Raw genomic sequence first — 130,403 nt, forward strand, 5'->3', positions numbered from 1 at the left:
TTATACAACAAAAAGGTGGATCCCCACAGCGCTAACTCGCAGGATCACTCTCAGTATTTTTCTTTCTGTTCGTCCTCTAACGTCCTGGGTACTCGGGACACCGGAAAAAAGAGAAAAATCTCTTGATTACCGTAGGTATATACTTTTAAATAATTGCTCAAATAGCCACCACTCTGACTCACCTAGACTGGCTAGGAGAGGTTCACATCAAGGTATCTTTCAATGGGACATCAATAATATGGCACATATGGTAATGAACTCACCTAGGGTCAAGGCCCTATGTGCATCCAAAGGTTTCTTTGTGTGGATTGAAGAATACACCGGGATCAGAACTCGTTCAAAGTAAAAAAGTTCACGATTTATTGGTAAAACAGGAAACTCCAAGTACAACCATTCACAGCCACTTTCACAACCCTCACCCGGAATGGGGCTGGTCAGAGGCAAGTGGATCCTAAGTGTGTCACAAGGATAGGTGTCCTGGAGTCCTGAATAAAATCCTCTGCAAACACCAACGCGTTTCGAACCTGATTGGTCCTTCCTCAGGGTGTGGTATAATTAAAACATGATCCTGGGGGGGTTTATATACCCTAAAGCCTCCAGGACAACAATAAAACCCGGCAATTCCCTTATCCACATCCTCCATGCTAAACCTATTTCCAACATGCAATTTCCTACAGTAAGCCTAAATTACAATATAATACAGATCATAAAAACCAAAATAACAAATCACAGTATCGTTATTCACACTAAACGCCTTCTGACTAAAAACATAAGTTCTATGCATCCAGTCCAAATATTTGTTTGAACTCAGCGTCTCCGCTCATTGCGGTATCCGGCTTCCGGGAGCGTGCGTCACTTCCGCTCTATGCAACGCATCTGCGTGTCATCCAAGGTATTCGTCACTTCCGGTTGTCGTCTTCCGGAGTTAAAGTGACTGGAGCGCAGATATGGAACGCAAGCTTCCTGGTTTCCAGGGATATCGTGAGTGACTTCCGATAATGATAGAACGGAACCCTTTCGGCTAAATCCCTGTCACAGATGACAGATAGCAATGGTGGTACAGCCATCATATCCCCATAAAAAGACATGATAAAAAGGAAGAGTTAGATAAAATCCATCAAACGCGCACATATACAATATATTTATAGGAGAAAACATTTCAACTCAAAATCGGCGTTTAAGCCGCGGGGGACAAGGGTTTTTAAATTATAGATGAGACGCATTTCCATTTGGGATAATCTAACATCCCTGTCATCTTTTCTCCAATTGGAGTTTATTACCCTAATACCGCAAAATGCTCTTATCTGACTGGGGTCACTCCCATGATGTATCTTAAAATGTTGGGAAACATTATGAGTCTCCACCCCCTTTCTAATATTTCTCACATGTTCTGCGAGGCGTATTTTTAATGCCCTCGAAGTTTTTCCTATATACTGTTTGTTGCAAGAACAACACAATAAATAAATACAGTATTTTGAATCACATGTGATGAAGTCCTTAATAGTGAAGGTCTCTCCTGTTTGACTTGATTTATATTCTGTGATTTTGCTACTGTATTTACTGTATTTATTTATTGTGTTGTTCTTGCAACAAACAGTATATAGGAAAAACTTCGAGGGCTCGGTGGCTCGCTACGCTCGCCACAGGTTTATATCCAACTCCATGCCCACTTGGATAGTAGGGGTATGAAAAGGACCCTTTTTCCCATTGAATTCCATGTTAAAATGGACTCAGTCCATTTTAACATTGATTCCTATGGAAAAATCGGGTCATCGCATCGCATCGCATCCGATGGTCGCATGCGATGCGATGCGATGTCCCGATCCGACCCGATTTAAAAATCGGACGCCCGGATAACTCACAAGTACCGATTTTTCTCTTTTTTCCGGTGTCCCGAGTACCCAGGACGTTAGAGGACGAACAGAAAGAAAAATACTGAGAGTGATCCTGCGAGTTAGCGCTGTGGGGATCCACCTTTTTGTTGTATACTATATGCTTGTCTGGGTTTGGTAGCCCTATCTGGTGTGTTTCTCTAGCTGCTTGTTCCTTGTGAGCGCGGGTGGTCACCCATACCCCCTTTTTTCTGTTGTTCTTACTTGCCACATTGTACTATTCTTGATGTTCCTACGTGCATTTACTTATTTCCCACTGTTGTTCTTATCCTCATTTCACCCCCCTTGTCTTTCTATCCATCTCACTGAGTGTTGCTTAACATTTTTGGCATTTGTTTCTAGGTGCTCATGCATCGCTCCCACCTAACAGACGTCTCTAACCCAGCGCCGCTGTGTCCTAGCAACGGACGCTGTCCGGGGAACCCTGTGAGAGATCAGCTGTTTGGTCCTGATCACATGACCAACCAGGAAGCTCCGGGCTGAGAGTAGTGTGTGACGGGGAGAGCGCAGTGAGGTGGGTTCCGGTCCACGGCTATTTATGTAAGTGTTTTTTCAGTATTGTTTGTTCTTTCCTTGAAAACGGATTAAACTCCGAAACGTTGGATACTACTGCTGTAGTCTGACTGTGTTTATGCAAAGCCGAGTGCGTGCCACTGTTTCCCACATCTATATATATATATATATATATATATATATATATATATATATATATATATGTTTTCACTTGCAGGCTGGACTAAGCAAGACGAGTAAGCACAGACACACATAGCAGTGGAATTATTTCCTGATTGTGTACCTGTTAAAATTGGAAAATTGGTTCTGAAATACCATCTGATGTGGGAGTGACAGGTCATATTCAGAACATAGGGGACCAATTCAAGGCCACTTTTATGATAAAGGCTCTGTAATAGAGAAAATTTCTCCTTTTGACCAAATACAAGGTCAAAACTATATAAATCCACCAATAGAGGAATTCAAACCCACACCATTGGATAATTAAAGAACTCCCCAGCCTAAAAGAGGCACAAATACATTTAAGACAAAAAAAAACCTGATGAAGTTCCTAAACGGAACGAAACGAGTTGGTTGTTGATCAAAATAAAGGGAGAATTATTCCAGAAAATCAGAAGCTACAAAAGTTTCTCTATTGTATTCTATTTTATTATATATTAGAATGGACATTACATTTTGTACATAGGGTGCTAGAAGACACTATTGTGGGTTTTTGAAATTTCTTGGTTCCTGCTGGTAGGGAACCTTAGTGTCTGAACAGCGACCACTTGTTCATAGAAGCGCAATTCTAGAGATATTGTTGTGTATCTATCTATCTATCTATATATTGTAAGACAGTGGCAGGGAAAGTCATAGACGGCAGGTACCTTTCCCCTAGAATCCTGTCTTATGGCATATAGACTGCAGGCTGTTTCAATCTGTGTGGTAAGCTCCGGCTTACAAAGGGTGTTCTGTCCTGGGCTGGTAATCAGGAGAGCACCTGATTCTTTAAAAAGGAGTCAGCCCTCTCCATAGAGGTCTCTCTCTCTCCCTGGGTGTTGGAGGCAGTAAGCTGCTGCTAGAGAGAGACAAGGCTGTAAGTACTGCACTACTTGATCTATATCTGCTGTGTGTGTCCAGTGTCACATAGTGTGGCCCTGGTATAGAGAGGGACGTTTATTCTGTTTAGTTAGAGCTCAGACGAGCAGGTTTTATTTTCTGTTTTGCCTGAAGTGTAAAGGCTGTTTTTTAGTTTCTTGCTCTGAGTGCTGCAATAAACTCAGGCAAGCCCTGTTTTGGACCCAAGCCGTGATGTCACTGTCTAAGTCTGTGCCAAATCCTCACCTGTGCCTACCCGTTTGATGCTAAAACCCCACATATGGTGGAGAATGCGAGCAAGCATCTCACTTAAAGAGACATACATCGAACTATAGGACTTTTGCTACAGCAAGCTGGAAGTTGTTGCTAAAGGCAACCAGCCACAAGTGAGTGTCTGGAGTGTGCTGATACTTGTATGTCCTGGCTGAAGGCTGCTGTAACACTGCAACAGGAGACTGTTAAAATGGAGGACCTTTTAAAACACTTGGTGCAGGCAAATGAGCTGCAGCGGCAGGCCAACGCACATCAGCAAAAGGTGCATGAGGAGGCCATGCGTGCCCAGGCTGAAACCAATGTTTTGCTGCTTGAATCCAACAGACAAGCCTTAAAGGAACAGCAGCAAACTAATCTGCAATTATAAGAGCAAATACAGAATGTGGCTAAGAGTGTGGCGCAGAGTGTGCAAACACCCCAACCCTTGCTTCCAACCACACGGGCTGCAGTACAGAAGTCTCTGCAAAAGATGACTCTCACGGATGATGTAGAGGCCTATCTTGCAGTGTTTGAACGTGTAGCAGAGCGTGAACAGTTACCCGTGGATCAATGGGCAGGTGTGGTAGCACCTTTTCTAACTGGAGAACCACAAAAGGCGTATTTTGATCTGAGTGAGCAGGATGCTAAGGACTACGCGAAACTCAAGGGAGAGATCCTTGCTCGCTTAGGCGTAAACATGAGTGTGCGTGCCCGGAAGGTGCATAACTGGACTTTTTCTGAACAGTTACCTGCGCGGTCCCAAATGTATGACCTGGTCCACCTGGTAAGGAAGTGGCTACAGCCAGAGGAGTCTACACCAGCGCAGATCGTGGAGAGAGTCGTGCTGGACAAGTATCTTTGTTCCTTACCTCCAAAGGTTTAGCGCTGGGTCGGTCAGGGCGACCCTAATGATGCCGAGGGGCTTGTCAACTTGGTTGAGAGGTACAGAGCTACTGAAAATCTAATCCAAGAAGTGCCTCCTGGACATTCCACCCTCAAGAACAGCAAAGCGGCCGGATCATCTGGTAAGACTGTTCCGTTTACTAGAGGGGTGAATAATGTTGTAAAGGGAGGTGGCCTAGATGGGGAACAAACAGTGGAGAGGCGTTCCCAAGGGACAGTAGGGTCCAAACCTGGGTCGCAAAAAGACTGGGGCCGCATACAGTGTTGGCGTTGTCATGGACCTGGGCATATTGCTGCCAATTGCCCCCTTACTTCTGAGCCAATGGAGTGTGATACAGCCAGGCGAAGCTCTTTATATGCACGTTCTGTTTTCTCTGCTGAGACTGTGTCAGAAACTGGACAGCAAATATGTCATGTAAAGGTGGATGGTTATCCCGGGAGTGCTCTACTGGACTCTGGGAGTTTAGTTACTCTCATCCATGCCAGCTTGGTAGACCCTGGGACACTCACAGGACGTTACATAGGGGTCTTGTGCATACATGGGGACACCAAGGAGTATCCCACAGCTTTAGTCCAGCTAAAGAGTACTTGTGGAACTGTGTCCCATGAAGTGGGCGTGGTAGAGACCCTGATGCATAGTGTGATCCTGGGAAGAGACTTCCCATTGTTCTGGGACTTGTGGAAACAGAATGTACACTGCACTAGAAATGATGTTAATAATGAGAATGTGTGCCCTGTGATTAGTCCTGAGCCTTTTGATCAGGATACTGAGGTTCAAACGGTAGGGGTGACCACTATTGAATCTGACCGTTTTCCCCTAGCTGTTCTTGCAGGTGAAGCTGAGGAGCAGGAAGAAGCGTGTGACATGCCTGAGCTAGAGATGTCACGTGATAATTTTGGGACTGCTCAACTTAGAGATCCCACCTTATTAAGAGCTAGGGAAAATCCTAAAGTCATAAATGGTGAGCCCCAATACCCCAATGCTGACAAAGAGTTCCCATATATGGCCATTAACCAGGATCTACTGTATCGGGTAGATAAAATCCGTGGGGAGATAGTTGAGCAGCTGGCGGTGCCCCGGCCATACCGTAGAATGGTCTTAGACCTTGCTCACAAACACGCGATGGGAGGACACTTAGGTACTGAAAAGACCACACAACGCGTGTTGCAACGGTTTTACTGGCCCGGGGTTCACCGCGCAGTAGAAGACTACTGCAAGTCCTGCCCTGACTGTCAGCTGACGGCTCCCATGACACATTTTAGAAGTCCCCTGGTTCCGTTACCTAGTATTGAAGTGCCCTTTGACAGGATTGCAATGGACCTGGTCGGCCCTTTGGTAAAATCCTCAAGGGGATTTCAGTATATTCTCGTGGTGTTGGATTACGCCACTCGTTACCCTGAGGCTATTCCTTTGCGGAATACCTCTTCAAAGTCCATAGCAAAAGAGCTCTTCAACATGTTTACCCGTACCGGCATACCCAAAGAGATCCTTACCGATCAAGGAACCCCCTTCATGTCTAAAGTCACGAAAGAGTTGTGTAAACTATTGAAAATTAAGCATCTACGTACATCGGTGTATCACCCACAAACTGACGGTCTTGTTGAAAGGTTTAATAAAACATTAAAGGGGATGTTGAAGAGGGTAGTGAGCAAAGATGGGAAGGACTGGGACTGTCTTCTGCCTTATTTGATGTTTGCAGTCCGTGAGGTGCCCCAATCGTCCACAGGTTTTTCCCCTTTTGAGCTAGTATATGGCAGACATCCTCGTGGACTGCTTGATATAGCAAAGGAAACTTGGGAACAGGAGACTACACCCTACAAGAGTGTCATTGAGCATATTTCTCTTATGCAAGACAGAATTGCTGCGGTCATGCCTATAGTCAGGGAACACTTAGAGCAGTCCCAAGAAGCACAACGTCAAGTGTATAACAGGTCAGCCAGGGTAAGAAGCTTTAACCCAGGTGACCGCGTGTTGGTATTAGTGCCCACCGTAGAAAGCAAATTTCTTGCTAAGTGGCAAGGGCCTTATGAGATCATCGAAAAAGTGGGAAGTGTAAACTATAAAGTGTATCAACCAGGTAAACGGAAGCCAGAACAGTTGTACCATGTGAACTTAATTAAACCCTGGAAAGACAGAGAGACTCTGACAGCTGTAAGTGCCCCCTCTAGTGATAGCCCAGAGGTGCGGGTGTCAGAGACCCTGTCCAAATCCCAGAAGCAGGAAACTAAAGAGTTAGTACAAAGGAATTATGATGTGTTCTCAGAACTTCCAGGGCGCACCACAGCCATAAAACATGACATTGTCACCGAACCTGGAGGTCGGGTACGCTTAAAACCCTATAGAGTACCAGAAGCGCGTAGACAGGCCATATCTGGGGAGGTCCAGAAAATGTTAGACCTCGGGGTTATCGAGGAGTCTAAAAGTGAGTGGTCAAGCCCGATTGTGTTAATTCCAAAACCAGATGGCTCATTGCGCTTCTGTAATGACTTCCGGAAGCTGAACGAGGTATCAAAATTTGATGCCTACCCAATGCCAAGAGTTGATGAGTTAATTGAAAGACTTGGTCATGCTAGATATTTCTCTACCCTCGACTTAACTAAAGGTTACTGGCAAGTACCTCTTACCGATAGTGCCAAAGAGAAAACAGCGTTTGTCACCCCCGATGGTCTGTTTCAATATCTCTGTTTGCCTTTTGGGTTGCATGGGGCTCCAGCAACTTTTCAAAGGTTGATGGACATTGTTCTTAAACCCCATCGTCAGTATGCCTCGGCATATCTAGACGACATCATAATTTTTAGTGATGACTGGAAGAGTCATTTACCCAAAGTCCAGGCGGTGTTGAATTCCCTCAGAGAGGCGGGGTTGACAGCGAACCCAAAAAAGTGTACTTTAGGCCTCGAGGAGGCACGTTACCTGGGGTATGTTATCGGGAGAGGTATAATAAAGCCACAAATAAATAAAGTGGAGGCTATCCAAGACTGGCCTCGTCCTTCGACAAAAAAACAAGTCAGGGCTTTTTTGGGAATTCTGGGGTATTACCGTAGGTTCATTCCCCAGTTTGCAACCATGGCAGCGCCCCTAACCGATCTTACCAAAGGAGGTAAGGCAGTTATGGTCAGCTGGAACCCAGAGGCTGAAAGGGCATTCCAAGAATTAAAAGTGGCCCTTTGTAATCAACCAGTCCTGATCACTCCAGATTTTAAAAAAGAGTTTGTCGTACAGACTGATGCTTCTGATGTGGGACTAGGTGCTGTCCTCTCCCAAGAAGTTGGTGGAGAGGAACACCCGGTAACATATTTGAGCAGAAAGCTCACACCTGCGGAGAGAAACTACAGTATAGTCGAGCGGGAGTGCTTAGCAATCAAGTGGGCCCTTGAATCCCTAAAGTACTATCTCTTAGGACGCTCCTTTAGATTAATCACTGACCACTCCCCACTTACATGATGTACCAAGCCAAAGAGAGAAATGCAAGGGTCACGAGATGGTTTCTCAATTTGCAAAATTTCAAATTTACAGTGGAACACAGAGCAGGAAGGCTTCAGGGTAATGCCGATGCCCTATCCCGAACATACTGCCAGTTGGCAGACAGTGTCCGACCCCATAGGTTCGAACAGAGGGGGAGGGTATGTAAGACAGTGGCAGGGAAAGTCATAGACGGCAGGTACCTTTCCCCTAGAATCCTGTCTTATGGCATATAGACTGCAGGCTGTTTCAATCTGTGTGGTAAGCTCCGGCTTACAAAGGGTGTTCTGTCCTGGGCTGGTAATCAGGAGAGCACCTGATTCTTTAAAAAGGAGTCAGCCCTCTCCATAGAGGTCTCTCTCTCTCCCTGGGTGTTGGAGGCAGTAAGCTGCTGCTAGAGAGAGACAAGGCTGTAAGTACTGCACTACTTGATCTATATCTGCTGTGTGTGTCCAGTGTCACATAGTGTGGCCCTGGTATAGAGAGGGACGTTTATTCTGTTTAGTTAGAGCTCAGACGAGCAGGTTTTATTTTCTGTTTTGCCTGAAGTGTAAAGGCTGTTTTTTAGTTTCTTGCTCTGAGTGCTGCAATAAACTCAGGCAAGCCCTGTTTTGGACCCAAGCCGTGATGTCACTGTCTAAGTCTGTGCCAAATCCTCACCTGTGCCTACCCGTTTGATGCTAAAACCCCACAATATATATATATATATATATATATATATATATATATATATATATATATATAGGGTCAATGAATCAGGCGGCACTCACGGATTTGCAAAACGTGAACAAACTTATTTATTCATCCAACATGTTTCGGGCACTCGGCCCGTCCTCAGGGATGATTTGATCCCTGAGGACGGGCCGAGTGCCCGAAACATGTTGGATGAATAAATAAGTTTGTTCACGTTTTGCAAATCCGTGAGTGCCGCCTGATTCATTGACCCTATACAAGGACCAGCCAGTCCATGCTGGAAGGCACCGGGTCAGTATCGACTGCATCATCCACCTGGGAGTGCCGGCTTACGCAGCATATATATATATATATATATATATATATATATATATGAAAAAAGGTGGTTGTGGCCCCAAAATTGCGCTTAGATGAGCTGCACCTCTATAGTACCTTGCTGTTAATTGAGGTACAGGTTGGGTAAAGATATAAGAGAAGAATAGGGGTGCGCTAAAGATACCACTACAAGACTAAACATATGATAAGTCAATAAAATAGATAAAAACAAATAAACATTTATTAATGGTTTGTCCAGTAATGCAATTTCATTTCACTGTTTGAAGGTTTTCTTTATGTCACATATAGATCCGCGGCCCGACGCGTTTCGTCCCTTAGGACTTCATCAGGGGCGATGAACCAATCTATATAAGTGGTAGAGCATGCCGTTACATACACATAGTAAAGAAATTTTTGTAGATACATATAATAGACATACACATAGTAAAGAAATTTTTGTAGATACATATAATAGACATTACAAACAACATGTGCAAAATTATTTAAAAAATTACATTAGCAATTTCATACAAAAAACACACATATATAAATATGAAATAGGAAATATATATAAAAAATATATATGTAGAATATATATACACATATATGTCAGGAGGAGAAATATATATACACATATATGTCAGGAGGAGGACATAAACTGTCCAAAATGGAGACAAGATTTTTTGTTTACTCCCTATTCTAGGGGGAGATGGAGGAAAAAGAAGGCGAGATAGGTGGGAGGAGTAGTTTTGTTAGTAGAGTGGACATGATATAAATCCAAAAAACTTCCTACAAGTAGTGTTGGGTGGAGTTAAATCTCCTGAGGATTTAATGGCAAAGGGAGATTAACATAAGTAGAAGAAAAAGTGGTTTACATAACATACCGATATGGGTGAAAAAAGGAGAGAATAGATAATCTCTCTGGTTATGCTTCCTTATACAAATTTAATGTGTTCTTATGTCCGCTGAGATGGATTAATGCGACCTTTAAGGTAGATCAAGACTTTATGTCAAAAAATCATATAGAGCGGTTTTATATGTGAAAGCAAACATTTAGTGCATCATTTACATACCAATTCAGGTGTATGTATGGTCCTAGTGTCAGGGTTTGCTGACTAGATTTCAGGTATAACTTCAGTACGGTGTCTCTCCGTTCAGACGGAAATATAAAATGAACAGCCTCTAAAAATGAAATAGGGCTATTTAAGTCAAAAATATCCCAACTTTTACAGAGATGGATTCTTAATACATAATAATTTACATACCAGAATAAAAAGCAGAAATCTCTAAATCCAAGGGAGACGCTAGTTCAGAGACCAAGGTAGCTGTTTGTTCCCGGTCAATACATACAGTCTCTATGGTAAAGCCAGATGCCAAGATTATAGTAACAAGTAATACAAATTTGTGTCCCTAAGGTACACAGCATATATGGAGTCTACAGGGAGTGCAACCTTACCTACCTACCTGCAACCTTACCTAAATGTAACCAGTGATAGGAATCACAGGATCTCCAGGAGCCAGGAATCACAGGATCTCCAGGAGCCAGTGTGTTGGTGGCTCTGTGGATCTCCTTAATATACCCCTCTGTGGGTGACCTCACTTCCTGTGGTGTAGGAGTGGGCGTGAAAAACGTAATTAACAGAATAATCACCTTGTTAGGGCAAAAAAATAGGGAGACTATGTGCCTTTAATTTAATTTGCACATACTCTAATAACATCAGAGGTACATTAGCACATACCCTACGGAGTTATATCCAATACATTTAATTTATATATATATTAGTATTTATTTATTGATTTCTTATATTTTATTATTTATTTATTTTTTATTATTTTTTACTTTATTTTTATTTTTATTATTATTATTTATTTTTATATTTATTTTTATTTTCATTTATTTGCATTTATATTTACTCCATCATTTTTTTATTCCCACTTTTTATTTATTTATTATTTATTATCTATTATTTTTTATTCCCATTTTTTATTCTCATTTTTTATTCCCATTTTTTATTCCCACTTTCCATTACTATTTAGGGCAACCACTATATCACCTGTGCACACATTAGACCCAAAGCTCAATAGCGCTATCTCAATGCTGAATAGTGCTATTGAACATATATATAGTGCTAATAACACACACTTCCGCATATGGGGACCGGAAGTGGTCACTGAAACGCAAGGTGACACACAACGGCGTCCCAGCACTTTTCAACGTACACCTTATATAGCGCATTATTTATTCTTCATTCAATAGTGCCAGTTCACTTGTTACACTTATACACCTTTATTATATTGCGCTATTAACATACACTTCCACATACGGGGACCGGAAGTGGTCACTGAAACGCAAGGTGACTCACACCGGTATTCCGGCACTCTGTAACGCACATCAAATACAGCGCATTACTTATTCGTCATAGAATAGCGCTAGTTCACCTGTTGTACACCATTAAGACATTATTATATCTCTTCTTTTGATATACTTCCGTGTACGGTGACCGGAAGTCGTCATTGAAACATAGGTCAGCACACACCAGTTTCCCGAGGATCATGTTTTATGTTACACCTGAAACCGGATGTAGTCACTGAGACGCACGGTGGAACGCACCGGCGTCCCGGAAGTACCACGAAGGTACTATACTTTTTTCAGTATATTTTCTTTTATAGGGCACACACAAATATCTTTTATGCCCACATATGCATAGCACATTTATAGGCACATAGTCTCCCTATTTTTTTGCCGGTACTTGTTTCCTATCTGGGCGCCCAGGTTTTCTACGTACGGCACCGTAATGAAATCGGATCGCATCGCATCGTACACATACACGATATTGAACGATGCGATGCGATGCGATCCGATTCGATTTCCCATAGGAAACAATGTGAAATGGCTCAATTTAGCCAAATTATCATAGGAACAATAGTAAATGGGCCAAAAACACCCCTGAACATTGAAATGTCCCCCCAAAAGTAGTTGACGCCACCCCGCCATCAACGTGAACGTCGGTACGCGTCCTCCGACCTTTTCATGCCCTACTATCCACTAGGGCGTGGAGTGAGAATAGAATAGTGTGGCGAGCGCAGCGAGCCACCGAGCCCGAAGCGTGGCGAGCGCAGCGAGCCCCGCGAGGGGACGCGGATACCTTCACAGTTATACGCGTCCCCTCGCTGGCTTCCCAGGTGTCCATGGCGACGCGGACACCTGGGAAGCCCGCGAAGGGACGCGTTTACCTGTGAAGGTATCCGCGTCCCCTCGCGGGGCTCGCTGCGCTCGCCACGCTTCGGGCTCGGTGGCTCGCTGCGCTCGCCACACTATTCTATTCTCACTCCACGCCCTAGTGGATAGTAGGGCATGAAAAGGTCGGAGGACGCGTACCGCCGCCCCTCGCGGGCTCGCTGCGCTCGCCACGCTTCGGGTTCACGTTGATGGCGGGGTGGCGTCAACTACTTTTGGGGGGACATTCCACTGCTCTGTGGGTTTTTTTGGGGTTTCTGGCCCATTTACCATTCTTCCCTATGCTGATTTGGGTAAATTGATCCATTTAACATTGTTTCCTATGGGAAATCGAATCGGATCGCATCGCATCGTTCAATATCGTGTATGTGTACGATGCGATGCGATCAGATTTCTCTACGGAGAATAGCATGGTGCGCAATTAACTTAGCGGGCGCCCAGATAGGAAACAAGTACCTTTTTGCCCTCCAAAGGTGATTATTCTGTTAATTACGTTTTTCACGCCCACTCCTACACCACAGGAAGTGAGGTCACCCACAGAGGGGTATATTAAGGAGATCCACAGAGCCACCAACACACTGGCTCCTGGAGATCCTGTGATTCCTGGCTCCTGGAGATCCTGTGATTCCTGGCTCCTGGAGATCCTGTGATTCCTATCACTGGTTACATTTAGGTAAGGTTGCACTCCCTGTAGACTCCATATATGCTGTCACTGTGTACCTTAGGGACACAAATTTGTATTACTTGTTACTATAATCTTGGCATCTGGCTTTACCATAGAGACTGTATGTATTGACCGGGAACAAACAGCTACCTTGGTCTCTGAACTAGCGTCTCCCTTGGATTTAGAGATTTCTGCTTTTTATTCTGGTATGTAAATTATTATGTATTAAGAATCCATCTCTGTAAAAGTTGGGATATTTTTGACTTAAATAGCCCTAATTCATTTTTAGAGGCTGTTCATTTTATATTTCCGTCTGAACGGAGAGACACCGTACTGAAGTTATACCTGAAATCTAGTCAGCAAACCCTGACACTAGGACCATACATACACCTGAATTGGTATGTAAATGATGCACTAAATGTTTGCTTTCACATATAAAACCGCTCTATATGATTTTTTGACATAAAGTCTTGATCTACCTTAAAGGTCGCATTAATCCATCTCAGCGGACATAAGAACACATTAAATTTGTATAAGGAAGCATAACCAGAGAGATTATCTATTCTCTCCTTTTTTCACCCATATCGGTATGTTATGTAAACCACTTTTTCTTCTACTTATGTTAATCTCTCTTTGCCATTAAATCCTCAGGAGATTTAACTCCACCCAACACTACTTGTAGGAAGTTTTTTGGACTTATATCATGTCCACTCTACTAACAAAACTACTCCTCCCACCTATCTCGCCTTCTTTTTCCTCCATCTCCCCCTCGAATAGGGAGTAAACAAAAAAATCATGTCTCCATTTTGGACAGTTTATGTCCTCCTCCTGACATATATGTGTATATATATTCCTCCTCCTGACATATATGTGTATATATATTCTACATATATATTTTTTATATATATTTCCTATTTCATATTTATATATGTGTGTGTTTTTTTATGAAATTGCTAATGTAATTTTTTTTAATAATTTTGCACATGTTGTTTGTAATGTCTATTATATGTATCTACAAAAATTTCTTTACTATGTGTATGTCTATTATATGTATCTACAAAAATTTCTTTACTATGTGTATGTAACGGCATGCTCTACCACTTATATAGATTGGTTCATCTCCCCTGATGAAGTCCTAAGGGACGAAACGCGTCGGGCCGCGGACCGATATGTGACATAAAGAAAACCTTCAAACAGTGAAATGAAATTGCATTACTGGACAAACCATTAATAATTGTTTATTTGTTTTTATCTATTTTATTGACTTATCATATGTTTAGTCTTGTAGTGGTATCTTTAGCGCACCCCTATTCTTCTCTTTTATATATATATATATGTAGATTTAGGAGCCGCACTCTCAGGATTTACGAAGACAGAATAAACTACGTACTGTAGTGTATGCTGTCTTCATAAATCCTGAGAGTGGCTCTCCTAAATCTACATATACTTAGCCTGTGGTGAAGGCACCGGGTGCAGTTTCGACGTTGTGAGTGCCAGACTCTTGGACCTGATATATATAATATATATGCAACAGTATGGCATACCGGCACTTCGTTTTCACTGACCCGGAAGTGGTGTTTTATATTGAAAAAAGTGTGCTGCAGGAGGCGGCTGGTGTGACCAGCCTGCTGAGCTCACACAATGCTGCTCCCTGTCCTGCCATCACTATCCTTGCTCTCGCTCTCCCTATGTCCCGGCCGGTTCTCTCCACGCCAACCCTCTCCTTGCCCTCTTTTAGCTTGGTCCTGCTGTCCCTCTCTCAGTCCCTCTCTGTGTCCCTGCTGTTCCACTTTGTCCCTGCTGTCCCTGTGGTCCTCTCCCTGTGTCCCTTCCATCCCTATCCTTGCCTTTCCTCTTCATGTCACTATGTCCCTGTTCCCTGCCATCCCTATCCTTGCTCTCTCTCTCCCTGTCACTATGTCCTTGCCATTTCTCTCCCTGCCATCTCTCTTCTTGCCCTCCCTCTCCCTTTTCAATATGTCCCTGCTGTCACTCTGCAGATCAGAGCTTCCGCCCCACCGCCGCTTCAGCCAACAACAGCTTCCTGCGCACCACCACCGATGACAACCACAGCCTCCTCTTCACCACCGTTGCCACGACCACAGTCTCCTCCACAGTTTCCTTGTCTGCCAATCACAGCCTAAGGTAAGGTGATCTTACCCTGCTGCCTTTCTCTCTCCCACTTGTATGTCCCTGTCGTCACTCTCTCTGTCATCACTCTTCCTGTCGTCCCTCACTCTCCCTGTCTTTTTTGTCCCTGCCATCCCTCACACTGTCTCCCTCACTATCCCTTTCCTTGCTGTACCTCACTCTCCCTGCAGTCCCTCACTCTCCCTGTCTCTCTGTCCCTGCCGTCCCTCACTCTCCCTGTCCATGCAGTCCCTCACTCTCCCTGTGCCTGCCGTCCCTCAATCTCCCTGTCATCCCTCACTCTCTCTGTCCCTGCCTTCCCTCACTCTCCCCATTCCTGCCATCTATGTCACTCTCCCCCTCTCTCTGTCCCTGCTGTCACTCTCCCTCTGCTGTCCCTCTCTCTGTCCCTATGTCCCTGCTGTCACTCTCTGTCCCTGAATTTTGGGTCATACTGTGTGACATAATGTGAATTTTGGCACATTCCGTGGGAATTATGCATCATTCCGTGTGTATATATTGTGAGAGCGCCCCTTTAACTCACCGTGCCCACTTTTATATGGCCACGCCCCTTTTTCTGGAATGTGCGCCCAGAAAATGATTCTTCACTTTTACATACCCTCACTACAAAATTCCCACTTCAACCACTGTATAAACTTTACTTTTCTTATGTGTCTGTTTTTTTTTACTATTTCCATTGCTGTAGAACTACAAGACCCAGTGGCCCCTTTAATGCCCGCATGCTGGGACTTGTAGTTCCACAACAATGTAAAATTGTTTTGTCTATTTTAACACAACAATCAGCCCGGTGACCACAGTCCAGGGGCACCGGGGACAGACTTGGGCTTCAGCCTGGGCAGGGTTAACTCTGGAGACGGTGGACCCCTTTAATGGGGGTCAAAAACGTTGGTTAGATCGGAAACAGGTCTGACCAGCATTTTAGGTCTAATTAACACCAAGGGAATACTGTTGGAGGTCACTATTTATTGTGGTAAATTTACTTTGTTTCATTTGTTTATGGCTTGAAAACAGCCTGCTGAAATGTTGCCAAATACATTCTGACTGTGATTTATATAGACCGGAGTGCTGCCATCATCTATTTGTGTGTTTGAGTCACCAGCTTGGCAACTATGTTGGAGGACACCCGGCAAAGCATCATAGTTAACAGGGAGCGTTGCATCAATGCCTATATAATGTTTATATGTCTAGTGTCCGATTGTGTGTCTCCAAAACACTGCCATCTGTTGACAACTAATGAAACTACATCTCTTTCTCTCACACACATGCACAAACACAGAAGCAATCACAAGGTAGCAGACTAGCTTTCGAAGCATTAGCTTTGAGCAGGCTTAAGAATATACGGTACTTATGTATTATCTGGGCTCCCATGTTAAATGCACCCCATTTTTTCATACCCCTACTATCCAACTACGCATGGAGTTGATTTTATATAGTGTGGCGAGCACAGCGAGCCACCGTGCCCGAAGCATGGCGAGCGCAGCGAGCCCCTCGAGGGGACGCGGTCTCATAAGAAAAATGGGAGCCCAGATATTACATAAGTACCGAATATACTGTATATATATTACTAAAAAAGTTTAGGAAACATCGCCCTCTAGTGTAATAATTTAGCATTTCCCAGGAGGAATAAGGTAATCGGTGTTTACCGATTATTTATAATAAATAGGCTCAACAGGGTCTAAGCGGATCAGTAGTCTCAATCGTGTCAATATTCTGCATGGCGTCTATGGTCTCAGTCTCAAAGGTCACTCATTGTAATTTGTCATGTGAATATAAAGGCAAAACTGTAATAGAATAAAAAATTATGGAGTTTTATTGCACAAAAAAACACAAATTGACAGATAATAAAAAATAATATCTTACATTCAATTGAATTGGAGAAATTGCTGGTACAGTGATATATATAAAGCCTCAACACATCTTGTTGCTTACACTCACAGCTGTAGGGCCAGACTTTGTCACTGCCCACCCACTCCTGTATATAGACACTTGCCCCTGCGGAATGGCACTGCGCTGTGGACACCAGCAGGCAGATTAGGCCCATAGCACCGCACCCAGGCATTCCAGTCCCAGCACCTGCTGGCAAAGTGCACAGGTTGATATATTATAATGCTTATATTATAGCCTATGCCAAAAGTGTCAAAAGCCTTACTGAAGTCTAGATAAGCTACATCTACGCCTCCCCTTTATCTATTACTTCTGTCACCAAGTTAAAAAAAAAGTCAATAAGGTTTGTTTGACATGATCTCCCCCTGAGATTTAATATAATCCACAGCTCTTTGATTTAAGAGTGTTTTCCTCAATTTCCCTAATACTGACGTAAGGTCCACTGGTCAGTAGTTGTTTGCTTCCACTTTTGTGCAGTTGTACTACGTTCACTCTCTTTCAGTCCTCTGGAATTACTCCTGTAGCTAGTACCAGCACCACTTTAAGCTCTCTCAGTGTCCTTGGATGTATCCCATCTGGCTTCATTCATTTATCCACTTTTAAGTTTGATAGTTCTTTTCCTCGTTAATTGTACTTATATAATTTCACTGAATATCCCTGCAACTTAACTGTGTCTCCTTCTCATTTATTTATTTCAGTGGGACACTCACACATATCAGGGCAGCTGGGAGGGAGACCAGGGTGTCACGCCTGTGGTCAGATCCTGACTGGAGATAACCACAGGCATAGGGGCTGGCTGGTACTGGAACCGCGGGGTCTTGATAAGGTTACTGTGCATGCCAGAGACACCCCGAACAGTAGCTTGAGGCGTGACAACAGGAATATGAAAAAAGTCTTTATTGAGAGGATGACACAGGATGACAATATGGTATACTGAAGACTTTAAGAATGGTATTGGTAAATAGCAGGTTATCACAGGCAATGAAGCATAAGCATTATTGGCAGGGCTATTTTTGTGCAGGCTCCAGCAGGAACTGTGGCCCTTATTCTAGTTCACTCTTTCTGACAAAATATTTCTCAGATGGACAAAACCATGTGCACTGCAGGTGAGGCAGGTGTTAATTGTGCAGAGATAATTAGATTTGGGTGGGGTTTTACACCTGCCACACCTGCAGTGCACATGGTTTTGTCCATCTAAGAAATATTTTGTCAGAAAGAGTGAACTAGAATAAGGGCCACAGTTCCTGCTGGAGCCTGCACAAAAATAGCCCTGATTATTGGCAATAGCAAGATGAAATATAGCTGCAGTGTAAGAACTCTGATGGAGTCCATCAGTATTATAGCATAGATGTTGGCGAAAGGCTGGTGCAGTGTGATGACACTGTTGAAGTCCAGAGCTATAGGTATAAATAATGGGGAGTAACTGGTGCAGTGTGAACACAAGGAGGAAGTCCAGAATAGTAACAGTAATGCAAAATTGACAATGTCAATATTGGAATACTGACTACTAAAGACCAGGTAGATACCACGGAAGCTGGGTTAAGATGTGGGAGCACCGATGATGAGGAACATCAATGTTAGAATCACAGATGGTGAGAAGTCTCTCTGGTGCAGCACCGATGGTGATGAATATCGATGAAGGATGCACCAATGATGATGAATATCAATGAAGAAGGCACTGATGGCGATGAGTATCAATAAAGATGCACCAATAAAGATGTGTATCGATGAAGGAGCACCGATGGTGATGAAGCTCGATGATGGACACACCAGTGGAGCAGGAGTATCAATGACAGAACACTGATGGAGCAGGAGTATCGATGGTGGAGCACTGATGGAGCCAGGTAGCTGCCTAGACATGACACAGGACCCAGAGGGAATGGAATCCTCTGGTATAGGGAACCTGGAAGCAGCTTGGAGACAGAGAGAGCACTATACAGGTAACACAGTCAGATCAGTAGCACTGGCAACTGGCCTTAATTACCGTGCATCCTGATAGCAGCCAGTGGAAGCTGATTAGCTGGGTAATTAGCCAGACTGGGAAGCTCACAGGATTGGTTGGAAACAGACATGTGACAAGGAAAGACATGGCTGCTCCCATGTCTGGGAAAGGCGGGAAGGCTGTCTATTTGGCACATTGTCTGAGGCCTCTGGCAATGGCGGCGGTGTGGAAGCAGTAGGAGACTGGAGCTGAGCATCAGGGATGACAGGCAGGGAGCTGTGCATAGCCACGGTAGCAGCAGCGCCAGGAGACTGCTGAACTTAAACACTGCAGGCTGAGTGCACACAGCGTTGATAAAAACAATGTCTGGAGCGCAATGACAGTCTTCTCAGGCATTTGGAAGGTAAATATGCCTGCTTTAATACCCGGATCTTGACACAGGGCAGCTGGGAGGGAGATCAGCGTCCCCCCCACCCACATATCAGGGCAGCAGGACACTCGCACATATAATGGCAGCAGGACACACACATATCAGGGCAGGGGGACCCTCACACATATCAGGGCAGGGGGACAATCACACATATCAGGGCAGGGGGACCCTCACAAATATCAGGCCAGCGGGACACTCCCACATTTCAGGCCAGCAGGACACTCGCACATATCAGGGCAGGGGGACCCCCACACATATCAGGCCAGCAGGACACTCGCACATATCAGGGCAGCAGGACACTCGCACATATCAGGGCAGCAGGACACTCGCACATATCAGGGCAGGGGGACCCCCACACATATCAGGGCAGCAGGACACTCGAACATTAATATGTTCGAGTAGCGGGACAGCTGGGAGGGCAGTGAGACTTGAGCACTCACGGTCCTGGAGAATTTGGCTGTCCAGTCCAAATATTCATTCTCTACCTCTGGTCCTCCCTCATCTCCCCCCACAAGGTCACAGTCATTCAACTGTTCCCATCCTCCCGCAAAGAGGGCTGATACCAGCACACTGGATGTGCCAACAGCCCCCTGTGGCTCGTTTCATTTCCCTAAAGTCTACACCTTGGTCTAGGTGTAGATAATGTCTCCAATTAGCCAGTGGACATTTTATGGTGGTCATAGGCTGCGCCTACACATTGCCTTTTGACAGGTCCTTTTTTAAAGGGACCTGTTTGGCAGGAAGGAGCCTGCACATGTAAGTCTATGGCTGCGTCTACACATTGCCTTTTAGAAGGATGCAGTTGAACAGGAGCTATGTAGAAGGATGCTTACTCAAGACCTACAGTACATACAAAAGCCTGCTGCATCCTGCTAAACAGGATGTGTGTAGACGCAAGAATCTTCATCCCTCTAAACAGGATCCTGTTCAACTGCATCCTGTCAAAAGGCAATGTGTAGGTACAGCCATAATGGAAATATTGTCTGTATAAAATAGAATTAGAAGCTCCCCAGTGCAGGTGGACCGACCCTCTCATCGTTCGCTCAAATCTGATGCCCAGGGTCTCCCTACTGAATATCCTGAGGAATATTTATGAGACATTTACTCATCAGAGAAAAATCCAACTACACATCTGCAAAAGTAAAGCTTCCATTGCCAGTGGGAAATTCTTGAGAATTGGGCCCTACACATACTTTCCTTTTACCAGCTCACTAACAATGGGCCTAATTCAGAATTGATTGCAAAGCACCTTTTTTTCAAATGGTCAAAGCCATGTTACACCACAGGTGGGGCAGATGTAACATGTGCAGAAAGATTTGGAATTAGATGCAAAAACTTTAATCCATGCAATCATTATATCACGCATTGATTATTGCAATAGCCTCCTTACCGGTCTTCCTAAGAAACGACTTTCACCACTACAATCAATTTTGAATGCAGCTGCAAGGCTGATCTTCCTGGCTAGACCTTCATCATCTGCTGATCCGCTCTGTCAGTTCCTCCATTGGTTGTCTGTATATTACCGCATTCAATATAAAATACTTCTATTGACATACAAAGCCATTACTCTGACTACACCGACCTATATCTCTTCGCTTATCTCAAAAGATATCCCCACCCAACCTCTCCACTCTGCACAAGATCTGCGTCTCTCATCCACACTCACTTACTTGCTCCCACTTACACTTGCAGTATTTTTGTCGGGCAGCACCCACCATATAGAATGCCCTTCCGCACACATTAAGACTCTCCTCGTCTCCAAACTTTCAAGCGTTCCCTGAAAACTCACCTCTTCAGACAAGCTGATCATATTCAGGAACCCCCACACAACCTCCAGTAGCATTCATATCTAATTGCATCCCATCAGGACTGTCTGGTGGGATTGCCATGCTATGGAATTCTATCCTTATGTATCCCTCATATTATCCCTATAGATTGTAAATTTATGAGCAGTGCCCTCCTACCTCTGTCAGTTTGTTTCTACCCAGTTTGTTTATTCACTGTTGTCTCCAATTGTAAAGCGCAACGGAATACTGTATGATGTGCTATATAAGAAACGGTAAATAAATAAATTATATTTAGATTTTGGGGGAGGTATGTTCAAACTGATCTAAATTGCAGTGTAAAAAACAAAAGCAGCCAGTATTCACCCTGCACATAAACAAAATAACCTAAATCTAACTCTCTCTCTGCAAATGTTACATTTGCTCCACCTGCAGTGAAAATGGCTTTGTCCAATTGCGAAAAAAAGTGCCTTGCGATCAAGTCAAAATGAGGCACAATGTTATCTTTTAATCCCATCTTTGAAACACGTTTAAATTAAAATCTAAAGCTACTCGCCCTAAATGACCCACTTTTTTTTTACACAATTAACTTCTAAACATATTGCCATTATCCATCTACTTATAAAAGAACAGCATGTTGTAATGGACTCTGCAAACACCAACCAGAGTCATACAAAGAAATATAAGCATTAACCTAGCAGTGTTATAGGGGGTTATTTTGGTTCACTCTTTCTGAAAAATTCCTTCTTAGATGGACAAAACCATGTGCACTGCGGGTGGGGCAGATGTAACTTGTGCAGAGAGAATTAGATTTGGGTGGGGTTTTTCTTCAAAGTGAGATCTATATTGAAGTGTAAAATCATGCAGTCAGTATTTTCCCTGCACAGAAACAAAATAACTCACCCAAATCTAATTCTCTCTGCACATGTTACATCTGCCCCCCTGCAGTGCACATGGTTTTGTCCATCTAAGAAGGAATTTTTCAGAAAGAGTGAACCAAAATAACCCCCAAAGTCCATACAAATGGACACTTACAATAGAGCAAAGAATTACAAACATATGTGGCTGAAAACTGCAGTAAGAGGACTATTTTTTATCTTTTATGACATATTACACAGTGATGAGACTGTGGTACATACAAATTACAGTCAACTGAAACTGAAGGAAAAGATTACCTGCCTAAATGAATATAAAACCTTGGGCCAGAAATGGGCAGGGGTGTGGAATGCCTCTCTCTGCCACTGTTTCTATTCTAACCCCTGTTCCCTTTTTCCATTATGTTACATCACTACCATGTTATTGCAGAGATTTCTGGATAAATGCCAAGATAAAGATGTGTTTACACCAGTGGTTCCCAAACTGTGCGCCTAGGCTCCCTGGGGTGCCTCGGGACACTAGCAGGGGTTCCTTGGGTTGGTCGTCCAGGACCAATTCAAATTATTTATGATCAATTATTTCTGGACAAAACCAGAGCTGGTGGCTGCCAATCATAAAATGTGTACAATCAGAACCAAATCCTGCCCTTTACCACATAACTGAACCTAAGAAGCACATATAAACAGGGCCGTCTTAACAGCAGTGTGGGCCCCTGGGCAAAGCAATGCACTGGGGCCCTTACCCATTCTCCCCTCCTAGGTGTGGTGGATTGCTATCAGCAGCAGCTTTGATGTCCCACGGGTGGCAGGGGGTGCTCTATCTTCCATTCAACATGTAGGACCTGGAGCAGTAACTTCTGCTAATTACTCATTTACTGCACAGGTGGTGGGAGGGTGCACTGAGCTACTGTAAATGAAGGGTCCCTTGTAAATGACTTCCAGGGAGGTAGGGGGTGTTTTATATGCAGGGGATGGTTGGATAATGGAGTGGGCTTAATATTTGTCATTTTCCGGTGGAAGGGCAGCTTGTTTTGACTGCAGATATCGCCATTATCTGGAAATAGATTTCTTAGCCTTTAATAGTATAAAAAACTAGAGTCCCAACTTTCAGGAGGTGCTGGGGACTCGGGGATCAGAGATCAGGAGCCAGAGCAATCCATTGACAAAAATATAAAACTGTACACCAGACGTTTGGAGCTGGAGCAGGGACCGGCTGCTGGAAGGCTGATATCTCTGGTTCTGGTTATGATAGAGACAAGCCACTAGTGTTGACAGAAAGGGGAAAGTCCCAGCTTTTGGAATATACTCTCAGAAAAACTTCAGAGAGAACCTGAGAAATATGACTGGGATATGCATTTAACAGGTCGGATGTGGACTGCTGCTTTGAAGTTGGATATCTCCAGTTCCCCAGGGCCGATTTTCAAAATTCTGGTATCCCTGGAAAAAGGGGATCCTCAGCTATCAGCCTAGGGCCCTTATATACCTGGGGCCCCTGGGCAAGTGCCCAATAAGCCCATACGAAAAGACGGCCCTGCATATAAACACAATCTACTTAATTGGACATATATTTTTTGGGGCCTAGGGGTGCCGTGGAACAATTCTGATACCCTAGGGTGCCGTGATTAGAAAAAGATTGGGAACCCCTGGTTTACACCAATAAAAAGTTAAAATTGTCATTTTTATACATAATTCACTACCATGTTATTGCAGAGATTTCTGGATAAATGCCAAGATGAAGATGTGTTTACACCAATAAAAAGTTAAAATTGTCATTTTTATACATAATTTCAGCAAGGGAACTGAAGTTGCTCAATGGCAGTCCAGGGGGATTGGGGTAATTCCAAGGTTTCTGGGGTGTAGCTGCATACACAATTTTCTTATGCATTTGTAACCTTATAATCATCTCAGCCAAACATGGCAATACCTAGGAGACATGGACCTCCCTGGCTGGCACAACAGGCTTAACATCTTGAGACCTCTTTTCCCTAATGTTCTTAAATTATGGAGTCCCGAGTCTATACAATAGAAGTTGACATACTGTATACAATGTGGAGCAGGGGCTGTGCTTTCTCTGGCTGATCATGAGAACAGACTTTTCTGGCTGGTAACATGTTTGCAAGGTCAACTGCAATGTGGCAAATCACTGCAACATATTAAGGTGGTCCCCATGAGATTCCTGGGTAATACCAACACACCTCTCACATCTATACATAACATATTTGTCCTATGTGTGTACACTTAATGAGTGCTCCACCCACCAGACTTCCTTTTATCCACTCATTTTGTAATGCATACTACTTTACAGCACTTTGGAGCACTACAATAACATTTGGAACATAGTTATTCCCAGATATTTATTATTATCTAAAGACGGATTAGGAAAAAAAGGAAGCAAGAATGAGATGAGAAGTAATACTGGTACTTTATCACCGGCCAATCAGCTCCTGACTGTGCCTTTTTAAACCCAGCCTGTAACGTAACAGTCAGGAGCTGATTGCCAGGCACTTTATCACTTCTCCTCCCTTATCACTGCTTCATACATATGGCCCGGAGAGTGTTTGGGTTATGCTAGAAAATGGTGAAAGGTTTTATTTTGATAGGAGCAATTTACAGAGTATAATAACAAAAGGATAATATTTAGCTTATATATAAAATCTGTCACTTCACAGGGGCTTTGTTGTTTCGGATCGGGACCACTAGGGCCAGCTACACTTGTAGGAGAGTGTATGAAGCTTGAAAGCCTGATAGAGCTTTTTCTCATGAAGGTCACTGAAACAAGTTACATGAGGTGCAGAATAATGAGCAGAGCCATGTATGTGAATAATAGTAGACTGAGTAATGCCACCCAAACACTTATGCGATCAGTTTCGATGCGACATCGAAGTGCTATGTCCATCAAATCCGATCGCATCTCATGGTGCAAAACTTGCCCCCTTTCAGCACTTGATGGCACTCAAAGGCACATTGGGTCCTGGAAGACGGTGGTGGAGTAACTACTTCTAGGCTATTCCACTACCCTCTGCCCACCCTCATCCATGCTGCCAGCAGTCCCTCTCCCCAAACCCCATACCGCTGAAATCGTTCCCTCCTCCCCCCACCCATGGATTGCCTTAGAGCGATTGCATGTGGTTCAAAACCACATGTGATCGCTCCTGCAATTCGATAGATGATATGTGCAGCACATACTATCTATAAACGCGACATTCGACGGTGGGCCCACGCGCATTGAATGGTCCCTTAAAAATGCATACAATCATTTGATTTATCGGCCAGATGTGGTCAATATCGAATGATTCCATGCAATATCTCACAAGTGTATGGGCAGCATACCACTGGTGTGAGTACTAGAAGCATGACCAAGTAAACATGCAAGAGCAATGTGTATCACATCCAGCACCCAAGGCATGCAACACCTGGCCCCCTAGTCGCAGCCCTGCCCTAAACATTCCCCAACTTATCCCTAAACACCCCCACCACACACACACACACACCTCAGCCACTCACCCTAACCCACCCTGTGGTGCCTAAACATTAGCAGCAAGGACACGGATCTCGTTTAACACAAAAAAAGCAAATTACCAGGTTAAAACTTTCCACCGGATTCAATCTTTCGCTCTTGTTTTAAACTTTCCAAATACATTAACCACTCAGAAATGTTCTTCAAATTGTTACAGAGATCATACTTAACCCCCGAGAGGCAACATCAGATTTGGCTTTCTGCATCCAAAGTCTGCAGGAGGAAGTGTGGGGCGGGTAGGCGATATCTACCATATATACTGGGCTTGCCCGCTCCTCAAACCACTCTGGGGAGAGGTGTTCCAGATAATAAGTACAATCATAGGTGTGAACATCCCTGCAGACCCTGCTATTGCACTATTTCGCCTTTACTTGGACCAATTGTCTGTTGGGGATAAATATATTATGGGACACATATTGATTGCAACCATGGCTGCAATTGCTCAGCGGCTGCAATTGCTCAGCTCTGGAAATTGGAGGTGACCTCAAGCTTGGTAGTTATTCAGAATAAGATTCATAAACACTACAGACAGCTGGGGCTCGATATTCCGCCTCTCCTTCTTCTATTCTTTTTATATGGTATGACTGGAACCTCTATAGAGAACGAACAGGTCACTTGACTATATACAGTTCTCCTACTGATTTGTCTGTACTGAAATCCCCCCACTAAGTTTCGTAATAATCATTAAAATATAAGTATTTTTATCTTGTGTATTATTAACAGGGCCGGTGCAAGGCACCGGAGCGCCCCAGGCGAGTCGGGGTGGGGGCGCCCCGCTGCCGGGTGTACCTGTCCTGCGGCTGTGTATATAAAGCTTGCGGCGGCGGCAGCAGGGGGTCCCTGCAGTCAAGAAATAACGAGCGCTATCCGCCTGGCTACACGGAAGCGCTTCTGTTGTGAAAACAACTGGCCGCAAGGCGCACGCTGATTGGCTGAATCTCAGCCAATCAGCGTGCGGCCAGTGTTTCCACAACAGAAGCACTTCCGCGTAGCCAGGCGGATAGCGCTCGTTATTTCTTAACTGCAGGGACCCCCCGCTGCCGCCGCAAGATTTATATACACAGCCGCAGGACAGGTACCCCCGCGGCACGGGGGGGGGGGGGGGGGGGGGGCGCGCGAAATGCCGCCCTCCAGTGGCCGGCGCCCTAGGCAAATGCCTAGATTTGCCTAGTGGTGGCGCCGGCCCTGATTATTAATTGTACCCGCGTCCCCTAATGTTTTCCCCCTTTTCTTCTTTCTGTACCACATACATTTGTGAAAATTTTCAATAAAATGTAATGTTTAAAAAAAAAAATTCCACCAGGTAATTTGCCTTTTAACACAGGTCCTTTTCCTGCATGAATCTTAAATCTCGGGTCTTCGAACCTAGAATTTACCAGGGTTGAGGACCCATGATTTTTGACCCATGTTGACTCGTGTTAATCAGCAAATTATGGGGTTGAAACTTTTAACCAGGTAATTTGCTTCTCTGGGTGAAGGGAGGTTAGGTCGGGACCTGGAAATGATCAGGCACTGAAAATACCAGATAAAAGCCATGAATTTAAGACATTTCTGTCTGAGAGGTATGAGGAGGTATTAGGCAATTATCAAAGTGCAAACCCAGATTTAAATAAAATGCTCTGGGAACTCTTAGGTTTAGCGAATCATGTGACCACAGCTGCTGAAATCTGGTTGGTCAGCATAGTCAGCTGAGTGTAACCAAGATCGTTGTCAAGCACAGTACTCAGGGATGCCACCTACAGCCAGCAGGAACACAGATAGACATGATGAGACATTGCCAGACCTGGTAACTGGGATCCCGATGTGTGAGATCACTGAGATGTTAGCGAAACGGAGGTGATGATAAATATGGTAGAATCTTGGATTCAAAATGTCTGAGTTGGACTGGAATCATAGGAGTATTCAGATAGATATTTATTTAATTTATTTTTTACAATGTGATAGCACTAACCTTCGTATGTGAGCAAACTGTGGAAAGACATTCCACTGAAAATATCCTTTCAATATACTGAAACATCTGTCCGTCTAATGGGGTAAAAAAATCCTTGTGGTCCCCAGCTAACTCTGGAACATCCCCCGAAATGCGTATTCTCCACCCTGCAGCCACTACCAGATAATGAGTGGGCCTGACTCAGAGGTGTACACGCTACCAATGTCAGGCATAGTGGAGTGATTTATTACTACCGCACTTGCATCTAAATCACAGCACGCATGTGTCCCAAATGTGTCAATTGGAAATTTATGCAGGCCACACACCCACCGATGCGGGCGGTGCGATGCGATGCTGTACGATGGGGTGCGCGCTCCCGCGGCACCTCATCGTACAGTACAAAAAGTATGTGCTGCACATACTTTTTGTACTAGCTTTTTCTAGCACAGCATCGCATCGCATGCACATCGTATGCACAAGGCATACGATGCGATGCTATGTGTGCTAGTTAAGCCCACAACGCACGCCGGGATCGGTGCGTGTGTGGGCTGCATTAGGCTCTTGCGACATGACTATGTTTCAGCTTACATATGAAACTGATGATCATCATCACTTGTTCACCTGATTGGCTAATCATACACCTGAATAAATTCCTACAAAATACCTGACTTTATGCACGTGTACATAAAAGCATTGATGCAGTTTTGAAGGCAAGAGGTGGTCACACCAAATATTAATTTGATTACATTTCTCTTCATTCACTTTGCATTTTGTTAATTGATAAAAATAAACTATTAACACTTCTTAGTTTTCAGCACTTTTTCCACACCATCTAACACTTTCTCAAAGTACTGTACATTTGTAAACATACAGTATGGTAGGGTACCAGCCACATCAAGGCGCCTCTCCTCTGGAGGTCCTACACTATTAGGTATATTCAATGAGGGCGTTGAGTAGCGGCAAGGGGGGTTTGTACAGCAAGGATGGCCTTTTTTTGGCGAGGAAAAGCTCTCCTTGCTGTCAAACCCCCTCGCCGACCACTCAACATTCCGGCAAAATCCTTGATGGAGGACGGTGAGGATTCCCTTAGGTGGCGAGGTACACCGCAAATGCAGCAAGACTGCTGCATTTTATGGCGAGCTTTGCAGCTTTGATGGCTGCACTCGCTGTTTTCACCTCGCCTCAGGGAACAGGTGAGGTGGAAACGTTGAGTAAAGGGGAAGCCATTGAATACTCTGTCGTGAGCTATCGTCACTGCTCGCCGTATAGCTCAGCGCCAGGGGCTCCCCGCCTGCATTGAATAAACCCCTATATACTAACAGCACCACTTTTTCTTGTATGACTTAACCCCACTCTTACATACACCTGTGATGAGCCCTTTAATTGATTGAGCTACTTCTATTCTGTGCATCACTGGCCAGACAGCATGTATGGTATCAGTAGTTGGTGGATCCTGGGACGCCTTCAGGTGAGTTGGCTCTCAACTTTGAAATACATGAATATATGTGGTGTTATAATAATGTATTGTAGAACCACCAGAGCAAAGGAGCCTTGATGTGGCTTGCAAATAAATGTCAACATGATAAATTGACAGGACATTTTGTACATGCTGTTAACTAATTACATACCCACAAAATGATGCATGAGAGTTTGTCCATACATGGAAGGGGTAAAGAACCACTAAAGAATTTATCATCTGTGTGGCAGTGACGTGCGGTGAGGTCATTGCCTGGGGAGGCACTGACCTCACCACCACCACCGGACCCCCCGACCCCCCCCGGCGGTGCTACATATGCAGCGGCCGCCGGTATATGCGACCCCCCTCCCCTCCCACCACCGGGGGTAGTGTTTCAAAGCCAATGTTTCAAGGCCATGTGGCCCCTTTATAACATTTTTTTTCTTAAATATTAAGACTGACATTTTTGTGGCCACTCAAAAAGGGGCATGTCCTTCACATTATGCCACACGGAATAAGCCAAAATTCACATGCAATGATTAAAAATTTACACATGGAATAAGCCAAATTCACATGAACTGAGCCAAAATTCACATTATATGCCACATGGATTGCGTAAAAATTCAAATGATGCCACACAGAATTCACATTATGCTGTGCAAAAGGAACAAAATCCACAATATGCTGCGCAGTAAAAGCCAAAGTTAACATTATGCCACATGGAGTGGGCCACAATGCATTGACCGTGTCGGTGGGGACGCAGGGACAGTGTCAGCGAGGATGCGGGGACAGCGTAGTTGGAGAGAGACGCAGGGACAGAGATGGCAGGGAGAGTCGCAGGGACAGTGTCGGTGGGGATGCAGGGACAGCGTAGTTGGAGAGAGACGCAGGGACAGTGACGGCGGGGTGACACAGGGTGCTAGGGCGGGATAGAGAGGCAGGCGCTAGGGAAGGATAGAGAGACATAGGGCACTAGCAAGGGTAGAGACATACGCAGAGTGCCAGGGAGGGCAGAGAGACGCAGGGTGCTAGGGACCACAGAGACGCAGGGCGCTAGGGAGGACAGAGATATGCAGGGCGCCAGGGAGGAGAGAGACGCAGGGCGCTAGGGAGGACAGAGAGATGCAGGGCGCTAGGGAGGACAGAGACGCAGGGCGCTGGGGAGGGCAGAGACGCAGGGCGCTGGGGAGGGCAGAGAGATGCAGGGCGCTAGAGAGATGTAGGGTGCTAGGGAGGACAGAGTTATGCAGGTTGTGGTGGAAGCTGGGGAAAGGGGGAATTGGCTGGTACTGAATTAGGATGAGGAGTGCTGTGTGTTAGAGGAGAGCCAGGGCAGACTAGGTGGGAGTTGGGGACAGCAGGAGTAGGCTGGCACAGAACATAAGAAAGCTGGGTAATGCCCCACTCATTAAAGAGAGTGAGGGGACTGTCACTGCTGTGATGCTGACACATCCCTTGTAGCAGCAGGGAAGGTAGGAGGAGGGGAACGTACAATAGAGGGGTCGCAGCCATGTGTATACCTGGTCTTGCAGGGGCTGGGGTGGCTGTCATAGATGTGGCCGTCTCAGAACTCTCACTCTCCCCCAGCCCAGCGCAGCCCAGCTCAGCCCAGCTCAGCCCAGCGCAGCTCAGCCCGACTCACGCGGCTGCCGCCGCTGCTGCTATCCCCTCCGGCAGCGGCAGGCATTTGAAATATGGCTGAGGGCTCCAGTTCATGAGCCAATCGGTGCTCGCGTCCCGGCAGCCAAATACCGTGGCTGCCGGAACACGAGTTTTGATTGACTGGCGGGCGGTGCCGCATACTGACTGGGATGGGGGAAGCCTGTGCTACGCACAGGAATGAATGTGAGTGATTCGAAGTGACCGACGACGACGGCCCAAGACACTGGGTAACAGAGTGGCCCGGGGGGCACATGGCACACTGCCCCCCGGCCCAGCCTGCCACTGGACTCACCTGTCCTCGGCGGTGGCGGCGGCCAGTCCTCTCGGCGGGTGAGTGACATCTTCTTTCTCCCTGCAGGCGCCGGCCGAACTCCCCGCTGCCCGCGCTGCTGCATGTGTGATTGGACAGCGGATCCAGCACTGGATCTGCTGGCCCAATCACATCTGGGGGCGTGCGTTTATACTGGTGCCGCTGTCATTGCGGCATCAGTATAAGTGCCTCCCCTGCCTCCCCTGACTGCACGTCCCTGCTGTGTGGATGCTAGTGAATGGATGCGTACCCGTACACATCCATTCGTAGCCCTGCACAGGGACTGAAAGGTAGAGGGAGCGGCTTTAACCTGCTCGCTAGGCTTCGAACACACGCAGTCCAGCAAGCACGTATGAATCGGGCCCAAAGTGTAGTGAACTAGTCTACAGCTCGGCTGTTGTGTCTTTTATGAAGAAAGAAAGGAGAGTAGAAGTTGTTTTAAGAAAATGCACAAATTATTAAACTTTTAAGTTTTCTTTTTTATCAAAGCATAGAGAGATAAAAATGTGAGAGATATTGTACCAATCAATATACTCCTAACTGTTATTTTCAGGGCCTAATTCAGCTTTAATTGCAGTTTTCCTAAACTTTGCAATACCGCAACTGCCAGCGCTAGGTTGCGGGAGGACTGCCCAGCACAGGGCAAGGCCACCCCGCTTACCCCGTCCCTCCCCATGATGTGCCTCAAAATTTTCTGAGCACCTCGCACAGTACCAGCTGCCCCCTGGCTACACAGAGTAAATGTAAAGCCAGGAGCAGGCCAGCCCTGTTTTGGGTCACAGCAGCTGCTGCAGGGCCTGCATGTGATGTCAGGCAGCGGCTGTGGCCGCTATAGTAGTTCAGACCACTCTCACAAAACGCTTGGTCACCGCCACCATATTAGTCAGTCACCACCCCATCACTACTTAAACTGTAGTCGCCCGGAGACCCTCCACCTATATACTGCATTACCCTACATCACTATATTACATCCTCCCATATGTTGCATGACATCACTACAGAACATCACTGCACTGTATCGCCTCTATACACTGCACTACAGTACTACACTACATCCCACCTACTGTATATGATACACTACATGTCCCTATACTCTGCACTGCATCACTATACTACATTACCTACAGCTATGTCCTGCTACAGCTTATAGTAGCATGCGCCCCCTGGCTCACATTGTAGTGTATGCATCAATGTTTATTTATTTTTTGTGATTATTGCTGCAGCTACACAGCAGTAACCAGCCTTGGGGGGCCCATTTATCACTGTATACTTGCGGCATTATATGTTAGCCTCAAATATAAAGTATCCCCAACATATAAAAAGAAGGGACTCTGACAGCCATATCCCCCATATGAGATAGTTTCTATGTGACATGCGATGTTGCCCGAATTATCAATATTTTTAAAATGGTGGTAGCCTATGTGCCACACAGAACATAACCAACCAGGTAGAGTGTTCCCCAGAACCCTCCCCGGAAGTGGCCGCTGTGCAATGTTGTCTGACCGCACATGCGCAGCAGCTAGGGCAGCTGGTAGAGGGCATCACAGGGATGGGCTCCTTTCTGAGCCCTTGCCCCTGTGTGTGTTGTGCTCAGTGATACATAGCATTGATGGGATCGCATATTGCAATGTGATACTGGGCGGTAAGATCCTGCCCAGATCGCTTTGAATATGCAATCTATAATAAATGGGCCCCTTGGTATTTTACACTGCCAGCCCTTGATTAGTGACAGGCTGTCAGTCAGTCTAGCCCTGTCCTGACTGTTCATGATCATGGCACCCTTGGTTGTTCCAGAGTGTCAGTCCATATGCCAGCAGCTTAAAGGAAAAGGGGGAGATTCTCTAAAGCTTACCGCAGCGGTGAGCCGTCTTTAGCGGCGCCGCTGTCTCTTCTCTGTATGCTCTTTCATCCGGCGGATTAGTGCGTCTCTCAGCACTTCCGCATTCCTCTCCTTTTTGGTGCGAGCTTCTCTCCCCATAGCTTTGTATTGGAAAGGCAGCGCACCTTATGCTATAAGCCCCGCCGCGCTAATCAGAGCCTCTTTCTAATTCGCCTCTTCGGGGTTGTGAAGAGGTAGTAATATAGTTTAGAAATTGGTGGGGTTTTTTGTAGTGACGTTTGTGGTGCCTTTATTCTTTATTTTATTTATTACATTTTGGTTTATGTTGTGTTTTTTTTTATTATATCAGCAGCATAACAAATTATTGTAAAAATCTAGCCAATCGCGGGACAGGCACAGGCGGCGCCCATATGAAGCCAGTGCAAATGTCCGCACAGCTTAGAGTGGGTGCATGCGCATAAGATAAAAAAAAGAAAAAACGGAGATTGCGCAGGGGGACAATACCGCAAAGTGAATGTGGTAATCAAAATGATAGAGAATATGGAGAAGATTAAAGGGATATCGTCGCGTAATTACAGTGGAAAAAAAACGGTAAACTGACACATTTGCCGGGAATGTTAGAGCATCTCCCCCAAAGTGACTAGTGTCTGCTGTTAAGCCCTCTAATAGTGACAAACAGAAAATAATGGTCTCTGTCAGGGAGATGGACTTATATACACATGCGCAAAATGCACAGGCTGCTCAGAACGAGTTTCTTCTGCACATGTACAAACCATCAAACTATTGATGTTGCTGCAATCAATAGAGCGCACTGATGGCACCATCAATGACAAACATTGATGCATATATTTTAAAACCAACCCTACACCAAGGTTGTGAGGAGGTGGATGGGCCATCAGAAGGGAGAGGTGCGCACCATATGACTTCTTATACCCCTTTCACACCACACCTCAGACCCAGGTTATTGCTGGGTTATTGATGCCCCTTTTACACCACTGCAAAATTCTGGGTTTTTGCCTCTTTGACCTGGGTCAGTGGTGGTGTAAATGGGGTAGCTGAAAAAAAGCCAGGTCCTCACCAGGGAAAAAGCTGGGGAGGACCTGGGTGGTGGGGCAGTGTAAACGGGTATGCCGGGTCATCTGAAGGTTGGGCGGGGGGCACAAACAGCCTCTGCTGCTGTCTGCTGTACAGTACAGACAGCAGCAGAGCAGGGGCGGAGGTGAATGGATGCCTCACGGACGGGGGCTGGGGGTGCACTCAGAGGCGTAGGGAGGGCGGAGCCACCAGAGCTCATGCTCCGGGCGGCGATTGGTTGACTGGCGCCGCCGGCCCGCCCCCCCTCCGCAAATGATCCCGGCGCCTGCTGTCTCCTGCCCTGCCTGCTCGCCCGGTCCCTGCCGCCAAGCGTCACGGGCGGTGAGGCCGGGCTGACACCGAGTCGTACCCCTAGGCTATGTACTCCGGCTTCCTGTCACTGAATTGCTGCTGCTGCTCGGTCCGGCTTCCGGGCAGCGCAGACAGCGCAGCAGCACTGTCTGTCAGTGACACACTGTACAGACCCCTCCCAGTCCCAGCGGCACCCAGAGTCACCTGTCTCTGACCCCTCCCTGGCTACAGCAGCGTCACTCATCAGCCTTCCCAAGCGCTGGCTGTAGCCTGGAGGAGGAGAAGGTGTCTTGCCGGCTGCCGCCCGTGCCTTATCCTGTTATTGAAGGTGGAGTGATTTTTATTTCTTTTAAAGCTAAAAAAGTTCTTACAATAAACATAGAAATATGCTTGTTTTTTTGGTGGATTCGTGGAGCCCGAGGGGGGTGGGGTGGGGGTGGGGAGTGAATCTCTGGCTTCTGCTGCTGCCCTGGCCTGCTGTGCTGTATATATCTTTATTTATGCTGTATATATCTATCTTTATGTATTTATCTTTATTTACAGCTGTCAGCATGTTATATAGCGCAGCAGATTCCGTTACAGTGTCTTATATAGCGCAGCAGCTTCCGTTACAGCGTCTTATATAGTGCAGCAGATTCCGTTACAGTGTCTTATATAGCGCAGCAGCTTCCGTTACAGCGTCTTATTTAGTGCAGCAGATTTCTTTACAGTGTCTTATATAGCGCAGCGGATTCCATTACAGTGTGTTATATAGCGCAGCAGATTCCGTTACAGTGTCTTATATAGCGCAGCAGATTACGTTACAGTGTCTTATACAGCGCAGCAGATTCCATTACAGCGTCTTATATAGCGCAGCAGATTCCGTTACCGTGTCTTATATAGCGCAGCAGATTCCGTTACAGTGTCTTATATAGTGCAGCAGATTCCGTTACAGTGTCTTATATAGCGCAGCAGATTGCGTTACAGCGTCTTATATAGCGCAGCAGATTCCGTTACAGTGTCTTATATAGAGCAGCAGATTCCGTTAGTGTTTTATATAGAGCAGCAGATTCCGTTACAGTGTCTTATATAGCGCAGTAGATTGCGTTACAGTGTCTTATATAGCGCAGCAGATTCCGTTACAGCGTCGTCTTATATAGCGCAGCAGATTCCGTTACAGTGTCTTATATAGCGCAGCAGATTCCGTTACAGTGTCTTATATAGTGCAGTAGATTGCGTTAGTGTTTTATATAGTGCAGCAGATTCCGTTACAGTGTCTTATATAGCGCAGCAGATTCCGTTACAGTTTCTTATATAGCGCAGCGGATTCCATTACAGTGTGTTATATAGCGCAGAAGATTCCGTTACAGCGTCTTATCTAGCGCAGCAGATTCCGTTACAGTGTCTTATATAGCGCAGCAGATTCCGTTACAGTGTCTTATATAGCGCAGCAGATTCCGTTACAGTGTCTTATATAGTGCAGTAGATTGCGTTACAGTGTCTTATATAGTGCAACAGATTCCGTTACAGTGTCTTATATATTTCAAATGTAACATGCCAACACAAGTAAGCCACGCCCCCGATTCATTACTGGGAGGAGGAGGGGGGGGCGCGAAATATGCCCTTGCTCCGGGCACCATGGCACCTAGCTACACCGCTGGGTGCACTGAGGCTGGGGGCAGCACAGAAGCTTACCTTGGTGCTGGGCTTGCCCCCAGCACGGCGATTTGCAGTTCCGGTGCGGCGGTCAGTGGTCCCGGCACTTGGAGATGATGTCATCTCCAAGCGCCCCCCCCCCCCCGCACCCATGTGCAGTGTAAGTGGTGCCAGCCTGGGAATATTCCGGGTCAGGCACCGCAGTGTAAAAGGGGAAGATATTGGATCCGACCTGGATTGGAACCGTGTTCCAAATACCAGGTCGGATCTGGGATTTTGGTGTAAAAGTGGTATGACATGTCGACCTGGGTCGAAGTGCGGTGTGAAATCCCTAAAGCTTACGACCTTTGTCACCAACCCAGTAATTGGACCTGGGTTGTAAAAGTTTTAAACCTGGGTCGGCCCTCTGCATAATAGGAGACCCAGGTTTAATGTAAAAGCTCCGGACCAGGGTTAGAGTTGGGTCCGACTGGGCTTAGCGATGTAAAAGGAGTGTTACAGGTGTTTTGGAAGCTGGGACAGAGGAAGGGTGTGGCGGACAGTGTTGCTGTGCTGTCTACCACTTTCTGTTTCAGGCTTTGAGTCTGGTGCTGGGTTATAACAACACTGATGGGTCAAAGCAAATAGTTACATCACATGATGATATGCAGAGTATATGCAAATATATTATATGCTGGTTACCTGTTTATGTGCCAATTCCTTACCAACCATTACTTACAAAATAGCTGGCTCCTAACTTCTGGCCTTGGCTCTGAAATGTGTCCATATGTGATCTAATGTAGAATGAATGCAACCAATTAGAAAAAGAATTTCAACATTATAGCATGCCCACACATCAGGGTCACATCATACATAATAAGGCATCCATACAGTGACAGTCACATATACAGTAGCACAAGGGGTGTTCCTTGTCACCTGAGGGCCTATATATCAAATAATATTTCCTGATTATAAGTAGTGCCAGACCCATACCTAACCCTCTCTCAGTACAGCACACAATATGACACAATATAACTGCTATGCACTGGCTTGCTGCATTCATGTAATAAACCAGTGCTGACTGCTAGGTCACATCTAATGGCTGCAATGCTGCCCAGCCCCTGGCTGTGTCACATGTCTGTATATAATAAGCCAGACACCAGTGGCACATTTATGTGTGTGTATATATATATATATCTATAGCACAAATCCTCGTTGAAATAGAAATGATACCATCATGTGTCTCTATGCAAATCACTGCCAAGTACACGGCATTATATACCCCAGTAGGGAATATTTAAACCTAAATAGTTATTTTCTATAATTCCTTTTAGTTTGGAACGCGTGTTTTCATAATGTAATTGTAATGTTAGCAATCATATTATTGAACCTACTGACCCTCCCTCCTACCCGGTTTTCTGGTATTTCCAATTGGTATTTCTGTGTCCCTGGAGTAACTGCAGAGGCTGCACTGCTGAGAGGAGCAGAGACATCGGGAGAGGAGAGGGATACAGTGGTGGACTGACTGACACACAGCAGAGCGGGAGTCGGGACTGGAAGAAGGAGGCAGCAGCAGCAGCAGCACACATACTGCCTGAGAGGGAGAAGCCACAGCAACCGTACAGGTTGTATGATGGAAGGACAGCAATAGGAAATAATGCACAAGACTGACACAGTGCCTAATAGAGAAGGTGGGTAGAATATGACTAAAGAAATGGGGTCGGATCTGTCCCCTGCAACCACAATCAGAAAAAACCCAAACTGCCTTTTATATGCACCCCCTTATTAGCACCTCTGATTTAATCTGTACCTCCTTCTTTGCACCACTGCTTTAATCTGCACTTCCTTACCTGCCATTGCTGTTATATGCACCCATTCACTCTTTCCTGGCTTTAATCTGTACCCCCTTTCCTGCCATTGCTTTTATATGCACCCCATTCACTGTTTCCTGTCTTTTATCTGCCCCCTTCCCTTCTCATTGGCTTTTTTTTTTTTGCACCCCAAAGACTGTTCCCTGGCTTTTATCTGCACCCCGGTCACTGTTCCCTGGCTTTTATCTGCACCCCGGTCACTGTTCTCTGGCTTTTATCTGCACCCCATTTACTGCCCCCCTGGCTTTTATATGCATCCCTTCCCTGCACCCTGGATTTTATATGCACACCCTTCCCTGAACCCTGAATTTTACCTGCACCCCCTTCACGGGGCACCATGGCTCTTATCTGCACCCCCCCCCCCCCCCCTTCACCCTGAATTTTAGCTTCACTCCTTCCCTGCTGCATCTGTAGCAACCATAACGCTGCAGCAGGATATACTGTAGCACTAGGCTGTAGGAGCGGGTTGTTGCTCTGGCACCCACCATACACCGATATCCTCCTCCTCCCAGCTAGTATCCACTGGGGCAAGTTTCCCCGTCCCCCCCGCCCTCTGGAAGACATTGCACTGAATCCCACCTGAACACCAGCACGGATCCTGCGGGAAGAGCTACATGTGTCGGCTGACAGCAACACAACACACATGTCGACCGACCAACAGCCACATAGCAAACAAATCCACCCGAGGCCACCCATCTCCACTCCATAAATATACAGTATGTATCATTCGCCGAGAACCCCCGGGAAGCTACATAAAAACCTGTGCCCCAGTCGTCGGAGCAGCACACCAGGGATGTCAGAACCCTAACCGTTTCAAACGTAACGCTTGATCGATAATGAGCAGCACAAGAGACATGCATTGGAGACCCATTTACTGAATTGCTGCATAGATGCTGCTGCAGATCCCCTTCTGCATCTGTGTGGAGGGTTCCCTTCCTGCATGCATGGCCTTGCTGAGAGATTCTAGGCTCATTCCATGTCTGTATCTGTTGCCTGGGAGGAAACTGTATTTGTGTATTAGCAGGAAAATCAGTTTATGGTGTTCTGCCCATTTTGCACTCATGTTACCATCCATAGTAACCATTTTCTTTATTTGCTTTATAGTAACCCCAGGAGTTGTACTAAATAAAATGGTGCAATTGTAATTGCACATACACATAAGATTATTGATTTAAATTATATTATATGTATTTAGTATGCCAGTATTGTACAGGTAGTGAGCACTGCAGTGTGACAATGCATTTACTCTCACATAGGAACACAGTACATCATTTGTCTCAATCTGTCTTTTGTAGGAACCTGCATATGCTCTTTTGGTAATATGGACAAATGGCCTCAAGAGCTGACCACTGACCATCGCCATTGGTGAATACAGGATTTATGTATGTGTAACACAACACAACACAGAATGACATTGAACAGGAAGGGCTGCATGAGGGACAAACCTACCATTTTATTCTTGTGTACTTTTATGGGGCCTGTAATTGATGGGAGAGTACCCTGTCCTGAGACAGCTTAGCACCTGCTTATAGAGTGAAGACCCTGCTGTAAATAACAACATTGAGCTTATTGTTTTAAATTAGTAGTCCTCGTTTGTCAAAGTCAACCATGAAGACCAGCTTTGAACATTTCCTTTAAGAATTGCCCCCATGCTATTGAACCTCTTAACTCTCCATGTAAATTGTTTCCCCACTCAATTACCTGCCTGCTTGCCACTGGGGCCGAAGATTCTAGAGCCTCTATTCTCCTTCTTTTTCTACATCTTGCCATGTCACGCCCAGGCATCCTGCAATCAGTAAGTGGTCAGAATTTTGGAGGTCAGGGGGCTCCTCCAAGAGTTGTGGTCTGGGAGTGGTTAAATGAGCATGGGCGTTGGAGACCATATACTGCAACAGTGTGCCATCATATTGAGAGTGCTCTACGAGAAGATGGCCGTGGACGAGTGGCATTAGGACAGGTGGACACACAACTAACACCGTATGTAATCGATCTACAGACCATGCATCAATATCGTCAGGACACAGGTAATGGGGGGGATACTTAACATCTGTGCATTATTAAATTCTTGCATTATTTATTTCCAAGTGCCTTTTTTTTTAAATTACATTTAAAAAAATTTTTTATGGGAGCATACAATCAATAATGTCTTCAAATAATGATTTGTCTAGGTGACTAGAATATTTATTTGCCAATAATCTCCTTAAATATTCAGTAACAGGCCATCAGTGGCATCACTAGGGCGATCCAGGGGTTTGGACTGCTCCGAGTGAGTCCGAGGGGGTGTCACCAAAATAGCAGTGCAGCGGTGATGCTTGACGCAGGTATGCACAAATAAGTGGTGCTGCACAGCAGCTCCTGGAGCACTGGGCAAGCCTCCAGTGTGACCAGAATGGGGGCATGACCATATGTCATACAATAAGTTGGTGTGGCATCATGGCCCTTATTCTGATCGGTGCGGCTGGTTCCGAATATGCGGCCAGGACCGTGCGTGCGAAACCCCGCCTTCCATACGGATCGCCAACTCCGTCCGTATGCGTTAAGAAGCTGTCCGAACGGACCGCACGTTAATTTTAACGGAATACGCCTCCTCCATCTCAGGGAACCTCCCCCATCATTCGATGGTCGCAGACCATCGAATGCAGGACCGAGTGCTCCACCAGCTCCCGCAACCTCAGACCACACGGACATTTTTCCGTGCAAAAGCAGGGATCTGGGCGGGCAGCTGACATCCGGCGATGTCATATGTCCGCCCCCTACACGTGCGTCACGGCCGCATTACCATACGTACGCCCAGCGTTTTCATGGGAACGCCCATGAAACGCGGGGCGTATGCATATGGTAATGAGCCCAAATAGCCCTTCACGCCCCTCTCCACCCCCTGTTCGGAGTGTTAACATATCATGCGGGATTTGGCCGTACGCCCCGCTCGCACATGCGCAGAGACGCCTCTGCACATGCGCAGACACAAAACATCGGCGGGCCGAACACACGCGGACATTACCGCACCGATCAGAATAAGGGCCCATGTGACATAAACACTAAAGATGCATTGTGACTGGAGTCCATGCTTTTTAAACTTCTCAAATGCCTCCTGAGTCTGTCTTATTTTTCCCTTTGATTATAATGCTAGTGGAAAAGGAGACGGCACACAAGTGCTAAGTAAGTTAAACAATGTTTCTGGAACAGATGCCTTGTTTTGTGCACATCTATTAGAAAATGTGGTGACTTAATATGTATTGCCTCTTACCAAAACACTAATACCCCTTTCACACTGCACTAAATAACGTTTCAAAATACCGTTGTTTTTTTAAACGTTTTGGCAGTGTGATAGCGGTATAAGTGGTACATTTACTAAAGTGTGCATTTTTTTTAGAAGTGAGAGATGTTGCCCATAGCAACCAATTAAATGCTAGCTTTTATCCCATAGAACAGCAGTTCTCCACCTTTTTTCTCTCCCGAACCCCTAAATTAGACTTTTCAATTATGAGTACTAACCAGTACTTACGAGTGGAGTGAGCGGTATGCATATAGTTATGCGTGTCTTTATATTAAGGAGTAGTGGAGGAGTAGTGTGCGGTCAGGAATCAGATCCCTCTATGTCTGGCCGCTGGCTGTGTACTGTCTCCGAGGTTCCCGCTAATGCCTGTAGGATTAATGCCGCTGCTTCCTCCATCCATTAAGTGCAGATAAATGCTGATGCCTGAGGGCAGCATGGGTAGCTCCCAGTGGTTTGCTGGTTGGGCAATAGCACAAGGAGAGGCTGATGACACCGCAGACAGAACCGGAAGTGACGCAACATGGTTCATCACCACGGCAATGGGAGACTTCTTCCACCATCAGGAGAGTTCTTCCACCATTACCAATATTATTTTCAAGTACCCTCAACCGGTCTGCAGCATACCCCAGTTTGGGAACCACTACCCTAGAAGGTGCTAGAGAAATGATAGGTGAAATCTGTTTGTCATGGGCAACATCTCTTTAATAAAAACTGACCGCTAGGGCATTTCAAGAACGCTTCTTAAACTCTGTTCTACTGCTTAATCTAGGATATAATTCTGGGTACTTGTTTCCTAGCACGGCCACATATCTTATGGATCGTGTACCTTTAGTTAAGGTACACGATCCATAAGATGGACCCGATTTCCTTTGAAATCAGGTCCATTTAGCCGGCTAGGATAAAATATCGGGGGCATCGCGTCGGTCGGGACCGTTAACAATGGTCCCGACGCGACCGACGCGATGCCCGCGATTTCCCCATAGGCTTCAATGTTAAAAAATATTTTAACATTGAAATCGTGTCGGGAAAGGTAAAATATCGGGGGCATCGCGTCGGTCGGGACCATTAACAATGGTCACGACGCGATGCCCCCGATTTTTCCATCGGGTTCAATGTTAAAATATTTTTTGACATTGAAATAGTGAAAAAATGTGAAAAATGTGAAATGGGCCAATATGACCCATTTCACATTATAGATGTCCCCGTCGTCACCCCACGATAGACGCCAACCCGAAGCGTGGCGAGCGCAGCGAGCCCGAGAGGGGCGGCGGTGCGCGTCCTCCGACCTTTTCATTCCCCTACTATCCACGTCGGCGTGGAGTTGAGAATAGTGTGGCGAGCGCAGCGAGCCACCGAGCCCGAAGCGTGGCGAGCGCAGCGAGCCCCGCGAGGGGACGCGGATACCTTCACAGTTATACGCGTCCCCTCGTGGGCTTCACAGGTGTCCGTGGCGACGCGGACACCTGTGAAGTCCGCGAAGGGACGCGTTTACCTGTGAAGGTATCCGCGTCCCCTCGCGGGGCTCGCTGCGCTCGCCACGCTTCGGGCTCGGTGGCTCGCTGCGCTCGCCACACTATTCTAGTCTCAACTCCACGCCGACGTGGATAGTAGGGGAATGAAAAGGTCGGAGGACGCGCACCGCCGCCCCTCGCGGGCTCGCTGTGCTCGCCACGCTTCGGGTTGGCGTCTATCGTGGGGTGGGGTGTACGCCATGACATTTGGGGGGGTTGGGAATATTTTACATTGAATCCAATGTAAAATCGGGTCCCAGGGACCCGATTTACATTTAATAAAAAAAAAAAATCGGGTCCAAAATCGGTCGGTCGCGACGATCGCATCGCATGCGACCAAATCGCATGCGATGCGATCGACCCGATTTTTCCGACACGACCACCCCGATGTAAATCGGTGTGGCCGTGCTAGGAAACAAGTACCTAATTCTGTTTCATTAGAATGATACAAATAATCTTACCCTATGTATCTCTATTTGTATAGATTATGCTACATTTTAAAACTCATCTGTTTACTTATAAATAGTATGTGATTAAGGAAACATACTAACCTAATTTTTATAATGGAAATACTGCATTATTCACCTTGCCCACAGCAATCCCAGTACATTACCAAATGTGAATTGCAATTAGGTTGGATGCAGTTTGGTTATAAAGTTACCAACAAATGTTTCAGTGACATTAAATCCATTAGAATCACATTTCATAGTTTGTGTGGTACTTGTGTATTATCACGGCGCCCATCACATCGCATACCATAAGGCATACGATGGTATGCGATGCGATATCGCGCAATGTTGTACAATGTCATACAATTTTAAAATTGTATGACACTGTATATGGCATACAATGCCATACAATGCGATGGGATGCGATTAAAAATTGTATAAACACCCTAATGGGTGCTTACAATGTTAAATGCACCCCCACGCCACCCCCCACTATAAACGTGAACCCGACGCCTGGCGAGCGGCGGCGGTACGCATCCTACGACCTTTTCATACCCCCACTATCCACGTCGGCGTGGAGTTGACTTTATAAAGTGTGGCGAGTGCAGCGTGCCACCGAGCCCGAAGCGTGGCGAGCGCAGCGAGCCCCGCAAGGGGACGTGCATAACTTCACAGGTATACGCGTCCCCTCGCGGGGCTCGCCACGCTCACCACGCTTCGGGCTCGGTGGCACGCTGCACTCGCCACACTATATAAAATCAACTCCACGCCGACGTGGATAGTGGGGGTATGAAAAGGTCGTAGGACACGTACCGCCGCCCCTCACGGGCTCGCTGCGCTCGCCACGCTTCGAGTTCATGTTTATAGTGGGGCGTGGCGTGGGGGTGCATTTAACATTGTAAGCACCCATTAGGGTGCTTGTACAATTTTTAATCGAATTGGGGTGTAAAATCGCGTCGCATCGCTTGCCATCGGGTGTATGGCATGTGATGCGATAAAAACATTGCGCGATCAACATCGGGGGCGCCGTGATAATACACAAGTACCGTTTGTGTTATTCAATCAACACCCACTATTGTAAAAATTGGTAGCTGCATGCCAAACATATCACTATACATGTCAAATGTGTATTTTGTTTGGCTGCACATGGTGGCAATGCCAACTGCTGGCATCAACTACGCCCCCTGTATCTTTTGTTAGCTCCCGACAGTTCTGTTCAAAACCCTGGATTAGCAGATTTTGTCTTCCAGATTTAGGAGTCCAATAATACTATATAATAAAAGGGTAACATTGGACCTGATTCATTGCCGCTCGCTAAGCAGCAGTCATTCTTAACGCCATCTGGCTGAACACTTTAATGGTGGAATGATTTCTCTCCTCTTCCAGCAGCAGTGATCCAAAAATTGATGGAAAAATGGCCACTGCACCATTTTTATGGAGATTTGCGCATGCGCAGTAGGGGCTGAGTGCTCTAGTGCTCAGACCTTACTACACAGCACTGCTCCCAGCAAAGAGGAGGTGGCCTGGCCGGAGGAGGCTGTACATGGGCCTTCTCTCTTAAAACGCCCCTGTCAGTGCAACATGGTTTTGTCAAGGTGCACAGTATTTGCTTTGTTCCCAACACTGCCAGCCAGAGAAGTGCTTAAGTGAATTTGTCAAAATAGGTATGAAAATTGACAAGCAAACAGTTTTTTTCTTCAATGACCTGTAATGTTTACCTTATATTGGAAATATAATCTATTTTTATTTTTACACAACACTTTGTTATTTGAATTTATTTATTTATTTCAAAATTTGATTTTTATTGAGAATTTTAATACAATGTAAGCGCATTAATGGTTGCAAACAGTAGATGTGTTACAAAATAAAATAAAAAGTCAAGAAATATATGGGATGGGAGGGGGCGGGAGGAGAGGATGGGGGACATTCCAAGCAATTGTAATCGTTGGTTGGATGAGTGAAGAAAGGCATCTCTTATCAGTTATATTATATGCTTCATAGGAAACAGGTTACACAATAGGGATTACTGAACAAGAGGGGTCCAGGGGGTTGGGGCGTAATATAACCAGCTTCCAAAACAATTGCACAGATCTAGAGGTTGCGTTAACAGAGGATTGGTGTAGATGTCTGGGATAGCCAGTACTCCATTCATTGAAACCATTTTTATCATGGGATTCGAGGCTGATGAAGAATAGGTAGTCCCAGCTATTTCAAATTCACAGTGCAATTGTACATTTGATTCAACCATATCTATGGTTATTTGAATTTATAAAACAAATGTGAGCGACGCTGGCATTTTTAGCAGATATTTTGAACATCTCTCACATGTTGGGTTAAATGTGTCTTTCATATGTAGCTAGATGGTCAGTGTTTTCTGCCAATCAGAAATATTAAACTATGGTAGTAATAATAATATGGCAGGACCTGGGTAGTGGGCAGTGTAAACGGGTATGCCAGGTCATCAGACCCGGCTCCCGTTTACAGCAATAGGGATGCCCAACCTCTGGACTGCAGCGGGAGCGCAAACTGTTCTGTGCAGACAGCAACAGAGGCAGGGAGGAAGTGAATGGATGCCTGTGTGCAGCATTCATTCACCTCACGGACTGGGGCTAGGGGGGGTGCATGGAGGCTGGGGGCAGCCCTGCAGCTTACCTTGGTTCTGGGCTTGCCCCCAGCACATCGGTCCAGGGCCCTGCGATTAAAGCGCTGCCCCTGTTTACACTGCGGGTGTATACGTTGCAAGTCTTGGATCCGACCTGGTTTGTAATCGTGTTCCAAATACCTGGTCGGATCTGGGATTTTGGTGCAAAAGAGGTATAAGTTCTGACAGGGACGTAACTATAAATTTTGCTTCCCCCAGCAAAAAAGTTTCTGGCGCCCCCCCCCCCCACCCATATTTTAGAAATGACATATATATATATATATATATATATATATGCAGTATTGCCCTGCACAGCCTCCTAATGCTGAAAAGCGGTGGGTGCCCACACTGTAGATAGACAAATAGTGTTCTTAGCCTGATGACAATGCCGTCATGGCATTGAAAAGTTGCTGCTACTAAATAAATCCATAAAACTACCTGTTTGAACACAGTAACTTTGGAGTGCACACACACACACACACACACACACACACACACACACACACACCACCTTCCAAGGGGAGCAGGGAGCTTGTTGTCACCCTGGCTGCAGCATAGTGGGTGACAAGGAGTGGGTGAGGGTGACACAGATGGTAAGGGTGACACAGAGATAATGGGTGACATAGAGAGGGAAAGGGTGACGCAGAGAGGGCAAGGGTGATGCGGAGAGGGCAAGGGTGACGCGGAGAGGGTAAAAGTGACACATAGGAGGCAAGGGTGACATCGCGATAGTGTCTGCCACGGAGAGGGAAAAGGAGGACAGGCTTGACTCACAGAGAGAAGGGGTGACACAGAGAGAAGGGGTGACAGACACAGAGAGGAAAAGGGTGACAGGGAGAGAGAAAGGGTATTCTCTAAGTTCACCCCCTTCTCTCTACAGCAGCAGCCGACCTCTGCTGCAGGCTGAGATGTCCCCCTGAACTCACTGCTGCCTCCTGCAGGGCATCTGCGTCGACAGGGTCAGGGCTTTGTGTATAATATGGATAGCTTTCTGATGGCGCTTGGGAATCCCTGTACATGCCACATCACAACAGCAGGACTGATTATGAACTTATTATCCCCCATTCCCCACCCCCCACTACAGGCTTCCCACACGGGGATTTGCCTCCTGCGTCCTGCTTGAGGCTTGCTTGCCTGCAGGTCATTTGGACTGACTATGTTCTGTCACTTCTGCTCCTCGTGGCCGGCATGGCTGGGTGATCGAAGGCGGTGGGAGCTCTAACCAGCTCCTCCTCCAGAAGCCGTCACACTTGTCTGCACTGTCTGCAGCCTGCCTCTATGAGCCCTGCTCCAGAATCTCGTCTGAATAATGCTGCTCAACTGCTGCAGGAAGTGACGCAGCAGGCAGCAGGAGAGCGGTGTGAGCTGGGCGCGGGTGGTATATGGGATCTGCCATAAATGTCCCGACATCACCATCCGCTCGTGCAGGGCAGATGGTTGGGAGGCTATACGAGGTCCGGAGCGGGAGGCGGGGCACGCGGAGAGTAGCTGCAGCCCCCATCCTTTCACTGTCTCGCAGATCTCTGTGCCTGCCGTGAAGTGACCCTGCGCCCCCGTGGTGCCGGCTCCCCCCTGCCACCGCTGGGGCTGCCGACCGTTAGTTATGCCACTGAGTTCTGACTGCTTTACCTATATATTTGAAAATGTATAAGTTTTACCTTTATATAGGGCAACTTAAAGTAATACTTAACCCACTTTTAAATAGTTTTGTCAGCTTGATGGGGAGATGTTGGCGATGCAGGTACCCTATTGTGATGTAGAAAGCATATGCATGTAATAATATTTGCACATCAGTGAAATGTATATCCGTTAAACTAGTCAATGGTCACGCATTTATCATGCATCAGTGTATGCTACATTAAGACATCAAGGGAAAGCAGTGCAACACATGATACCGCAGTGTAACACAATACAGCCATTGAAACACAAAGGCCTCCTGAAGCCAATTCTCCTGTCCAGGGACTCTTTAAACTGGTTGGTCCTCTGGGACAGATTCATCTCTACACAGCACACACCTCCCCACAGGATTATTAATTATCTGCTTGTTGTTGTGGCCGCAGACCTGCAGACTCAGAGGAGGGGGAGGGAGAAGCTGACTTACGTCTCTGCTATTATACTTCTGAAAATATATTCCCTTATAGCAGTGTAAGCCATTTTTTTAGAGTGGGACCTTGTGTTTAATTTGTATTCATGATCATCATTAGCTGTTATATACAGTTTAGTTTATATCAGTAAAACAGAAAGGTGGAAATATGTTACTGAGCTATGAATGGTCATGAATAAAAAGCACATTTGTAATGTACAAGTCAGCTGAAGATTTAGCCGCCATATCTATAGACCATCACCTGTGTCAGAGTCTTTATGTTAATTTAGGCCGCGATATCGCCAGTTTGCTGACGTAACGACCTGTGTCAAGGTGCGGTGTGAAAGCACCAAACCTTATAACCTGGGTCGAGCAACCCGGCAATTTGACCCCAGGTCCATGTATGTGATGTGCCATTGCTTCAAGGCTAAATAAGTGCTAGACCTCACCTATCGCAGACTGGTAAAAAGAAGAAATCAGGAAGCCTTCATATAATGTGATGTGCAAATTGGTTACAACATAACAAATGCAGTTTAAAAGACTACATTTAGGGTGTCATTCTGGTTGACTAAACGCTGCCCGCAAGAACATTCACCCCCCTCGCACAGCGAATGTCCCTGCATGCATGCGAATGGATGTTTTGCATAAACATCCATGTGCAGCCTTGCATGTGGGCAGGATGTTTGCCGGCCATCAAATGTTTTCTTAAGCGTTCGCAGATCTATGTCACTCGCTGGGGATTTAGATTTGTGGTGCCCATCTACGTGAACAGGGTGGGCTGCTGACATCAGATGACGTCAGCTGCCCTCCCCCAGTATCTGCATCTTGGCACCATCAGAATGGGAACACTCAGCATTTGTTTCCATGAAACAATGGGCGTGACCCTTGCCCGCCACCACACGCCCCCGCCGGCACTGCTTCGTGCAAATGGGCCAGCAACTATACGTCACCGTGTCCATTCGCAAATGGAGCCTGCACATGCTCATAAATGCTTAGGCACATGCGCAAAACATAAGATCAGAATGTGGACTTGGGCTCCCATAAAATGAATTTTATGGGAGCCCAAGGTGAGCTCCCATCACCCAGTGCGCAAGTGCATATCCCGTGCAGAGGGGGTTGTACGTATCTATGGACCCTCTCCAAAAGGAGAAAGGCCCCATTACTTCCCCTAACCACCTCTCAGCCAAAAGGCCTAAGAGGGGAAAAAGATGTGGACCTAATGCTTGTGTCAACCTTTGGACCATGTCTACCTAATACATGTCTACCTAAAATAGGTGTCAACCTAGTGCCTTTCGACCAATAGTGGTTGTCCTAATGTTAGTCGACCTAACTTGTGTTGATCTAATGACCCATACCCCTGTACACAGCCTACTCTAGAAGATTCCACTGCCCATTCCGTTACTGCCTCTTTTTTGGGTGAAAGGGTCAGATTGGAGCAAATCTGCATATACAGGCGACCTAGCTAGCTGTATTCTGGGAATGCGCAGGAACAATTTGTGTATTTGATCCTAATGTAAATCTGTCTCTGCACCATAGAATTTACCTCCAGTTTGCCCTGGAAGGTGGGGCAGTGGAGGAAGTAACTTGTGCCAGTCTGGAGGTATTACCATTCAGCACATATCAGCTCGTTTATTATTACCTTATGTGTGTGTTTTTAATTAATGATCAAACATTAGATATCAAGCATATATGTTTCTTTTGGCATTGTCTCTTCCAGTCTCCAGATGGTTAGTACATTATCTGGGGGTGTCTGCGCACGCGCACGAGTGAACAGTTTCGGAGAGTTTCGCAGTGGCAAAGGAGAGCGACCATCTAATGATTTCTCTCCCCTTCAGTTGCGTGTGAAGGAATGTGTTGGCATACATCCCCTTGCATGGTACCGAGGGGATATGGCGGCGGGAGGAGGGGCGGACATTCGGACATGTGGCATTTCAGGGATCACTAAGCAGCGAATGAGCCTTACAGAATCACCCCCACAGTGTATATTACACACAGTGCATTATATATAGAGATATATATCTATATATATATATATCTATATACTGTGTATACATATACAACCCTTGTACATTTGTATAATCTTACATTGAAACTAGGTTCTATGTCCTTTAGTAAGTGAGAATAGTGTGCCCGTCACTCTAGGGACAGCTTTAAGGTCATACGGCCGTGTAGGGCAGTAGAACTAGGCTTGGCAGTCAAGTTTTCTTTGTCAGCAATTTGTGATATCACCCTGTCCTACAGTCAGATTGCTGTTTATATTTTATGCTACCCCCCCACTGCAGCCATGGTGCAATGTCACTGTGTCATCCATACCCTTAGGTACATTTTCATCAAGTATTGCGCATCTGCGGATAATTAGGTAATTGTTAGATGTTGATCATGTTCTTGTTAGGACCCCATGTTATTAGGTTACCTTTATAGAACATATGATTTGTTATACCTCCCAGGAGTTCCTACTCTGTGGCTACTTAGCTACATTGAGCACATTGGAAGATGTTACATGGCTTTCTTACCTAAAATTGCACATTTTTTTTCTAATTTAAAGAAATGTTCTTATTTCTAGAATGAACGTTATTTCTATAAAGAAGCTGATACCAGCTAAGCCTATAAATGTCTGTATGAAGCATTTACCAGTGTAGATTACAGTAAGTTACGACCTTATTCCTAGCAAGTATGGATGAACTATTGTTTTGTTTTTTTTGCCAGGTACTGTCCGGCCAGTACGACGCAGTTTCTTCGAGCCATCTTCTGCCCCAGGCAAGGGTATAGTATGGGAATGGGAGAATGATGCAGGTTCCTGGACTCCTTATGATACAGAAATATGCATTGCCATCCAGAATGCCTATGAGAAACAACACCCCTGGCTGGACCTTACCACTCTTGGTTTCTGCTATTTGGTTCATTTCCATAGTATGTGTCAGGTCAACCGCCAGACACATCGTAAGCGTCGGCTACGGAGGCGCATGGATCTAGCATATCCTCTCACTATGGGATCCATACCCAAGTCTCAATCATGGCCTGTGGGGTCTGGTTCTGGGTTACCCTGCTCTTGCCCTCAATGTCTCTTAGTAAATAGTACTAGAGCAGCCTCCAATGCTATTCTAGCATCACAGAAAATCAAGATCCCTCCTGGACCTCCACCGAATTTGCCACCTCCTCCACCAATGCATCCACAAGGGATAAGACAGAGTAATACATTTAGTGGAGGGGCTGCAGGGTGGGGCAGAGCGGGCGAAGGAGGTCGTCCTACAGGAGGAGTCCGAAATGGTTCTGGATTTTCTCGTAGTCAAAGTGTACCAGGAGCAGCTGCGTACCCAGGACAGAACAATCTGAACAGGCCAGGAGTACAGAGAACTAGTGGGAGCAGCAGTAGAGCTTCTATCCCTCCAGGGTGAGTCAATAATAAAGTATTGTACATTCGGTAACTGGAAACTACAAATGGTTCAAGAATATTTGAAAATGATTGTTTTCATACTATATGATTGTGCCGCATTGGTAGCGCAACAAAGTATTTTCGGTACTTCTTTACTTTCACGGCGCCAGCATGGCGCCGCGCGTCAGAGTCCCCTTGCGGGGCTCGCTTCGCTCGCCCACGCAGCGGGCTCGGTGGCTCGCTACGCTCGCCACGCTAATTAAAATCAACTCCATGCCAACATGGATAGTGGAGGTATGAACTATCCATGTTGGCATGGCGTTAACTTCGTTTATTTTACTTAGTTTGTGGCGAGCGTAACCCGGAAGTAGCGCGGCGCCATGCTGGCGCCGTGAAAGTAAAGAAGTACCGTATTTTCTAATACAGGCCAATGCTTTATTTGACCCAGTGGTGTCAACTGTGCAAATGTATGCTCAATAAGATGGACAGGCCAGGATTGGGGTAATTGGGGCACTTGCTATGAACTGCTGGCTACACATAACATAAGAATATATCTGTATTTATGCACATAAACAGAAAATAAGATTCTACTTGACATAATCTCAAACATCTCACACTTTTTTCTTGGGATAACTTTTGCTTAGCCTAGGCACATCTTACAGAGAATATATATTAAAAGGTCTGAAAAAAAAACCCCAATATGAATCTAAAATTACAATAGAAAGTTATATTTTAGCTATATATTTTTTTTGTCAGCCATCTAATTTCTTTACTGTCTTATGTAGAACATAAATAGGTATCAAACCAACATGATTTGCTAGATGAGAAGGTTTAAACCAATTAAAGCTTGTCACATGCATATGCCAACCAAAAACTATAACACTGCAAAGTAATGCACATAGTATCTAGTCAAATGGACCATAGAAAGTGGGCGTCATTTCAGTGCAAATATACAGCCTCCATACGCCAATGAAATCTCATTCGCACGTTTTCTTGGTGGAACAACTATATGGAGCTATAGGTTGAACAGTACATTGCTGATCCCATGGCGCTGATCCCTTACTTCTCATGCTCCCCGCCATACTCTCAGAAAAAGAAGACCAGGGAACATTTTTGAACATCCAAACTAGTTTCCTGCACATCCTGGCAAAGACCTGGTAAGGTGGTAATAATAATTGAACAGTGGAAATCATATGTGGTCCTAAACTACACCTATTGTATAAAGGGCGGGATTCTCTAAACTAAAAAATGTGGTAAAAAACAGTTATCAGGGTTTTTACCGCATTTCTGTATGCACTAAAGTCCCTCCGTTGGGGCACCACTGTGGAGGGAATCGCCAGTTTTTGCTGGTGATACCCTATAGAAGCCTGTGTGCTTCTCTCTGCAGTGCTGTTAGAGGGATCCATCACAGATCCATCCCAGCATGCCTCGTGGCCGGTGCTGTCTCTCTGCACATGTGCAGAGGGACTCCCGGGTCTCAGACCCTGAAGTCCAGCATTGCAAAGGACAGCACTTATCGCCAGAGCTGTCCTTTGCTTTACTAATCACATATGTTATTGGTGCATATGCTATTAGTATGGATGCAGAAACCGGTGGAGATGGGTGGCAGATGTTAGAACATCCCGTGCAAAGCAACAAGCAATTAGCTCCTAATTGGCATGTTTAATTATGTTTTTGAAAAATGTCAGGTTGGTAGTTTACTGTATTATCTTCACTTTATTTCTCTCCAACATGTAGTACATCTTCCCATATGGTTTGAAAAAGTAAAGCTGATTCTTTCCATTAATAGGGCATAGATTAATATGGATTATAACAACAGCTGTCTGATTAGTATATTATCACTTCACAAGGCATTACACAGTCGTATTACAGACACTTGACAAGTGGACAATAAAAAATGAAAGTGGTATGCTCTGTAAGTTTGGATTCCATGATTCCATACTAAAACAAGGTGATATGAGGACAGTCACAGGACATATCCTATAGCCAAGCATGTAAAAATTTCACTTATACAACACGTCTGCAAATGTTATTACTGAAAGCAAGTTAGAGAAGCCAGGGGTGCATATTGTTATATGGGGACTACTCAGTGCTATATGCAGACTTGTTCGGGTTTCCTGCCAATTCAAGTTTACTATCTAGTTTACTGGTCCTGGCGTGCAGAAGGTCAAATAGACTCATTTATGACCATGCTAAAATGCAAATGCAAGTGTATCTTATTTCCGAGAATGGCTATGTAGCTGCTGTGGCAGCATCTGTGGGGGTGCTACGCCAAGCAGTCTTCCATGGAAACAAGTCAAAGTAGAAATACAGTAAATGAATGGCTAGTCTGACAGTGGTACTATTTTGGATGTTGACGTAACATTTGTACCGTTTTCACCATGACCTTTTTACAGAGCATCTGCACATCCGCAAACATAGGTGGCTTCCCCCTTTTTTTGCCTGGTTGTTTGGAAATGACTCTGGACTTGGCTATCACCTTCAAATACACTTTATAAAAGAAGCGGTGCAGAACTTCAGAAATAAGCCTTATACTGAATTGTTCAAGATCACATTACCTCACTTATATATATCAGGGTCCCCTGTTTGTCCCATTTTCGACATGATAATCCTGTTCTGTACAGCAGGAGATCGCTGTGTTACCTGGGCAGCCTGCCAGGGTGATGAAAAGTAGGGCAGAATGGTGGGTTCCATGTTACCTTCAAGGGCATTAACATACATCAGGGACAAGTGTAGGGATGTGGGAAAGCAAATCATGCTCAGCAGTAATGATATAAATACATACGTTTATGCAGTGACGTGAGGCAGGTGAGGCAAAGCATTTCCTGCCATACTCCAGTATAAGCCAGAATTTTGATTATATAAAGTATATGAAAATACAAAGAATATATTATAAATATATTTTTTGTATTATTCTTATCATTTTTATAGTCAAAACTCTGAAACAAAAAGTCTGCTTTTTCTGCACATCACTGATCAAATCTCAGTGATTTGCACCTGAAACTACACATCCCAGCACGCCATAGTTTAACATTCCCTAATAGCAAAACCATGGCAAGGCATGATGGGACTTGCCTGGCCTACATGAACCCTTATGGTGGGTACACACTATCAATGTCTGTTAGTGATATGCACCATCACGTTATCATCATGCATACATCTAGATGCACTAAGCTTCAAAAGTGATAAAATGAAGAGTGATAATCAACCAACCAATGAGCTCCTGTCTGACATTTTTCAAACACAGTCTGTGACATGGCAGGTAGGAGCTGATTGGTTGACTGTTTATCACTCTCCATTTTATCACTTTTCAAGCTTGGTACATCTGGCCCATTGTCTGATCATGCAGTCCAATCTGATGATATCGTCCGGGACTGCATGCAAGTTCAGCAGGGTCCCGGTGATGCCCCTGAATAAAATCATTAACGATATCATTCAGGGTTTACCCATGGGTCGATTTGCGGCACATCGTATAGCATGTACAAGGCTTTAGGCTCATATATTGTGTGTAAGTCTATTGTGTGTAAGTCTGGCTCTGGTACTAGCATGTGCCTCCCCAGCCATTTACCACACTGCACCCCCTGTGTTTATGTACATATATTTGCATCAATAATGCCACAATTGAAATTCATAGAGGGCGGAATGTACTAAGGGAAAAATGTGGTAAAACCCCTGTTTTCGGGGGTTTTACCGCATTTTCAAATGTACTAAGACCCGGCCGCAGGCCAGGGTATCACCACCTTTGGGCTTCTTATCACCAACCACTGCCCGCCGCAGATGCCGACCGTACTCTGAGTCCCGTCCTCCATCAAGACAGCCGCTGAAGCCCAGGGATGTGACGGAGAACCCCCGCACACCATATAACAGGTATAGAGGGGGGCCTCCGTCACCGCATGGCGATGCTAGTCGCATATATTAGTACATATGTGCTAGTATCGCTTCGGTGGTGCAGCGAGGGGCGGCAATGTATTTTAATACATCCTGCCCAGGGTCATGTTTTATGTGGCTCAATTAACTGCTGGAAAGTATTATAGCAAATACACCTAAAAAAATGACAATAGAAAGGTGGAATTATTTTTGAAGATTTTTTTTTCTCTGTTATCAACTCTATCATCTATCATTGCCATTCACGAAAGAGATCATTATAGTTCTATAACTTGTTTAATTTGAAAATAAACTGATTAAAAGAGCAGAGTAAATAGAAATAACCAGGAAATCAATTACCAGATTCTAATTAATTTGGGGGGTATTCATTGAAGGGTCACTGACCCGACAGTCGTGACCCTGACCTGTTCTCGGCTGGCTCAACACTGAATCGGCAGGCGGGATTCAATGTCCTGGCTGCCGAACGCCAAAAAGGAGGCATGACCGCAAGATAGGGCCATGGATAATCGAGCTACGGCGGGGAGCTGGACAATCCACGGGCGTTCTCAGCAGAACATGCCCGACTGCTTCTAAAGTCAGGCACATTCTACTGTTCAATGCTGTCGGGAAAGACAGCATTGAATAGGGCCCCGCCGCTATTTCCCCTGTCGGGAATAGAAGCCGTAGATTGAATGCCCCCTTTAATAGCAGTAAAACTAGTAATAAAGGATTATTCTTGTTTAATCATTATTCCACCCATTCTTGTGCTTGTCCGGCATTCCAAATACATTGAGTGGAGGATGCCGTGAATCTCTTTAAGAATGTTTTCTATTAATCCAGGTGCAGAATTCTACTGTATTTAGTCATGTTTAAGATTTTTTCCTTTGCACCTGCAGGTGGTTTGCAAAGGGAAGCTGCTTAGCAGTAGTTTTAGATATGGATGCCTGGGAAACGGTAGTTTTATTTCACTATACAGTATGTATACATAATGTAAAGTGTGTCCACTAATATACACACTCAGAAGGCTGCAGGGGTAGAGCTCAACGTTTGCTGCTTGTTGCCATGGTAGCAGAACTCAGGTGGTGCTCATAGCAACAGACTACATTTAGCTGCAGGCAACAATGGTTCCTCCTATTGTCATAAGCACAGTGTAACCTATATACAGTGTGCTTTAGAGCAGTATGTAGATTGGGAGAATTTATTACATGAAGATGGACGCTGATGTGAAAGCTGTATAACTGTCTAATTGAACAGCTCATTTATGCTAAACCCCACAAATTCTGTATAACGCACCCAGTGCATAACTACAGCATTGGAGACAATTCAAGTATATTTCAGTGAAATAGCATATGCTTCTGACATTCATTCCTTATCACTAAAGCATTTATTTTGAGACAATTTAATAATACATAATAATGTGCATAAACAATAGATGCTCACAATTCAATCTATAAACTATATTTTTATTACCTGTAACCCATTTGCAATGAAAATGATCCTTTAAGCAAGTGACCTTGTGTAAAAGAAGAAAAGTAAGGGGCATAAACATAGGCGATTTTTCCTTTTTTTCTAAGCATTCTGTCTAGATCGCTTAGAAATTAAGCACACATCGTCCCATAGCGATGGTGATCTGTGTTCCCGCGCAGACCCGTTCAGACCTTTAGCACATGTAGTCACGATCTGGTTAGATTGCCTGCATGTGCATAAAGGGTCCGATTCAATTGCCGGGGTGCTTGCATAGTGATTGACAGACAAAGGGGCTTCCAGGGTGGACACTGGGGGGGGGGGGGGGGTGCATTCGGCGGGGCGAATATATGCAGCCTGAATTGGGCCACCATAGAACACTGAGTTAAGCACTGTTTAGCACAGATTGCTCAGCACACATCACTGTGCGTGTATAGGGCAATGTGAGCTAAGCGATCTGTGCTAATTAGCACATTAGTTAAACACACATTGCCCCATGTGTATGGGGCTTAAGTGCAGAGCTACCCCCCTGGAGGGTTAATTAAAAACATTCCATGACCTGCTGTAGTAATCTACAAAACAATCCCAGATCTCTACTGTATTCTTAAACTGTGTACACACGGGGGAGATATATTGCTCAGCAATATATTGCTAGCAATATATTGCTCAGTGTCTCCTTTTCATCAGCGACCAGAGATGGTCGCTGATGAAAAAGAAACTGCCGGGGGAGCCCGGCAGTGGAAATCAGCTGGTCGCAGGAGCTTGCGATCACTACGGGCAGAAAATGGGAGCGTGCACCCGGAGATTTATCGCCGGTGCACATTCCCATCGCTGGCAATATGGTCGCACAGCGACCATATTTCCAGCAATATTTGCAATAATCGCCCCCGTGTGTACGCACCTTAACTGAGCACATAAGTGGAACACACAAATCTCTCCCTACAGTAATAATGAAACATCACGCAAAGTGTCAGTAGAATGTGGGGTAAGGCCTGGCATTGTGTGTGATTTTGGAATACATATGGGGGAGTTTGTGTGAATTCAGAGAGGATCCAGGTATGTCTGTGTGTAATTAAGGTTCCAATTGTGAGTCGTACGCAGCCACATCTGTGCGCTCATCTTTTGTTGGTCGTACATCTGCAACTTTATGCAAATGATGCTACAAAACTCTTCCCTGGGGTATATCAGTGCAAGAACTGAGACTCCCACTATTAGTACTGTAGATGCAGAAATACTGCTGGGTGCAGTTACTGATGCACCATCAGTCACACAGCATGTAAGCTTACAGCAGCCCTCTGGCCACTGCAGATTCTCGGTCTGAAAATGGCCCCTTATGTGAATGGTTGTGCTTCTGTGTGCACAACCACTGTTTATGACACAACCATGACACGCCCATAACACAAACCATTTCCGTTGTCTACTTAGCCCAGGAACAACATTTTTTTTTAGCGTTGGCCATATGCAAGTTTATTGACAGGAAGCCGCCATTTGGGGGTGGTAACCGGACTTTTTCTGGTAGTGTCAGGCGTGCCCAGGTGTTAGGGGGAAGTCGTCCGGCAGCGATCAGACTGTTCTTATTGCAGCTGCCGAGTAAGTCCCGTGCTTTGCACAGACTCCGCACTGTGGAAAAAATCATTTGATGGTGAGCGGTTTGCAGCTAAACACCGATCCAGCTTATTTTCTCAACCCGGGCTAAGCAATTTGCAGGCTTCCACAGGGCAGGATTTCACTGTGACTGGGCAGCGTATACCTGATCGCAGGGCTCTGCATTTTTGCAGAGCAGCGATCAGGTCTGAGAAACCTGAGAAAGATGCATGCAGAGAAATAAAGGTACTTGTGTACTAGCACGGCGCCCATCGCATCGCAGACCATATCGCATGCGATGGTATGCGATGTGACGCAATATCGGCCGATGTTGTACAATGGCATACAATTTTAAAATTGTATGCCATTGTATATGGCATACAATGCCATACAATGCGATGCGATGCGATTATAAATTGTATAAGCACCCTAATGGGTGCTTACAATGATTAAATGCACCCCCACGCCACCCCCCCCAAGTATAAATATGAACCCGAAGCGTGGCGAGCGCAGCGAGCCCGCGTGGGGCGGCGGTACGCATCCTACGACCTTTTCATACCCCCACTATCCACGTCGGAGTGGAGTTGAGAACAGAAAGTGTGGCGAACGCAGCAAGCCACCCAGCCCGAAGCGTGGCGCGCGTAGCGCGCCCCGCGAGGGGATGCGGATACCTTCACAGGTATCCGCGTCCCCTCGCGGGCTTCACAGGTATCCGCGTCCCCTCGCGGGGCACGCTGCGCTCGCCACGCTTCGGGCACTTTCTATTCTCAACTCCACACTGACGTGGATAGTGGGGGTATGAAAAGATCGTAGGACGCATACGGCCGCCCCTCGCGGGCTCGCTGCGCTTGCCACGCTTCGGGTTCACGTTTATACTTGGGGGGGTGGCGTGGAGGTGCATTTAACCATTGAAAGCACCCATAAGGGTGCTTATACAATTTAATATCGAATATGAGTTAAAATCGCATCGCATGCCATCGGGTGTATGGCATCCGATGCGATTAAAAAATCGGGCGACTAATTATCGGGGCGCCGTGCTAGTACACAAGTACCGAAATAAATCCTTCCACTGCCCCCAACTCCGAATTCAGGGCCTGATTCAGACCCAATTGGTCAGGGCGAATGAGCAAATATGCAGACCACCTGTGCAAACGCCTTCAGCTACCATCACACTTGCCAAGGTGTTTGCACGTGCTGGGGAGGGAAGGGGATGGGCAGTGGGTGGCCCCATGAAAAAGCTGTGCATTCTCCTGGGAATGCAGACGGGTTGGTGCCTACTTGGGGCGGACGGCTGATGTCACATGACGTCAGCACCTGCCCCGTGACGTCATGTACGTCATGTGATGGGTGGCTGATGTCACATGTACATGATGTCAGCAGCCGCCCCCCTTTTGCCCATCAGTCTGAAATAAAATTCAGTCTAGAATGCTGATAGGGCTAGCTTTGGGGCCCCTCAAATTATCAGGCCCAGGATGGCTGTCCCCTTCGACCCCCCTGTCGCTGGGCCTTCCTGGGACACAATCCAGCAGCTTTACACCGTAGCATAAAGCAGTGATTCCCAACCATGATGCTCAAGTACCCCCAACAGAGCATGTTTTCCAGGTCACCTGGCAGGTGCACAGGTGTACTTATTATTCAGACACATTTTAAAATATCCACAGTTGGAGCTAATTATTTCACTTGTAATTATGGGGGAAATTTACTAAAGGAAATTTGTAAAAAAAATAGGTGTATTTGTATTTAGAAATACGGTACTCTTTACCTAGAAGGGCGCCCGTCGCGGGCATCGCGGGTACATTTATGTATGGCCGCGACGCGACCGACGCGATGCCCGCGATTTCCCATTGAAACCAATGTTAAACATGAAAATCGTGTCGGTCGCGTCGCAGCCGGCCATAAATGTACCCGCGATGCCCGCGACGCGATGCTCCCGATTTCCCATAGGAATCAATGTTAAAAGGCGCGATGGACCCGATTTTACTGTTAAATGCCTCAATCCACCCGATTTGGCCATAGGAATCAATGTTAAATGGGCCACAGAGCCCATTAACCCTTAAATGTCCCCCCAAATTTTTAACGCCACCCCACGATCCACGCCAACCCGAAGCGTGGCGAGCGCAGCGAGCCCGCGAGGGGCGGCGGTACGCGTCCTCCGACCTTTTCATGCCCTACTATCCACTAGGGCGTGGAGTGAGAATAGAATAGTGTGGCGAGCGCAGCGAGCCACCGAGCCCGAAGCATGGCGAGCGCAGCGCGCCCCGCGAGGGGACGCGGATACCTTCACAGTTATGCGCGTCCCCTCGCGGGCTTCACAGGTGTCCGTGGCGAGGCGGACACCTGTGAAGCCCGCGAGGGGACGCGTCTACCTGTGAAGGTATCCGCGTCCCCTCGCGGGGCTCGCTGCGCTCGCCACGCTTCGGGCTCGGTGGCTCGCTGCGCTCGCCACACTATTATATTCTCACACCACGCCCTAGTGGATAGTAGGGCATGAAAAGGTCGGAGGACGCGTACCGCCGCCCCTCGCGGGCTCGCTGCGCTCGCCACGCTTCGGGTTGGCGTGGATCGTGGGGTGGCGTTAAAAATTTGGGGGGACATTTAAGGGTTAATTTGGCCTTTTTGGCCCCAAATCGGGTCCATTGAGGCATTTAACAGTAAAATCGCGGTCAATCTGCCGTGTTAACATTGTTCCCTATGGGAAAATCGCGGTCATCGCGGGCATCGCGGTCATCCCGATTTACCCGCGATGACCGCGATGACCGCGATTTTTACCCCCGACGACCGCAATTTCAATCGCTGGCGCCGTTCTAGGTAAAGAGTACCAGAAATACATTTATTTTTGACATTTACTATCCACAAAATACGGCAATTCGTATTCGTATTGATGTGCTATCAATACGAATACGAATTGCCGTATTTTCGGGATAGTAAATGTCAAAAATAAGTGTATTTCTAAATACAAATACACCTATTTTTTACAAATTTCCTTTAGTAAATTTCCCCCTATGTGTGGAGACCTGGAAAAATGCACTATTGAGGACCAGGGTTGGCATAAAATATAAACAGCAGGGCACTGCAGGATTGACTGCCTTTTAATAGATACAAGCACCAATCAGTAAAGCCCGAGGGGGGAGGCCACCTTAAGTAATAACTTCATGCAGCTGCAGCTCTGCACATTTCAAATGATATTTCTGCCAGTGAGGAGAAGGGACGCGACGTCGCTTGGCCAGGACATGCAGTAAAGACAAGCCATGGCAGCAACTCGTAGTGTCTTTGATCTTAGATATGGATTCCATTTGTCAGCAAGTGAAATTAGTTTGTCAAGATTAAAACCTTGTTTACCTCAATAATTTCACAGACTGCCACACAAAGTAATAGTGAGATAGTGATTAAACTACAGTATATAAAGTATTATATGATGTATACAATCAACAAATACATTAATGCAAATCAGCAGGCAGCTCCACCTAAAACCTGCTACTTTTTTCCCTATTCTTGCCTAATCTCTTGGACTGTCCAGGATGATCAGGCATATGTCCTGGACACTTCTTTGTCCAGCAACTCCCACTATATTTACACAATCATACATGGCATCCCCTGCAGCACTGTTACACGTTGGTCTCCACTTCACACACACCTCCAGGTGTGGTAACAGTAAAGGAGGTGGAGTTGGAATATCACTCACATTAACAATAACATTTGAAGTACACTCCTTTCAATCTACGTCTGACTGACTCCTATACTCAACTGGAGGGCCATTTTCAAGAACTTTCCACCTATCTGCTACAACTGCACCTCTAAAAATAGTCCTTGATGAAATGGCTACAGCTACCCTTTACATTCCACATAGGCCTAAATGCCAACCATGGCATTCTAAATGAACAAAACACCTACAAAAATCCTCATGTAAAGTTTATAGTCAGTGGCGTAAATCTCTTACTCCAAACGACTTCCTTATTTAAAAATCTATTTAACACTTCTATTGTAATGCCCTGAATTCTGCCAAACAAACATACAGTATTTCCAACTTGTCATTTATGTTCAAGCTTCAAACTCCAATCAAATAGATTTTCAAACCTCCCTTACCCAATCCAACAGATACTACCAATGCACAAATTCTTGGTTCTTAAAAGACAAGACTGATAAGATTCAAGATGAAATGTTATGTTCCTCCTCAGCCGATGACCTGCTCAATTTCCTACCTGAACCCTCTGGTACCTTCTCTTCATTTGATCCCACAAGTGTAGGTGAAGTACCAACACTCTTCTCATCCTTTCACTCTACTATGTCTCCTCATGATCATTTATCCTCACAAAGAAGTAATGCTGTTTCTCCAATGCTCATCCCAACCGTAACTAAAATCTGTCAACTCTCTTCCTGTCTCTTCTGTTGTCTTTCCTTTGGGAGTGGTATGAGGGTCCGACAATTGGGATTCCGATGGTCATTAGTCAGACGTCAGAATCCCGACTGTCAGTTCTTCGACAGCGTGGTGAGCACAAAGAAACCCCCTTGTGGGCTCAATGACTCACTGCGCTCACCACAGGTTCTATTCTCACTCTATGGGGTCGTGGACTCCAACAAAGGAGAATAGCTCCTGTAACTCTGGATCCCAACTGTCAGGCTTTTAACAGTCGTGGTTCTTATTCAGATAAGGATACTCTTACCACTACAATCCATTCTGAATGCAGCTGCAAGGCTTATCTACCTTGCTAGTCATTCATCGCTTGCAGATCCGCTTTGTTATTGCCTCCATTGGTTACCTGTATTCTACAATATTCAATATAAAATAATTTTACTCACACACAAGGCCATTAACCAAACAAAACCAATATACTGTACATCTCTTTGCTTATCTCAATATATAACCCAACCTTTTCACTCTTCACAAGATCTACGTCTCTCATCCCCACTCATTAATTGCAGGCCTTTCTTCGGGCAGCACCTACTCTGGAATGTCCTCCGGGGACTCCCCCTAGAATACAAACCTTCAAGCATTCCTTGAAAACTCACCTCTTTTAGGCAGGATTTGCAAGTTCCAGAACCACCCACATAACCTTCATAAAGTGTATTATCCTATTACCTCCTGACTGTAAAGTCTGTATCCTCATATATATTCTATTTCTATACTTTCCCATCATCCTGACCCACGGACACCATTGCTGTGTGACCAAATCATCCAGCCCACCAAGAACCTTTGCAATGTGGTGGACAATTATGCAATAGGTACAACCTATCCTTGAATGTTAATGCCGGTACTTATGTAATATCTGGGCTCCCGTTTTTCTTATGAGACCGCGTCCCATCGCGGGGCTCGTTGCGCTCGTCACGCTTCGGGCACGGTGGCTCGTTGCGCTCTCCACACTATATAAAATCAACTCCATGCGTAGTTGGATAGTAGGGGTATGAAAAAATGGGGTGCATTTAACATGGGAGCCCAGATAATACATAAGTACCTCAATGCCTATTTCCCTATATTGTAAACTCAGGAGCACTGCCTTCTTACCTACCGTATATGTCTGTGTTATTACAAAGTTTTGTTTTATCAAGGTTTACCATTGTAAAGTACAACGGACTTTGCTGCACTACATAAGCTGTTAATAAATAAATATTACCGCTGTGCCCCTTCCCATGCTAAACAGTGCTGCTTTAAACCCTCATTCTTTTTCACCCTCTCACTCCTTTCTTAGTTCATCTCATCCATCCAACTTCCTTCTATTCATCCATCTCTTTTCCTCCCATACATCTCATTCCACCTTGTCTTCATTCTCCCCATCATTGAGGATGAAGTCTTTGCCCTGCTTTCATCATGTTCCCTCTCCAATTACCCCTTGGACTCAACACCCTCTTACCTTCTTCTAAAGTCTGCTAACACCTTTCACCGGCTCTGTCCCCTTTTTTTTATACACACCCTTGTTACACCTATAATTAAGAAACCCTAACTCCCTTTCCCATTTCAACCGTCGCTCCTCTGATATTTTCTGAAGTCCTTGAGAGGATCGTTTATTTCCTACTTACCTTATTCCAATTCTGACTTTGACCCTCTTAAATCTGGTTTCCATCTATGTTATGGTATTTAGATCTACCATGTCAAGATCTACAGTCATAAGGTTGACCACTATAGGTTGACAGTGAAAAGGTCGACAGGGTCAAAATGTCGACATTCAAAAGGACGATATGCGGTTTTCATGTTTTTTTTGTGTCTATGTCGACATAGACCGGTATGGACACCATCTAAGTGTACCACGTCCCCTCGCATGGCTCACTTTGCTCGCCTTGCTTCGGGCGTGGTGCCTCGCTGTGCTATTCTACCTCCGCAATGGATGGTAGGGCATGTAATACCGCCTGTCGGCACATGTCGGCTAGAAACTTTTCCAAAAAACTCATGTCGACCTTTTCCATGTTGATCTTTAGACCCTGTCGACCTTTTGACCCTGCCAACCTTTTGCATGTCAACCTTTTAACCCTGTCAACCAATAGTGGTCAACCTTATGACTGTCGACCTAGAGTCAATCTGTCATGAGTCCGTATACCTCAACTCTTACCTCCTGAAAACACCCATGATCTACTCAAAAGTAATTTGTCACTTCTCAAATATCATTTCCTTAGATCTATCCACTGCCTTTGACACTGTCAATTACATGGTTCTTCTTCAATCTCTGCATACCACATATCCCTTGTCAATCTGTTCTCTCATTGTTACTCATTTTTAATTTGAACTTTATCTTTTGGCAACCTGTTGGAATCCCCATTAACGGTATGTCTTTGGCCCCCTTATTTTTTCATTGGTTGCAATGATTGTGAGCACAATCTGATTCAAATGCCACCTTATTGCTGACAATATGTAAGCTCTTTTCTGGGCTGATTGTGCTTGCATTCGGAACAGGGTAGTAGGGGGCTGTTGTAAAATATCAAGGGCCAGGAGACAAATTAGGCCACCAAATTTGTTGCCTGGGAAGCTGCCAATGGTTGGGGGCTCCTAAGTCATTGAATGAGGCACACTTCTCAGCCTATATATATATATAACTTTCCATTTCATTATTTGAATGTGTAGAAAATGGATATTTTGTGTTTTGGATTTACTATTACAACTAAAGCACATTTTTACGCGTTGTCTGCTCTTTTTCTGGACTTAAGTATATTTAGATACTGGGTCTGTCTCATCCATTTGTGAACACAACACTACACACTAGCTGTTTTATGTTTCCCATACCTTCTAGGGGTTCTTCAGTCACTCAGGCAAAATGAGTTTTTAAGTGTAACTGTATCAAGACAATATGCTGTTAACAAGATGCATATGCCCTATGCCTTACTCCTCTATGTCAGAGCAGTGCATTCATTTCTGATCCTGTGGCCAATTTTCTTCCCCTCTACCGTCATTGTAAGAATCCAGACCAAAGCCAACAGGAGCCTAACATACCAACACCAAAACTACAACAGCCTTCAGAAATCTGGATCCTCATGATCATGTGTTGAATTGGCCTGGGGGGCGACGTCTGGGGGAACCACAATAAGGAACAAAATGCATCTCATAATGTGTCAAAGATCGCATAGACTGGTTAAAATTCAACAGCAGATTTATTTTATCTTCAGCATTTAGGTCACTAACATGGTTAAAACAGCCGTTCACAGCAGGTTACAGCATCATATTCCATGTTCTGACAATCAATTATTGTGTAAATTCCAATGGCTCCGAATGTAACCCTAGACCCCCAGCCAATCGCCTGGTCAGCTAGAGAAGTCTTCTTGTGTGATAGCAGCAATCTAATACCTTCTAATAACCTATAGCACATTGGCTGCAATAAAGTAGCAATATGTTATTTTTATTTACATACATAAAGACGTTTCACATCAATACATTTGTAGCCTAGTCCTAGTACATTATGCAATGTATTGAAAAGATACATTTGTAACAGAATATACTGAAGTCACTGTTGTTTTGAAGAGAGCAGCTAGTAGTAACTGAGACAGTGTTCTTGCTATATTGTTCTGTCATTTATACTTCTCATTATGACAACTTATGTTAGTGAGGTGAGAGAGCGCCAGGTATAGCAGGAGCTGGGTACAGTGACTCTTCTGCTGTTGTTGTTGGGTTTTTCTTCCTCTGTCCTGGCATGTGAAATCGCAAGACAGGGTGCACATTACTACCAGATATGAGAGAGCCTGCAAGAGGTGTGATACCCAGGGGCGTAGGGGGCAGCCAGGGCACCCGGAGCAGCCCTTGTCAAGGCGTCCATTCCTGCCCCGGCCCAGCGTGTTGGGGGGGGTGGCCACAGTCCGGGGGCAGCAGCATGAGGCTCTGGGCGGTATTCAATGAGCCTGATTCGCCATGTTTTTATGGCGAATTTGTGCTGTTTGGCGAATTTCTGACAAAACCGGTGAATCACCCTATTCAATGACCACATGGCGAATACATTTGAAGGTTTTTTTCGCCATGATTCACCGAGTAGCAATCGCTATCTTTTTATGGTGAAGTGGAATGTGAACTTTTAAAATAAAGTGTTTTGTTTTTTACATTTGGTGTCAAAAAATCAGGAATTTTATTCTGAGGAGGGGCATGCTATTTTTATTCATGTGCTGTAAACGGAACGTGGCGAATGTGCAGCGAATCCAAAAAAGGATTCGCTGCACCTCGCAGGTATTCACATTGAATACCGCCCTCTGACTGCTAATGTGACATCACGTGAGTGACAGCCGCGGCCATGACTGGGGGGCATAGGTGCAATCATATGGGGGGTGCCATTAGGAGGTGCCTGTGCACACCTGGCACCCCCCCCGTGCGCATGCCTATGTGCGCTTGACAGACGGGCGGGCAATGTACGGAGATAGCATGCAGTGAGTCATCGTTGCTCACTCCGTACATCGCCCGCCACGGCCGCCCGCACGCCTGTCTGTTACGCACACATAGGGTGGCACACGCCGCACAGGACACAGCAGGGGGGAGCTCTGAAAACCATTGGCGCCCGGAGCACAAGTTCCATCGGTGCCACCCTAGCTACGCCTCTGGTAATACCTGTATATTCGACAGTCAGTGCAGTGGCTGACCACAGGACTATAGGTGTAGTGGTTATCCTATATCCCTGATAAACCATTTCTAAGAGGTGAAACTTGTTGGAGGGAGAACAATTTGAACTATTCTGTTGATGGTAGTCAAGATTTCATAAAGACATTGTAGAATATGTTACAAAATTTTCCACTTGTGCGCAAAACAACTATAGAAGACCAACTATCAAGAATCGATGCATAACGCAGTGCTGTTTACCAGCATGTTAAGTGGATTTGTTGGAGAGCACATCTATTGCTGTGATTTCTCTTGCCATAGCTCCCTGTGCCTCCTGACGTGTGTCTCATGGAGTTCACACCATCTCTGTTGCAGGGCGCCACCCTGACACTTGTTTAGCCCCTCACTAAGCCGCTTGGCAAATTCGAAGCATACAGAATAACTACATTTACTTTCCAATAATCCTGATACGATGTCTGAAGAATGGTATTAATTATTCAGTAAAGGGATCAGTAATACCCCTTTCAGACATACGGCAAAATCCCGGGATTTTTCACGTGCATGCGCACAATCCCGGGACTAGTGTATGTCTAAAAGGGGTATAATATATGTGATGATTGATTAGCTGTAATAAACGTAATGTTACATAGACATGAAATTGCTATATTAAAGTGAAGTTGCAGTGAAATGTAGTATCATGAAATGCATGTACGTGGAATTGGTAAAGCTGTAAATGAAACAAGAAGTTGCAATAACAATATGCATATGAAAAGGCAAGGCAAATATGTGCAATACACATAACATTGAGCTTACAAACATAACATTACATGTAAAAGGGACATGCTACAGTGTAACTAATACTGCTAGCATACATAACTTCCTGATTAGGTTCATGGTGACACAGTTTTGAGTGATAAACTCACCATCTAATGCTGTACCAGGATGGACCATGTGAGCTATGTCTGCCTGAGTCCATGTGGAGAATGGAAAATGGCTGATTACAGCTTCTTTGGCCTAGAATGCATTGATAAGCTAGCTACAGAGGGCTAAGAGGGGCAAACTACTGAGATAGATCTGTGCTGACCACTGGAGGGAATTGATTATGCAAATCACAGAAACAAATGAAAACAACAGAAACCTATGCTGAAAGGCATGGCAACACTCTTGGCAGATGACCTATAGCCCATCAATGGGAGTTCCAGTAATGATCACCTAATTCACATGTTAAGCCTGTATCCACCAATTGTTGTCCTTGTAGTGTGCAGATGACTCAAGTCTCCAATCACTGCATTGCAAGGGGGATAAAAGCCCTGCTCTGGCAGACTACACTTGTCAGTGACTACAATGTCACTGACCAAGCTTTGTTCCTGACTCCAGTACTTGGACACCTTGTGCAGTACACCGTGTTTGTGCCTTTGAGACAGCAAATTCGCTTACCCTACGGATCATTAATTTTCAGTCAATAGCATCCTCTACAGTATCAGTTAATTATCATTATTGGTTCCAGTCCAATTGCTTCCATAGCATCTGATCTTCTTTGAATTCGTACAGCACATTGTGCACATGCGCAAAGACATCCTGCAATGAAAGATGGATACTTTTTTTTAATCGCTGACCATTCACAAGGTGATTGACATGAAGCCCATGTTTTGGGGTGGTAACTGCACATTTTCAGGGGGTGGCAAGGGAAAACGCCGGCGTGCCCAGGCATTTGGAGAGATATTGGGGGAGATTCTCTAAGAATCTCCGCCCCCTTCGCCGCCCATCGCATACTTAATTATCGCATATGTTGTAACATATGCGATAATTAAGGCAAAGGCGGCTCTCCCCTCCCTCCCACACCCGGCGCTGTTGCTGCTGCGCCGGGCTCTCCTCCTCCCTGCACCCGGAAGAGGTTCAGTGCAGGGAGGAGGTCACAGGTCCGGGCAGCACTGCGCTGCCGGACGGGGGGTCGGCACGGGGCGGCGGAGGGTTGCGATAGAAGCCCATTGGCTTCTATGGGGCATCGCCAGATTTTTCTGGCGATGCCCCCCGCCGCGGTAACCCGGCGGGGGATGCTTACAGCATCCCAAAATGCGGTAAAAACCCAGATAACGGGGTTTTTACCCTTTTTTCAGTTTAGAGAATCCCGCCCGGTGTCTGATGTCATCTGTGGCCACTATCAGCATGATTCTATTGCAGCCGTCAAGTAAGACTGCACACACTGGGCGGGATGTACTAAAGGGAAAATGCGGTAAAACCCCCGTTTTACCGCATTTTCCTATGTATCATCACCGGTTCGCCCCGTTTTCACTGGCCAGGGTTTTGCCACCCAGAGGGTGGCGATACCCTATAGAAGCCTATGGGCTTCTTTCGCCGTACGCGCGCCGCCCCCCCCTCCCGTCCTCCTACCTCCTCCTCCCCCTGGTGTGACAGCCGGGAGGACATCCGGCTTCAGGGGGGAGGAGGAGTCGCAGGGGGACGCTGGCAGCCGCCGGGAGGTGACGGAGACCCCCGCAGCCCACATCACAGGTATCGCGGGGGTCTCCGTTACTGCAGCCCGATTCTGGCCGCATATGTTAGTACATATGCGGTAGCATCGCGGCGGCTGCTGTGCGAAGGGCGGCGATGTATGTTGATACATCCCACCCACTGGGAGAATCATTCGATGATGAGCTTCTTGTGAATGGATGTGCCGCCGTATACCCGAACCAGCTATTTTCGCAAGCTGTGCTAAGCCATTTCCAGGATTGCACGGAGTGGGATTTCACTGTGGCGGGGCGGTGTATACCTGATCACATGGCTCCAAAAACTAGCAGCCATGGGATCAGGTCTGAATACCTACTAACTGCCATATGGCAGCGGAAAAGGAAACAAACATGCCACCTCTACACAAAATGCTATCCAAAGTTTGGCATATCTGCAAGATATAATACATGACTAGCATTCTCTGTGATTCCTCTAAGAGCTTTATAATATGGGAGCTAGGCACATCTCATTTTAACAACTTTCATGCCATTGTTTTTGTAGGTCTCTTTATATTTTGTAAGTTGAACATCCAATACCCCATAGAATCCTGGATGATGTGGCCAAGCTAATCCTCCCATCTTTGCCATGTTTTTTTACATTTTGTGAAACATAGAATGTAAACCAGTTGGCCCATCTAGTCTGCCCCTTATTTTCTATCTCCTTGAAGTTTGCACACTGTGTCTAATACCCGTACACATGGGGCGATGGGAGCAGTGTGATGAGCGACCTGTTTAAGCATTGCATGTGTAACAGATCTCGTTAAGCACTGTACCAGTGATGTGTGCTGACCTATCTGTCACAGCCAGTGTTCTCAGTTGAGAGAACACTGGCGATAACTAGATTTATACGGTTTGCAGCAAATCTAGTCAGGCGATACCTACGTGTGGGACTGTGCATTGGCGCCGCTAAGGTCTATACACATGGAGCAATCCCAAGAAATGGGACTGTAACTGCACCGTGTGTATGGCCCGTAAGATTAGGGAGATTATTTGTCACACTAAAAAAATGAAAACTGGTGTTGCAAGCTAAATATGTCATCATGCATGTGGAAAGTATGCAGGATGAACCAGCAGATGAGTTACATGTATGACAGTATTGGCATGATCACAACCTGCCAATTTGAAAGTGACAGAAGAAAGAAGTGTGAAAGGGAAAGCCTCCTACCATATCAAGGAGTGATGGATGATCTACTAGATGAGGTGTCTAAGGAAGAGGAAGAAATGTGCTATAGTATGTTATTTTTAAAGAAAGCCAAGCACTTCATCACTTATCTAGAGAAAAGCAATTCAGCTGTAGCACTAAGTGATAATAAGGACCCGCAGGCAGAACAGCAGCAGTCAGAACAGTTAAAGGAACAGTACTGTGATGTAATAAAGCTTGAAGAATAAGAGAAGATCTGAGCTCTTATTATAAAAGTAAAGGTCCCAGATACAGGGCAGTTGCCTCACATGCCTACTATAATATATTACCTGTGCTTGCAATAAGGGTAGACTGCAGAACTGTAGGCAGAAGATGGAGTGTCAGTTGCACAGGAATTGAAAAAACTAGAGGACCCCCTCGCAGTACTGGATCATACCTCTTGATTACCATGGGACAGTCCCGCTATTTGGAGACTGTCCCGGGGTGGGGGGGGGGGGCAGTTGGGGGGAGCCAGAGATTACTGCTGCTCTGCCGCTGATCACTGAAGAGATGAGGTGCACATCAGTGCTGGGAGGGAGCCCAACTGCTAGAGGAGTGCTGGGTACTACCCCCAAAAATGAGGTCGTGGAACTAGGCCACGCCCCCTTCACTCAATGCCATGCCCACCCAAAAGCTCCACTCCTTTTTCAGGCCAGCAAATGTTGGGCGGTATGCTGGACTATTAGGTGATATGGACAGAAAAATAAATTGTACTTGGCACGCTTTGGGCTGGCGTGGATAGTGGGGGTTTGAAATTAAGGCATTTGCCTGTATGTAACATGGAGCACTTGCAAATGCGTCCTTTATTGTGCATAAGACGTACTTGGGCACTACATCCCCCCTTTATGCAGGAGATGCATGCGCTACCGAACCCCTAACCCTGTCCATCTCCCTGAAGCGGACACGGGCAGGGTTGCCGTACCCTGCCGCAAGAATTATTGAGATGCACAAGCGTTTGAGACGCTTGTGCGTCTCAGACAGGTGGAGCGCCTTTCAGCCGGCGCCCACATGATCGCATCTCTCTGCCGGTGTCCACCAGCGCAGGGGATCTGGCGGTTACCAGCGCTGTGTGAGATGTGCTCACTAGGCTTTCCAGGGATGCTGGGGACAGAGCTGCAGCTCGCGGGGACAGTACGGTGACTACGCTGCCTGACGGGGACACTACGCTGACTACGCAGAGCTGTCGCGGGGACACTATGCTGACTACCATTGGGCTAGGCAGCCGTTTGGATACGCTGACAACTTAGCTTAGCCTACGCTGAAAACGTAGCATAGCCTGCCACCGTGAAACTACACAAGTACCTTTATTTTATCTAGGTGCAGGGTGCGTCACCCCAAAAAATCAGCATAAGCCAGAAAGCCCAGGACAGCAAACCAGTGGAAAAAACTAGTGTTAATAATTGTACTGTAAGTGTTAGGAAGCTGAATGTATGTACAAAAAGTGATACAAAAGTGATGAATGGAAATAAAATATTAAATAGTGTAAGTCCAGAAGGAGAGCATTGTGTCCTTCCTTGAGAGGGTCATATTGGGAGGTATGCAGCTTGCCCAAGACCTGTTGTTGGTTATATTTTGAAAACTCCTGACAACTCCTGGTACCTTGAGCTTGCTGTTACCTTGTATGTACCTGATATTGTGCATAATCCTGTGCACTCCAGCCTATACTTGCACTGTTAGAGTTCCTGTTTGTATCCTGTTGATACTACCCATATATGATAAACTGGAGAGTGATAATTAGAGTACTAGCCAATCAGCTCCTAACTGTCATGTTACATGCTGTATTTGAGAAAAGACAGCTAGGAGCTGATTGGCTGGTACTTTACCTCTAATTAGGCGTGTCAGTGATGTATGGCAGTAAATGCACCGATGGATGAGAGCGTACTTGGGTCGTGAGAGGCTTATATTTGCTTCTGCTTTTTGCTATAAAGTAACACCTAATCTTCTGTTGCCAATGGCATTGCAGAAAAATCGGGGATACTGTAGCAAATGAGAGAGCAGCGTATCCCCGATTTTTCTGCAATGACATTGGCAACAGAAGATTAGGTGTTACTTTATAGCAAAAAGCAGAAGCACATATAAGCCTCTCACAACCCAAGTACGCTCTCATCCATCGGTGCATTTACTGCCATACATCACTGGCACGCCTGATTCCCATTCCGAACTCGGAAGCTAAGCAGTGATTGGCCGGGTTAGTACTCGTAAGGGTGACCGACGGGGAATACCCGGAGCTGTAATACACCGGATTGCAGAAACCACTTGGTCAAGGAGCAAATGATCTCTTTTTACCTTGCCTGCCTTCCTCCTGCATTCAAAAGATTAAAAAGTATTAAACTATAAAATAATCATACCGCAAAGTCCACTTATATAGGGGTTGAGTGTCACGCGTCAAGTACACCTCAGTGAGAAACTTGGTCGGTAAACTTGTCCGAACCATTTAACTCATCCTAATTATTTACTTGTATTATCTCACATATTGAATCATTTTCGCCACCAAGAGTTCATTTGTGACTATTATTCTATATATATTATGTTCATTATGTATATTGTCAATATTATGTGTCACGCGTACTGATATTTTAGCAAAAGTTCTTTAATAAAAGTTACATTTTAAGACATCCAATCCATTACATTGTACAAGTGTGGCCCAAAAACCTTGTTGTTCTCCCTTCGTCACCCTTGTGACAAAATATTTTTTCTGTATTATAGGAAGGTACTGTCTATGGTTCTCCCCGTATGACATGATTTGTCCTTATTCTCACACTAGTTATGCATGTGCAGCATTTTCATGTGTTTCAGCATGGTTTCATCCAGCTGCAAAAATGCATTTCTTTTTGCCCACCTCTGCAGGATATTATTTACTTGCAGAGTATAACAAAAATGAGAACTCTGAATGCAGCATGTTCAAAAGTTTGGGCACCCATCCAGTTGATTTATTACAGCATTTTTTTTTTATTTGGTTTCTGTTTTAGATCTTAAATTAAAAATGTTTAATACATAATATAACACTTCTAACATCTCAGAGTATTGTGCCTCGTCTACTGGCTCCTATAAGCTGCTGACTTTAGATGGAAAAATAGAGGGAGCTCACAATGCAGGGGAAGGCTATGAAAATGGGTATTTTCACTGAGAAACTTCAGTTAAAAAGAAAGTTTAGGGAAACTGTTAAGCCCCATACACACTTGCCAATTCCCACGACACCATATTGGCAGCGGCGGGGGGCCGGTAGGGTGCTGGCATCCAAAAGTGCATACATATATGTTGATGCCGGGAGGAAAGGGATCGATTGCGGGGGTGCACAGGGGGAGCGATGGTGATGCTGCAGCATGACCGTTGTTAACGAGGACCTACCTCATCTGAACATGCAGGACAAGAGAGGGGGTCTTTAACAATGCTCGGGAAGGGTCCTTCTTTCTGATCAATATCTTTTCCTATATCACCTAGTGTGTACACTGAATATCTTCAATGATGCATACTCCTGGGCATTCTTATTGACCTCCTCCTGCATGTTCAGACAAGGAAGCTCCTCATTAATGGAGGTCATGCTGAAGCTTTTACTGTATAGCCTAGTGTACATGGGGCTTTAAAGTTGATGTGAGATCTGACAGGCCCAGAAACATCTTTGATAAAACTGCTCATAAACTGAACAAAAATGCAAAGCAGGACCCTTTGGAGCAATGTTTCTCCTCATAATGAATACCTCCAGTGGAATTTTAATAAATGTGTCAGTAAAGAGAATGGGAAACATGCACCGTTAGGGCTTCCTGACATCTAGGGGCAAAATTTAGCTTGGATCGCTAATCAGAGAATTCATAGAATTCACTGTGGACTAGGATTCGGGATTGAAAAATGCTCAATCCCGGGATTGGCTTCCATAATAAAAAAGAACCTGCCCGGCATATTTACTTACATGTGCGATGCGGCCTGGACCTAGGTGGTGCGGCTGGGAGCCTGGTGGGCGGGCGATGTTGCTGGGAGCCGGGTGGGTGCCTTTGCTGTTTTTCTGGGTGCCGGGCTGGAGTCAGGATGCAGGAGGAGGGGCGGGCAGCACACCTGGATTCGGGCAGGCTGTGCGTCTGTGAGGCTTGAATAAAAAAGATGATAATACAGCTGAAACTTGAAAAATTGGGCAAAAGTTCATTTATTTCAGCAATTCAACCTAAAATATGAAACTAATATATTATATAGACTCATTATATACAAAATCAGATATTTCAAGCCGTTCTTTGTTATAATTTTGATGATTATGGCTAATGAAAACCCCAAAATCTACGAAAATTAGAATATTGTGACATGGTTCAGTATTGTAGGCTCAAAGTGTCACACTCTAATCAGCTAATTCATCCCAAACACCTGCAAAGGGTCACTGAGCCTGTTAATGGTCTCAGTCTGGTTCAGTAGAATTCACAATCATGGAGAAGACTGCTGACAGTTGTGCAGAAAACCATAATTGACACCCTTCATAAGCAGGGAAAGCCTCACACAAGGAGTGGAAGGGAAAAGTGTGGATGAAAAAGGTGCACAAGCAACAGGGATGACCGCAGCCTGGAGAGGATTGTCAGCAAAAAAGGCCATTCAAAAGTGTGCTTCACAAGGAGTGGACTGAGGCTGGAGTTAGTGCATCAAGAGCCACCACACACAGACGGATCCTGGACATGGGCTTCAGATGTCGTATTCCTCTTGTCAAGCCGCTCCTGAACAATAAACAACGTCAGAAGCATCTTACCTGTGCTAAAGTAGAAAATAAGTGGTCTGTTACTCAGTGGTCCAAAGTCCTATTTTCTGATGAGAGCAAATTTTGTATCTCATTTTGAAACCAAAGTCCCAGAGTCTGGAGGAAGAATGGAGAGGCATACAGTCCAAGATGCTTGAAGTCCAGTGTGGTTTCCACAGTCTGTTTTGATTTGGGGGCCATGTCATCTGCTAGTGTTGGTCCAGGTCTACCTTTAGAGCACTTCATGCTTCATTCAGCAGACAACCTGTATGGAGATGCTGACATCATTTTCCAGAAGGAATTGGCACCTGCTCACACTGCCAAAAGTTCTAAAACCTGGTTCAATAACCATGAAATTACTGTTCTGGATTGGCCAGCAAACTCGCCTGACCTGAATCCATGGGGCATTGCCAAGAGAAAGATGAGCGACATGAGACCAAACAATGCAGAAGAGCTGAAGGCTGCTATTGAAGCACCCTGGTCTTCCATAACACCTCAGCAGTGCCACAGGCTGATAGCATCCATGCCACACCGCATTGAGGCAGTAATTCATGCAAAAGGGGCCTGAACCAAGTACTGAGTACATATGCATGATTATACTTCTCCAGGGGCAAACGCAGGATTTTCAGAAGGGGGTTTTCAAAGGGGGGGGAGCAATGCACGGAGATGGATACTTAGGTGACCCAGTATATGCCGGGTCAGTTAAAGTATTATAGATAGACCAAATGTATATAAATAATAATAATAATAATAATAATAATAATAATCAAAATAAACATTATATATATATATATATATATACATACATACATACATACATACATACATACATGGGCATCAACAGCAGTATATACCCCTGGGCATAGCAATGTATTGGGGCCTCTACCGATTATATCAACCGCTCAGCATGTAGGGCCTGGATCAGTAATTTCCACTAATTACCCCTTTACTGCACAGATGGTGGGAGATGGGGTGGTAGAAGGGGGCATTGGGCTGAATTAGGGGGCCCTGATACATAACTTCCAGGGTGGTAGAGGATGTTTAATACGCAGAAGAGGGGTGTATAGTGGAGTGGGCTTATTTATTATTCATAATTTTCTGGTGTGAGGACAGCTTGCTTGACTGCAGATATCTCCATTTCCTGGAAATAGATTTCTTAGATTTTAATGGAATTAAAAACTAGAGAATCCCACCTATCAAATGGTATTGGGGACTAGGGGATCAGAATTCAGGAGGCAGAGCAATCTGCCAACGAGTATATAAAACGACATACCAGGTGTGTGGAGCTGGAGCAGTAACCAGCTACTGGAAGGCTGATATCTCTAGTTTTGGGAACAGTAGAGACAAGATTCAAGTGTCCGTCAAAGGGGGAGAGTCCCAGCTTTTGGAATTTACCCTCAGAAAAACTCTAAGTCAGACAGAACCTGAAATATCTGACTGGGAAGAGCAATCAACAGGCTTGGACGGGGTCCACTGCTTTGAAGTCAGATATCTCCGGTTCCCAAGGGCCGATTTTTAAAATTCTTGTACCCATGGAAAGAGGGGACCCTCAGCTTTCAGCCTCGGGCCCTTAGACTCATGGGGGGGTTTCTGGGTACTCAGAAACCCCCCCTGCGTGCGCTACTGTTCTCAGAGGGCCAACATTTCTGTATTTAACCCCTTCCCGACATTTGACGTACATGTACGTCATGGTCGGGAAGGACTTCCCGACATTGGACGTACATGTACGTCATGGCTTGTAACTGTCACTGCGTCTATAGACGCTGTGACAGTTAGGAGATGTCTGCTGTCCCTGACAGCAGACATCCCCCCTCGCCGCCCAGGGGGGGCAGGGGTGCCCCCCCCGGTCGGCGATCGCTGTGATTGGCTGTTCAAATCTGAACAGCCAATCACAGCTATTTCTGTGTTACCGGCGGCTATGCCGCTCGGTAACACAGAAATCGGTGGTGATCGGTGCAGCACCGATCACCACCGATCCGCAGACACCCCCTCCCACCCCCCCGGCAGCTCACCGTCCAGGGCAGCAGGCCAGCAGCACCCGGCAGTCGCAGCCGGAGCGCACGCAGCGTGCGCTCCCCCCGCCCACCCCCGTACCCACAGCAACAGCAGCAGCAGCAGCATGAGCTGCTAAAAATAAAAAGAAATCAAATCAGCTCAATTTTATATATATATATATATATATATATATATATATTATATATATATATACACATGTGTATATGTGTGTGTGTATATACATATATATATATATATATATATATATATATACATATATATATATATATATATATATATACACATACACACACACACACATACATATATATATATATATATATATATATATATATATATATATATATATATATATATACATATATATACACACATATATACACATATATACATATACATACACACACACACACACATATATATACATAGATATTCCCGACGTATATATACGTCATGGTCGGGAGGTACTTCCCGACCGAAGACGTATATATACGTCATGGTTTTACTGTCACCGCGTCTATAGACGCGGTGACAGTTTGGAGATGTCTGCTGTCCCTGACAGCAGACATCCCCCCTCGCGGCGATCGCTGCGATTGGCTGTTCAAATGTGAACAGCCAATTGCAGCGTTTTCTGTGTTACCGGCGGCTAAGCCGCTCGGTAACACAGTGATCGGTGCTGTACAGCACCGATCACCACCGATCGCCAGCCCCCCCCCCCCTCCCACCCGGCAGCCCCCCTCCCTCCCACCCACCCGGCTGCCGCAGCGCCAGCACCGCTCCCACCCCCCCGCCAGCCGCAGCGCCAGCCCCCATCCCAAAGCTGGTGACCAAAATGGGGTCACTTGTGGGGGGGTTCCACTGTATTGGTGCTTCGGGGGTCTTGCTAATGCGACATAGCACCCACCATTCATTCCACCACCAAAAATCACTCCTTCCCTTCTGAGTCCTGCCATGCACCCAACTGGTATTTTTTGGTCACATGTGAGGCATTGCCGTACTCGGGAGAAATTGGGGCACAGATTTTGGGGTGCTTTGTCTCCTTCATTCCTTGTGAAAATTAAAAATTTTGAGCCAGAACTGCATTTTTCTGTAAAAAATTACATTTTTTTACAGAAAAATGCAGTTCTGGCTCAAAATTTTTAATTTTCACAAGGTATGAAGGAGAAAAAGCACCCCAAAATCTGTGCCCCAATTTCTCCCGAGTACGGCAATGCCTCACATGTGACCAAAAAATACCAGTTGGGTGCATGGCAGGACTCAGAAGGGAAGGAGTGATTTTTGGATTTTGCAGCACAGATTTTGATGGAATGAATGGTGGGTGCTATGTTGCACCAATACAGTGGAACCCCCCCACAAGTCACCCCATTTTGCAAACTACACCCTTCAGGGAATTCATCAAGGGGTATAGTGTACATTTCAAACCCACAGGGGTTTCACCAATTTTGATACAACTGAGCTGTGAAAATGAAAAATTTTTTTTTTTTATTTTCACTGCCAAGTTGTACCACAATTGGTGAAACCCCTGGGGGTTTGAAATGTACACTATACCCCTAGATGAATTCCCTGAAGGGTGTAGTTTGCAAAATGGGGTGACTTGTGGGGGGGTTCCACTGTATTGGTGCAACATAGCACCCACCATTCATTCCACCAAAATCTGTGCTGCAAAATCCAAAAATCACTCCTTCCCTTCTGAGTCCTGCCATGCACCCAACTGGTATTTTTTGGTCACATGTGAGGCATTGCCGTACTCGGGAGAAATTGGGGCACAGATTTTGGGGTGCTTTGTATCCTTCATTCCTTGTGAAAATGAAAAATTTTGAGCCAAAACTGCATTTTTCTGTAAAAAATTACATTTTTTTACACAAAAATGCAGATCTGGCTCAAAATTTTTAATTTTCACAAGGAATGAAGGAGACAAAGCACCCCAAAATCTGTGCCCCAATTTCTCCCGAGTACGGCAATGCCTCACATGTGACCAAAAAATACCAGTTGGGTGCATGGCAGGACTCAGAAGGGAAGGAGTGATTTTTGGATTTTGCAGCACAGATTTTGGTGGAATGAATGGTGGGTGCTATGTTGCACCAATACAGTGGAACCCCCCCACAAGTCACCCCATTTTGCAAACTACACCCTTCAGGGAATTCATCAAGGGGTATAGTGTACATTTCAAACCCCCAGGGGTTTCACCAATTTTGATACAACTGAGCTGTGAAAATGAAAAATTATTTTTTTTTATTTTCACTGCCCAGTTGTACCACAATTGGTGAAACCCCTGGGGGTTTGAAATGTACACTATACCCCTAGATGAATTCCCTGAAGGGTGTAGTTTGCAAAATGGGGTCACTTGTGGGGGGGTTCCTAACTTTTAGCATCTTATGGTGCCTAGAAACCTACATGGTGCCTAAAAAATAATCTCATAAAAAAGGGGCTCCAAAATCAAGTAGGTGCTCCTTCTATTATGAAGCCTGTGGTTTGGTCACCGTGCACACTAGGGCCACATATAGGATATTTATGAAAACAAAAGAATTGGGGGAATCAATTTTTAGTCACATTTCTCTAGTAAAATCTACTGTATTCGTTAGAAAAATGTATTAAAATTGAAACTCTGCAAAAAAAATGAAATTTTGAAATTTCACCTACACTTTGTTTTAATTCCTGTGAAACACCTAAAGGGTTAACAAACTTCCAAAATGCTGTTTTGAATACTGTGAGGGGTGCAGTTTTTGAAATGGCATCATTTATGGGGGTGTCTCACATACAAGTCCCTCAAAGTCACATCAGAACTGAACTGGTCCCTAAAAAAATCAGTGTTTGAAATTTTCTTGAAAATTTGAGAATTTGCTATTCATATTTTACGCCTCCTAGTGTCCAAAAAAATGAAAAGGAAGTTGAAATAATGATGGCAACATAAAGTAGACATATGGTCTATGTTAGTTATTAACTATTTTGAGTGGTATGATTATTTGTCTCACAAGCAGAAAATTTAACATTTTGCAAATCGCTAAATTTTCCATTTTTTCACGACATTTTGGTATTTTTCACAAAAAAACACAGACTGTATCGACCCAAATTTACCACTAATTTGAAGTACAATGTGTCACGAAAAAACAATCTCAAAATCACTGGGATAAGTAAAAGCAAAAAAAAAGTTATCCCCACTTAAGTGAGACATGTCAGATTTGAAAAAAATGGCTCTGTCAGGAACGCCAAAACTAGCTCTGTCAGGAAGGGGTTAAATAAAAAAATTTTGATTGATTTCATGTAATATTCAAATTTTCTGAGATTTTGGATTTGGGGTTTTCATAACCTGTAAACTGTAACCATCAAAATTATAACAAACAAAGGCTTGGAATATCTCACTTTGCATGTATTGAGTCAATATAATATATTTGTTTCACCTTTTAAGTTGAATTACTGAAATAAATGAACTTTTCACATTTCACCTTTATTAATGTCAGTTATTGGCTTCACTTACTCTTTCACTGTCACTCATACAACAAACTCTGAACCCCATATTTTGTTGCATACATTTACATGCCTCACAGTGTTGAGAAACTTTCCTCCAATGTTTATTAATTGAGATGCACACTCTGCAGTGGAAACCATTTTGCTTAACCCATCTATGCCCCGTCCCATAAAATGGCAGCAACTAAGTAAATATCGTGTTTCTGATGTCAACTGGCACTTGCGCCTCTTATGCTGTGCTGGCAATTTTAAAATGACTCATGTCCTAAAATATAATAAAATATATCACTATCATGTGTGATAGTTTTAGGTCACGCTAAGTTGCATTAGACAGTGCAGTGAGTATGTACTGTAGATCACACACATAAAAATTTTTATTCTCGATTCTCAACAGCTAGGCATTCTGCTTGCCATTACCAATGAAATGTGTGTAGAGGAAGATGATTCCTTTAAAGTAAATGATTTTATCATACAGATAGTGCATACTTGCCTACTTTTGAAAACTAGTTTCAGGGAGATTATACTTGGTAATAGAATTTTCCAAAGCGCCCCAGTGAGAGGGGAGTGTCATGCTCCTCCCAAAGGGCATGGCTAATTCCATATATCGAGAGATTGTGAAAAGAGATTGTGAACGTGGCCCCTAGAAGCGTGGGTGTGTACTGCTACATCTGAGAGGACTCTTTTAAAATTACTTATATCCAAATGTAGATGAGCCCCAAAGCAGTTAGTAAGAGCTACTATACTTGGTAAAGTGCTGGGAAATGGTGCTGATGATTCAATGTAAATGTGTCTATCTCTCATTCCTTTTATCCCCCAAAAATGTAACAGTGTAATGTGGGCTAAGTGAAATGAGGGAGATTGCTAGACTAATGAGGAAGAGAGGGAGATTGCTGCTATTTCAGAGAGTCTCCTGCAAAATGCAGAAGGATAGGTAACTATGATAGTGCTTGTCAGCCGGTCTGCAGGATTGCCAGATTGCATGTTCGCATTGCTTGATTGCATGCATACTGGTGGACTGGCTGATGGGGATGCGCAAGCGTCTCACTCCATCACCTGTCCCAGTCAGCAAGGTGGCGGGGAGAGGCGGCAGGGACTGGGGGCAGGCTGGGTAAGCTGCGGGGAGACAGGCAGAGGGCTGCTACAGCCTCCGACAGAAGGGCTCGTGCGCGTGCTCCCCCCTCTGTCGGTGGACGGTGATTGGCAATAGAAACACCAGGAGCAGTTCAAATGAGAGCTGCTCCATCTGTAATTTAGAATATTAGGAGTGGCAACAGTCATCATTAACAGAACCCTTAGGAAAAGATCACTGTAATGTAGTACGTAGCATTGTGTACTTCTGTCAAGGATACTTTGAAAATTGTGACTGTAGAAGCGGTTTTCTATTGCTGAGTTACCTTGCGCCTCCTCTGCAACTGGTGTTTTGCTGCATCTGCTGTAAGTAGAAAAATGCAAATTGTAAATAAAAATATGGATGTTTTGCTGTTTGCTGGTTGTGTCTGAAAAACACAAACGTGCCCTGGCGGTTTTGAGGAGGATCTGTGATGTCAGATTGTCTAAGTCGCAGATTTGTGTACGACTCAGACCTACTCACATTTGCACAGATGGTTCGGGAGTCGTGTATGGATTTACAAAAGAATCGCTTATTTATTTAATTTAGCACCTTCTAGAAAATAATAGATAGAATCATTAGGCAACACTCCCATATCAGTAAATTTACCCCTCCGTGTCCCAGCAACAGTGTCATGTGGATTATAATATGCTGTTTACCTGACGATGGGGGTTTGCACCCCGAAACGTTGTAGAATATATTTCAGCTATTTCAAAAACATTCTGGAGTGCCGTGCCGTGGTTAACCTCGTGGGCTCCCATACAACTCATGTATGTATATATATATATATATATATATATATATATATATATATATCTTATATATTTGGCTACATCTGTCACTCAAAGTGTGCCTGAAGCTGTAACGCGGGGTGGAGCCTCTGACTCACATGACTGACTCACACGACAGAGAACCAGCATAGACACAGCTACTCACCAGACACACCAGGTAAGCGCCCCACACCTCCATACCTCCCAACATAACCCTCTCCAGGAGGGACAGAATGCTATGTTTGTGGACTTCCATCTTAATTTATGATTGTCATCACCTGTTTTAAACAGGGTAATTGATAAGAAAGGTGTTTAAGCACAGGTGATGGTAATCCATAAATTAAGAAGAAAGTCCAGAAACAGAGCAATGTGTCCCCCCCCCCTCCATTCACGGCAACACCACGATTAAATGGCACATGCAAAACACTGACATGGCTATGGTCGACAATGAAAAAGGTTGACATGAGTTTTTGAAGATTTATTTTTCACTTTTTCAATGTTTTCATATTCATTCTCATGTGTCGACATGGACACCAATGAAGTGCCACACTTATGTCAACATTTACATGTGTTGACCTTTCTGTGTTGATTTTTTCTTGTGGCGATTCGCGGCACCCCCCCCCCCCCCGGCGACCCCCCTCCCGCGATTCACAGCACACCCCCCCCCCCCCCAATTTGCGGCGACTCCCGCGATTTGCGGCCCCACCCTGTGACACACCCCCTCCTGCGATTCGTGGCACCCCGCGACCCCCCCTCCCACGATTTGTGCCAACCCCCCAGGCCCCCCCTTCCTCGCGGTACCCCCTACCCCCCGCGACCCCCCCTACCGCAATTCCCCCCCCCTGTCATTGTGGCAACCCCCCGCCCCTGCGACCCACCCTCCCACGATTCACTGCAACCCCCCGCGTCCCCCCCTCCCACGATTCGCGGCACCCACACCCCCCCGCGACCCCCCCTCCCGCACCGCAATTCACGTCATCGACTTACGACCCCTTCTCCCGTGATTCGCAGACACACCTCACCTCCCCCCCCCCCACCCCCCGCTCGCGATTCACGGCAACCCCTGGATTAAATGGCACATGCAAAACACTGACACGGCTATGGTCGACAATGAAAAAGGTTGACATGAGTTTTTGAAGATTTATTTTTCTTTTTTGATTGTTTTCATATTCATTCTCATGTGTCGACATGGACACCAATGAAGTGCCACACTTATGTCAACATTTACATGTGTTGACCTTTCTGTGTTGATTTTTTCTTGTAGCAATTTTTTTACAGTGACAACTATGTGCACGTCAATCTACACATCATCAACCAATTCTTTGTATAATATATAACACCTGTTCTGTTTTACTGTAGGTGTTTTAAGTCAGATCTTTTACTGCTACTATTACTGTTTATGTAAATGCATTACTGCTACTATTACTGTTTATGTAAATGCATTCTGAATGACAGCAACATCCTACCATCCTTCTACAAGAATATATAACCAACTAGGTGATTTATCGCGCCCCGTGCCCCCCCCTCCCGCAATTCACGGACCCCCCGCGCACCCACCCACGATTCACAGCACCCCCCGCACACACCACCCTCCCGCAATTCGCAACCCCCCCTCCCGCAATTCACGCCCCCTCCCACGCTTTACGGACCCCCGCCCTCTCCCGCGATCCGCGGACACCTGCGCCCCCTCCCACCCTTGATTCACGGCACCCCCCACGCCCCTCCCACAATTCACGGCACCCCTAAGCCCCTCTTTAGTCCCCCGTATACTCACACACCCCTATCACTACCCAGCTTCCTGCTCTCCTGAACCGTAACTGGGGAGTCGCTGACGCTGACGCTGTTTTGGCCACATGCCCCTATCTTGCCTCATAGCCCAGCCTCCTGCTCTCATTTACCCTAACTCCCACCCAGTAGGAGGAGACACTGACTCAGGGCCACCATCCATGTTTTTAGGAAAAAAATCTTTTTAATTACGATTTAAAGGAGGCTGACAGGAATTCAAATACCTGCTACTCTATAGGCAAATTCACCCACTCCAATTTAAAGGAGACAGACAGGAATTTTAAGACCTGTTTCATTTTAGGCCACACCAATTGGCTTTATACAAACCTACCAGCGGATATAAATTTATATTCCCATCATAGGTCTTAAGAATATTATGCCTTACATTATTGATCTATTCCGGAAAATATTTGTGTAAGCGGAGAAAATATCCCACAGATTTCACAAATATCACGACTGTAAGATTATTGTATTTCCCCTGATGAAGTCTCTGTGAGACGAAACGCGTTGGGATTGTCTACAAGCGTTTTTACCCGATTATCCTGTGAAGAAAATAAACAAACAAAATATTGGAAAAGATCTCCTTTATCACTTCATTGGATACGGATTTTTGCAAATTTGTATTTGAATTCTGTCTTAGGCGCCATACCACTATTGGGTAAAAAAAATATATCTATATATATATATATATATATATATATATATATATATATATATATATATATATATATATATATACAGGGCTATTTTTTTGCAGGCTCTAGCAGGAACTGTGGCCCTTATTCTAGTTCACTCTTTCTGACAAAATATTTCTTAGATAGACAAAACCATGAGCACTGCAGGTGAGGCAGGTGTAAAACTCCACCCAAATCTAATTATCTCTGCACAAGTAACACCTGCCTCACCTGCAGTGCTCATGGTTTTGTTCATCTAAGAAATATTTTGTCAGAAAGAGTGAACTAGAATAAGGGCCACAGTTCCTGCTAGAGCCTGCACAAAAATAGCCCTGTATGTATATATATATATATATATATATATATATATATATAAACACAGAGATGACCCCGAGTGTGTCCTCAAAAGTATAGCAGCTACTCTATAAAAATCCCCCCTGTTAGCGGGAGACAGGTGAAGGGTACAAATGGAATAGAATAGAGAGCGCTAATGTATCCACCACCTTTTTGAGATTGAGTGATGTGCTTTGCCACGAATGTGAATGTACAAAACAACCGGTATTAACAAGACATATTTATTTTTATTAAAGATTCTTAAAACTTTATTATCCATGGCTGTTTGTTCATCTTAAAGCAGTAGACAACACGATAAGTTTCCAATCCTACTCGTTTCGTCTAGCAGGCTCCATCAGGGGTTTACACTGTAACATGGGTGGTAGAGAATGCCGAAATTAACAAAAAGTTAAAACTACATAAATAAATATTAAAAATTCATAAGGAATTATAGTACATACCAAGTAGGTCATATATTGGGACCTGGTTAGAATGAGTCCTAATTGGTAATAAATGTATTTTCCCAACATCCAAATAATCTGGAACATTATAATATAGCAAATAAAAAATGGATATAATTCCTCATAAATGTGAGGTGAGAGGAGAATGTCAGATAATGGAGAACAGAAGAGGAGGAGTGGATTGGCTTACATTCCTGTCGGATGTGTTCTATTCTCGTGGTATACTGAAAAAAACTCAAATAGGCATTGCCTTACCCCTCCCGCGTCCGCCGCCGGTCTTGTCTGCGGCCCCGCCCCAGTTCTCCTGGCTCCTGCTGTTAATGAAAGGGACACTCACAAAATGGCTACCCCCATACAGCAGACCATTTTAAGGATGCTAGAAGAGGTCACCATATGGGGGCAGCCATTTTCTGAGTGTCTCTTTTCATAAGCAGCAGGAGGGAGCCGGGAGAGGGTGGCAGGCAGTGTTCCCTCTAAGCTGTGCGCGTTGTGCGCGCGCACACAACTCGCCGAGCCCGCGCACAGACATTACAACTGAGCGCACAAAGGTTAAAATCTTGTTTTAGTGTGCCACGAGTTAATAAGGTTGAAAATCACTGCTATAGTCTATATGTGTGGTGTGTGAAGTCTGTAAACATTCAAATTGCTTTATTAACTCAACAGAACTCGAAACCTAGGCCTGTATACGTTATGTGACGCACAAAAATGTACATTTCCTTCCAAAGTTGCACAGCCAATATCTTTTTCTGCACAAAGCCTTCGTAAAATTAGAGGGAACATTGGTGGCAGGTCACGGCGGATGGCAGTGGGTAACTAAAGCCCTGCAGACCCCCTGGCGCCCACACCTTCATTGCACCTCCCCACCACGGCGGGCGCTGCGGGGCTATAGTTACACCACTGTGTAGGCATCAGTAAGGCGATGAACTGATGAAAAGCTGCAGTGTTAACATTATTATATCTAAATGCCTCAGGTTTATTACACCTGCCAGTTATTCAGATACTTAGTTATATGTAACACTGCCATAGCTAGAATACATTGTAACAACACACTTTAGATACATTTTAACAACTAAATAAATTCAGACCACTTATTAATACAATTAAGTTAAGCCCATTATACATTAGGGCTAATATAGGGAGTATCTTCAAGAGCTTTATACACTTATTCACTTCACAGCAACCTCTGCATATATAGTATGGGTTTACAACTGAAGTAAATTTACCACTTCTATCACAGCGCAACTTACCTTAAGAGGATATAGAACCAAAGCTTCTGAAACAGCAAGTGTGTAAGGGATAGTCCTGGGACCTGTTATATAGTGATTGATTGATGAGGTCACTTCCAGTATGCCCCATCCTATGGCTGAGTACCGAAAGGACAATTTTAAAATAACGGGTTAATTAATTCTCCAACCTCACTGAGCTCTGACTCAGATACCTTGTTAATGCCATACTTAAACAAGGGGGAACGGCCCAAGCTAATGTAATAAGTAATCATAGGGACGAGTGAACGCTACTCTTGCGTTTGAAATGTGCGTTCCAACTCACACACAGGTAAAAGGAAACCAGTGGCGGACAAAATTTCCAGCGGGGGCGCCCAAAACATAGTTACGCCACTGAACTACACTGACTTTTTTTCAAGTTGCAATAACAGACAGACACAAAAGGTTACTCTTTACAGCAACGTTTCAAGCATTTACTGCTCGTCATCAGACTCGAAACGTTGCTATAAAGAGTAACCTTTTGTGTCTGTTATTATTGCAACTTGTAAAAAATCCGCAGAGTGCCTTCCTCACAGCTGGTGTTACTAAGTGGATGCCCTCCACTCAGATAGTGAGATAATATTATTGCTCAACGCAAATGTGCCTATCCTTGGAATGTCTCTATATATATATATGTATATATATATATATATATATATATATATATATATATATATTATATATATATATATAGGAATACAAATTCTGCGCAAAATCATTAATGAAATAACAGCTTTCCGTCTGTGCAGAAGGTATGCAGTGCAGCTCACTCCAAATGGGGCTAGTCAGGCCTCAGGTATATTGGAAAATGTGGAAAAAGGAAGAAGGAGCGCACACATGAGCCAAATGTTTAGTTTTTACTAAAAAGTCTGCATATAAGCTCATACAAATCAGTAAAATAAAGCCAGCATGAGAATAGTCACCAACAGTATAGCACGCTAACAGGTACGGGATCTGGGGACTCCAGGCAACTCCGACCAAGATGTACAGCGGCAGCAGCGTTCTCAAATATAGAAGGTGTATGGCACGGGATCTGGGGACTCCAGCAACTTCCGACCAAAGATGGAACAACGGTGACAAAACTCTGGGCACAGCACGCTGAGGGAACGGAACCTGGGGACTCCAGACACTCCGACCCGGATGGGCCAGCGGCGGCAGCAGCAGCGTTCTCAGCACGGCAAGCAGCAGACAGACGGGAATCAGCACAGGTGATTGGGAACGTCAGGAGGACACGCCCCAATGCGTTTCGTTGTGGGACTTTGTCAGGAGGCGTGTCTTAGGTAAGTATGTTCTCAGTTATATAGCCAGCTCATTAACGTCAATACAAAACAGCCTATGCTTAATCAGTGCTTAATAGACTCAATTACAATATGATGGGAATACAGAGACTTAGAGGACTTTTAACCAGGGACGTGCAGTCAGGGGAGGCAGTGCCTCCCCTGTCATTAATGATTAACCATAATTAAAATAATACAAAGAAAATACTTATGACACATATTATGTGTCATAAGTATATGCTTTATATTATAATCATTTTTACCCCTTTAAAAAAATATATATATTGGTCTAGGAGGCACCAAGTGCAGTGCCTCCTGCTAACAATGTAAATGTCCAGAATCAGGGGGCGGGCAGTGGGCGAAGCCGAGCACTGGGCTGTAAAAGCCCATTCAAAAAAGCTATAGAAACGGCACCTGTGGCAGTGCCTCAGTGACAGGGACTTGCTTTCTGCCTATATGAAAGTACGCCCCTGTCACTGAGGCAGATGTGATTGGGCAGGCACATCTGCTCTGTGACCGGGGCGTGCATTCATAACGGAGAAAGAACGTCCCTGACTATCACTGAGGCACTTTCAGGCGGCGTCCAAGGCTGATTAACTGCCTTTTGACGACTGCTCCTCGCCGCCCGCTCCGTGTCTCCGGCTCATGCGGCTCTAACTGTGTGGATTGCAGGCAGTGGGGCTGACAGCAGGGAAGTTGGGTGGCTTACCTAAACCCGCCGGTGGGTGCCAGATGCCGGCTAGGCGCCGCAGCAACTAACTAACCCAGCGTCACTAGTCCTGGCCCCAAAGGCAATCCCCTGCACCCTCCGAAAATGTTTTAATTTTTTAATCCTTGCTGCCGCCGACGCTTCCGCAGTGAAGGGAGGAGCAAGGCTGGAGGTGCGCTCTCCCTGCACTGCTTACGCTGCTGTGTCTGACCTGTAGCTGCCGCTGTGACAGATCAGACTGACAGCATAAACAGCGGGTCCACACAAACAGGCACAGGCTGCGCAGCAGTGCGCACTCTGAAGTGACTTTAAACCCCCCCGGCTCCCGTAATGTGTGGCATTAAAGCGCCCCCCCCCCCCGCTGTGTAGCTTTAAACCCACCCCCCAGCTCCCGTACTGTGTGATGCCCCGGCGGCATTATCCTACAAACCCCCGGCTCTCATACTGTGATGACTGAGCCACTCCCCCCCCCCCCCCCCCAATGTCCGGCTCCCATACTTTGTGCCCCAGCAGCTGCTTCACCCACCAACCCCTGACTAATGTACCCTGATGCCTTGGCCGCCGACCACCCCTGCTGCTCCATCTCCACCCAGGCAGTGTCTTCACATGGATTGTAACAGCACCTAATGCCGGCCGTGCTGCTGCACTTTCCTCCTGATACCCGCAAGCACAGACTGGAGGTAAGTTGTCACTTCCCTGCACTGTGCACTTTCATTGTTCCTTTCCTTCATGCCTTCTCCCTCCCCCCCCCCCCACCCCACACCTCCCTGACCACAGTATGCACTCCAACTACATTCCTTACAACCCCTGCATTATTTATTTTGCCAGCCACGCAAACCCACACCCCCTCCAGTGACTCCCTGTAGTGGACATTGGTAGCTCTGTCAACATAGTGTCACCGTGTATTGTGTACCCCGATAGCCAGTCCAATACCCCCATCCCCTAGTGTGATCCCCTGTAGCCAGCATCCAGCCACTCCATGTAATGTGCACCCCCATAGTGAGTCCAATAGTAGTAGTAGTAGTAGTAGTACGTTTATTTATAAGGCGCCGCAAAGTGTCCGCAGCGCCGTACATAGCAAACAAAAAAATTACGAGGTAATGTACAGGGTGTGTTGATAAAATACAGCATAAATAGGGGTATAGCTGGTAGAACTAAAATCAGCATCAGTTCAGAAGTAGGTGTCAAAAATTGTCGAGGAGACCTGAAGATGAAGTAGAGGAATGGAAGAACAGGACAGGAGCACAGGTGAGGTAAAGAGGAAGGGTGAGTACGTGAGGAAGGAGGGCCCTACTCATAAGAGTTAACATACTAAAAATAGGTGGGTGGACGAACGAAAAACAATAGGATAAGTAGGAACGGAGGGGAACGGAGGCAGGATAGGAGGATCAAAAGAGGTTAGAAGGAGGGATAGGCTAGTCGAAAAAAGTGGGTTTTAAGGGAGCGCTTGAAGGAGGTAAGGGAATCAGAAAGCCTGATGGGTAGCGGGAGGTTGTTCCAGTGCAGGGGGGCAGCGCGAGAGAAGTCTTGGACACGGGAGTGGGAGGAGGTGATTAGGTGAGAGGTCAGTCGGCGGTCAGTGATGGAGCGAAGAGGACGGGAGGGAGTGTGGATAGAGATCAGTGAAGAGAGGTAAGGAGCGGTGGAGGAGGAGAGAGCCTTGTAGGTGGTGGTGAGGAGTTTAAAGAGAACTCGGAAAGGAATGGGGAGCCAGTGAAGAGATAGACAATACCCCCGTACACAGCCTGCAGCCACCCCCTGCAGTATGCACCCCTGCAGACAGCCTTACCCTACACTTATCCCTAAGTCCCCCACTAGTGCCCATACCGAACATGCCCCATACTTTTAATCAGCATGCCATCTCCATCAATATTGGCATTCTGGCATCGAGTTTGAATTCCAGGCGTCACTATTCTGATTGCCAGCATCCCAACAACAGGGATGTTAACCGCATACCTATTGTATATATGGATGTGTGTGTGTATGTGTACTGTATATATGTATATATATATATATATATACTAGGTGATTCATCGCGCCCTACGGGCGCTCTTCACACCGTCGTAAGGGGCTGCGCCCCCTTAATTTGTGAACATTTGTATATGAGAAAGATGGTTAGAATTGTATGAAAGATGGCCTGTATTGCAACTTCAGTTACAGGTGAAATGTGTTAAATAAAGAGCATATGATGTGGAAGGGGGTGTGTATTGTTTTGTTTAATTAAAAAGCGGTTACAGAGTAAGATGTACATTGATAGTGTAGATGGTACAGTGACATTTGTTGGTGTGAAGGGGGGGCTGTGTGTGCATGTTGTTTAGGTGTGTGTGTGTGTGCAATAGTATAGTAGGGTGTTTTTGAGTCAGCGGCTCCCCACTGGCGGAGGTCACGACACAGGAAAACAGGAGGCTGGGTAGTGATGTGTGGACATAAGGGGGACTAAAGAGGAGGGTGGGAGATACTGTGCAGCGTCTGCCAGTGGGTGAGGGTTCAGTGTGGCAGTACAGGAGTACAGGATGGTGGCCCTGAGTCAGTGTCTCCTCCTACTGGGTGGGAGTTAGGGTAAATGAGAGCAGGAGGCTGGGCTATGAGGCAAGATAGGGGCATGTGGCCAAAACAGCGTCAGCGACTCCCCAGTGGTGGAAGTTACGGTTCAGGAGAGCAGGAAGCTGGGTAGTGATAGGGGTGTGTGAGTATACGGGGGACTAAAGAGGGGCTTAGGGGTGCCGTGAATTGTGGGAGGGGCGTGGGGGGTGCCGTGAATCAAGGGCGGGAGGGGGCGCAGGTGTCCGCGGATCGCGGGAGAGGGCGGGGGTCCGTAAAGCGTGGGAGGGGGCGTGAATTGCGGGAGGGGGGGTTGCGAATTGCGGGAGGGGGGTGTGTGCGGGGGGTGACGTGAATCGTGGGTGGGTGCGCGGGGGGTCCGTGAATTGCGGGAGGGGGGGGGCACGGGGCGCGATAAATCACCTAGTTGGTTATATATTCTTGTAGAAGGATGGTAGGATGTTGCTGTCATTCAGAATGCATTTACATAAACAGTAATAGTAGCAGTAATGCATTTACATAAACAGTAATAGTAGCAGTAAAAGATCTGACTTAAAACACCTACAGTAAAACAGAACAGGTGTTATATAGTATACAAAGAATTGGTTGATGATGTGTAGATTGACGTGCACATAGTTGTCACTGTAAAAAAATTGCTACAAGAAAAAATCAACACAGAAAGGTCAACACATGTAAATGTTGACATAAGTGTGGCACTTCATTGGTGTCCATGTCGACACATGAGAATGAATATGAAAACAATCAAAAAAGAAAAATAAATCTTCAAAAACTCATGTCAACCTTTTTCATTGTCGACCATAGCCGTGTCAGTGTTTTGCATGTGCCATTTAATCCAGGGGTTGCCGTGAATCGCGAGCGGCGGGTGGGGGGGGGGAGGTGAGGTGTGTCTGCGAATCACGGGAGAAGGGGTCGTAAGTCGATGACGTGAATTGCGGTGCGGGAGGGGGGGTCGCGGGGGGGGTGTGGGTGCCGCGAATCGTGGGAGGGGGGGACGCGGGGGGTTGCAGTGAATCGTGGGAGGGTGGGTCGCAGGGGCGGGGGGTTGCCACAATGACAGGGGGGGGGGAATTGCGGTAGGGGGGGTCGCGGGGGGTAGGGGGTACCGCGAGGAAGGGGGGGCCTGGGGGGTTGGCACAAATCGTGGGAGGGGGGGTCGCGGGGTGCCACGAATCGCAGGAGGGGGTGTGTCACAGGGTGGGGCCGCAAATCGCGGGAGTCGCCGCGAATTGGGGGGGGGGTGTGCTGTGAATCGCGGGAGGGGGGTCGCCGGGGGGGGGGGGGGTGCCGCGAATCGCCACAAGAAAAAATCAACACAGAAAGGTCAACACATGTAAATGTTGACATAAGTGTGGCACTTCATTGGTGTCCATGTCGACACATGAGAATGAATATGAAAACATTGAAAAAGTGAAAAATAAATCTTCAAAAACTCATGTCAACCTTTTTCATTGTCGACCATAGCCATGTCAGTGTTTTGCATGTGCCATTTAATCGTGGTGTTGCCGTGAATGGAGGGGGGGGGGACACATTGCTCTGTTTCTGGACTTTCTTCTTAATTTATGGATTACCATCACCTGTGCTTAAACACCTTTCTTATCAATTACCCTGTTTAAAACAGGTGATGACAATCATAAATTAAGATGGAAGTCCACAAACATAGCATTCTGTCCCTCCTGGAGAGGGTTATGTTGGGAGGTATGGAGGTGTGGGGCGCTTACCTGGTGTGTCTGGTGAGTAGCTGTGTCTATGCTGGTTCTCTGTCGTGTGAGTCAGTCATGTGAGTCAGAGGCTCCACCCCGCGTTACAGCTTCAGGCACACTTTGAGTGACAGATGTAGCCAAATATATGATATATATATATACACACAATGCTGCAGTCTGGCACTCCGAATAACACAGAAAACTTGCCAACCAGTTGGCTTGAAAACAGTTTTTCATTAAACTGAAACGCTGCTTGATACTACGTATCCTTCATCATTATCCGAATGCCGCACCTCCCCAGCTATACATCTCACACGCCTCAATCTACGCCCCCGAAGGGGCATTTTAGTGACAAAGGCTGGTGGGGGGGGGGGCCTTTCAATATTTTGCTATGGGGCCCACAACGTTCTAGTTACGCCCCTGGGTCATATATACTGTATGGTGTGTGGGGTGAAATATATGTAGTATTTAAGCTAAGTGTGTATGTTAGGGGTGATTGTTAATGTATTATATAAGGGGCTGTAGCCCACAGAGGTGGGATTCTGGTTGCACAGAAACCCTCTGACAGCCCAAGTTTTTTTGTGAGCTGCTGACGTTCTGCCGCTGCTGCTGAGGGGTGGTAGGTTTCTAGTTTATAAGGGGTATATCATATGTAAGGGGTATAGTGGTGTAGCTTGTGAGGATAGCATATCTGTGAGAACATGGGGCCTAATTATAGGTCACATATTAAGTGCAATCTGGTGGCGGCTTGGTGGAGCCAGTGCTGACGGGGTCTGCGGAGAGTGCTGGGTCCAAGTTGCTTCTGCGCTGACAGGCAGAAGCTGTTTTGCCTGTCTCTGCTGCTTATGCAGGTGGCAGCTCCTACACCAGCCTTCAGCGCAGAAGCAACCAGGACCCAGCGTTCCTAACAGAGTCCGTCGGTGCTGGGCCCCACCAAGACAGTGCCTCACGGACCAGTAACCTCACCGCACGTCACTGCTTTTAACAAATTACAACCAGGGGAAAAAAACATCGCTGGTTGAAGTTACAAAATATATAGAAACAATCTAACAGAAGTTAGCTAACTTTAATAAAGAAGAATAATAGTACGTATATACATACAATTAAAAAATATTCAAAAGAGAATACATATTTAGTAAAACATGAAAGAAAAATATCTCAGTCACTATCTTATTTTTTTCTATAAGACACGGCTATCAATAAAAACAGATAATGATTATGCATAAAACTACACTAATCCCTGTATAATTGGAAATAAAAGAAAAATTTGAAAAGGGAGAGAAGAAAACATGCATTAGAATATAATAATAATAAACAGAATACCACAGTAAAAATATATAATAAATGTATATCAAAAAAGAGAGAATTATAGATCTAATGCGGGGTGAATGGATACTGATCTACACCATGGATCGGCAAGGACATGACCACTATAGGAACAGTGCAGGAGCAAAAACTCAACAACAACACTGTGCCAGTGGTCAAGACCAAACAAAAACATTATACGTGCAGAAAAGGTACAATATCCACCCCCTCGTTAAGACCAAAAGGAGCCAGCGTTTTTAGGGTATATATCCAATAAGTTTCTCTCTTGCTTAACTTGGTCAAAATGTCACCACCCCTTTCATCCAGAGTGATATGTTCAATAGCTTTGAATAAAAAGTTATTGTCAAGATCAGAAGAGCAGCAAGAAGCAAAGTGTCGAGGAACACTATGCACTAATACTTTGTTTTTTATATTCCTGGTGTGTTCGAGGATACAAAGTTTTAACACACGCTTGGTCTTTCCAATATAATTCTTTCCACATTTTTAAGACAACATATAGATAGCGTGTGTAGTGAGGCAGGTCATGTGACTTTTTAGGCTCCAAGAGTTAGTGTGGTCAGAATTCCAAAATGTGGCTCTTTCTTTATCGGCATACTTACAAACTTTACATTTGCCGCAGGGATAGAAGCCATTAATGGTCAACCATCCCTCATCCTTATCATGGACCGTTCTTAACATACTGGGAGCCAGTGATGATTTTAAAGGTGCAGCTTTTTTAAAAATAACTTGGGGTCTGGATGGTAATATAGTCTTCAATATCGGATCTAACATGAGTATGTCCCAATGTTTGGTTAATATTCCTCTAATTCTGTGGCTACTGCTGTTAAATTGAGTCACAAAAGGAACCACATTTCTCTGATCATTCACTTTACTCTTGTAACTCAAAAGTTCATTCCTGTCTCTATTAAAAGCTCTTTCTTTACACTTTTCGACCAATTCAAGAGGATAATCTTTTTCCAGAAACCTTTTACTGTATATATCAGATTGTTCCTCAAATTTGATATTACTAGCACAATTCTTACGTACTCTCACAAATTGTGAGTACGGAATATTGTTAATCCACTTTTTGTGATGGCAACTATTAAAGTGGACATAGGAATTGCTGTCATCCTTTTTAATATAAATATAATTTAAAGTACTGGTTTCAATTTGAGGATTTTCAACAGACCAATCTGTGGTATCTAAAAACAAGTCGAGAAACTCTGTTTTATCTGTTTTAGAGGTGAACCTTAAATTAAAACTGTGTACATTGATACAGGACATAAATTCATTAAACAAAGTTTCTTCACCGTCCCATACGATGATAATATCATCGATGTAACGATGATAACTCACGATATTCTTTTTAAAAATTTGAGTGATCTCTATGTTGCATTCCTCCCACTGGCACAAATAAAGTTTCACCAGGCTGGGGGCATATGGCGTGCCCATAGCAACGCCACATCGTTGGGCAAAAAATTCGCCCTGAAACACAAATACATTGTTGGTCATAACGATTTTTATGCTATCGATAATAAATTTGTGAAATCTTTCATCAATGAAGAGGTCTCTATCTAAAAAGTATCTAATGGCGCATATATATATATATATATATATATATATATATATATATATATATATATGTAGGAGAGTCCGCACTCAGGGTAAGTCGTTGTCATAGGGGGTGCTCCAACAGATGAATGAACATCATAAAGGTACAGAGGTATATGAAATGGGCACTCACCAAGGTCTTAAATTCAGCAAAAAGATTTATTCACGAAATGGATGTATTTTCATTTCGTGAATAAATCTTTTTGCTGAATTTAAGACCTTGGTGAGTGCCCATTTCATATACCTCTATATATATATATATATATATAGAGAGAGAGAGAGAGAGAGAGAGTGATCCTGCTAGGATGTGGCAGGGCAGAGTGGTGTGGGGGCAGCATTTCCAAAAAGGTGCATGGCCCTGCTGCTGACATCACTATTGGGGGTGTGCGGGTTTTCTCCAAGCTCTTTGCTTAATGTGAATAGATGGCATGCGCATGGCATCTACTTATACGGTGATGGCACAGGCAGGCTGTTTTAGCATGGAATTGCTAAAGGGGCACGGCGCATTTTGTACTTTAAAAAGCAGAAGGGTACGGTGCCCTGCTAAATCAGCATAGCGTAAACTCTCTCTCTCTCTCTCTCTCTCTCTCTCTCTCTCTATATATATTTACACACACACACAGATATACAGTATACTGTATATCGCTGTGTGTATCCTTTACGTGTCTAGGATCCGGCATTCAGTTGGTAATCTCACATAATCCTTGTTTATCAATGGGGTGAGCAGGTGGTGTCTGTCCGGAAGCTGGCTTTTACGCATTGCCTGATGTCACATAAGGGGGGGCTAGGTAGCCACACTCAGGTATATATCCATGTCATGTGTGTGAGTGTGGGCTTCTGCCAGGTTTTCAACATATGTATACACTTACCCAGCAGGAGCATCATGAAGATAATATTACATGTGAGGTGAGTGGAAGTAAGGTTACAGATTGCATTCTTGTACATGTACAGTATGTACAGTATGATGCTTCTCTGACAGCATCTTAACTAAAAATCACTGTTGAAGTTATAGGCAATGCTCACAGGCAGTCAGTGCTGTATTTTGCAAAGCTGTATCTGCTTGTTGTATAATATGACTGTTACTTTGATACAGCAACCTTGAATTTGTTGTGTATTTTCCTTCAGTGTACCAGCTCTCCCGGTGAAGAACCTAAACGGGACAGGCCCTGTTCACCCAGCTCTGGCCGGTGAGTAACAGGTTGCTTGAATTACTAAAATGTTAGAAATAGCAGTCCCAGTGCAGGAAGCATTGTACCTCTAAACACTAGCTTGTTTAACCCTTTGAGTGCCAAGTGAATTTGTAAAAATAGGTGTAAAAATTGGCAAGCAAACATTTTTATTCATCATAATGACCTGTAACGTTTACCTTATATGGGAACTATAATCTTTTTTACACAACATTTTTATATGAATTTATATAACAAATGTGAGCGACGCTGGCATTTAGCAGGTATTTTGCACATATCTCACAAAGGGCTAACAATAAAAGTTCAATAATTAGTAAAATTGTAATGTTTCATATTACTAAATAATAAAAAACTAAAATGTCACTGTGGAATTGTATCAAACTCCTAATGCAATAACATCTTGCTTCTTTTGTACAACTTCTTGTGCACATTATGAATTAGCTGGACCTCCAATACATACGCTTTGCCAATATATCATTAATATATGTTGGTAGCAATGACACCTGAAGCAAAGATTTTTTTTCCACACCCTGCAAATGTCAGGCTTTTAATTGTAAAAACATTTGTTATTTTATCATTGTGTTCCATCAGATCAGACAGTGTAAAATAACTTGTAATGTGAACTAACCTGCGCTAGATAGTAATCTGACCCAAAGACATTAGGCTGATTACTATGTCTGCAAAGCCTTTTAGCAGAAGCCAGATAAAGTATGTCAATCCAGCAGGCTTTATCATGTCATGGTAAATTGTTAATCATGGTGCAAATTGCAGTGTCATACTGGTATTCTAGTAATATGTACCGGGAGCATATGTGACACTAGGATTTGTCAGGGTGCTGGTCACTGAGGAGGGTCTATTTTGGAGGGCAAAAGTTTAGAAGCAATGTGGCATATACAGTATATGTAATCATTAAATCACACACCCGCCAACTCTACCATATTAGCTGGTACATTACCATACCTCCCAACATTTGCAGATCAGCAGTCGGGACGCTGCTGCTGTGCGCCGGAGGCGCGTTGAAATTTTCGGGGGCCTGGTCTAATTTGGGGGCGTGGCCTATACTCGCGGCTCCCCGCGAGGCCACGCCCTCATTTTGCCGCTATGGGGGCATGACCCAGAGGCTCTGTGAGCCTCTAGCCATGCCCCCAGCCCCCTGGCTGCGGGAATAGACACTGTGCGCATGCGCACAGCGTTTATTCCCCGCTGCTTAGCAGCTGACAGGGGGGACTCCCAACAGCCCCCCCACACCGCGGGACACTGCCGCCCGCGGGTGGGACAGCGGGACAGGCCCTGACAATCGGGACTGTCCCTCTAAAATCGGGACTGTTGGGAGGTATGCATTACTGTTTTTTTATGGTCTGTACTGGCTAAAATCAATGTAACTTTCCTGCTCCCCTCTCCTTTTATGTGTTCTTGATCGCTATTTAAAATCTTACCCAATCAACCCACCACATGCTTTTTCAATCCCACCCCCACCTTCTGACATGCATTGGACCACACCACATAGACAAATGCAGGGGGGTTTCTGGTTGCACAGAACCCCCCCCCCCCCCCTCCTCTTGGCAAGTGCTTTCAATTATTAAAAAATAGCACTGGTATATGATAGGGGTGTGTGAGTATACGGGGGACTAAAGAGGGGCTTAGGGGTGCCGTGAATTGTGGGAGGGGCGTGGGGGGTGCCGTGAATCAAGGGTGGGAGGGGGCGCAGGTGTCCGCGGATCGCGGGAGAGGGCGGGGGTCCGTAAAGCGTGGGAGGGGGCGTGAATTGCGGGAGGGGGGGTTGCGAATTGCGGGAGGGGGGTGTGTGCGGGGGGTGACGTGAATCGTGGGTGGGTGCGCGGGGGGTCCGTGAATTGCGGGAGGGGGGGGCACGGGGCGCGATAAATCACCTAGTTGGTTATATATTCTTGTAGAAGGATGGTAGGATGTTGCTGTCATTCAGAATGCATTTACATAAACAGTAATAGTAGCAGTAATGCATTTACATAAACAGTAATAGTAGCAGTAAAAGATCTGACTTAAAACACCTACAGTAAAACAGAACAGGTGTTATATATTATACAAAGAATTGGTTGATGATGTGTAGATTGACGTGCACATAGTTGTCACTGTAAAAAAATTGCTACAAGAAAAAATCAACACAGAAAGGTCAACACATGTAAATGTTGACATAAGTGTGGCACTTCATTGGTGTCCATGTCGACACATGAGAATGAATATGAAAACAATCAAAAAAGAAAAATAAATCTTCAAAAACTCATGTCAACCTTTTTCATTGTCGACCATAGCCGTGTCAGTGTTTTGCATGTGCCATTTAATCCAGGGGTTGCCGTGAATCGCGAGCGGGGGGTGGGGGGGGGAGGTGAGGTGTGTCTGCGAATCACGGGAGAAGGGGTCGTAAGTCGATGACGTGAATTGCGGTGCGGGAGGGGGGGGTGTGGGTGCCGCGAATCGTGGGAGGGGGGGACGCGGGGGTTGCAGTGAATCGTGGGAGGGTGGGTCGCAGGGGCGGGGGGTTGCCACAATGACAGGGGGGGGGAATTGCGGTAGGGGGGGTCGCGGGGGGTAGGGGGTACCGCGAGGAAGGGGGGGCCTGGGGGGTTGGCACAAATCGTGGGAGGGGGGGTCGCGGGGTGCCACGAATCGCAGGAGGGGGTGTGTCACAGGGTGGGGCCGCAAATCGCGGGAGTCGCCGCGAATTGGGGGGGGGGGGTGTGCTGTGAATCGCGGGAGGGGGGTCGCCGGGGGGGGGGGGTGCCGCGAATCGCCACAAGAAAAAATCAACACAGAAAGGTCAACACATGTAAATGTTGACATAAGTGTGGCACTTCATTGGTGTCCATGTCGACACATGAGAATGAATATGAAAACATTGAAAAAGTGAAAAATAAATCTTCAAAAACTCATGTCAACCTTTTTCATTGTCGACCATAGCCATGTCAGTGTTTTGCATGTGCCATTTAATCGTGGGGTTGCCGTGAATGGAGGGGGGGGGGACACATTGCTCTGTTTCTGGACTTTCTTCTTAATTTATGGATTACCATCACCTGTGCTTAAACACCTTTCTTATCAATTACCCTGTTTAAAACAGGTGATGACAATCATAAATTAAGATGGAAGTCCACAAACATAGCATTCTGTCCCTCCTGGAGAGGGTTATGTTGGGAGGTATGGAGGTGTGGGGCGCTTACCTGGTGTGTCTGGTGAGTAGCTGTGTCTATGCTGGTTCTCTGTCGTGTGAGTCAGTCATGTGAGTCAGAGGCTCCACCCCGCGTTACAGCTTCAGGCACACTTTGAGTGACAGATGTAGCCAAATATATAAGAGATGTTTAATCTTTTCCTGACCACTTATCTTATTTAAATGTTTGAAACAGCCTATACTATAGACCAGGGGTAGCCATCTCAGTCCTCGAGAGCTACCAACATTTAATGTTTTCCAGATCTCCTCACAGAATCACAAGTGAAATAATTGGCTCCACCTGTGGATCTTTTAAAATGCGTCAGTGATTAATGAGTGCACATGTGCAGCAGCTAGGTTGTCTGGAAAATGTGAACTGTTGGTAGCTCTGGAGGACTGGAGTTGGCTACCATCTGTACTGTTAAATATTAATGCTGTATCCCATACTGTATCCAGTGTATAAAAATACTAATTTTCAGAACTGTTACCGCTCCCCCAGACTTGCGTACATACTCCAATGTGCTGCAGAGTGGTAGACTTTGGATTACATTTGGAAACCCCCTCTAAAAATCCTGTTTTTTCCACTGCACCAAATGCCCCTTAAATGCCCAATAAACTCGCTCACATGTCCCCTCATTGCATCCACATACCAACAGACGACAACACATGCATCAGATGTCTTCAACACCCCAAATGCCTCTTCAGTGCCCATTAAGCCACCTCACATGCCTATTCAGTGCCACTCAATCCTCAATACCTGTTATTAGTCCACCTCAAATGCCCCTTCAATTCCCTTCAGGCCACTTCACATGTTCCTAAAGTTCCAGATACATGATGCACTCAAGGTAGTAGGGCATGCCAGTGTCTGCCATTGCTTGACATCTGTTTTATCTCAGGAGTAGTGTTAACATTTCTTCCATAGAAAGTGTCCCAATTTCATGGTGCAGTCTGACCCATTTGCATTTAAATTCGTGTGGTCTGCTGTGTGATAAATGATGTCAACATGTTTGTAAAAATATACGGTTTTATAAAATAGGAAGCTGTGTGTTAAACATACTGGCTCCAAGGTCCCGTTTCCTTTTCACCAATGCAATGAAATGAGATGGTCCTGATGCTGCAATGTCTCCGGTATCCTATGAAGATGCTACAGACATGCTGACAGCTAACGTAGTAATGGGCACGGATCACAACATTTTGGATACGCAGATAAATGTGGAAATAGATAAGATCCCTAGAGAATACAGGAGGTGGTGCAGGTGAAACCTCTTCATCACTAGAAACTGTAGGTAATACCTGTATATCTTCCATGAAGTCCACATGTTTCTAGTGGAGAATGACCCATTTTCTTATTTTCCCAGGTATGACTGGCATTTTGATGTGCGCGGCTGGATTGCCTGTTTGCCTAACCAGAGCCCCTAAACCTATACTGCATCCCCCACCTGTCAGCAAAGAAGATATCAAACCTGTCAGCGGCATCAGTGGCATCTGCCGAAAAACCAAGAAAAAGCATCTGAAGAAAAGTATGTGAAACAGTAAAATGAGGGTGTATTAAGTTTTATAGAGAAATGTTGGCAAAGATGTATCTATCTATCTATCTATCTATCTATCTATATATAGGCGGAGAGTACCGGCACTCCTAATACAATGCAGTAATGGCCCGGGTGCTACACTCAGGGGAATTGACAGAAGGCGCAGGTAGTGGCACTCCAGGGACTTGTGACAAGTCCCTGGAGTGCCACTACCTGCGCCTTCTATATATATATATATATATATATATATATATATATATATATATATATGTAAGGGCAGAGTCCGCACTCAATCGCTTAAATCTTCAAGGGGGGGTGCTCCAACAGATGATTGAACATCATAAGGTATATAGAATGAAGAAATGGGCACTCACCAAGGACTTAATCAGCAACATCAGTTTATTGTAGGTACATCCGACGTAACGTAACGTTTCGATCTAGTATAGACCGTCATCAGGAATAAGTACAGCAGGTAAGGTCAAGCTCATATTCAGCACAGGCAACCTGGTATCCATCCTCTCTGGAGGACGGATACCAGGTTGCCTGTGCTGAATATGAGCTTGACCTTACCTGCTGTACTTATTCCTGATGACGGTCTATACTAGATCGAAACGTTACGTTACGTCGGATGTACCTACAATAAACTGATGTTGCTGATTAAGTCCTTGGTGAGTGCCCATTTCTTCATTCTATATATATATATATATATATATATATATATATATATATATATACAGGACGAGGAGGCCGGCACTCAGGACTGGGTAGATGCCAAATATAACTTGCTCCGGTGCCCTCTAGCCAGAGGGTGAGCGTCCTCCAGAGGTATATAGCAGGAGTAAGCGGCACTCGGAGACAGTAGTAAATGGTGAAAGCCAGGTAGGAATATTTATTCCATGTGCAGGAAACAAAACGTTTCGGAGCTCGCAGGCTCCGTCGTCAGTTGAGAGTAAGCACAAACATAATACAAAAAACAGTGTGATATATAGGAGACTTACCCGCCGGGACGGGACGCACAGGGGGCGGGTAAGTCTCCTATATATCACACTGTTTTTTGTATTATGTTTGTGCTTACTCTCAACTGACGACGGAGCCTGCGAGCTCCGAAACGTTTTGTTTCCTGCACATGGAATAAATATTCCTACCTGGCTTTCACCATTTACTACTGTCTCCGAGTGCCGCTTACTCCTGCTATATATATATATATATATATATATATATATATATATATATATATATGTAGGAGAGTCCGCACTCAGGGTAAGTCGTTGTCATAGGGGGTGCTCCAACAGATGAATGAACATCATAAAGGTACAGAGGTATATGAAATGGGCACTCACCAAGGTCTTAAATTCAGCAAAAAGATTTATTCACGAAATGAAAATACATCCGACGTGACGTGACGTTTCGATCAAAGGATCGTCATCAGGAGAATGTCAACACAGGTAACAGATATCATTCCCAACCAACAGGCAACCTGGTATCTCCTCCATGGATGGATACCAGGTTGCCTGTTGGTTGGGAATGATATCTGTTACCTGTGTTGACATTCTCCTGATGACGATCCTTTGATCGAAACGTCACGTCACGTCGGATGTATTTTCATTTCGTGAATAAATCTTTTTGCTGAATTTAAGACCTTGGTGAGTGCCCATTTCATATACCTCTATATATATATATATATATATATATATATATATATATAGAAGGTAGTTTGTAGGACCGGCACTCCACGCTGGATGAGTAATCTTCGCCGGTGCCTTCACAGCTTCACAGCTTAGTGAAGCAATTGTACAAGGAGTGTGGGGTGCGGCACTCGGCTATAATGATGAAAAAACGACAGTACAGTGTCGATTAGAATATATATATATATTGTAAAGCAAAATGTAGAGGTTGGTGTATGAGGCAGTAAAAAGAGTGGTTAATTTGACCAAAGGAGCAGTTGCCCATAGTAACCATCAGCATTGAGGTAACATTTATGAACTACCTACTATATAATGATACTGTAGGTAGAATCTCATTAGACGCTATGGGCATCTTCTGCACTGGTGCACGTCTCCTTTCTATTTTACTGCTGATACATCTTGCCCATAAACAAGACATGTACCTGCTTACAGCTATTGACATGGAGTATTAATTCCAATTTACTATAACTGCTTTCACTTCTCTAAAATTATTTCTCTAGCCCTCTCTTTTCTCCAACTTAAAGGGCCCATTTATTGTTGTATATTTTTGGCTATATGTGTTTGGGGGTTAGAAGCAAATATTAAGTACCCCCCATGTATGTAACAAGGAGGGACCACAATGGGCACCTTCCCCATAAGTTTCTATGGGGATGCAATGTTGCCCAATTTAAAAATACCCCCCTGCTACTGCCTTTTGAAATTCTGGTGGTCCATTCTAGCCTATGGGATACGCGGCGCGTTGCCAGTTGGGCAGAACCCTCCCCAGAAGCGGCCGCTGTGCAGCACAGTCTGGCAGACCACACATTTGCAGCTCCGTCAGCAGAACACATCGCAGGACGGGCTCCTTTTGTCCCTGTGTATGCACATTGATTAATACCACCGATGGGATCGCATATCGTAATGTAATCCTGGGCAAATCTTACCCAAATCGCATTGCATATGCTATGCAATCCCTAATAAATGGGCCTCTAGAAGAGCTACAGTAAGTCATAAAAGCTGTACAGAAGGGAAAACAAGTCTTCTGAGCCCATAATTATGTTTATCATCAGTGGCGGCACCAGGAAAGTTGACACTTTGTGCAGCCGAGAGACCCTCTGCATCATTTTTGGCATGCAGGCCCGAAAAGGGGCTGTGGCTTTGCACAAAGGGGACGTGACCTTGAGGTAGCTCTGCCGACATCACTAAAGGGGGCATCGCTTCACAGGGGAAACCCCAAATCACCTTACTCTGGGGGCATTTGGGCTGTCTCCAGAGACTCTTCTAGCACTGCCGACTCCTTCTAAATGACAGGAGCTGTGATACAGGTAAATGTCACACTGCGACACCTGTTTCCTGTCACTGGGTCACGAACCCCCCATCTGAAACCACTATTTCTAGTGGTTAATGAATTTTACTTACCAAAAGTTTGTGGTATGAGCTTAAACCAGATCAGACTACTCTCTACCATCATTTTGTAGGTTTCCTGTCTTGTGAAGTACCATACTTGCCTACCTGACCCTCTCTATGAATTACCTAGCTCCCCACAGGTGATGGTAATCATACATTACCAGGGAAGTACAGGAAAAGAAAGTGTCCGGTAGGCAACAAAAACCCTGAAAAATGACTGTTGATCTTATCCATATCGACCTTTTGCTTGTGTTGACCTTTTGTCCATACCGACATTTCAGTGTCGATGTATTGACTGTCGACATATTGTCTGTGAGATACCCTATACAAAATTGTAATAATACCAACACTAAAGCAGCCCATACACGCTGCGATGCCGGGCTGTGCGTTCTGTGCTTTGAGGTGCGCGCTCCCGCGGCACCTCATCGCACAGTACAAAAAGTATGTGCTGCACATACTTTTTGTACTTAGTTTTCATCACATTGCATCGCATTGCATGCATAACTCATGCACAGGCAATGCAATGCAATGTGATCCCTGCTATTGAAGCCCACAACGCACGCCCGCATGGGGACGTGTATGGGCTGCTTTACAGGTATTCTCCTACTGAAATTCAGTTTAGCAAAAAACATATTTTAACAAATGATCAGTTTACCAAAAAATGTTGGGTCCATTTGGCCCCATTGCTGACAAAGCAGAAGAGTGGTATGGTCAACTCTAGGATCTGGAAGAATGCAAGCTCTGTATTGTATGGCAGATATCATAAATCTTTGAGAGAGACAAAATCAATAGGTTTCCCATTGCGACCAATCAGGATCTCATTATTGCTTATTTAGCACAGTCTGTAAAATGACACAAGCTAATTGGTTGCTATGGGATATTTCAATTTGCCTTTCTCAAAGGTTTGATAGCTCTCCCCATAAATGTTATTCCAAACTTGTGTCTACAGTGGGGGGGAAGCATGGTATACAGTCTGAGTCACCAGGAAGATAACTGAATATAGAAATGTTCTCATAGTTTATTCTATTATAAGGGTATTGATCAAATAGTTGGTCAATAAGGGAATAGAGAAGTTAGATGCCTGCAGCTGGAGTTACTGATAAGGTAGACAGACAGTGTATACAAGGAGGCGGGAAAAAACAGATGTTACTGTACTATTAGTGTACCAGTGATGCTGGAATAGTGCAATGAGTCTGGTAGGAAAGGAGCCAGCGCAGGTAGTGTCCTCAGAAACTATGTTTGCTTAAGCCCCGTACACACGGGGAGATATATTGCTCAGCAATATATTGCTAGCAATATATTGCTGAGCAATATATTGCTCCGTGTCTCCTATTCATCAGCGACCAGAGATGGTCGCTGATGAAAAAGAAACTGCTGGGGGGAGCCCGGCAGTGGAAATCAGCTGGTCGCAGGAGCATGTTCCTGCGACCAGTGATCACTACAGGGGTAAAAACGTGAGCGCGCACCCGGCGATATATTGCCGGTGCACACTCCCATCGCAGGCAATATGGTCGCTCAGCAACCATATTTCCTGCTATATCACACAAAATCGCCCCGTGTGTACGCACCTTTACATGATGGAGGAGACTGAATGCTTCCCTTCAGACAATGTAACTCAAGATTAAAGAATTGGATTTATTTGTCATGAAAACAGTGTTTGGTAAGAAAAGACATTGTTCAAAAAGATGGATACAGACTAAATAAAGGCTCTCTGTGGGGAAATCGCACATTGCAATAGAAGTTAAACATGGGGATTTCCCTCCAAAAACACAGTAGAACCTCTGCCCTTATAAAGATAAGTGTAGTAGTAGTAATATTGGTTTAAACGCATGAAAACGGCACCCGAATGGCACCTCGCACCCTTTGGAAGTAATGAGATCGACCCCTTTAAATACTGAATTCTATGAATGCCTGATTGTGAAGAATAGCTTACATGTAATTGTACATTACTATAACGGGGATGTGACAATTGCAATGGATATCATTGGCCATCATGGGCCTAATTCAACTTGGGTTATAGTTTTGCAAGGATCTGCAAACCTACAACCTGTGGCGGTAGCAACATTTTGGGCATGCATCGCTATTGTGCAAGTACATCACTATACAGCGAAGCACCACACATTACCGATAGTCCCCAGGCTAAGCAGCCGAGCATTGAAGCCAGTGCTGGGCAGACATTTCTGTGTACTGGATGACTCTGCCTTTAGCTGGTTTCAATTATTTCTCATTGGCAGGTCACAGAGAATGTCACCTGGAGTATAATCATCATAACAAATTCCACTGCCATGTGGTGTCCCATAGGGTCCTATGCTATCTCCCATGCTTTGTGCAGTATACATGCTACCATATTGAGATGCCATGGCCTGATCAACCACTGTTCTGCAGATGATGTACAATTGTGCATGTCCTATTGCTCCAAGTTCTGAGAACCCAATAACAACCCTAAATGTCTCCCTATCTGAGCTCCAAGAGTGGATGAGTGCCAGGTAACTGTGGCATTTTCCTGATAAAACATAGACCCTTATGATAGGTCACAGAACACAACTGCAGCATAGCCTACCATCAGGACTAAAGGCCCCCATACATTAGGTCAACTTGTCCTAAGGACAAGTCGGCCTAATGTCGGCCCTGACTTCCCCTGAGCTCCCCCAGCAGCTCCTGATATAATTTGGCACTTGATGTGCCATTTATTACATGAGATAAATCGGATCAATTTATCACATGTAAACCCAGGGGAGCTGCAGGAGAGCAGGGTCTGGGAGGAGCTGCAGGCAGGGTCCGTGATGGGGGCAGGGTCTGGGTACATGGCGGGGACCACAGAGCAGAGTCAGCAGTGAGCAGCGGGAGAATAGGAAAAAAATCCTATTCAAAAGACTGGCCGCTGATTGGCTGATCTCTCAGTTAATAAGCGGCCGCCCAGTCTTTTGAATAGGAGGTTTTCTATTCTCCCACTTGCCGCTACCCCAGACTCTGCTCCCAGTTCCCCGCGGCGAGCGGGAGAATAGAAAACATCCTATTCAAAAGACTGGGCGGCCGCTGATTGGCTGAGCTCTCAGCCAATCAGCAGCCGCCCAGTCTTTTGAATATGAATTTTTTTCTATTCTCCCGCCGCTCACCGTATGAACCGGACTCTGCTCTGCGGTCTCCGCTCCCCCCCCCCCCCCCCCTGCCGCTTCCTCTCTTGCTGCTAGCCCACTAACCCTCCTGCAGCTCCCCCGGACCGGACCAGACCCTGCTCTCCGGTCTCTTGTCCAGGCTCCCCTGGACCTGCTCCCTGCCGGCTGCACATAAGATTTATCTTATGTGCAGACCATCTGACCTCTGGATCTGATCCAATGTGCATGGGACCGCGCATCAGATCAAATCGGATGTCATACCCTACGCGATTTGGGCAATTTCACCCGACTTCTCGGCCCGATCATCCAGAATCGGGTGAATCGGGCCCAAATCGCATTGTGTATAGGGGGCCTTTACACTTGGTGGTTTACAACTACAAAACACTGAACATATGCAGGATCTTGGTGTTGTCCTGGAAAGTGGCGTGACACTTACACATCAGGTAGCCACAACTAAATACTCATTCTTTTATCTGTGGAACATAGCCAGAATCAATTCCTTAAGAAGATCTGCCTAAAGTCATACATGCATCTGAATCAGACCCATGTCTTAAATAAATATGCCCCTTACACTGAGTCCTGCATATAGGATTACACATATATTGGTGACTAGGAACAGATGAGATAGAGATTTTTCAAAGAGGAACAATTTACAGTAATAGACCTCTAGCATTGTAATAGATTATTATTAGAAGTAATCAGTGAAAGGTGGGTGCTTGATTATCCGTGATTTCAATATGCCTGGTGGTTTGGATTTGGTAAATCGTCTAGGAGTAGCATTGTAGATTGCTTGAGTGAGGAATATGTAAAGCACTGTATTACTGAACCAACTTACAACAAAGTAATCCAAGATTAAGTTGTTGCAAATGGAGAGGGGACTCAGAGTTGATGTGCGAATTCACAGATAGAACGATTATCGAATGGTTGCACATGTGTACAGATCATAGTGCACATGCGCAAGGGGAAATGGCAACAACACTTGCATATGAATTGTAAATATAATTTGGCCAGAGGTTGACTAACAGGAAGCCGGCGTTAGGGGCAGAGGTGCCCAAGCATTTTAAGGGAGGGTCTGTGATGTCAGGGCAGGCCTCCATCAGCCTGTCTCTGTCACAGAATACCGGTAGGGTCAGACTTACTCACATTTGCACAGACTGCAAAAAATCAATCGATAGTTCATGAATTACATATGGATTTGCAAGTGAATAATGAACTGCGATATTTTTTGCAATTCATTTGCATGTCTGGGCAGCGGCTATCTACTCGCACTCATCTGCAAATTGCAGATCAGTAATTGTGTCTGAATCGGGCCCTTTGTCTATTCATGAAAAATTTCAGCTAATCTATCATCAAGTTCAGTGATCATGAAAACCTAGATAAGCAAACATAGATTTGGGCACCCCTCACGTTGGCTATTGTGGGTCGGGGGAAGTATCAATTGTCCCACTCACATGAAGCAAGATACACATATACTAGAAAATACATATTGAAACAGGGACAGTGCGCACCAAAAACCTAGGGCATGGCCACATAATAGTACCAATTCACATTACACAACACAAAAGTGCCACTTATACACACTGCACCAACTAGAGCCACACACTGCGCCAGGATTGTGTACACCATAATGCCCATTACACATTATGCCACACACCTAATGCCGAATACATATTAAACCGCACACAATTATGCCTATTATACATAAGTGCCGCTAACCTAAATTGCTACGGCAGGCTCCTCCTCTCCCTTTCACCTCCCGCATGGCACATACACCAGCTGTCTCCTCTCCCCTTCCCCCCAGCATGGCACATATGCCAGCCTCCTCTACCTTTCCCCCCAGCATGGCACATACCTTACGCTAGCTGCCTCCTTTCCCCAAACATTAGAAGCCCTGCACATTTCTCTAATCCATATATTATAGCCCATATTTTGTGTGCCATTCAAGTAAGTGGTGTCCCACTCTTCATGAACTACTCTAGTGGATTAGTGGGTGCAATGGTGGGTCAGGTGTGGGATCCCTGATCAGGCAGTCTCAGATTTGTCATAGCAAGGCAGAGATTTCCATTACTGCTGGGTGCTAGGTGGTTCCACTGTAAGACATATAGGAACCATCTTTGGGAGCAGACAGCAAAAAAACGTTCCCATGCACCCTCTCCTCTGTAGGGAATTAGCTCTACTTAATTTTTGAATGACAGCTATTCTCTCCTTCCTTCATTCTTATCCTTCCTCCTTTTGTTCATTTGGAGAGTTATGCTGTCAGGGGACAGTTCTCTTCTTGTGGAGGAGCAGAGATCTGGTAACTCCATGTGCAGATTTCTGAATCACTGCTTCCATGTCACTGCAGATGTCTCTCAGTGAAAACAATCATTAATTGGGCATACATCATAGATCTTCTAAAGTCCCTGACAATAAATTTGTAAAAAAAATTCCTCGATACTAAGCATATTTCCCTAATAGAAGCCATTCAGTCCCTGATTTCCACATAGATAGTTATGTCAGTCCTCAAAGAACAACAGACATTTGGCTTTTCCTCAGTTTTCCTTTTGAAAGGACCATTTTGATTTATCCTAAAACCTCTATCCCGAAATCCCTAAACAATCAGTTATGGTGGGGAGGTTCATGATGATGTCCTTGAAGCCTCATGAAACACAGACACCATGGAGTTCATGGTGTCTATAAACTTTGAAGATGCCTACTTGTTTCAGACTGAGGGCGGGATGTATTAATATACATCGCCGCCCTTCGCTGCCCGCCCACCACGATGCCAGCGCATATGTACTAACATATGCGGCTGGCATCGCGGTGCGGTAGCGGAGACCCCCCGCAATACCTGTACTGTGGTGTGCGGGGGGGCCCCATCTCCTCCCTGCCGCCTGAACTGCTTCCCCCCTCCCCACTGCAGCCGGAAGGACGTCCGGCTGCGTTGCTAAGGGGAGGAATGGCTTACCTTCTGGGGTCCAGGAGGACCTGCAAGAAGGAAAGCCCAAGGGAGTGGGAAAGGGGGGATCGGCGAGGCGGCGGGGTTGCGGCGAGGCGGCGAAAAGAAGCCCATAGGCTTTGGGTGGCGATTCCCTGGCCGGCGAAATCACTGCGGCCGGGTAATAGTACATAGGAAAATGCGGTAAAACGGGGGTTTTACCGCATTTTCCCCTTAGTACATCCTGCCCTGAGAAAGAACCACCAGCTTTTATCAGTGTATCGTGCCCTCTCACATGGCGCGCTGCATGGGCCATGCTTTGGGCATGGTGACTTGCTGTGCTTGCCCCACTATTATATTCTAAAGGCCTCCGTACACTAGTGAGATTTGGTCCCGTCCAACCCGATAAATATACATACATACATACAAATGAATAGTCAACCGCTGATTGGCTGAATGAGCTCTCAGTTCAGTGGCTGCCCATTCATTTCTATGGGTATTTTTCTTGCAGCCCGACTCTCATAGCTCCCCTGCCCGACTCCCCCCGACTGCTCCTGGCTTTCACCCTCCCTCAGCTTGTTCCCGGCTCTTGCTCTCCCCTCGCCCGGCTCCCCCACCTGCAGCTCTCCGGTATTTTACATAAATCGCATGCGATTTATCACATGTCAAAAATGGCTAGTGCAAGTGCCTCATCGTATTTCACATGGGCTGTATGGGGGCCTTTATGCTATATACACGTGGATGGTAAAGTATGAACAAATAGTAAAAAAAAACACAGAAATAATGAAAAACTCATGTCGACCAAGTTAACCTAATGTATGTCGACCTTTTGTCCATGGCAAAGTTCTGAGGTTCAATAGTGGTCGACATTTGGACTGTTGACCTAGACACTAGACCTAATGACGTCACCTGTATACCTTTTATGTGTGTTACAATATATTAGTTCTGAAACTATAAAGCATTTAACTGAAATTAAAACAGATTAAAAGATTTGGCTGAAGGACAAGAAACTTCTGTAAACAATAGTGTAAGCTTAGATGATTACCTCAAGGATCTGTCATGGATCAAATTCTATTTGTATACAGTTTTAGGTATTGTAAAGCATTGTAGTGAAACAATGGTATAATCCTTCGGAAAACTTGGTTGCGTATGAAGAGGTATTAGTAGCAGCTGAAGGTTATATTGAGTGTTTAGAGGTCACTGGTTCCAAGACGTCACCTCAAGTTCTATGTGCTGTTGCTGAGATCATATAGACAAAACAGCATTAATAAAACAGTTAGAAAAAAAACAATTGAGAATTGCTACTAAAATGGTGCACGGGCAAGGGGAAATCCAGAAACACATTTATTTATTTATTGACAGTTATTTATATAGCGCACACATATTCTGCAGCGCTTTACAGAGAATATTCGGACATGCACATCAGTCCCTGCCCCAGTGGAGCTTACAATCTATATTCCCTACCACATGAACACGCACAAACGGACAGTATATTTTTGGATTGTGGTAGTAAACCGGAGCACCCGGCGTAAACCTACGCAAGTACGGGGAGAATATACAAACTCCGCAAAGTTGGAATCGAACCTCAGTGCTGTGAGGCAGTAATGCTAACCATTACACCGTCCGTACTGCTCACATGAAAAGCTAAATGTGTACAGTATAGAGGAGAGGAGACAGAAATGATAGATACCAACAAATATAGCAATGGTTTCATAGAATTCACTTAGATCTTTTTTAGACTTCGGTCTAAAATGAAGAAAAAGAAACTCACACCAGATGTGCTGTCTACATACACATTCTGTTGCTGTTTGCGCTTGTATGCAATTAAGTGAAACAATGTCCTCAGCAGCAATGTGTGAGCCTGACAGTATAACTGATTCTCCTGTCACAAACTTTCACCTCATCATAGAGATATCATTAATTATACATTTCTTGGCTACAGTTTGCAGTGACCTGAATAATATTTTCCTATGGCAAATGAAGGTATTAAACTTATCCTTCTAAAACCTCTAGGCAAAAACCCAGAAGAAGTGGTGCGAAGATATATACAGAAAGTAAAGTCACCGCCAGATGAGGTAAGCCCTTATTCTGGTTCACTCGCAAAGGCAAATTCCTTCTCGTTCCTTCTTGCTGCCAACTCTTCATCAGCCCAGTATGTCCATATTTATGGCAGGATGTGCTTACCAATGGCGATACAACACTGCATTAATACTTGTTAGTACATATACGATTAGCATGAGGGCTGCTGGGAGGGATCCAGGCAAAATCTGTGTTTTAACTGAATCATCTTTACACGCATAGTTTAATTTTTCTGAGGGAGTATTTGCGTGTGTTTGAAACCTTAGAAGTAATAAGACAAGACTTGCTTAGTATAGTAGTTGCCATAACCTTCACACTGGGAAGTGCTGCCACCTAATATATAGAATTTTTTGGCTGATGGAGAACTCGCTACCCCATTGTCTGTAACCATTTTGTGTTTTTAGGACTGCACAATCTGCATGGAGCGTCTGGTCACTGCATCTGGTTATGAAGGAGTCCTCAGTCACAAAGGCATCCGCCCTGACCTGGTTGGGAAGTTAGGGAAGTGCAACCACATGTACCATGTCCTGTGCCTGATGGCCATGTATAACAACGGCAACAGGGTACGACTCACAACTGTACCCGTGAATAGAAAATAGAAGCATATTGTTAATTTAAGACCTATATTAGCAGCTATAGACACAGAGCAGTGTGCATGCAGCTTATGCTTACAGATGGGTACTGTGTACAGCCAGGGCCGCCGATAGAGGGGTGCTGTGGGTAGAGCTGTCCCAGGCCCCGGGCAGCTCATTTTGCCCACCACAAAGCCCCCCCCGACTGCCTCCACTGTGCTGCCTGCCTCAATGCACTGAACGAAGCACAGGATTGTTCAATGTATGATGCCGGTGGCCAATTAAAATGCGGCACCGGCTTTTGAGCCGTTCGGAGCTCCTGTACCATTAGCCAATCAGAGCGGCTGCCTGTACACAAGCTCTGATTGGCTCACCAGCCTATGCTGCATTTTAGAAGCCTGTGCTTCAGGTCCTCTGTTCAGCAGGAGGGGATGAGGGAGCAGGAGTCGGGTGGTAAGTGAAGGGAGGGGGGGGGGGGAGATAAGATGGCATCTCTGTGTACAGCAAAGGTCCTGGATTGTCTCTTCATAATGTGAGAGCAGGTGTTCTCTCTAGTCACTGGAGAAAAAGCACAGATACCTGGGTATCTGTTTAGGGCGTCTGTATGAGTGGTTAGGCCTGCAGCAATCAAAAACAGGGATTGTCAGTCCCGATAAAACAAAGGAAAAGTGGGGGGAGATTGCACAAAATTGATGACAGAACCAAGGTTTTGTAAAAATGTAACAATAACAATTTATTTCTACATGTAACACTCTAAAAAATGGTGCAATTGCATCGGGGGGATTAAAATGGAAATAACGGGAAATTGAAAAGGCTGAGTCCAGTAATGGATAATGTCACCTTATTCTTAGGCAGGTAGAAGATGGGAGATGGGGACAGTGGAATTGTCCTCCAGACACTGGGACAGGGATCCCTTTGCAGAGTTTCCTCCAAATCGTAATTGAGGTGGTATTTATCCTTGATTTGGATTCTCTGTAGTGTTGAAATTCCACTTGTAACCATGTATAGGTACCTTAGATAGGTGGCATTCCTTCAGAGGTTGGTACCGCAGTAGAATGGTTGGTGGGTAGGTGCCCGGTCTGATTCTCCACTGATAAATGGAAATTGTAATTTTTCTGGCCAAAGGTGATGTCTGGAACAGCAGCAATGGTGGAAGGGGGGGGCTGGTGTGCCTGTGCCACGTTTTATAGTGCATGCTTTACTTAGTTTGGTGTTTTCATTTTTTCTTCCTCTATTTTAATTGGTTACAATAATTTCTTATACCAGGATGGCAGCATGCAGTGCCCCACCTGTAAAGCAATTTATGGGGAGAAAACAGGCACTCAGCCTCCAGGGAAGATGGAGTTTCATGTCATTCCTCACTCACTGCCAGGATATCCTGAGTATAAGACTATCCGCATCGTGTACGATATTCCCAGTGGAATTCAGGTATAAACTAATTTGCAGCTCAAAAAGGGGCAAATCCTCTGTAATAAATTCACCGGGTCACTGTGCTTGGGGCACTTATATACATATTCTGTCTATTGCAGGGCCCTGAGCATCCCAACCCAGGACGGAAGTTCACAGCCCGAGGATTTCCTCGCCACTGCTACTTGCCAGATAATGAGAAAGGGAGAAAGGTGAGACATTATGTACAGATTATTTCCATTGTTTGTAGCTGGCACTAGACTCTGCTTGTGCCACAGGACAGATACTCGGGCACCTTCATTCTGGCAACATAAGTTCTGTTTGTGTCATCCTTACTCTTTTTCTACACAAGGAAGTAGGTAACCTTGGCTAAATGCAGTATAAATGCTGACCCTCTCACTACTATCATTTGCAGGTTTTACGGCTGCTAGTGGCAGCATGGGATCGGCGCCTGATATTTGCAATTGGTACCTCCAGCACGACGGGGGAATCTAACACAGTGGTGTGGAATGAGATTCATCACAAGACTGAATTTGGTTCCAACCTTACAGGCCACGGATACCCAGATCCAAACTACCTGGACAATGTGCTAGCTGAACTTACTTTGCAGGGGGTCATTGAAGAGCGAGCACTGCCCTATTAATCAAAGCTCTGGACTCTTTCAGAAATATGGGGATAGATGTAACAGGTACAGGGCACTGAGCTTTTCGCTCTGCAAGTTACTGGCCCTTGTTTCCAGGGGCTGTAATCCTACCAGAACTAGAGATGCAAACTATACTGCCTTGTTGTATTTAAAGAGCAAATGTGTGATTAAGGCTTCTGCAGAGCATCAGAGGTGCTCAGCCTCATTAGCGGTTCAGCGGAGCATGGATGCAGCATCTCAGGCTGTGCAGGCCGCACAGGGGCCAAACATTTCATTACAAAGCATGATGTTATTGGGACACACACTGTTTTGATACAGCAAGTTGCATTTACTCAGTGATGGTTGGAGAGGCAGATTATAATGCCCAGGTTTCACAGAATGTTTTTGGATTGAATTTATTACTGTAAGTGTACAGGCCAGCGGCTGGCGTTCATTGCTAGTCTATAGCAAAATGCACTACAGCCATGGTCTCTGTGACACTGCAGAACATAGATGGGCCATACATAACCCTCTCAATACCCCTTCAAAGCAAGACCCAGGGCAGCCTCCAGTCTCCCATCTCCTGCGTGACCAAAGTATGTGTTGTGTGGGGTCTGTCTGTGCTATACAAATCAGTACTGTGTAGCTTTCTTCTTCTCAGCAATGCCAATAGCGACAACGCAGTGAGTACTGAGCAATAAGAAACAAATTATTAATACATATATTAGATGAGACAATGTGCTGGGACACAGGGACTGATTTCGGTCACCAATATCTAAAATGTAGCAGTTATTTGTCCTTATTAAACTCAATACTTTGCCTTTTATGTAAGATACCTATATTATATACATTACATGTCTATGGTTTACTATCATCTTTTCTTTCTACTGTTATCGTTATTCTCAGGCTGATCCTTACAGCTGACCATTAAATTTCTTCTTAAAACATCTATCCTATTCATTCATTATGACTTAAAGAGTATTAAGCAATTGTATAGGGACCATATATACAAAGGGAGACACACGCATACTATATGCTTATGTCCATCAATAGCAATCAGTCAGGGCATTATGTTCTTCAGTGCATTTCTTTACTATATTGATAAAGGTAAATATCATTGTACTGTGTGCAGATAATCATTTCAGATATGAATTATCCAAAATAATAATCCCTCCAGTTCTTCCCTTTGGCTTCTGGGAAAGTTTATGTTTGTGACCTATAGATGGTCCTGTGTACAACTGATACTGGTAACTACCAGTAAAGGCCCCTGTATAACTATCCCTATGGGAAGACCTAATACAGTAGGTCTGCTCTTCAGAACATAATCTCTGGGCTCCCACACCTTCTAGCTTCTCCAACCAGTACTTGTTGTTAATGTCTTCTGTTAGGTTCATGGCAGATGTCATCGGTCCATGATTAGAACCTGGAAGATTAGTTCACTACAGCTATGAATGTGGACAGGGCTAGTGGCCACTTACCCTAAGATACTGACAAAACCCTTTTACTCTAGGGGTTATTCAGGTTGGTTTGCAAAAGCAAACTCCATCTTTAATTGACACAACCATGTGCACTGCAGGTGAGGCTGATGTAACATTTTGTGACTTATTTTGTTTCTGTGCAGAGTAAATAGTGGCTGCTTTATTTTTAAACTGCAGTATAGATTTACGTTTGAACAGACCCCACCCAAATCTAACTGTCTTTGCACATGTTACATCTGTCCCACCTGCAGTGCACATGGTTTTGTCCATTAGGAGTCTGCATTTGCAAACCAACCCGAATCACCCCCTTTGTTTCCAGATTGCTGCTGTACATAGCTGAGATCAGCTTTATTATATATTTCTGGAATGTACTATGTTAACAGAAATATATATATTTTATATATATATATATATATATATATATATATATATATATATATTTTTTTTTTTTTTTTGTATAATGCTATAAGAAATTATTATGCATTAGATGCACACAGGCATTAGTGCATTATAGGCTTCTCTTTATTTAACATTTGTGTGATATATTGTAATGCTATAGAGTATACTACGTATTCTAATGGACAAGAAGCAGGCATTGTCATTGCAAGATGTATCTAGCACAGGTTACTGGCATGAGCATAACTAGAAAGTTGGTAATGGGTGGTCCCAGTTCCAAATTTGATTTTATATTTTTTAAAGGAGGCGTGGCCTTGCTGCAAGGGGAGTTATCTTGCAGGAAAAGATTACCTTATACACCATACAGGCGGGACATTACATTTGTGTGCCAAAGGCACACACCTTTCGGCACAAGTGGTCATGGTCTTGCAACAAGTGCTTGGCCTCGTAATAAAGGGCATGGCCTCAAAGGGAATGCAGTGTTCATATGACAGGGAGAGGGTGATGCCTTGGAAAGAGGGTGACAGAAGAGATATGGTGATGGGAGTTAGTGATGGAGGGGAGAGGCAGTGGGTGTCAGGGAGAGGATAACACCAGGGAGGTGACAGGAATGTGTGACAGGGAATAGGTGATGCCATGGAGAATGACAGAAAGGTTGACACCCTTGAGAGAGGGTGACACCATGGTGACACCCTTGAGAGAGGGTGACACCATGGTGAAAGTGACAGCAGTATGTGTCAGGGAGAGGGTGATGCCAGGAAGAGTGTGACAACAGTGATAGGAAGTGGGTGACACCACAGAGAAACTGACAGCAGTGGGTGACATAATGGAGAGAGTGATAGCAGTGGGTGACATCATGGATAGAGTGTGACATCATGGAGAGAGTGATAGCAGTGGGTGACACCAGTGAGTGATCGTGCCAGCATTGGGTGAAAGGAAGAGGGTGAAACCATAGAGAAACAGCAGTGGGTGACATTGATTGGCTGACCAGGAGAGTGTGAGAGCAGTGGGTGACATGGAGGTGAAACCAGGGAGAGGGTGACTGCAGAGTAGGTGACACTATGGAGAGGGTAATAGCAGTGGCTGAGCTGGAGAGGCCATAAAGAGGGCGAGGAAGTGACAGGGAGAGGGTTATTCCATGGAAAGGGTGACAGGGAGAAGGTTACATGGAGTGCCAGGAGCAAGTGAAGTTGATTGAGTTGTGTGTATGTGTACGTGGACAGCATAGGATATAGTCGGCAGTATAGTATACACAATACTGTACGCAGTGGAGGCTGGGGTCCCCAGGTGAGTATTGCCCATGTCCCTAATACAGCATCTGACAACACTTTCCCCTGCCAGTTCCTTCTCAGTTGCAGCTCCCTTCTGCCACTGGTGACAAAGAAAATAGCAAACCTGCTCCCAGCGCTCAGAACTTCCTAACTTTGGCGTTCCACTGCTCCGCTTGTTACAGGGTGGGGCAGCCAATAGCGGTTTCAGAGCAGTTAGAGGGGATTGCAGCCTCTTCTCATTCTCCAGTCACACCACTCGCTGTCAGTTGCTCTGTGTCACTTGCAGGTGGGTAGCAGGCGTTCGCATATAGTGAATTGTAAAAACAAAAATCCTGTTTTGGGCGTATGGGTGGTCTGATGCACCTGGCTTGTTGGTACTTTATCTCTGTACACATTATCGCTATCCAAGGCTTAGTAAATAGACCCTAATATCTCGGCACACCAGCATCCCAAGTACATATGTTATTGGATCATTTCAGATGAGCATTTGCACAAAGGTAGAATTAAAAAAAAAATTCTACCTGGCTCTTCACGTATAATACAGTGAATAGTGTATCTATCAAGTCTGTTTCCCTATATAAATATATCTTATGTCTTCACTACACAAGACATATCACACAAATGTCCTCCTACAATGCAAAGTCCAGTCCGGCAGGATGCTGGGTGCTACTCAATTGGGCTCTGCCAGTATAGCCATAGTGGTTATTGCAGATTCATAGATAGAATATGACATGTTATACTTGTTAACACTATAATAAAAAGGAGAAGATTCACCACATGCCAGAAAGGGTAGTTATGATTTTAATTATTCAGAAGTTTCCAGATTTATGAAGGGGCAATTCAATTCTGAGAGATATGCATTCCAAATGTACAGCTGTGCATATCACTAGGAGTTCTGGTAGAGCAACAATGCTCATTTTCCAATGCACCCTTTGAGGTTGCAATAATACACTTGTTCCAGTGTCCATGTGATGATGTTAGGAGCACTTCGATGGCACGATGTGCGCTCCAGCGGGTTGTCTGAACATGCAGTCAAATATTTAGTATCTCCTCGATAGCATGAGCCGGGCTGTGGCCACTGAACGATATTGTTAACGCTATTGTTCAGTATGCGTACAGGAGCAAAGACAGTCTAAGGGCGAAATCGTTAATGATATCGTACTGTCTGTATGCATCCTTAGACTCAAATAACAATATTCAATATTATACTTTATTTGATCTCTGTGCTATTTTGGTTTCACTGACTCCCCATTTAAAAAATGATGTGGTACATGTAAGGTTATGGGGGGTATTTACTCCCAGATGATATTTCAGACAGGCGGAATTATAGGCCATTGTCACCAAGATTCGTTCCATTTGACATTCGACCTATTCAATGTCAGGTCCATTTTTCTAACTGTTGGCATAGATTCCGACAGTCCGAAAGTCCATGGATTGGTGTAAATGGATGCCGATAGTTGAAAATGGCCATTGATTCAATATTACAGCGGTCATTTACGACATTGCACATTTGACTTTAAACAGTCAAATGTACACAGGTGAGTCCCTACCGAAAATTAGATACTGATGGATGATATTTCCACCAGTCAGACAAGATAGAATACCCTTTATATTAGCAAAATTGGGGGCTACACAAATACTGATTTGAATGGGATAATTGCAGTAGAGGAAATTCCCTGCTTCCCATTGCAGCTGGTTCAACAGGATTAGCTGTGTGGATGTTACTACAGATGTGTAAGTCTATTGCATCAGATGTCACAAAAACATTGTCTATAGTGACGTGTCTGAGATCGCGCAGAGAATGGCAGAGTGGAGGTTGTTTTGTGGGTCCTTTGAAGCAAAGAGAGGGCTTAAATCTTTACCTGCCAAGTGAGACTGCTTCATAGGCAGCACTATAAGTGCAGTGTACCACGGCATGCATGGAGAACCCCCACCCCTTATCATAGCCACACTGGCATGTCCTTGCATATGTGAATAAAATTCCTATTGAAATGAACTATATTACTGTATTTATGTGTGTAAATATATTTAACAGTTAAAAAATGGCCTTGAGTTCGACGCTCACATTAACAGTTCTATTTACAGAATTATAACAAGATAAAGGTGCTAAGACAACTAATTGGAGCAGATGCAAAAGAAGATATCCTTCACCCACAAGGAGGAGGGAGCTGCTATAATAAATATATCTTCAGCCTGCAGTAGGCAAAGATCCTTTCTGGTAGAACAAAGTCTGAGTTTTGGGATACCCCCTAATTAGGCATATGATGTCATCACTGGCTTACTCACTATGACTATATAAATCACACTGGGGATTTTCAGTCACTAGCTTAAATCCCTGATGATAACATAAAGAAAGCAAAATACAATGTTATGTGATTAACCACATGACAATTATCAATGAAAAAAACAATTCTGAATGACCTATTTTCATTTGCTTCCCACGATCACCTAACATCTCCTGTAATAATCTAATGAGATCTTATTTAAGAATGCCTGAAAAATGTGTCTTATTTGCATTGCTGTGCAAATAGGATGGATGAGGAGTTATTGCTGATTGAAATGATATGCAGCATGCCTATATTCTGGGTGTGCCAGCACATGTATCTGCATATGAAATGCTACGTTACAATGATTTCTAAGAAAACACTGTAGCGTATCATTTTATATGAAGATACAGTCGCACATTGAATATAGCTATAATAAGACGCATTTCAATGGAAAAAAGACGCTCAGTGCTACCATGTCACTTCATGGCATTACGTGGCTGGAAGGGTTGTTTAATGTGCCTGTAGGCTAGATGGAAGTGGACACATCTGTAGGTCATTCTTCAAAATTATTAATGAAAAATCTTGAGATTTGTGATTTTAATCCCATCTTTTTTATCACCTAGTCAAATGCAAATACACAGTAACATAGTTAATGAGGAGAAAAAAATGCATTAGTCCATCAAGTTCAACCTATAAATAACCCCAGATTTTCAATCCTCTAAAAAACTCATTATATCAAATATCACTGATTTCTTAAAGTGGGACAAAATGTTCTGGTTTTGGACGTACCTCCAAATGTGGATTACCCTCGCCTTTGGTATCAATAAACTAGTTCAACACAAGTGACGGCCTTCATACATTAAGAGAAAAGTTGGATTCTACACAGTTGTTAGAACATGTTATTTGTGGGTTTATTAGATGAGTTCGTGGGTCAGTAAATATCCCACCTGCTCAGACAGAAATCCTCCAAACATGACCTGTTTTGGGTACTTGAGAGCTGAGAACCACTGTATTTAGAATACACTAGATTAATCTGTTTATTTGCTAGGAGCAACCGCTGATTTTTTTGTTTTTGTTTTGAAGTTATAGCAACACTTGGGGGTAGATTACTAAAGCTATGAAAAGTTTTGGTGTTGCCCATAGCAACCGATCAGATTCTAGAAGAGACATTTACTAAGGGTTAAGTTTTGTGATTATGAGTTTTTCAGTGATAAACCCCCAATTTTGCAAGCTGGAAAATAACTAATGGCCAAATCACATGGATACCGCATTGGAAATTCCATGTCAAACAGGAATTCTCAAACCAAATCACGGCATCTTACCACTGGGTCAAACATCGTTGGATTAACATTGACATCACTGCAAATCACAAAGTTACTAATATTTGTGTAATCACACCACAGATACCACTATCTACACTAACACTCATATATGCTCACCTTGGGGGTTATTTTAGTTCATTCTTTCTGACAAAATCCTTCTTAGATGGACAAAACCATGTGCACTGCGGGTGGGGCAGATGTAACTTGTGCAGAGAGAATTAGATTTGGGTGGGGTTTTTCTTCAAAGTGAGATCTATATTGCAGTGTAAAATCATGCAGTCAGTATTTTCCCTGCACAGAAACAAAAAAACTCACCCAAATCTAATTCTTTCTGCACATGTTACATCTGCCCCCCTGCAGTGCACATGGTTTTGTCCATCTAAGAAGGATTTTGTCAGAAAGAATGAACTAGAATAAACCCCCTTGTCCTTGATGCCACTCAGTACCAAGTAGAATCCCGATGCTGGTTATGATTTTGGGTATGGGGGGAACCCACATGATCTGTTTTGTAAAATTAACCTTTATCTCAGCTAATTTCGCACCTTTCAGTATGAAAACCGTGGTTCCTATCACCACTAGACAACAGGATTCTTAGAACTTTCACAATTTGATGCAGAAATTCTCTATTGTATCCTAGAAAATGCTAGACGGAATCTGATTGGTTGCTATGGGAAATATCACCACTACTGTTTTTTTTAGAAGCTTTAGTAAATCTGTCCATTGGCCTCTGTTATAATTAAGGGTAACATTACTAAGCGGTATGTCTTAACATGACATTTAAAAATATTATAACATTAAAAACCAACACACACACACACACTGTAAAAATATATTTAATTAAAGAAACACTTCGCTAAACCCATAATTAACCACTTTATTAATAGAGAATAGATTATTCATCTTCCTATATTGTAGTCTAAATGGGAAATCAAATATTTTCTTCCTACTGGCTTGATCAACTATAATTCAAATATGAAATATTTACTTTTGTATTGATCCATTGTTGTTATAATGGAGACTCTCCCCACCAAAGTTCTCCATAATTAAAAAGACCCACCCATCACTAGAAACTACTGCTACAATAAGATGAAGCAGGTTGTCCCCACACTGTCCATTTGTGATCGGCTTGTGACAACATGGAATCCTAGGGACCTCCCAAGCGTTGGGTACAAAATCCCAGCAGTCGGTGAAGACCAACAGCGGCATTCTGACGGATGCCGGTAAATATTTTTACCCTATGCATAACCCTAACCCACCCACTCAAGCAGCCTAACCCTAACAGTCCTCCCCTGCCGCAGTGCCGCCTAACCTCCCCTACCCCTGCAATCCTAACATAATCCCACTGTTGTCCTTCTGGTTGTCAAATTCCTGACTGCTGGTATTTTGGCTGCATCCCAATCCCAACAGATCATTTTGTAGCTGTCATCGCTAGTAAAATGGTAATTTGCATTTTGTATATAGCTTTCAATTTTGATCATCAGTTATTATTCATTCTGAGGGCCAGATGTACTAAGTCTTGAAAAGTGATAAAGTGGAGAGGGACAGAGTAGAAGCCAATTAGCTCCGCATGTTGCACACTGATTCAAAAATGACAGTTAGGATTAGCTGGAAGTTTATCACTTTCTATTGTATCACCTTTTGAAGCATTATATATCTGTCCATCAAGGAGAAAAAAAAAACCTTAATGCATAAAGAGAAAGGGGAACATTAGAGAAGGGGAAGCGAAGGGTATTGATTTGCAGATCTCATGCAGACACCAAAAATGACAAGTTATAGCATAGCCTGAAATAACAGAAGTCAGTTAGAATAAAGGGTAATAATAACAGCGATGGTAAAAATTCAAGAGCAGTGTGCATGACAAGGGTGCCACATGATATACAATACCCGGAAATACCAGGGCTATCTGCGATATATTTATGCTTTCAGAACCATTTTATTTGTGGAAAAGAGCTATATGAAAGGGAGATATAAAATTGTCTCTATCTGAAAGCTCTACATACCTATGAAATGGACATGGCAATAGTGAGGGGCATAGGCTGTTTCCATAATTGATGTAGATGCATATAGAGCACTGAGATATCGGGGAGAGAGCAAAAGTAAATCCCTGTACACACTGGGCGATATAATGAGCAATATCGCTCATTCTAGCCCTTCTGAGTGACATCGGTCATTATATAGCCCAGTGTGTATGCCTCCACAAATAGCCGATGCGCACTCCTGCAGATCCTTATGACCCCCTCCATCATCTGTGCATGTACAGACAAGGGAGCGGATTGTTAATGAGGGCCATGCTGCAGAAGGCCATGCCACTCCCCCTCTGGCATTGGCAAGTGTGTATTCACTTGCCAATGCTGACACTCTGTGGCTGCTGGGATCACATAGGTCAGATGCACTAAGCTTCAAAAGTGATAAAATGGAGAGTGATAAACAACCAATCAGTTCCTGCCTGACATTTTTCAAACAGTCTGTGACTTGGCATGTAGAAGCTGATTGGCTGGCTGTTAATCACCCTCCATTTTAACACTTTTTAAGCTTAGTGCATCTGGCCCATAGTGTGTTTAGAATTTAAGTTCCAAAGCATGTGATGAGAGGCCCTCAAGAAAGTTCCAGAATATATAGAAGATATCTCCAAATTGATTCTTATGGTGGGTACACACTGGGGCAATGTCAGGCTGATCTAACGTTTTATAACAACAAATGGCTTACATTGTTCAGTGTGTCCAGGTGATTATGTGTGCCCGCAGTTGCTAGGGACAGGCGCTAAGTTTGATACACTGTACAGTGTATCACTAGCAACTTATGAAGGATGAAATATGAGCGTTCCATCCTTTATAGGAATAGTTCTTATGTGTACACAAAGTCAGGGCTCTGATGTCAGAATGAATGCCTATCACTGATATGTGTACCCATATTTAGGAGTAAGGTATATCCCTAGCACTTATGAAGGTACATCCCTAGCACTTATAAGGTATATCACTAGCATTTATAAAGGATGAAATATGAGCGTTCCATCCTTCATAAGAATAGTTCTTACAGTATGTGTACACAACTCTGGGCTCTGATGTCGGAAGGAATGCCTATCACTGATTTGTGTACCCAGATTTAGAGTAATGCTGTGTACACACGGTCCGATTTCCTTTCCGATGTTGACGATATAGTCAACATCGGATCAGAATCGGATGCAGATCGCAAGGGTTTATATAGTGCAGATCTGCACTATATAGTCAAGATTGGATGCAAATCGGATGTGCCTTAAGATCCTATCCACGATCCTATCTGATCGGATCGTGGATAGGATCTTAAGGCACATCTGACCATGTGTACACACCATTAGGTACATCCTGTGGACACAATGATGAACAGAGAAATGGAATATATTGAAACCAACTTCTTAGGTCTAAGTTAAGATAAGGAGATGATACCAAGGTGACACAGGTTGAGAATCTCTTATCCAAACATCCGTTATCCAAATTATTCCGAAACCATAGTTTCCAAAATGTACTTTTTTTTTTAAAACCCTACTGGGGGCATCTGTAACTGGCACTACTGGGGACATGATATGTAACTGGCACTAAATATGTGCAAGAAAACGATTGCTTGGCTTTTAAATTCAGTGCCTGAGATAGAACACATGTTTCAATGCACAAGTAAAATATATTTGTGTGTATTTTATGTGTTTAATGTGTGTATACAACATAAATGCTAGATACATCAAGATACATCATTGAAATATAAAAAAATTCTGAAATACGGAATCATCCGTTATCCAAAATGCTTCTGGTCCAGAGTATTTTGGATAAGGGATACTCAACCATTATACCTTGGCCCCAATTCTAATGTAATCGATCACCCACGCGTTTGCACGGGGGACCGATGTTTTGCGCCTGTTCATGCGCATTTCTGCGCATGTGCAGACGCAGGATGATGCGAGCAGGCACGACAAACTACATGTTCGCCACCCCGCTGGAACCTAGGAGTGCGGGCGATGTGGGGTGGCGGCGGGAGGCAAAGCCCATGGGAACAGGGGATATCAGCTGCACGCCTGCTTCCCGAATTTTGCAGCCTTGCGAGTCAACCAGAATATTGGCCCATGTCCAGATGCAGAAGGGGAGAGTTCTAAGAGAGGAAAGACTGAAGAACAGCACCCACAGATTGGAAGGAATGGGACCAACTATTAAGTTGAGCTGTCATGCCATAACTAAGCTAAATACCTAGAAAGAGATTAACAATCAAGAGGTAGACTGGGTAGTGGTACATTCAGCAAAGTAATATGAAAGTTCAAAGGTATTTAGCAATTTATTCCAAGCTTTAACTCTGCAAGAGACAACTCTTGGTGTGCAGGAGTGTACATATCTTGGGCCTGATTCTGGTTGGTTTGCAATAGTAAACTCCTTCTTTAATGGACAAAATCATGTGTGTCATGTCTGAGGGGTGACTCTGGACTGGAGCTGGAGTATACCAGAAGCTGCATAGGGAGTACTCAAAGTCTGTGGAGGAACCCATCACTGGGGAAGATAGAGTCTCTGGAGGACTGGATGAGCCAGGGGGTAACTGTAAGTATGAATAGGCTCAGACTGAATAGAACAATGATGAGAGCTGCTGAATGAAGTCACTGCAGGTAAGTATGCACTGGGTACCTCTATGGTCGTCTCAGGAGAGGATCACCGATGATGATAACGGCAACAGCAGGTATCTGTATTTAGTGCAGATATTGATGTTTGTCTCTGTGACTGGTGATGTGACAGCTGTAGTGAGGATGAAGCAAGGCAGGTATCAATAGCAGTAGATAGACCAGCAGGTGTAGAAGACAATCAGAAAACCAGGTATTCTGATAGTGGATGCAATGTCCCGGACTGGACACTAGACTCAGGATGCAGGCACAGTGGAATGCTGCAGGTGCTCAATTAGCAGAAGTACTAAGAGAGCTTGGAGAGCTGCTACTCATAGGACGTCATTGTACAGACTGATTATTGTATCCAGGCTCCATAACTATATAGGCGGAGACTGTAGCTGATTGGTAGTTACTGTGATGTCAGAATGTGATGTCAGAAGTAGTTGGTCCGATATTCGTAAAGTAATAAGGTTGACAACTTGGTACAATATGGAAACACTTGCCAATGGCTCCGCACCGTTTTAGATATGCTGAGACTATGTATACGAAAGCCCTATAATGTATTACATACATACTTAACATATATTTTGATGGTCAATCTCTTACTATTATTTGTAAATTTACATGCCACTGTGATAGATGACAACGATCTAATTTGTTTTGTAATATTGTATTTACACTGCAAGCCGTGTATGCCAATGTTCTGTTTCTAATCCAATAAACACAAATTTTAAAAAGAAGTAGTTGGTCTGGATTGGCTCTAGGGAATGATGTGTCAGAAACCAAGATGGCAGAAAACATGCCGGCGACCAAACACCACACAGGGACCTGCGGCCTACCCAGGAGTGGAGGCCAGCATCACAATGGGGCGACAAGGCCGTGACTGTCCCTGGAGATGGTATTGTGGGGGACACTTGGTTGTACGCGGCCGGCGCTAGACATAAGCACTCAGCGCTGTCAGGGACAGGAGCACCGCACAGGGATTGAAGATCTCTGGGCCAGCCTGGCCAGGCACCTGGAACGGAAGTAAGTATGTCTCAAACCCTGAGTCGTGACAATGTGCACTGCAGGTAGGGTAGATGTAACATATGCAGAGAAAGTTATATTTGGGTTGGGTGTGTTCAAACTGCAATCTAAATGTTTTTGTCCATTAAAGAAGGAGTTTGCTTTTGCAAACCAACCAGAATCAGAATCCAAGTGTATTTATGTGACCACCAAAGGAAACACAACATTCTGTATTCCAGGTCCACAGAGCCAGTTGCTGTGGGAAAACTAGTGCCCCCGTTAGTTTAGGAGGCCTGCAATCTGGTACAGTTCAAGATTAAAAAAGCAAGGCCTCCACAAGACTTAACAATCCATCAAAACTACAATCCATGTTGGTAACATGTGGGGGCCCGCACAGCACAGGGCAATGCCACCCCACAAGCTAGGTTCTACAACTCAATGTATTCGCAAAATTTTGTGAATGCATCGCTATTATGTAAGTGCTTCGCTACACAGCATTGCTACTGAACAACACCGAGTCGTGTGAGCGCTTCGCTACACAGCAATGCTACAGAACAACACCAAGTCAACACCCTTTCTTCTCTCCCCGTTGACTCTTAGAACATGGTTGCTTTTTTTTGCAATATGTCCGCAGTTTAAGTTTTCATGCACAGGCGCTGGGGCAGATTGCCAAAAGATAATTTGCTAACCAACATGAATTAGGCCCTAAGACAGCCTTAAACATTTTATATCAAGTTGTTCTTTCTTAAAGCATCAATGACAGAATTAAACATTGAGCCATTTACTTGGAGGAATAATGGTAATAGAGCTAAACAGACTCAATATTTTGGGAAGAATCATCATTTTACTAGCTGCCAGCCTCTGCCCATCCACAACATCTCGTAAATCATCCAATTCCTTGTAAAGGCAATCGGTAATGGCTGATAAAGTCATCTTCCCTGGCAGGAATAGCAATGCATAGGCAGGTTAGGGACACAGGGGTAGATTTATTAAGCTCGGTGAGTGATAAAGTGTCTGGTCTTTATCACCGGCTAATCAGCTCCTACCTGTCATTTTTCAAACCAAGCCTGTAAATTCACAGTTAGGAGCTGATTGGCCGGTGATAAAGTACCAGCCACATCATCGAGCTTAATAATTCTGCACCCCAGCATAAACCTTTACAGTTTAAAGCTTGCAGAGCAAGTTCTAGTCAATGTTCATTTATTCATTAGTTTTAGAAGTGAAAAGATCAGAGAATAAGTCTAAAAGGGAATGATTTCCTGGCAATGAGAAGTCAGGGGCAAACAGAAGAATGTCATCAGCAAAAAAAGACATATATTTGTAGCTGGTTTATTTTCTAGCTTTGTTTTCCCCATTTGGATTTTGATGGCTCAAGAGAAACAACAGAAGAACATATTTGAATTCCCAATTGCACTACGGTCATAAAGGAATATTTTAATACTTAATAAAGCTGTAAAAAAAAAAAAAGTATTTTATTTAATTCAAATATATCTTAAAATTTAAAATGTTTCATTTTTAATCTCATTGTTTTAAGGACAGGGGCTTCACATGTCACTGGCCAATCTAGTTCATTACATTGACTCTCACAGCTCAAGGGGCCACCCACAGCAATAGCCCTTTTACTTGCAGGTCAGTGACCTCTAGGATCGGGAGAACGCAAATTGAAAGATTTACTCTAGCAGGAAATGAAAGACACACTAGCAGGAAATGCTCATTTGAAATAAAGAACACAGGAAGGTTTTTTTGTACTCTTCTCTTTGAGTTTCATGAGACAATTTAGAAAAAAGAAAATGACACTTTATTAATCCCAGGAAATTCAGAAAATTGCTTGTGTAGCTGTTCTGAATATGAGAGTGAGTTAAACTATTGCCTCGCCAAGGAGTGAGGGGGAGATGTGTGAAATAGTGAAAAGAGTAGAGAGGTTGCCCATGACAACCAGCATTCTGCTACTTATAATTTAAAAAAACGCAGTGATACATGTTATCTTAAAGCTGATTGGTTGCCATGGGAAACTTCTCCACAGGCCCACATCTTC

At 44.8% G+C, this 130,403-nt stretch overlaps 1 protein-coding gene, 1 long non-coding RNA gene and 1 pseudogene across 3 annotated transcripts; 2 read left to right on the forward strand and 1 right to left on the reverse strand.

Annotated features, from left to right (window-relative positions):
- Window positions 1-311: 311 nt before the first annotated feature.
- LOC146007153 (uncharacterized) lies at window positions 312-37,761 on the reverse strand. The gene is made up of 3 exons (XR_014444258.1): window positions 37,202-37,761; window positions 36,531-36,585; window positions 312-1,029 (listed from the first exon to the last, which is right to left on the reverse strand). It is a non-coding gene; the product is annotated as an uncharacterized LOC146007153 (long non-coding RNA).
- On the forward strand, window positions 37,254-121,163 carry DTX1 (deltex E3 ubiquitin ligase 1). Of its 2 annotated transcripts, none has more exons than XM_083145490.1 (10): window positions 37,254-37,482; window positions 38,958-39,686; window positions 50,330-51,014; window positions 97,465-97,526; window positions 102,063-102,224; window positions 113,351-113,412; window positions 113,821-113,979; window positions 115,255-115,416; window positions 115,518-115,607; window positions 115,811-121,163. In XM_083145490.1, exons 2-10 carry the CDS (start codon window positions 39,431-39,433, stop codon window positions 116,036-116,038), a joined length of 1,866 nt encoding a protein of 621 aa, XP_083001616.1. In that variant the 5' UTR covers window positions 37,254-37,482; window positions 38,958-39,430; the 3' UTR covers window positions 116,039-121,163. The 2 variants fall into 2 exon arrangements, with proteins under 2 accessions (XP_083001616.1, XP_083001620.1); XM_083145494.1 differs by lacking the exon at window positions 37,254-37,482 and adding an exon at window positions 38,100-38,378.
- On the forward strand, window positions 72,708-72,827 carry LOC146040683 (5S ribosomal RNA; annotated as a pseudogene).
- Window positions 121,164-130,403: the final 9,240 nt, after the last annotated feature.

This window comes from Crinia signifera, chromosome 1 (genome assembly GCF_055691185.1).
Source record: "Crinia signifera chromosome 1, ASM5569118v1, whole genome shotgun sequence".
Lineage (NCBI taxonomy): Eukaryota > Metazoa > Chordata > Amphibia > Anura > Myobatrachidae > Crinia > Crinia signifera.

Excerpts from the sequence above, each read along its gene's own strand:
- DTX1 (XM_083145490.1), top strand. The coding sequence starts at position 39,431 with ATGTCACGCCCAGGCATCCTGCAATCAGTAAGTGGTCAGAATTTTGGA. Across the intron at positions 51,015-97,464 it reads AGAGCTTCTATCCCTCCAGG|TGTACCAGCTCTCCCGGTGA; the intron begins GTGAGTCAATAA and ends ATTTTCCTTCAG. Across the intron at positions 97,527-102,062 it reads TGTTCACCCAGCTCTGGCCG|GTATGACTGGCATTTTGATG; the intron begins GTGAGTAACAGG and ends TTATTTTCCCAG.